A 144,179-nucleotide genomic window follows, 5' to 3' on the forward strand; every position below is an offset into this window, starting at 1 on the left:
ACACTACTTCCTGCTTGATTATTCTTGACAATATGAGTAGTACAAGAGTTGATCTACCACAAGATCGAGGAGGCTAAACCCTAGAAGCTAGCCTATGGTATGATTGTATGTTGTCCTACAGACTAAAACCCTCCGGTTTATATAGGCACCGGATGGGGCTAGGGTTACACAAGGTCGGTTACAAAGGAGGAGATATACATATCCGTATTGCCTAGCTTGCCTTCCACGCCAAGTAGAGTTCTATCCGGACACGAGACGAAGTCTTTAATCTTGTATCTTCATAGTCCAATAGTCCGGCCAAAGGATATAATCTGGCTGTCCGGATACCCCGTAATCTAGGACTCCCTCAGTAGCCCCTGAACCAGGCTTCAATGACGATGAGTCCGGCGCGCAGTGTTGTCTTCGGCATTGCAAGGCGGGCTCCTCCTCCGAATACACCAAAGAAGAATTTGAATACAAGGATAGTGTCCGACCCTGCAAAATAAGTTCCACATACTACCGTAGAGAGAATAATATTTCCACAAATCTAATCTGCTGACACGTTTCGGCAGCATGACATTACCTCATGGGCCGGTAATTATTCGAACCAATTTTCGTTAACCAGCCCCGCACATAACGCGAGGCGGTTTCTTTGACACGTGTTGTCAAAGCAGAGATCGTGTTCCCCTTATTACGGGATTCTCATCAATACGGACGTGGGTAACCAAATCGTGCCATCAATTAAGGTGCTTGGGGGATAAGCGAGTTTTACCAGGCTAGTGGGGGCGCATAGTTTAATCTGTGCTTATAAAGGGATAAGATCTCACCTTTTTTCTTCCCACGCCTTCTTCCTCCTTGCTCATCCATTCTCGCGCACTCGAGCTCCAACGCCCAAGTCCGCATCCTCCTCCTCAACTCTCTCCAAAACATGTCCAGAGCGGGAGGCAAGTGGATGGCCTCCTCAGTCACGGAGGGGCACATCAAAAAGTTGCGTGGAGCCGGATATTTAGCCGCAGACATCGCGCACCGGCTGCCAGCCGCGGGGCAGGTCATCCCTACCCCAGAACCTCATGAGAGGGTGGTCTTTCTCCCGCACTTCGTCTGCGGACTGGGGTTTCCCCTCCATCCATTTGTCTGCGGCCTCATGTTCTATTATGGGCTGGACTTTCATGATCTGGCCCCAAATTTCATCATCAACATCTCGGCGTTCATTGTCGTGTGCGAGGATTTCCTCCGCATCCGACCCCACTTCAGCCTGTGGCTGAAGACCTTCAATATCAAGCCGAAGGTTGTGGGTGGCCAACAAGCGGAATGCGGCGGAGCCATGGTGGGCAAAATGCCCAACGTCGCATGGCTCAAGGGCTCCTTCATGGAGACCATGAAGGGGTGGCAATTGGGGTGGTTCTACATCACCGAACCGCGCGACACCAACTGGGCGGCGGCCCCCGAGTCCGGATTCCCCACGCTGCTCACTTCTTGGAAAGAGAAGGGCCTATCCTGGGGTTCATTGGTGGAGCTGGACGGACTCCAGAAATGTATCCGGAACATGACAAGCAAGAAACTTATGCTTGTCAACATAGTCCAGGTCATGCTCTTCCGCCGGATCCTCCCGTGTCAGCAACGGGATTTCAACTTATGGGTGTTCGACCCGGCCCGGCACCAGACTCTAAGCGAGCTCTTCGACACGACGCACAAAGACGTTTGGAGGGTGCTATTCAAGGGCGCCGAGGTCCCTCCCTCTCTCACCGAGGACCGCGGGCTAAGAGCGAAGCGCCTTGTGAATCCGGTAAGTTCCGCACATCCGGTAGGATATTTATTTCCCATAGCTTAACCATGTGCGGGGTATGAGTTCCCATGCCTTTAACATGACTGTGTGGAGGCATCGGAGCAGATCGACTGTCCGGCCCCCCTGCCCGAAGACACCGCGGACGCTCTCCTGACGGAGATGCTAACTCCGGCTCCTTATAAGGTGCCGGAGAAGACCAAGAAGAAGGCCAAGGGAACCCGGAAGAGTTCCTTGCGCCAGGTGGTATCAGACTCATCGTCCGATAACTCCACGACGCACTCCTCCCATGAAGACGAGGAGGAAGATGAAGATGCTCCCCCTCTAGCCGGGGGAGACAAGAAAAGGAAGGCCGCCCCAACCGGGGAGGTCTAAGGGTCCAAGAAAGGAAGGACTCTCCTTCCGGAGTGCTCCACCACCGCCGTCGAAGGCGAAGACGAGTGGCTGCTCAAGGCCAAGCCCCTGGCAAAGTCATAAGTATCCGGATACCAGAGTAACTCATAGCATACCGTTGTCGCACTACTTCTCCTAACGCCGAATATGATTATGCAGACCGCCCCGAGCCCGTATCGACGTATCCTCGTCGGACGGCTCCTTGGATTCGTCGGATATGGATAGCGATCCACTTCCGACCGCCTCCTCCCCTTGCCCTGCGGACAATGCCGAGGTATTGTCTCAAGTGGCCTCGAGCCGGGGAGAGAAAGTCCTGGAGGCGCCTCAAGGCGACCTTCCGGACTCCATGAGCAAAGGGAGCAAGGCTCCCGGGGGCTCCCAGTTCGGCACTCAGCCGGACACCGCGCCGGAACCTTCAGTGGTTCCGGACTTGGGCAGGAGGCCCCCTTCCAAAAGGGGTAAGACGCTCGTGCCGATGACCTCTGTCCATCATGAGGCGCCGGACAACCTGCTGGGAGCGCTTCGTGGCGCTTCCATCGACGAAGAGCACCGCACTATTAGGAGTACGGTGATCAAGAAGGTTCAGTCCGCCAAAAGTGGACTGACTGAAGCCTATGCCAGCCTTCTAACAGGCTTTGAAGTAAGTATTTAAAATATAGGAAAAATATTACCGCATAGACAGTAGCCCCTGATGTTCTGTTTGGTGTTCACAAAGAAAAGCCGAATAGAGGATCGAATAATATCTGCAGGAGTCTAATATAAGTATGTCTATATGCGTGTGCAGGCTTCGCTGCTGACCTCTGCCGCACTGACTGCGGAGGTCGCCGCACTGAAGCAGGACCTCGAGGGGTCCGAGAAAGAGCTCGGCCTTGCCAAGAGGCAGCTCGAGGAGAACAAAGGTAAGTAATACCTTGTATATATATATATAAGACGCGATTGCAAAATGACAGGATCATCATGAATTTGCCAGGGGCCACGACCGAAGTGGCGACCCTAAAGCAAGCACTGTACGAGGCCGAAGATAAAGCGGTCAAGGAGCACACCGAGCGGGAAAAGCAAGAGACGCGGGTGGGCGAGGTGCAGCAAGAGCTGCAAGCTCTCATGACGAAGCACGAGGCGTTGGAGCTTGACTCGAAGACGCGAGAGTCGGAGCTTGCCGCGGCCCTCGAGAGCGCAAAGAATGCCAAGGCCGAAGCACGAAAAGCCCTCCAGGAGATAGAGGCGATGAGGAAGATAGCAGCGGGTAAGGCATTTAATATGAAAAGAAAGCATGTGCAAGTAAATTACTTGTTACTTACCTGAGTCCGGAGCTCTCCAGGAGCATTCGCAGATTTGCCCCGCAACATGTCGAATGCCGCCAAGTTTTACCAGGCCAAGGAGGGAAGCTCGACGGAGAAGCTGTTCTGGTCTTAGTATACTGGGATCGAACACCCGGTGCCTATGAGCGACCAGCTGAAGCAACTGGTCAAGCTGCACAGGGCGGCCGAACAGGCCATGAAGGGCTTCATAGTCCGGATGTGGCCTGGCGACGCCCTTTCCAACAACTACTTCGGCCTGGTGAGGCGGCTTGTGGATGCCTGCCCACGGCTGGAAGTCATCAAACGGTCCGTCTGCATCGAAGGTGCACGCCGGGCTTTCGCCCTGGCGAAGGTGCACTGGGCCAAGATGGACGCCGTGAAGCTGGTGAAGGAAGGGCCGCCGCAGGGCAAGGAGCATCGCCACCCCGAGATGTATTATGAGGGTGTCCTGAAGGGTGCCCGTCTTGTAGCGGACGAGTGTGCGAAAGATGTAATATTTGAATGAACTTGCTCGTGTGATCCTGTATGATGAAAACTTGTTCATATGCGCTATGCAATACTTGTTTCAATTTAAAATATTACCTTCTGTTCGGCTGTTTATCAAATCTGAGAGAGGGCTAGTCGTCGGCTTCTGCCTCCATGCCACGAGTGCTGGGGTGTTCGGGATAAACCTGAGCACTCTTGTTCCCATTTTTGGGTCCTTCGAGGGAGGTGCTCAGCACAACGAACAAGGCAATCAGACTATAATGCTTTATCACTCTCACTTAGCCATAGAATTCTATAATGTTAAATTTCAGCGAAGCCCTTAGTATTCGGAAGGCCGAATTCGGGGCGCTATACACGCCTTAAGCCAGACAGAGCTGACTCCTCGCTCTAAGCGGCATAAGTCTTCAGGGACTCAAAACCTCTCGGACAGCGACCAGTCTCTCGCCTTATCATGACAGTTAGTTTTAGCTTTCTCTACTGAGGTTCTTAGCCCAGCAGGACCGGGGCACAATCGCAGTAGTTCTCCCAGTGCTACCTTAGCCGATATAACGGAACGTAAGGTACCAAAACATGGGAGCCGGGCAAACCCAATTATTGACCCAAGACATGATTCGGAGTTGATGCATATAATGCTATAAGTTCGGGGTGCCGCACTATCGAAAGTGTTCAGACTTCTCACGTCGTATTATGAGGTATGCTTAAGCCCCTAGCGTATTGGCCGTACCAGAGTGTACGGATGCTGGATGTCATGAATGAACATATATATATATATATATATTTATATAAAGGAATGCAATAATAGTCTTAGTGCTATGCATTGTTTATTCAAAAAAGGGTGTGTTGAAGTAGAATGATACAAGCAGTGTGATAAGCAAAAAGTAGGACTATTTGACATGTCCCCTCCAAGGGCAAGCTGGTGAATGGTATTAAAGCAAGTATTTCACTCGTTATCGTAATCCACCTGGGAGTTCCGTGGTGCTTGTAGCTTTTCGCCTCCTTGGTTGCTGCATCATGTATCTGGCAATCATGCTGCCGGGCAGGGTTTTCCAGAGATTAAAGTCATGAAAGAGAAAAATAACAAAGCGGGAAGCCCCTAGTGCGGTTGAGCCATGTCTTGTGGCGTGCCGTAGTCGTGCCCCCCTCCCCACCTATGCCCATGGTATTTTTAATGCGTAATTATGTACGCGTGGCACGGATTTCGCCGTTTGGCTGGGACCGGGGTGGGGGCCGCATTGCTATGCGAGCTCGGGACGTGCCAGGCAGTCCTGTTGCCGATTACTCTGGGCGCGCTTGAAGGTGTCCGGGTCCTTGATCACCGAACTAGTGGATTGCCTTAAGAGGCTGCTTTGCGCTTCTGCTGCGAGGGCCGCAGTGTGCTCCTCCGTGCGGAGAGAGCGCTCTGTGTTTCCATTAACTGTGATGACCCCCTGAGGTCCTGGCATCTTGAGCTTGAGGTATGCATAATGCGGTACCGCATTGAATCTCGCGAATGCGGTTTTCCCGAGCAGTGCATGATAGCCACTGCGGAACGGGAATATATCGAAGATTAACTCCTCGCTTTAGAAGTTATCCGGGGATCCGAAGACCACTTCCAGTGTGACCGAGCCTGTGCAATGGGCCTCTACACCTGGTATGACGCCTTTGAAGGTCGTTTTTGTGGGTTTGATCCTTGAGGGGTCTATACCCATTTTACGCAATGTGTCCTTATAAAGCAGGTTCAGGCTGCTGCCGCCATCCATAAGGCCTCGAGTGAGGTGAAATCCATCAATAATTGGGTCTAAGACCAGTGCGGCGAATCCGCCATGACGGATACTAGTGGGGTGGTCCCTGCGATCGAAGGTGATCGGACAAGAGGACCATGGGTTGAACTTTGGGGCGACTGGCTCCAACGCATATACGTCCCTTGGTGCACGCTTCCGCTCCCTCTTGGGGATGTGGGTTGCGTATATCATGTTCACCGTCCGCACTTGTGGGGGGAACCTCTTCTGTCCTACGGTGTTTGGCTGCCGGGGCTCCTCCTCATCATCGCTATGTGACCCCTTATCTTTTTTTACGGCATTTAACTTGCCGGTCTGCTTGAACACCCAACAATCCCTGTTGGTGTGGTTGGCTGGCTTGTCGGGGGTGCCGTGTATCTGACACGAGCGATCGAGTATACGGTCCAAACTGGACAGGCCCTTAGTGCTTCTTTTGAATGGCTTTTTCCGCTGACCGGGTTTAGAGCCTTTGAATACGGCATTGACTGCCGTATCCTCGGTATTGTCGTTGTTAATGCGGCGCTTATGTTTCTTGCGATGTGACCTGCCATTGCCGTCCTTGGTATCCGAAGTACCATGATTCTTCGATATGTTGTTGCTGCGAGCCAGCCAGCTGTCCTCTCCCGCACAAAGGCGGGTCATGAGTGTCGTGAGGGCTACCATAGATTTCGGCTTTTCATGGCCGAGGTGCCGGGCGAGCCATTCGTCACGAATGTTGTGTTTGAAAGCTGCTAGGGCCTCCGCATCCGGACAATCGACGATTTGATTTTTCTTTGTTAGGAACTGTGTCCAAAATTTCCTGGCCAATTCCTCTGGCTGCTAGATTATGTGGCTCAAGTCATCGGCATCTGGTGGTCGCACGTAAGTGCCCTGGAAGTTGTCGAGGAATGCGGCTTCCAGATCTTCCCAACAGCCAATGGACTCTACTGGCAAGCTGTTGAGCCAATGCCGAGCTGGTCCTTTGAGCTTGAGTGGGAGGTATTTGATGGCGTGTAGATCATATCCGCGTGCCATGTGGATGTGCAGGAGGAAATCCTCAATCCATACCGCAGGATCTGTTGTGCCGTCATATGATTCTATATTTACGGGTTTGAAACCCTCTGGGATTTGATGATCCATTACTTTGTCTGTGAAGCATAGGGGGTGTGCGGCGCCTCTGTACTGGGCTATATCGTGACACAGCTCAAATGAGTCTTGCCCGCTGTGTTCGGCCCGGCCGGACTTACTTTTACTGTATCCGGCGTGACAATTATCGTCTCGCATAGTGGCGCGTTCTCGTGATCCATAGATCAATCTTGCATGTTTTGCTTTGTCCTCCAATACGTCTCGCAGGTCTGGCGTATTTCCGCATGAAATGCCACTTTGTCGTGGCCACGAGGTGGCCGGTCAGCCGCATCATATGCAGGAGATCCGGGTTTGAGTGCTTCCTCCTCTAGTCAGGGTAGCAACCTACGCTTTGGGTAACTCTTGGAGGGGCGTTCGAGTTTATATTCCTCGGCGCAAGGCCTTCGGTCCATCTGTCGGCTAGCAAATCTTGATCAGCTTGAAGCTGCTATTGCTTTTTCTTAAGGCTATTTGCCGTGGCTATAAGCCGGCGCTTGAAGCGCTCTTGTTCGACGGGATCCTCAGGCACGAAGAATTCGGCATCGTCAAGGCTTGCCTCGTCTTCGGAGGGAGGCATGTAATTATCATCCTCCGCCTCTCCATCTGCCGCTCTCTTGGGAGGGCTGGCTTCTCCATCCTCCCGCCCTAAATCTTGCTGGAGGGGATTGTTCTCGTCTTCGGCACTGTCCGGAGTGCTATTGTCTCCTGTGCCGGGGTCACCGCTTTTGCTTCGGCGAGACTTAGAGCGGCGCCGCTGACGTCGGCGCTTCGGTTGCTTCTTGGAGGGGTCATCCTCCGCTGTCTCGTCGCCATCGCCTTCTTTGGGTATGTCCACCATGTATATATCATATGATGAGGTGGCTGTCCAGTGCCCTGTGGGCAGTGGTTCGTCTTCGTCTCCCGCATCGTCGTCCATACCGTCGATGTCTTCGGAGTCGAAGTCAAGCATGTCGGTTAAATCATCGACTATGGCTACTAAGTGGGTGGTTGATGGGTGGCGAATTTCTTCGTCATCCACATCCCAATCCTGCCGAACATAATTCGGCCAGAACTCTCCTGACAGGGAGAGAGACCTTAATGAGTTCAGTATGTCGCCAAAGGGCGAGTGCTGAAAGATATCCGCGGAGGTAAACTCCATGATCGGCACCCAGTTGGATTCGATAGGCACGGGCGCAGGCGGTTCGGAGTCCGTGGCCGGGGAAGAATCCGGTAGTTCGGCGTCACGGCTCCCGTGAGGGGTAAGGTCGATCCTCGGCTCGATCGCCACTGAGGGTATGACCTCCATGGCGGGGTCTATCCACCCGTCCATGGATGTCGCGATTGGCTCCGAATTAAGGGTCGGAGTAGTCGCCGGCACGATCTGCAGAACACTGTCCGATGGTAGAGCTAAATCCTGCTCATCGAGACCGTGTGGTGCACTCGGCAGGGGCTCGAATCCATTGAAGATCAAGTCTCCGCGGATATCGGCTGTGTAGTTTAAGCTACCAAACCTGACCTGGTGGCCAGGGGTGTAACTTTCGATATGCTCCATATGGCCAAGCAAGTTGGCCATCAGTGCGAAGCCGCCGAATACAAAGATCTGTCCGGGGAGAAAAGTCTCACCCTGGACTGCATCGCTATCGATGATCGAAGGAGCCATCAAGCCTAACAGCGACGACACAGAGGAACTCTCAATGAAAGCACCAATGTCCGTGTCAAAACCGGCGGATCTCGGGTAGGGGGTCCTGAACTATGCGTCTAAGGCGGATGGTAGCAGGAGGCAGGGGACACGATGTTTTACCCAGGTTCGGGCCCTCTTGATGGAGGTAAAACCCTACTTCCTGCTTGATTATTCTTGACAATATGAGTAGTACAAGAGTTGATCTACCACGAGATCGAGGAGGCTAAACGCTAGATGCTAGCCTATGGTATGATTGTATGTTGTCCTATGGACTAAAACCCTCCGGTTTATATAGACACCGGAGGGGGCTAGGGTTACACAAGGTCGGTTACAAAGGAGGAGATATACATATCTGTATTGCCTAGCTTGCCTTCCACGCCAAGTAGAGTTCTATCCGGACACGAGACGAAGTCTTCAATCTTGTATCTTCATAGTCCAACAGTCCGACCAAAGGATATTATCCGACTGTCCGGATACCCCCTAATCCAGGACTGCCTCAATAGCCTTCCAATATATCGATCTTTATGTCTCGGCCATTTTGAGACTCCTCGTCATGACCGTGATCACATCCCGGACTCCAAACTACCTTCTGTACATCAAAACACATAAACTCATAATACCGATCGTCATCGAACGTTAAGCGTGCAGACCCTACGGGTTCGAAAACTATGTAGACATGACCGAGACTCATCTCCGGTCAATAACCAATAGAGGAACCTGGATGCTCATATTGGCTCCTACATATTCTACAATGATCTTTATCGGTCAAACCGCATAACATCATATGTTGTTCCCTTTGTCATCGGTATGTTACTTGCCCGAGATTCGATCGTCGGTATCTCAATACCTAGTTCAATCTCATTACCGGCAAGTCTCTTTATTCGTTCCGTAATGCATCATCCCGCAACTAACTCATTAGTCACATTTCTTGCAAGGCTTTTAGTGATGTGCATTACCGAGAGGGCCCAGAGATACATCTCCAACAATCGAAGTGACAAATCCTAATCTTGATCTATGCCAACTCAACAAACACCATCGGAGACACCTGTAGAGTATCTTTATAGTCACCCAATTACGTTGTGACGTTTGATAGCACACGAATTGTTCCTTTGGTATTCGGGGGTTGCATAATCTCATAGTCATAGGAACATGTATAAGTTATGAAGAAAGCAATAGGAATAAACCAAATGATCATCGTGCTAAGCTAACGGATGGGTCAAGTCAATCACATCATTCTCTAATGATGTGATCCTATTAATCAAATGACTCATGTCTATGGTTAGGGAACTTAACCATCTTTGACTAACGAGCTAGTCAAGTAGAGGCATACTAGTGACACCCAGTTTGTCTATGTATTCACACATGTACTAAGTTTCGGTTAATAGAATTCTAGAATGAATAATAAACATTTATCATGATATAAGGAAATATAAATGACAAGTTTAGTATTGCCTCTAGGGAATATTTCCTTCACTTCCCTCCTCCCTCCTCTTTCCTCCCCACTCCGGCAGATAAGGAAGGGGGGGCGCCGGCCATTGGAAGGCCCCAAGTAGGATTCGACCTACTTGGGTGCCTCCTTGGCTGCCTCCCCTCTCCCTCCATGTGTGTGTGGGGGGGGGGAGCCCCTAGCACACCCCAGACAATTGTTAGCCATGTGCGGCGCCCCCTTCACCGTTTAATCCCACAGTTATATCTTCGTAGTGCTTAGGTGAGGCCCTGCGAGGAGTACATCACCATCACCGTCACCACGCCATCATGCTAATGGAGCTCATATACTACCTCGACAACTTGCTGGATCAAGAAGGTGAGGGACGTCACCGAGATTAACGTGTGCAGAACTCAGAGGTGCCGTACGTTTGGTACTTGATCGGTGGATCGCAAAGAAACTTCGACTACATCAACCGCGTTGTGAAAAGCTTCCACTTACGGTCTACCAGGGTACGTAGACACACTCTCCCCTCGTTTCTATGCATCTCCATGGACATATCATTGCGTGTGTGTAGAATGTTTTTCCATGCAACGTTTCCCAACACATAGAGTGCAAATGTTCAAATAGTCGCGTGCAACACTAGTTTCAAATTTAAAAAAGTTTAAATATTACATCCCAACATTGTTGTCCCCTTTAACCGCCCATTAATACTCAATCGAATCTTCGTTTAGATGCTCGTGAGTTGATCAATGCCAAACATGTTGATGCTTTTGAATAAACTCTTCAAATGTGGCCGAATTCTCGTCCGAAAGTTGGATATGATCACCCATGTTCTCAAATTCTAGAGTTGCGGTAGCATCGTTACTGTCATCCTCGACGATCATGTTGTTTATGATCACACAACATGTCTCACCTCTCACAAAGTCTCTAGATCCCATTGTTTGGCAGGTCCATGAACAACTACAAAAATGGGTCTGCATAACTCCAAATGCCCTCTCGACATCCTTTCTAGCTGCCTTGTCTTTGGGTAAAGTGAGACTTTTTCTGGCCAACTGGGTTAGAGATGATGCTGACAAAGGTAGCCCATGGAGAATAGATAGATACCTCCAATCAGATAGTAACCCATGTTGTAATTATGTCCATTGACATTATAGTGGCAAGGAGGAGCTTTTTTTCTTCAGTTAGCCTCACAAACACCGATGATGGCTGCAGCACATCGATGTTATTGTGAGATCCAGGCATGCCAAAGAAAGCGCGCCAAATCCAAAGGTCCTGTGATGCAACTGCTTCAAGAATTATGGTGGGCTTCTTAACATGACCCTAATATTGCCCTTTTAAAGCCTTCAGGCAGCTTTTTATTTACAATGCATGCATTCAAGTGATCCAAGCACACCTGACCACCCTCTTACTTCCGAGATTGCCAAGAACCTCTCGGTGTCTGCCACAGTTGGTTCTTTCAGGTATTGAGGTCTGAATACCTTGACCATGCCAGTTGCAAACCTGACCGTGGCATCTCCGCATGTGCTCTCAGACATATGTAGAATCCAATTATAGAAAGAAGAAGGAAAATTTGTTTTTCACTCCGGTAATTCATCGAATAGTTGTCGGGCATGGTTTGTATAGCAGTAGCGGATGGTACCTGGTGGGGCTGTCGGATGACAAGGGTTGAATGGCGACGGAGGAGAAGCGGGGTGGAGCCCGACTGTAACATTGGAGGTGACTGAGACATAGAGTTCCGGCAGGGGTGTGGCGTGAAGGCCGGAGTGTTGAAGCAATAATGAAGGCAAGAGAGAAATAAGAAAGGAGAGAAAATGAAGAGGACGAGATTTGGGCGGTTATCAAGACCCTCTGACAAGGCACTAGGGCCGAACCGGTTCATAGGTCTGTTTTTTCAGACAGCTTGGGAGGTCATCACGGTGGATCTGGTAGTTGTGATTCACAAGCTTTTTCTTGGAAATGGAAGGGGATTTGGAATACTAAACCAATCCTTGATCACACTCTTACCGAACTCTTCGGAAGGATGCACAGTATTCGATTTGCGACCTATATGCCTAGTGCATTGCATGCCCAACATTGCATCTAAACTTCTGACCGCAAGGCTCAGACCACCCATTGGAGAGCTCATTCATATGAACCACTCTGCTTTCATTAAGGGGCGATGCTTACATGACAACTTTCTCCCGGTGAGGCAAATGGCACGCTCGATGCATCGAAGGAAAGTGAGAGGAGTGTTGCTCAAGTTAGACATAACTAAAGCCTTTGACTCCCTAGTGTGGCCATTTCTGTTTGAAGTTTTACGAGCTAAATGATTCTCAGAGTGTTGGATATCTTGGATCGCGATCTTTCTTACCATTGCCAGCTCAAGAGTGCTAGTAAATGGGTGTGCAGGTGACAAGTTCGAGCACGCCAAAGGCCTGAGGCAAGGGGATTCGATCTCCCCGTTGCTTTTCATTATTGCCACGAATGTTTTGACGCCAATCATTGTCAAGGCGCACGAGGCCCGAGTGATGAGTACCATCAATGGATGTAGCCTGATGCAACGCCTGATGCAACACCTGTCCTTGTATGCTGATGATGTGGTACTCTTCATCAAGCCAACATGGCCAGATCTCCTGTTCGTTAAGGAAACACTCACCTTCTTCGGAGTGGCATCTGGGCTTAAAGTGAACTTTGCCAAATCAGCAGCAATCATGATCCGGGCAGAGAATGAGGATGAGGAGCTTGTCAAGTCGGCCCTACCATGGAAGATTGCCACCTTCCCATGCAAATACCCAGGGCTCCAGTTAAGTATAAGACAACTGAAAAGATCCGAGTGGTAGCCAGTTGTGGATGCGGCTCTACACATCTTGCCAAGATGTCAAAGGGGCTTGGTGACTAGACCTGGGAGGCTTATCCTTGTCAACCAAGTCACGAGCGTGCGTGCCACTCATCATCTCATGATTACGGAGGCACCAAAATGGGCAGTAGAAAGAGTGGACAGAGGATGTCGAGCCTTCTTTTGGGCCGGGATAGAGGAAGTGAGTGGTGGCAAATGTGTGGTATCCTGGGCCAGGGTATGTAGGACAAAGCACATGGGAGGATTGGGCGTAATTAACTGTCGGGGTAAATGACCACAGGTAGCCTCATCTGCTCCCCTTGGTATTTCAAGACATCGGGTCCTGTTGCGCCCCTCAATCCTCAATGACAAAGAGTTGCCTTCTTTAGGCCGGCTGGTGCAAGCAGCTGGCTGCTAGAAGGCGGTGGAGCCCAAAGGGTGGCCATGAGGTGGGCCGACTCCTAGCAGGCGGCCTCCAGAGCGGCCAGCTCCTAGCAGGCAGCCCCCTCCTTTCCCTTGAAGTTAGCACCTCATAACAACGATGAGACGGGGCGTGGTTACAGTGCAGCCTACCACCCCCGAATCCAGGGTGGGACATGGCCACAGTGTTGCGTACCAGGCAGACATCCCTCGCCCGGCGCGGCACTGTTGCCACGCAGCACGTGACATCACCTACGACCTAGGGTGCGGCGCCCCCACGACAGGTTGTCGGTATGGCCCGCAGCCGGCAGGCCCTACCTATCCGTGAGAAGCCAGAAGTCGGCGGGCCCTGACCAGTCGATGCAGGGGAGGCCGACTCCTAGCAGGCGGCCCTCCCCCTCCTTTAAAGACTGTGCACCATTAACCAGAAGAGACGGGGAATGGCTACAGTATACGCCCGCCAGGCGGCGGCACTGTAGCTATGCTCCCCCCGACAAAGCACACATCATCAGTGGCGCTGCCATAGTAGTAAGCAGCCGGCAGGACCCGCCAGCGGCGGGCGCGGCCTGTCGGCCAAGTATGAGACAGTCGGCGGGACCCACTAGGCGGCGGGCCCCGGCAGCCGGCGGAGATGCCGGCCACCAGAGACACTGACGGCTGGTCCCTACGCCCAGCCGGATTATCATTGTAACCCTTGGGGGTAGGCCTATACACTACAAAAAAAGACATCTGTGACATTTTGGGCCGAACGAAAATCTTTTCTGTCATACTTATGACACTTCTATGACGATAATTGTGACAAAACCCAGTATCATCATAGATGTGGTGGGGTCCTACTTCTATGACAAAAAATCATGACAGAAAATGGGCTTTTCGTCCTGGGCGGGCCGGAGACGCAGCTGCATGACATTCTTTGGGCCGTCCATGATGGAAAAAACTGTGGTAGAAGCGAGGACGCGGAAAATATCGGGGAGTCCCCGGTTACGGTGGGTGGTCGGGGCCGAGCCATGCGCGTTTCTCTCGTAAGTACGCGCATGTGTGCGAGGCGTTGGGCTCTAACTGAACCTGAGCGAGGCGTTGGGCTCTAACTGAACCCGAGCAATTGCACTGCAGGCTACGCGTTACTAAACCCGAGCGATCTATCGATGGCTGTTAACTGAACCCGATCGAGCGATTCCTTCGCTACTGCTGCTAACTGAAGCCGATCAATGCTGCCCCTGGATGAATAGTGGGCGTTGCAAGGGAGGGGGGGGGGGTTGGATGAACAGTTCTCAGTGGGGGTGGATGAACAGGACCCCGTGGTGTTGCCTCTAGATGAACAGGACCCCGAGCGATCGAGCCGGTTGGGGCTGGATGAACAGGACCCCGTGGAGGGCAGGATGAACAGGACCACCCCGTGGAGGGCAGGATGAACAGTAGACGGTGGTGGGCAGGATGAAAAGTAGCCCGTGGAGGGGTGGTTGAATAGGAGCCCATGGAGAGGGCTAGCTGAACAGTAGCCGGTGGAGTAGCGCGCGGTGGAGGCTAGATGAACAGGAGCCCGTGGATGAACAGTCGCAGGTGGAGGCTGGAGGAGGTCGACGGTGGATGAACAGTAGCCTGTGGAGGCTGGAGGGGGTCGACGGTGGAGATGAACAGTATCCTGTGAAGTCCCGTTTTGCGGTACGCCACACCCCTCCTGATGAACAAGACCCCCGTTTCGACCGTTGCGCTCCAACACAAGTCTGTTACCTCCATTTTATGGTAGGCCACACCCCTCCCGATCAACAGGACCCCCGTTTCGAACGTAGGAGGTCTGTTTCCTCCATTTTGCGGTACGCCAGACCCCTCCCGATGAACAGGATCCCGTTTCAAACGTGGCCGGTCGAACACAAGGCCGTTTCCTCCATTCTGCGGTATGCCAGGCCTGTTGGAAATATGCCCTAGAGGCAATAATAAATTGATTATTATTATATTTCCTTGTTCATGATAATCGTTTATTATCCATGCTAGAATTGTATTGATAGGAAACTCAGATACATGTGTGGGTACATAGACAACACCATGTCCCTAGTAAGCCTCTAGTTAACTAGCTCGTTGATCAATAGATGATTACGGTTTCCTGACCATGGACATTGGATGTCATTGATAACGGGATCACATCATTAGGAGAATGATGTGATGGACAAGACCCAATCCTAAGCCTAGCACAAGATCGTGTAGTTCGCATGCTAAAGCTTTTCTAATGTCAAGTATCGTTTCCTCAGACCATGAGATTGTGCAATTCCCGGATACCGTAGGAATACTTTGGGTGTGCCAAATGTCACAACGTAACCGGGTGGCTATAAAGGTACATTACAGGTATCTCTGAAAGTGTCTGTTGGGTTGGCACGAATCGAGACTGGGATTTGTCACTCCGTGTGACGGAGAGGTATCTCTGGGCCCACTCGGTAGGACATCATCATAATGTGCACAATGTGATCAAGGAGTTGATCACGGGATGATGTGTTACGGAACGAGTAAAGAGACTTGCCGGTAACGAGATTGAACAAAGGTATCGGGATACCGACGATCGAATCTCGGGCAAGTATCGTACCGCTAGACAAAGGGAATTGTATACGGGATTGATTAAGTCCATGACATCGTGGTTCATCCGATGAGATCATCGTGGAGCATGTGGGAGCCAACATGGGTATCCAGATCCCGCTGTTGGTTATTGACCAGAGAGTTATCTCGGTCATGTCTGCATGTTTCCCAAACCCGTAGGGTCTACACACTTAAGGTTCAATGACGCTAGGGTTATAGGGAATAGATATACGTGGTTACCGAATGTTGTTCGGAGTCCCGGATGAGATCCCGGACGTCACGAGGAGTTCCGAAATGGTCCGGAGGTAAAGATTTATATATGGGAAGTCCTGTTTTGGTCGCCGGAAAAGTTTCGGGGTTTATCGGTAACGTACTGGGACCACCGGGAGGGTCCCGGGGGTCCACCAAGTGGGGCCACCAGCCACGGAGGGCTGCATGGGCCAAGTGTGGGAGGGGACCAGCCCCAGGTGGGCTGGTGCGCCCCCCCACCAAGGCCCAAGGCGCAGGGGAGAGTGGAAGGGGGCAAACCCTAGGCTCAGATGGGCCTAAGGCCCACCTAGTGGTGCGCCCCCCTCTCCCCTCCCCTTGGCCGCCCCTAGATGGGATCTAGGGGGCTGCCGCCACTCCTAGGGAGGGAACCCTAGGTGGGGGCGCTGCCCCTCCCCTTCCCCTATATATACTTGAGGTTTGGGCTGCCCAACACACATGAGTTCCTCTCCTTCTTGGCGCAGCCCTACCCCTCTCCCTCCTCGTCTCTTGCGATGCTTGGCGAAGCCCTGCTGGAGTCTTCCCCAACCCCTCCTTCTCCCCTTGCTGGATCAAGGCGTAGGAGACGTCACCGGGCTGTACGTGTGTTGAACACGGAGGTGCCGTCCGTTCGGCACTAGGATCATCGGTGATTTGGATCACGACGAGTACGACTCCATCAACCCCGTTCTCTTGAACGCTTCCGCGTAGCGATCTACAAGGGTATGTAGATGCACTCTCCTTCCCCTCGTTGCTGGTTTCTCCATAGATAGATCTTGTTGACACGTAGGAAAATTTTGAATTTCTGCTACGTTCCCCAACAAGGCCTTGTTTTCATCGGTTGTTCTGTCCAAGCCCTCCCGATGAACACGATGACGCATTCCATTCCGACCCAGCCGGTTGGCTCCCCATGAACACGAGGACGATGTTGTTTCTCCGTTCCGACCCAGCCTTGTACACGAGCCATGGCCGTACGCATGCGCGAGTAGGCGTTCGAGACCTTGCCCGTATGTACGTACGTGGCCGTATTTTCTTTCTTGCACAATGGCTGATGTACGTACGTGTACATGCTACATGCGCGCCTCTACTACGACACATGCGCGCCTCTACATCGACCAGTATGTATGTACACGTTCGCGACCAGAATGACAACGCTATGTATGCTTCGACCAGGTGGGTCCCGACTGTCAGGCACTTCCTTGCGTGCGAAGATGTAGCTGGTGGGTCCCAGCAGTCAGGGGGAAAATCATTTTTTTTCTCGGACGCACTTCCTTGCATGCGAAGATGTAGCTGGTGGGTCCCAGCAGTCAGGGGAAACGTTTTTTTCGTGAAATAAGGTGGCCCGTCCGGTGGGTCCCCGTTGTCAGGTGGAGGAATAATTATTTTGCGCGTACTAAGGAGGCACTTCCTTGCTGCGGCCGTGGACCCAGCTGTCAGCCTCTCCATGTACAGTCCACGTCCGATGGAAGCCGTTCCTTGACCACGTTAACCACGCTGCGCAGAGAGCACCAGGGCGTTGGACGATGGTGAGGCCTAGGAAGGGGACGACGCGAAGCCGGGGAAGACGCGGCAGTGGACACCCACGCGTAGAGGAGAACGAGGGTTCACTAGTTCGATGCAGTGTGAGGCTGCCGTCGCCACAGAATAACAAGGGGTGTGGGTGAGTAGAGGGATGGTCTGGCCAGCGGTGGGAATAGTAGGGGGCGGCGAGGCCTCCGCGGCAGCACAGCCGGCCATGGGAGGCAGGAGCATGCGGCACGACCGGCGCTGCTTTGGGTGGCTGGAGCAACAAGACCAGAGGTTGAAGAAGCACTATGGCCGTTGGATGGACATCGTACGATCACTGGAGCTAGAATCGTTCATATTGACTAAGTTGACAAAGCACTCCATCCCCGTCAACTTAGTAGGCCCACAAGTCAGCCTCCCACCAAGGTGGGTCCCAACTAGCAGGGGGGTATTCATTTTTTGTGCGTAATAAGGAGGCACTTCCTTGCGTGCGAAGATCTAGCTGGTGGGTCCGACCTATCAGCGGTGAGAATGTTTTTTTTCACGAAATATAGAGGCCCTTCCGGTGGGTCCCAATTGTCAAGTGGAGAAATCATTATTTTGGACGTAATAAGGAGGCATTTCCTTGCGTGCGGCCGTGGACCCAGCTGTCAGCCTCTCCACGCACAGTCTACTTCCGATGGTGTCGTTCGTTGACCATGCTGACCACTCTGCGCCGAGCGCATCCAAAGTGGTGGACGACGGCGAGGCCCCGGACAGCAACGAGCCGGAGATGGGAAGACGCGGGAGTAGAGTCGCAGACAGAGAGGTGCACGAGGGTTAACTGGTTCTGGTGCGGGTGTGGTTCGGCAGTCAGTGGAGAATAACAGGAGGTGTGGAGGGGTGGAGGGATGGCATGGCCAACGGTGGAGTAGCGCTTCACAGCGAAGCGTGCTAAGCAGAGCTGCTAGCAGAAGGAGGCGGGAGCAGGTGGTCCCGACGGCGCTGGAGGAAGAAGACGAGAGATTGAAGATGGATGTCGGTCGTTGGATGTAAATCCAATGGCTAACGATGTCAGAATCATTTGTTGACTAAGTTGACAACGACTTGCATTGGCTTCGGCATATTGGCCCACATTTCAGCCTCCAAAAATGTGGCACGTATTCAACCCATTTTTTTAGAATTTACAGTTTTTTTGCGGGGTAGAATTTACAGTCCATTTGATCTTTTTTTAATTACAGTCCATTAGCTGGGCTGGGTGAACAAATAATGTAGCGTCCATGCGGCCCATTTATGTTTTCCTAAAAAATTACAGGCCATTTGCACTTTCTTGAAATACACGATTTTGCTGGGCTGATTCTAATTATAATGTTGGGGTGGGCGCAACAATGTTATCAAAAAATAAACAGGGGATGAGCATTTTGTTATATACATATATTTAAATAATAAGTGATTTATAATTACATTGGTCCTTAAATCTTACCAAGCTTTTGTACACAATCACCAGGATTTTCGTTGCCAAAAAAATTCCAGGATTTTATTGTTAAGAAATTATTTTTATAAGTTAACAAGATGTGGGACATTGTTTTCTTACATATGTAAGTATCTGTTAAATATATGATGGCAATAAAAATAATATATAATAACATATAAAATAATTTAAATATATATAATATAGTTAGAAGGGAAACATAAGTTGGACAAGGCGTTCCTATTCTTATATAGAAAAATATAACATACCTCTACGTTTTCTTCAAAAAAATACATAAATTGCGATGCCGATGTTTCAGGAAAAATAAAACCTTGGATGGGAGGTCCATAGGCCGGTCAAAACATGACGACCCTCAAGAAAATACAAACAGCCTTATAGACCTCCCATCCAAGGTCGTGGGCTGCGCATGTTAAAAAAGATAGCCTAGACGGGGCAGCCCAAAACCCAGCTGATACTTGCTGCCCCAGTGATAATAAATGATACCTGCCAGCTCTCCGGCTTCGTTGTGAATTTGTCTCCTACAGTAACTACGTTGAAGCACCTAAAATATGTAACTATGTTGACAAACCCGTGGGCCCCAACGTCAGTATAACATTAGGAGGAAGTATTTTTTCAATGAGGCACTTGCTTGCGTACGACCATAGACCTGGTGGGTCCCGACTGTCCGCCACTCCACGTACAATCCTCTCTAGATTCCTCTCGTTTGTTCAGCATGTTCACAACAGTAGACAGTGGCGTCGCAGCAAGCGCACAAAGGCACAGGAGGAGATCCGACAGCCTGAGGAAGTGCCTTATTACTAATGAAACAACTGAACTAGCCCAGTGGCCGAGTGACACTACTCGACAACTGTTCCGCCCGGGTTCGATTCCACATGTGCAGAGAAAATATCTCCAAATTTTTTGCCTCTGGCTTTATTGACATGTGGGTTCCAATTGTCATCTACGCACACCACGTCCTACACTTGCCAAAACTTCGTCCCTCGTTTTCTCTGTTTTTCACACACTCGACATTGTGTGGGCATTTTGAAAATAGCATATCTTTTTGACTGTGCATCATATGAAGATGTGCTATGCATGAATGTTGATCAACATGATGTTAACTGGCTGGTAGTTCCAGTTTCGACCATGAATAAAACTTCCAGCATGATGTTAACACTGTTTGAAAAGGCCGTGTTAATATAAATGCTCTGCCTCTGAAAGTTGCAGTTTCTTATCTGAAACTAAACATGGAATTTCTTATCTGAAACTGAAACTTGCAGTTTCTTCTCTGAGAATCACATTGTCTGCACTTTTATACTCCTATGAAACTACATTTTTTAAGTGCTAAAAATATATCTCTAGAATTCATAAAATACTTCATATGCTCAATACTGCAAATCTGAAATTCAAAAGACATTCATATCTGAAAGTACTCTCAAAATACACAACACAAAACACAATTCACAACCTACAAATACTAACAACCCTAAGCTCCTCCTGACAATTCACAACCTGCCCGACTATTGGTCGGGGGGCAAATCCCTCCTATTCCTCGGCGGCAGACAGCCGCCCCGTGAGATGATGTGATCGGCGAGGGAGAGGATGGCGTGGAAGCGTCATCGGGCCAACTGTTTTTCTCCTCTTGTAGTTGGGTTCGGTCGACGAAGACTCCACCAGCTCGCTCTGGCACGTCACCCTCACAAACGGCACCCTGTAGATGCTCAATCCTCCAATCTCTGGTGGATGCTCCATCTGGGATCGATACTCCCACCACCGCTCCCTCATGATCGGATTCGGTGAATCTGTTTGCTCCATGGCCCAAAGGAGGAGCTCTATGTACTCCCGCGCGACTCCCTCTGGGAGTATCGCCGCCTTTTCGCTCTATTGTAGATATTTGGCCATGGATGTCACCGTCGCCGCTAGTTGGTCCTTGTTGTCAAACCAAGACTGTATCTCCAACATCCTAGCTAGCTTCACAGGGTCGTCGTCTGCGATCCTCATGTATCGGTTGTACTCCTCCATCGATCTACTTCTCCACAGCACCTTCACTCGTCGGTGGTGGTTTTTGAATGGAAGAGGAGAGGAGCAGCGCTGGTTTTGGTTTAGAATGGGAGAGGAGTGACGCTGGTTTTGGATTGGAACATGAGGGGAGGGGCGGTGGTTTTGAAATGGATGAGGAGAGGAGCGGCGCTGGATTTAGATTGGAACAGGAGAGGAGCGGCGGTGGTTTAAGAGGAGAAGAGCGGAAGAGCGGCACTGGTCTTGGAAGTATTTTTTTGTTTTGTGTATTTTCGGTCAAAGTTTGACCACGTACTGTATTTGACAAGCAAAATGTCAATGCATGTCACCAAAAATTGTATCATTTGGTTCGTATCTGAATGTACTCTCAAATTATATTATTTTTGCAACATATAACATATATTTTATTTGCGAAAATCATGGTCAATTATGACCCAGAATAAAAGGGAGACAAGTTAATGTGGGGTCGCTTTCTTAATTGAAGGATAAATTGATTTTGATTTTGATCCAGTCACAGCGCGTCGGCCCTCTCGTCCAATCCTAAAGCGCTACAGCACGCTCCTCTCCCTCTTCTCCATTGCAAAACCGCCTCCTCTCCTCTCCATCATCTCCATTCCAAAACCACCATCTCGCCTCTCCCTCTTCTCCATTGCAAAACCACCTCCTCTCTCCTCGGACGAGGATCCCCTGACGTGGCCCATCCTACCATTGAGACACTAACACATGGGTCCCACCAAGTGCGGGGCCCACCTATCAGCGACCGAAAGGCAAGGGAACCTCTCCTACCCATCATCTCCATTCCAAAACCACCATCTCGCCTCTCCCTCTTCTCTATTGCAAGACCACTGTATCTCCTCCCATCTTCCAAAGCTAGCACCGGACCACTCAGAAGGACATCTATGGAGGGGATGCAGCAGCGAATCTGGCAGATCGCCGGCGGTGACCAGTCAAAGTTAGCCAGGATGAAGGAGATCCTTACTTGGTTTGATATTGAGTGGGAGATTTCAAGGACGGTGAGGGCCATGTGGCAATGTATGCGAAAGAGCGAGACGACGGCGATGTACTCCTCGGCGGCAGCCACGCCGCAGTCCTTCGAGTTCATCGAGTATCTCCTCTGGGCGATGGAGCAGACGGATTCGACCGAGGCAAAAGTCAGGAGGAGGTGGTGGGCGTACAGGTCGAAGGTCGAGCACCCAGAGGATAACGAATCGATCGAGTATGGCGTGCCGTTCGTGAGGGTGCAGAGCCAGCCGGAGCCACATGAGTATTCCTTCTCCACTGCAAGAGGAGGCCAGATGGCGCGACGTTGCTTCCCCGTCGTTCTCCACGGTTCCCTCGACGCTCGCCTCGTTTCAACGGCGTCGGTAGGGTTTAAGGTAAGCTTCGCACTAACCTAATCGTCCATCTGCTCATGCTTACAATCAGTGTGACAACTAATAAAAATCATGCTTACAATCAGTCTTTGAGTACTATGCCAATAACCCTAAAATAGCTCTGGACCTTTGGGTCAAAGTTGTGACACTGTGTACAAATAAGAAAAATAGATTGGTGCTTCTTTCAGAAAAGAGTACACCCCTAGAAAACTGCCAATATAAGCTACTAGTATTTTTTAAGTCTAAGCTACTAGTATTTGGTTAGAGGATTTGCTGTCAAGAAAGATTCATCCATAGTGAGCACCACACATCCCACTGATGGTGGTGGATGCCAATTCTTAGATGGAGTAGGGTTGGTGTCGGTAATTTTTATTTGGCACCTCGCACTCTGCATATATGTCGGTTCCATCCGTACATTTGTGCAGTTCCACCAAAATGCAGCTGAATAACCCTGTTTGCATAGATAATGAAAAGGCGTGATTAGATTATAGTGGCACTAGTTGATGAAACATACACTAATAAACAGAAGAAAATATTACATGATACTGGATTAAGGTGCAAAATTAAGACATATATGCAGAGTGCGAGGTGCCAAATAAAAATTACTGTATTTTTAGTATCATGTAATATTTGGGTCAATTTCCAGTATCATGGCAGTGCCAAAACAGTAGCACAAGAGCAGGATCAACATGCAGGATCTTTCGCAAACGGTCAGACCAAAAAGGAACATATGTCGTGATGGGTACCATATCTGCAGTCAACGCCATCGTAGAAGGTATGACACCAGTCACCAACATGGATGATTTAATTCATGGGACCTTTTGGTGCAGTTCACCTAAAATGAAGCAATGTCCCATGAGCTAGCAGCTTCTTCTTGTTTTCTTTAAGAAAAGGGCTCCAACCCCGGTTCCATTTCCATCAGAAAACGAAACCCACAAAGCTTCTTCATTAGTTGTAATAAAATTGAGCAACATCAAGGTTGGTCGTGAAGCTCCTGGAGAGTAGGCGGACCAGGACAGTTGCATCTCTAACGAAAAGAAGCAACGTATCTTAATGGGAAATTTAGCAAGACATGAAAAAAGTGCCATTGATTCATATTACTGCATGCATTACATTGAAAACAACATTGGTTTAATGTGTCCTTACTTTTAACAGTGCGACTGCTACATTTTACCAGTGGCATTACATAAGAGCGTCTCGGGGCAACAAACATCAGAAGAGGATATCTGGTTGGTCCCATTTTTTCAGTATATAGCCACCTTATACTGTGTGAGGCTAGCAAATCTAGTGCTGGACTTACTTTGTTGACTTGTCCCCCAGTCCCCACTTTCTTTCCTTTTTCAACCAATAGATCAGGTTTATATTGAGTTTGTACTGCGTTCACTTTATTTCCCTATTAGACCTAGAGACTAGTTGGATAGCCAGTCTCTGCTACTTTTCACTCCCATTATTTCCTCTTTCGACCAAGTCCTAGATTCAGGTAACAAATCTTCCCCCACCCCCACCCCCTTTCTTCCTTGTTTGAACCAAGTACTACTAGATTCGAGTGCATGAACTAGTTTTACCTCCTAACAGTAAAAAATTAGGTGGTTTTCGAACAGCCGATTGATCCTATCTACACGAGGGGGCCTGAGAAATAGTAAAAGATACAAATGCAGCGACGTCAGGACCTCGGGAAGTAGAGCAAGGCCGGTTTCGAAGGAAGTTATACCTGAGGGTCGTTGGGACGTCATTAGGTGGGCGGCGGGAGGCCGGATCTGCCCACACTACGGCAGCGAGGAAGAAGGGGTGGGAGGCCCTCCCTCGCCAGCGATGCTTGGGAGAGAACGATAAGGCACGCTGATCGGGACATGCTGGCAGTGGGTAAGAGTCGTCGCCGAGGACAACCGCATGAACATTGCACCTTCTCACCTTCCCTGGCGGAGAGGATCCGGCTGGATCTGTGACCAGCGGTGTGTAGATAGAGAGAGTGTGGCCACCGCTGTCGTGTTTAGATCTGGAGAGGACGAGACAATGTGAAGAGAGCAACACTAGCAAGCAAGCGCGGAGGCTCCTGCCTATATAGTGGAGTACTAGTTTTCTTTTGTCTACTGGCCGGAGCCGGCTTGACCTCGGCAATGACTGTCGAGAAGTCTTCATGCACGTGCCTCGGAGGCGCAGTTGTCGTCATTTTTATCTGAAGCACCAGATTATAACATATAACACGAAAAAATGCCACATGACAAGAAATCATAACCTCGTTGCCCAAAGGAGACAAGATGAATCCCGACGGAAATACTAGACGAGGATCAAAGATCAAATTAAAGATAAACTCATAGAAAAGGGGTCTGTCGATAGATGTCCTAATTAACATAGCCGGCTTGACCTAGATGGCAGCCGACTAGTCTTCGTGGATGTGCCCCCAATGACTAGCCCAACTCAGTTGTCGATGTTTAACCCTCGTAGTGATCCGAACCACATGACACCTAATTTTGTGAGATGACAAGAAACCTTTTTTTAGATTTCTCACCAGAACTACAGCCATGTACAACACAGCCTGCACGATATGTTGACGATAGCCAATCCAGGCGTGTCTGCTGGAGTCTGGTCACATGCATGGACGAACTGATCTTCCGTGTCTTGCAGGGATCGTGCAGGTACCAAGGTGGAGTATGTGCTTCTATTAACTCAGCCGACTTGCGGGGCCCGGGAGTGTGCCTATGGTCGGTTCTAAATTGAGGTCCCACATGTGTGTGCAAACGCAATATGACGCGCGTTCCATTCAGAGAGCGGCGTGCCAGACCGACCGACCGTCTGGGGTGCGACACGAATGCGATGGGCGTGCTGTATACTCCGTACATGCGTACCGCCGTTTTCTTGAGGCTTTGCTCCATGGCACAATCCATGGATACAAAATTAGTATACTGTACTATTTAAAAGTCGAGGGCAGGGCTTTTCCCGCGCGGTAGGCGGGGAAGTTCCGCCTAGTCGGTTCGACAGAGACGCGAGAAGATGAGGGAGTAGGCTACTGCAAACGTAGGGTTGTGTGATTTGACAGTGAGTTACTGCTGGACAGGTGGGGCCTGGTGATTTGACTTGCCATTATCATTTTAACTGCGGCACTACGACCAGCTTGAGTCTCCCGATTTCTCACCACCTCCATACAGGTGCCTCTCCCGATGCTCCACTATGTAGAGGCTGGCTCTTGCTTGAGAGCCCACTCCTCCACTTTTTCCTTGCCTCTTTCCCCCACATATGCAAAAATGCCATGTAAAGCGGGCTTATAGCCCACTATTGTACTTGATCCTACAGGTGCTAAGCCTTCCACATATGCATAAAGTCTAATGTGGAAAGTTAATTAAGAAGAGAGAAACTAGTTTGGTGACCCCAGGAAGAAACAGTGCTAAGAGCGTGTACCTAGATGAAGCAAACTTAGCAATAAAAAACTAAGCACCTATGCATTGGGGACTTGAGTTGCTAAGCCATTTAATGCCCATAGCACCTCATCTAAGCACCGTTTCATTGGAAGAGGTCACTCCTTGGAAAATGCAATAAATACTACGAAGAAAGATATAGAGAGAAGTAAACAAAAAATACTCTTATAGCCAACCTTATAGCTAACCTTGTTGTATGAGTGACTAAGTGATGCCTATGTATGACATGCCAACATCAGATAGCCTAATGCGCCGTGTTAAATCTCCAAGGGCGCGACCGCGCGAGCTAGGCGACGGTCATGGTAGGCGCGACCATGATACGGGCTGCTGGCAGCCCTTGGATCTGAGATCGAACGGTCGCATGCTAAGTTGCTGAAAATTTGCAGAATAACCCTCTAGGATAGGATATTCACCCATAGGTCTAGAACCACGCCATGCAACCATTCGATCTCAGATCCAAGGGCTCTCAGAAGCCCGTACCATGGGAGAATGGAAAGCTTCATATCACTTGAAATGTTCCCGACGCTTGACATGACATCGAAAGCCATTTAATTGGGCGTCGAGTAGACATGACATCTAATTGGGGCCCCATAGTACTATGCATGAATCCGTTTATCCACCAGGCAAGCCACTACCCTGCCATTCACACGCGCCCCCACTCGACATTTTTACAATCGATAAACCGCTCATAGTCGTCCCGTCCTTTCACATTACGACAGTTCCACTAATCCTAACCCTCCTCCCAAATCCATGGCATCCCAAATCTCCATGATCGACAGTGAGTACAAGGTTAGAACCATCACTGGCGATGAGTTCGACATCATCTACACCCGTTCTTCCGCAATGGTGAAAGAATTCCTTGCTCGCTTCAAACGCATGTTCGAAAACTCAAATGATGAGTGGGTCGTTGGGCTAGATGTTGAGTACACCACAGCCCTGGGAAGCGAGAAGAAACTAAAGGAGGCAGAGAAGAAGAAGCCCATTGTGATCCAGGTTTGCGTGCAAGACTTATGCTCGGTCTACCACATATACCATGCCGATGCTGAGTGCGAGGAATTTAAGAAGTTCCTCAAGGGAGGCTGAGTCAAATTCGTTACTGTAGACTTTAGGAACGACAAGGAAATCCTGGGTCGGATAGGCCTCATTGTAGGCGACCCCTTCGACCTCCAGAAGGAAGGGATGGTGCCCTCCCTTGATCAGCCTTCAATGCTGACCCTGGTAGGAGCCATGATTCATCCTTCGTACGGTAAACTAGAGAAACCTCCGTACACATTTCATTGTCATGCATGGCAGTGGAATGTACTAGATATGGACCACATCCACTATGCTGCAATGGATGGCCACCTTTGTTTCAATATCTCCAAGGGTTGGATGAAGAGCAAGAGCCAAGTGTGCGGTTCAAGCAAAGAAGTATCGCCCAAGAGGAAGACGGACAAGGACGAAGTCGAGGACATGGTCGAGGACTCCGAGTAAGGTGGCAGTGTCGTTGCTCATGGTGGTTCTAATGCAGTGTCTACCGGATTAGTTGCTTAGTTTAATTTCTGGTGTGCTTAGTTTTATTTGAGGGGTGTGTTGTGCTGAGCCCCCAGCAGAACTATGTTATGTTTCTTCTCGTTATATTTTGTACATTTCATCTTTTAGTTGGTATAGTACTACCACTTGTTTCTTGACATTATATACGTACAATATATATGGCCAACATCATATAGCCAGCAGTTTAGTTGTCAAAGAATTTCAGGGTGCTTAGTTTTGTCAAAGAATTCCATGGTGCTTAGTTTTATTTGAGGGGTGTGTTGTGCTGGACACCATTAACTTATCATTTTGAGAATTGGCCTATTTTTTTCATGTAACATGGTCAACGGGGTTTGACATGAAAATAACAATGTATAATGGCATTTCTGAGCAAACATCTAACTTAATGATGGCATTTTTTAGATATCTAATTGCATTTTGAGCAGGCATCTCATGGATCGATGGCATTTTTTGAGTAGTTCTAACTTCTAATGGCAAAACTGAGTAGTGATACACAACTACTGGCATAAATAATAAGAACCCAAGAATTAAATAGGGCTAATTTCTTTATTTCTTTATACCTTTGTGTGTGAAACAATATACGCTGCCTACCGCCAGATTTTCTTTACAGAGGCAACATAGAACTATATGAGTGCGTTATTAAATTTTGGAATTATTCCGGGTTTGTTTGGCCTTTTTTATACATTAATTGAGTGTCTGATCATTTAATGTGCATAATTCAAATTTGAACTACAAGCACATGCTCCCGTGCACCAAAGTTGACTGAAAAATCACATGTGTGTCCTCGGGTGAATTTCTAGGTCCCATGCAAGAAATGGGAATGAAATTCAAACATCTGGGCATCGTGGTTCGGCCGAGAACATTGACAAGCTTGGTTTTAAAATTCTTGTAAATCCAAAACACGCCTGAAAATCATGAAACTTGGCATGGTGTCATGTCATGGTACTATCATGTTGTGGTAAAAAATGTAGAATAGGAACAAGTTTGGGTATAAGTTTCTTCCAAAATGGAGCTTCTCTCAAGAAGGCTCGTGGTTCTGAGAGGGAACATGTCACCTTTGTTTGCATAATTCAAATTTTAAATACAAGCACATGCTCCAGTGCACCGAAGCTGGTTGAAAAATCACATGTGTGTCCTCGGGTAAATTTCTAGGTCCCATGCCAGAAATGGGAATGAAATTCAAACATCTGGGTGTCATGGCTCGGCTGGAAACATTGAGAAACTTGGTTTTTTAATTCCTGTAAATCCGAAACACGCATGAAAATCATGAAACTTGGCTGGGTGCCATGACATGGCACCAACATGCTGTGGTAATTTTGTTGTCTGATTTGCGAAGGCGCACACATTAACAATCAACAAAGTCATTTTGGAACAAGTGATGTCACTTTACAATCGAAAACACAAGTGTTATTGAAACCATGGGCGTTCTATTTACTATTTACGTGCCTCCATGCGTCCCCTTTTTTTATTAGCTAGGAGGCGCCGTGCAGGGTAGCTATTTGAGTATGGGAGGCGTGCGATCAGACCCCTGCATGTGCTTATCGGGAGGAGAGCCCTTTGACCTCCATCTGCTGTCCACCTATCTCCCAAGGTACCATTAATGGCGCCCGAGCCTCTGTTTAATGGTGTGGCAATGTCTCACTCGACTGAGATTTAAGAGAGAAAAAAGAAAATCTGAAAAGAAAATTTTGCATGGATCTTGATGTAAGATCCGACGGACCTATATAGCATCTACTGCGACTTATAGCAAGACTGATGAATATATATAAGGATGACGAGAGTGGATAATAATTGTCTTACATAATTAGGAAGATAATTAAAAAAGGGACAATTACATTTTTACCGCTAGTTGGTTCCTACCCACGGGTTTTGCCCTTACTTTTCGAGCTTTCTCAGTTTTGCCCTTATTTTTTCCGCCGAGGTTCCTCGAATGCCCTTTGACCGTTTGACCAAAACTTTGGAAATTCATAACTAATTCATATGAACTAAAAAATGCAAATAAGATATCAAAATGTTTACATAAACATTACCTTTATGTGCATATCATTTGCATTCAGGACAAAAGCACCCTTTTAAACTACCTGAGGTAATTAATGTTATTAACATTATTAAAAATAAAAAGGTATAAACAATATTTTTTTCATGAATAAAAATTACATGCAAATGTAGGTGATGTTTTCTGAACATCCTGATATCTTATTTGCATTTTTTGAGTTTGTATCAACTTGTTATGAAGTTTCCAAATAATGGTCAAAGTCGTTAGAACATTCTTAACAAGATGATACGAACTCGGAAAAATGCAAATAAGATATCTGGATGTTCAGAAAACACCACCTACATTTGCATGTAATTTTTATTCATGAAAAAATATTGTTTATACCTTTTTTTATTTTTAATAATGTTAATAACATTAATTACCTCAGGTAATTTAAAGGGTGCTTTTGTCCTGAATGCAAACGATATGCACATAAAGGTAATCCTTATCTGAACATTCTGATATCTTATTTTCATTTTTCTGATTTATATGAATTAGTTATGAATTTTCAAAGTTTTGGTCAAACGGTCAAAGGGCATTCGAGGGACCACGGCGGAAAAAGTAAGGGCAAAACTGAGCAAGCTTGAAAAGTAAGGGCAAAACCCGTGGGTAGGAACCAACTAGGGGTAAAAATGCAATTGTCCCATTAAAAAGCCACATGCGGCTACGCCCGAAATACACAAGGGCAAAAGAAGAAGGAAGACGGATACAATGATCTGGCTCGCTGATCTCTACTTTCTTATGCGCTGCAGGTCGCGGAGACTAGTTCTCGCGGCGGGCGATGATCTCTTTCATCAGTTTCATGTCCTTAATACGCTGCTTGGCAGCATCCATGGATTCCTCCACCAGCCTGTTGCGCTCGATGCAGAGCATGGCACTCTCGTCCATAAGTTTCTTGATGATGACGCCTGTCCTCTGCAACACGGCAGCTGTCTCCTCCTCCCGCTTTGCCCTTCCGGCGATCTTCGCCCTCAGCACGTCACGCTCGCCCTAGAGCTTCGCATTGCCTTCCCTGAGTCGCCGGATGACGCCAGTAGCATCGTCCTGCATCCTCACCCAGCCGGAGATCTGATCCATCTGGCTATGGACCATCGCATGCATGCGCCTGTAAGAGTTCTCGCCTACCCGCGAGAAATTTTCCCAGGCCGCCGCGGCGCGGCAGGACCTCCCTGCTGGTTCGGTGGCGCGGCGGGACATCTCTACTGCTTCCACGGCGTGGCCGAACCAGTCTGCTACATCGATGGCGTGGCGGGACCTCCGTGCTGCTTCAGCGGTGCAGCGGGACCTCTGTGGTGCTACTGCTGCGCGGCTGGACATGTCGGCTACTTTCGCGGCGAGGCGGGACATCTCTCGTGCTTCCTCTTCCATGCTCACCTCTCCCTGGTGGAAATCTCTCGACCCAAAACTCACGCTGGCTATGGCTTGATTGTTTCTTGTGGATGAGGAGTTGAGGAGGAATGTGCAGTCATTTTCGGTTAGGTAGTTCCCCTTTTTATAACCTAAGTACTAGCACTAGTACTAAAGCCTGCATAGTGGGAACACGTTCAGGTTTGGTACGTACTGGTAGGTTTGAGCAGGCTTGCACTTAATTGTAGCACTAGTACTTTCGAATGTGATGGGAACAAGGTAAATATTAATTGATGGTTTTTGGTTTCGAGGCTCGAAACGGCTCCCTATGAGTTTAGTGGGACATAAATTTCAAGTAGACTGCCCTGCTCAGATGCGTAAATATTGTGTTACTGTCAAAAATTGGCACAAAATACGAAGGAGACCAATGGAAGTACTACTAGCAACGCATGATTTAACTACTCGCATGCACGCAGTGGAGTAGTAATGTCTTTCTTCTGCCCTCACATCCACTCAATTTGCATGCGCTGTATTAATTGACCATCAATGAAGTTAAGGACTTTACACGCGTCAAATTATCACATGGGGTGGATCTTGGTAGAAAATTGCGTCCGCCCGTGTACCCGTGTGTGCGTGCGAGGGAATGAGTGTGTGCGTGTCATGCGTGCACATCTTTGCTTTGTGCATGTACCGCCAGTGTGGCTCAGGGAGGACGAGTACATTCTTCTGGAACTAGCAGCACGTCACTGTGATCAATCCACACAAGGATGTCGCGACAACGCCTCCACATGTGCCACATGCCCACGTGGCTTCATGAACTGTAAGAGAGACACTGTGTAGCGTGCCATTGTGTTTTACACATACTCGAAGTACTATTAAGGTGCATGTGCATTGCACGCGTCAGATTTTGCAACCAAATTACGAAAAAATACCACACTCTAGCATGTAAGCTCTGAGTCATATATGCCTGATGTAGACCTTCGTTTAATTCTTATAGTTCATCTTATTCAAAATTTATTAGTTTTTATAAAAAACCTAGGGCCTCTTTGATTCATAGGATTTCCAAAACGCGGGAATAGGAAGAACATGGGATTAGAGTGGAATGTCGTCTTGAATCCTATAGGATGGTACGAGTGTTTGATTGTGCATAGAAAAAACGCAAAATTCTTTCAAAGAGGTTTGAGTGGATGGGATGTTTCCTATGAAATCTAGTGCAAATGAATCATATGGAAAAATTCCTATGGTTTACAATCCTACGAATCAAACAACCAAGATAGGAAAATTTCCTAAGGATTAGAATCCTCCAAAATTCCTTCGAGAATCCTTTGAATCAAAGAAGCCCTTAATCTATTTTATGATTCATGGAATTGTGCATTGTAAAGCATAAAGTACAAACAAAGAATGGCAATTCAACTAGAAAAAAAGTTTGGGCAGTTACAATACGGAAGATTCTATAACAAAGGAGAACCACTGTTGTTTTGAGATTTGTGCATCATGCTTAAGTTCAATCATGGAGTCTGCTAGATTGTACATGTGGCAAAATACGGCGGGGGCTAGAAGATGGTGCGAGGGCGAGGGGCCGAGTGGAGGGAGACTATGCACGAGTGCACAACTGCGAGATCGATATTTAGAGAGAGGGGGCGAGAACGTGCGTTGTTGCGCGCAGTGGCGGAGCCATGAAAAATGTCCCATGAGCTAGGGGGCCAAGCATTGCTAATCCTTTACGAGGAGGGCCAATTCATCAACTTAAACCATTTTTACCAGCAATTGTCTAATGATCACATTCATATTAGCCTCGATATATAGTGATGTTAGGGGGGGCAGGGCCCTTGTTGCCCCCTGTCTTGGCCATTGTGCGCGTGTCTGAGAGATGAAGCGGAAGGCATGGATGATGAGAGGGGGCGTTGGATATATAATTAATGTGGGTGTATTAGCTATATATGTAATCCTATATAGAGAGGTATAGATTGATCGATGTGGACGTGGGAAAGAGGGTGAGACCTCACTAGATATATAGATTGATCGGTTTATGTGGAAAACTATGAAATACCTAGCTATACACACACACATAGAGGAACATCGATCGTTGTGCATGCACGTCGGAGATAAAGAATGCCCAATATAATGGAGAGGGGGATGTGTGTGTGCGTGCCTTCATGGGAGACCGACCTGAAGAAAAAGATTGCATGTGTGCGATGGATAATACCGGCTGGTAGTGTGTGTGCATGCATGCACGAGAGAAAGTTAGTGGTACAATTATAAAGAGAAGACCAATGTGTGGGTGTAAAAGACTAGGTGAGGTCATAATCAATGTAAAGTTGAATTCAAATATTTGAATAAGAGATCATGATGTTTGAAACCCATGCATGCATGAATATAACGGAGATCTACACAGTGTGGTTTGGAAACGAGCATGTTGCAATGTATACACATTGAACAAGGTCATATTGGTTAGAATTTGAGATACCGATGGCAGACATCGTTTGGCCAAATTGCATCCGTGCATGGACAAACTATTCTAATTGGAGATGATGGGTGGCTTTCGCATCACATATCTATATCTATACCCATATATATATATTATATTTTTTATATAGTGTGCGGATAACTTTAACTTTGAAAGATGGTCGTTGGATGAGGCCAATTCGATGTTGCAAAGCCGGCAAATTTGAGCACTACTAGCCGTTGGATATCATCTACATTCCACCATATTTTGCCACATGTACAATCTAGAATACTCTATGGTTGAACTTAAGCATAATGCACAAACCTCAAAACACAAGCACTTCGTCTTTGTTCTAGAATCTTCCGTATCATAATTGCCCAAATGTTTTTCTACATGATTTGTTTTTACTTTATGCCTTACAACGCACAATTCCATGAATCTTAAAATAGATTAGCTTTCTTATAAAAACTAGATGATTTTGAATGAAATGAACTATAAGAATTAAACGAACATCTACATCATGCATATATGACTCAAAGCTTGCATGCTATAATGTGGTATTTGTTCATAATTTGGATGCCAAATCGCATGCGTGCAATGCACGCGTACCTTACAAGTCTAAATGGTGTCTCTGTGTGTTGTGTGTGTGTCGGTGTCAAAACCGGCGGATCTCGGGTAGGGGGTCCCGAACTGTGCGTCTCAGGCGGATGGTAACAGGAGGCAGGGGACACGATGTTTACCCAGGTTCGGGCCCTCTTGATGGAGGTAATACCCTACGTCCTGCTTGATTGTTCTTGATAATATGAGTAGTACAAGAGTTGATCTACCATGAGATCGAGGAGGCTAAACCCTAGAAGATAGCCTATGGTATGATTGTATGTTGTCCTACGGACTAAAACCCTCCGGTTTATATAGACATCGGAGGGGGCTAGGGTTACACAAGGTCGGTTACAAAGGAGGAGATATACATATCCGTATTGCCTAGCTTGCCTTCCACGCCAAGTAGAGTTCTATCCGGACACGAGACGAAGTCTTCAATCTTGTATCTGCATAGTCCAACAGTCCGACCAAAGGATATAGTCCGGCTGTCCGGAGACCCCCTAATCCAGGACTCCCTCAGTAGCCCCTAAACCAGGCTTCAATGACGATGAGTCCGGTGCGCAGTGTTGTGTTCGGCATTGCAAGGCGGGTTCCTCCTCCGCATACATCATGGAAGAGTTTTGAATACAAGGATAGTGTCCGGCCCTGCAAAATAAGTTCCACATACCACTGTAGAGAGAATAATATTTCCACAAATCTAATCTGCTGACACATTTTGACAGCATGACATCATGCCATAGGCTAGCTTCTAGGGTTTAGCCTCTCTGATCTCATGGTAGATCAACTCTTGTACTACTCATATTATCAAGAACAATCAAGCAGGACGTAGGGTATTACCTCCATCAAGAGGGCCCGAACCTGGGTAAACGTCGTGTCCCCTGCATCCTGTTACCATCCGCCTTAGACGCACAGTTCGGGACCCCCTACCCGAGATCCGCCAGTTTTTACACCGACATTTGTGCTCTAATTGAGAGTTCCACTATGCCGTCACCATAAGGCTCGATGGCTCCTTCGATTATCGGTAACGATGCGGTCCAGGGAGAGGTCTTCCTCCCCGGACAGATCTTCGTATTCGGCGGCTTCGCACTGCGGGCCTATTCGCTTGGCGATCTGGAGCAGATCGAGAGCTACGCCCCTGGCCATCAGGTCAGATTTGGAAACTTGAACTACACGGACGACATCCGCGGAGACTTGATCTTCGACGGATTCGAGCCCATTTCGGACGCGCCGCACAGCCATGACGAGCATGACGTAACTCTGCCATCGGACTGTGTTCGGGAGATCGCATCCACAACTGCTCCGGCCATTAAACCGGGGCAAATCACGCCATCCGAGAGCGGAGGGATAGACCCCGCCATGGAGGCCGCACTCTCAGTGGCGATAGATCCAAATACTAACTTCACCCCTAACGAGAGCCGTGTAGCCGAACCACTGGATTCATCTCCGGCCACGGACTCCGAGCCGCTCACATCCGTGCCCGTCGAATCCGACCGGGCGCCGATCATGGAGTTCACCTCCGCAGATATCTTTCAGCACTCACCTTTCGGAGATGTGCTAAATTCATTAAGGTCTCTCTCTCTGTCAGGAGAACCTTGGCCGAACTATGTCCGGCTAGAATGCGATACAGACGACGAAGAAATTCGCTGCCCACCCACCACCCACTTAGTAGCCACCACTACAAAAAAATACACTTCCGTGATGATACATGTTTGTCATAGTAGGTCGCCTTTTCTGTCATGCATGTACATCCATGACAAATTTATGACAGAATCAAGATAGTCATACATGTGCTATCATAGAAGTGTTCCATGACATTGCCCAAATTATCATCATGGAAGTGTCCACTTCCATGACGATAAATCGTGCGTCACACAAGTGCTTTCGTCAAGGGTGACCGACATGTGGCATCCACCATCACGAAACGCCGTTAAGCTATCTGGTTGGATTTTGGATCCGATAACCCGTTAACAACCACGACCAATGCCGATTTTCCACATGTAAAATTCTCATTGGTTGACGGATCCATGCGTCAGCTCCGCGTTGGCACAGGTGTCACTCATCCAACGGTCGAGATGGGCCTATGATATGTTGACATGTGGACCGGCCCAAAAGTGGCCCACAAAGTTTAAATGGGCCGGCCCAACCGAATGCCCATAAGATTTAATGGACCATGATGGGCCGGCCCAGCTAAAGGCCCACAAAATTTAGCGGACCATAATGGGCCGGCCCAGCTAAAGGCCCACACGACTTTGCAGACCATAATGGGCTGGTCCAGCTAAAGGCCCACAAGATTTTGCGGACCACAATGGGCCGGCCCAGGTAAAGGCCCACAAGATTCTGTATACCATAATGGGCCGACCCAGCTAAAGGCCCAACATTCTCTGTCAAATCGGCCCATCAACGGCCTGTCCTAAACTTGTCATCAATGCGGCCCGTGGTCACTTCTGGCCCTTTAATAGTCCGCTAAGTAATTGGGCCGAATTTCGGCCCGGTGTATTTCCGGCCTGTTAAAGGTCCGGCTTCATTTGGGCCCATTTACAGGCCATCAAAACTTTCGGCCCATAAATGACCGTGAAGATTTTGGGTCATATTCGGCCATGTCTGACATTCGACCTGTTAGAGGCCCACTATAGCTTTGGGCCACTTTCGGCCTGTTGTCATTTTCGTCCTGTTAACGCTGGACATAAACCATGGGCCATATGTGGCCCAACGTCATATCGGGCCCATTAACGGCCCATATAAAAATGATGATAATCTTGCCCGATCGAAGTTCCGGCCTATTAAACGCCCGTGTATTAGGTCGGCGCATTTATGGCCCATCCGAATTTCGGCCTGTCAAAGATCCGCATCATAAATGGGCCACCATTTCGGCCTGCTAAGTCTAGTGGGTTATTTGGCACAATCAGGGCCCAATCTCACTTTCGGTCTATTAAAGGCCCATGTGTTTTATGGGCTCGAGATATTTACACCTATAAATGGCCTATTTTTACTGAGGGCCCAAATTATGTTTTGGTCTGTTAAAGGCCCACTATGGGCACAGGCCTACCAGAAAAATATGAAAGCTTATGCTGATTTAGGCCCAGATATTTTTAGTGGGCTACATGCCAATATCAGCCCGTAATTGTTTTTAGCCCAATTGGAATGGGCCCGACGAATGTTGGCATGTTGGGCTCCTACGAAGCTTTTGGCCGAATACATTACTAAGATAAACCTACACTATGCAAAAATAGCGTCGTAATTACTGTAGCCTGAGGCAACATCATAAATGTTGTATCACAACAAAATAAATTCCAACCATACAAAAAAGGCCCGTTGGCATAAAGTTTACAGTCCTTCCAGATAAAAGCACCATCAGATGTATAGAAGCACAGATCATTTGACCTGAGTGCTAATGTTTCAGGCTGTCGAATCTGATGGAGCAGCACGATCTCCACCTTTTTCCGCCATTGCTCTTGAAGAACGAAGCGAATGTCTGATAGTCTGGTTTCAAAACCATTCATATCTTGACGACATTTCTCAACCACTATTCTTGTTTCCGAAACAACGTCCATTAGGGATTGGACTTGTGTCTGGAGCACAGATATATCACTCTGTCTAGCAGGAAGATTTTGTTCAGTAGGCGATTTGGATGAGGTTACCTTGACAACCAACCTAGAATTATGCAGGAAGGTGTTTTTTGCACTGTTAGTGGAGAGATACTGACGCACTACAGCAAGAGGTGACATTGTGCCTGTAGTAGTCTCATCACCTTCCTGTTCAATCATTTGTTCCATAGCTTCCAAAAAGTTTGAACTTGTAGATTAGTGTACCAGATAAGTTAGTAATGAGACAAAAACAAACAAAGTAGGTTAAACGTTTATACATAACTTATTTTGGTGAACTACTGTAATACATTAGCATGTATTGTAGTGCCAACTACATAATAAAATCACTTTCGGAACATATGTCCATGTAGCATGCCTACTATATTGTCTATTTCGTCACATTCATTGACATTTAAGGATAAAGAGACATGGTTTAAAGTAGGATGAACATAGTATGACATCATTCATATCATGGGCAAACAGATATAAAACAAACATGCTATTTTATCATTGTGTGCGCACGTGAACATAACAACTACATTACAGATCATGACCAAAAGAATATCCTTCATCTCTTTTAAACCATGTAAGGTGAAATGATACGTTAAGACAACTGTGTATAAAAGTGAATAGAGTAACTGACATTGGCTGCAAACCAAGGACTTACAACAGCGGCTTGAACTGGTGTGCTCATGCCCTTCATCTTGCTGCTGTGGCAATCCTTGAAGATTTGCACTGCATTAGGTTCAGGTTCTTTTTGGTCCGCGCGGGCTTTCCTCTGTATTTGGAACAAGTCAATATAGATACGATAATATGGCACAAAAAAGAAGGAAGTAGTAGCTATTTACAAGAGCCTCGCAGTGTGCAATATAGCTACGAGATCCTGTTGTCTGTTGGAATTTCACTTTAGAACGGTTGGTTTTGTTCTTCAAACAGTTAGCCTAGAAGAAGATACACTTGTAAGGCACATACATAAATACAAGTTCAATATGTGGTCTGATCAAATACATATAGCCTACCTGATACTTTGGATCAGACAAGTGTTTAACAAGGGCTGTCCAGTCTTCATCTGTAATATATTCCACTGGAGATGTTTGGGCGATTTCATTGTTAGCCTTGCCTTCAAAGTGAGATTTTCTAAGGTGGTACCGATACTATCGCAGAGCAGACTGAAAAACATGAGTGCATGCCTATTTAGTTGCATCATCTTTCGGATCCAACTTGAACCTCATTTGTTGAAGAGTCTTATTAGGAGGAAGCTAGAAAGTATGGGACAGAGCAAGACAATATTACTAATTGCGATGAATAACATTACTTACGGATAAATGGTCAAGGAAGGTGTTAAACTGGGTATTGTCTTTCTCATTCCTGTACTGGATCCACGTTGGGAGGATACGTGCATGACACCTAACGGCAACTGCTGCCTCTGATACTAACTTGGCTGACTCTGTAGCATCACATGGCCTTTTTAAACCTTCCTCAAAATGGATCTCCATTCTTCCTCCTTTAGATTTTGTTAATATGTCAAGCATTATCCCTGATGTCTGTTTCCGCTTGCGCCGTGGTGCTAGTTCAACAACGAATATGGAAAGTGTTAGTGTACATCAAACTGTGAGAGTACATATAAAGGAGCATGCAACTGCAACTTGAATCGGTCAGGTACCGTCTTAGTGTTGATGCTCATGAGGTTCTTGAAGATATGCTCAGGGCTTGTGTGATCTCCTTCGGCACGAAGTGGGAGGATTGCCTTCCTTATGCTGAATTATCCTACAACAACAGTTTTCAAGCAAGTTCGGGCAAGGCCCCATTTGAAATTCTGTATGGCAAGAAGTGCCGTACCCCTCTCAACTGGTCTGAAACCGGTGAACGCCAGCTTTTGGGAAATGACTTAATCATAGAAGCAGAGGAAATGTGCAAAGTCATTCGCGATAACCTCAAAGCAGCCCAATCGCGCCAGAAGAGCTACTATGAAAGTAAGCACTGTGATTTGGCTTTCGAGATCGGAGATCATGTGTACCTCCGCGTCTCTCCTATGAAAGGTACTCGTCGCTTCGGTATCAAAGGGAAGCTTGCCCCTAGATACGTGGGACCTTTCAAGATTGTCAGCAAGAGAGGCGATCTCGCCTATCAACTTGAGCTTCCTTCAAACTTTGCAAATGTTCATGATGTGTTCCATGTCTCTCAGCTTCGAAAGTGCTTCAAGACTCCTGACTGCACCGTCAACTTCGTGGACATTGAGCTCCAAGAAGATCTCTCTTATCGTGAGCACCCAGTTGCTATTCTTGAAGAGACTGAACGCAAGACTCGCAACAAGTCAATCAAATTCCTCAAAGTCAAGTGGTCACACCATTCCGACCGTGAAGCTACCTGGGAACGCGAGGATCACCTCCATTCTGAGTACCCAGCATTCTTTCAGTCCTAGATCTCAGGACGAGATCCTTTCGTAGTGGTGGAGTGTTGTAACACCCCGGATATGATTTACCCATTATGTATTCCAACTCTTGCCGTTTCCGGCGTTAAGTTATTTTATTTTCTCGGGTTCGGGTCTTTGTCTCCGTGTGTTGTTGTTGTTGTCATGCATCTCATATCATGTCATCATGTGCATTGCATTTGCATACATGTTCATCTCATGCATTCGAGCATTTTCCCCGTTGTCCGTTTTGCATTTCGGCGCTTCGTAATCCTCCGGTGGCCATTTCTACCTTTCTTTCGTGTGTGTGGATTAAACATTTCCGGATTGGACCGAGACTTGCCAAGCGGCCTTGGTTTACTACCGGTAGACCGCTTGTAAGGTTTCGTACCATTTGGACTTCGTTTGATACTCCAACGGTTAACCGAGGGACCAAAAAGGCCTCGTGTGTGTTGCAGCCCAACACCCCTCCAATTTGTCCCAAAACCCACCAAAACCCTCTCCATCATCTAGAGCGTTCAATCACGATCGCGTGGCCAAAAACCGCACCTCATTTGGACTCTCCTAGCTCCCTCTATGCCTATATATAGATCCCCACATTTTAAATCCCGAACGAAACCCTAAAATCCCAGATCCGCCGCCGCCGGACAAAAACTCGCCGGGCCAGACACGTCCGTCCCGCGCCGCCGCGCCACTTGTCGCATTCCGGTTCGCCGCCGCCTCCACCTACCGCGCCGGCCCGGAGAGCCCGCGGGAGGCCCTCCCGGCCCGGAGCCGCGCCGCCCGCGCCCGCCTCCATCTCCCCGCGCTCCGGCCGCCGCCCGCCACCAGCGTCCGCCGCCTCCTCCGCGATCCGCCGTCCCGCCGTCGCCCAAGGTCGCCGCCGGCACCGCCCGACCGACCCGCGCCGCCCGCGCGCCCGCGTCGACGCCGGCCGCCGTGGCCGCCCCGCCCGAACACCGCTTCGGCCGCGGCGCCCCTCGCCGGCCCCTCGCCGTCCGGCTTTTCTCCTCCATCTCCGGTGAAGCTCCGGCCAACCTCGTAACCCGTGCACCCGGGTCTGGATCTAGATCCAAATATCTTGGGTTGACTTTTGCCCGAAACCCTAATATTTTGGCTATGTTCATTGCATCGTAACTCCTCATCCGTAGCTCCGTTTTGGGCGTATAGCATATCAAAATGTTCGCCTCAGAGAGCACATCATTTCGTCTCATTGCATCATTTTCATTTGAGTTCATCTTGACGCCTGAAATGCTGTTGGAAGTAGGCTACTTGAGATAATTGTCAGATCTGCTGCTCCATTTAGATATTTGTCATTTTTGCCATGATTATTGTGTGCATGATATGCCCAGGTGCTCTACATGAGTTTTGTTATATGTTTTTCCATCTATCCAAAGGTGCAACCCATGTATTTTTGTGATGTGTGTGGTGACTAGCACAAGCTTGCAATGTGGTGCACTTGTTAATGCTGATTTCAGGGACTTAGCATTTCCACTAAGTCCTTGGTCTGTTTATCTCATGATGCCATATGTTCATGCTGTTTCCTAGTGATCCGTGCCTCTTTTGAGGATGATCAGTAAGGATGATTTGTTAATCTTGTAGTGTTATATCCATCCATGTCTTTGTTTGCAATTATGGAGCACCCTAGCTTGAGTCAATCGAGCTCTACTTTTGTCATTTCGTGAATCTGGGCAGATTGTCTACTTGTTAGCGATTTTGCCGATGATGTTGTAGTTGATACGTGCATGCCATGTTGTTGCTCTTGCCATGTCAAGCTTGCATAATGTGTATTCTCGATGGGTGTATGCTTAGATTGTCATGACTTGCTCTGTAGTGAGTGCATCGAGATCGTAAACATGCCTACTTGATATCTGTTTCAGCATGTCCCAGTTTTCACCAAGTCTGAGAACTGATTATGTTTTTGCCATGTTCACATGCTTGCAAATGTATTTTTTGATCCCTTTTGGCTCAAGGTCACTAAGGGACTTTTGTTAAGCTCTTTGAGTAGCTCCATGCCATGCTTTACTTTGTCATGTTCAGGTCCTGTAGCATATAGTTTTGATGCTCCGAAGAGTGCTATCTGATCTGAAATTCCAGACAAGTGTTAATTTCACTAAGTCCGAAATCTGTTTACCAAATGCATTTTTGCCATGCTTGTTTGAACCTGTTAATGGATGAATTGGCCATAGCTCAGTGCTAGTCTTTTGTTAAGCATCACGAATGGATTCCTGCCATGTATTTTGATGCCATGTTTGGGTGCTGTAGCATGTTCATCTCGTTGCATTTAGTTGGCTACTTGCTGTAAATCACAGACCGGTGCCATATTTGAATCGCTTGCCATTTCCAAACCGTAACTCCGATTCTGGCGTTCTTTATATCGTTTTCAAGCGATTTCATCTCATCTTTCCAGTGGCACACTTGGATTTCCATGTTAAGGCCAGGTTCATGCATCTCTTGTCAAATCTTGCATATGCATCCCGCATCGCATCCCGCGTAGCATACCATCTTTGCATCATATTGTTTGAGTTGTGCACGTGGTTGATTGCGTTTTTTGTTGCTTGTTTGTCTTGTTTGGGTAGAGCCGGGAGACGAGTTCGCTAACGAGGAGCCTGTTGAGTTTGCTTTTGAGGATCCAGTCAACTCTGACAACGTTGCAGGCAAGATGATCATACCCTCGAAATCACTTCTATCTTTGCTTTGCTAGATGCTCGCTCTTTTGCTATGCCATGCTACGATGCCTACCACTTGCTTTCAATCCTCCCGGATTGCCATATCAAACCTCTAACCCACCATGTCCTAGCAAACCGTTGATTGGCTATGTTACCGCTTTGCTCAGCCCCTCTTATAGCGTTGCTAGTTGCAGGTGAAGATTGGAGACCGTTCCTTGTTGGAACACTATTTACTTGTTGGGATATCATTTTATTGCCATGTTATCTTAATGCATCTATATACTAGGTAAAGGGTGGAAGGCTCGGCCTCTCACCTAGTGTTTTGTTCCACTCTTGCCGCCCTAGTTTCCGTCATATCGGTGTTATGTTCCCAGATTTTGCGTTCCTTACGCGGTTGGGTTATAATGGGAACCCCTTGATAGTTCGCCTTGAATAAAGCTTTTCCAGCAATGCCCAACCTTGGTTTTACCATTTGCCACCTAGCCTCTTTTTCCCTTGGGTTTCTGGAGCCCGAGGGTCATCTTATTTAAACCCCCCTGGGCCAGTGCTCCTCTGAGTGTTGGTCCACCTGTCAGCTGCTGGTGGCCACCAGGGGCAACTCTGGGCTGGCCTACCCGTACCTAGGACAATCTGAGTGTGCCCTAAGACCGAGATATGTGCAGCTCCTATCAGGATTTGTCGGCACATTTGGGCGGTGTTGCTGGATTGGTTTTAACTTGTCGAAGTGTCTTGTAGAACCGGGATACCGAGCCTGATCGGAACGTCTCGGTAGAAGGTCTATTCCTTCGTTGACCATGAGAGCTTGTCATGGGCTAAGTTGGGACCCCCTGCAGGGATTGAACTTTCAAAAGCCGTGCCCGCGGTTATGGGCAGATGGGAATTTGTTAATGTCCAGTTGTAGATAACTTAAACCTTAACTTAATTAAAATGTATCAACTGTGTGAGTTACCACGATGGTCTCTTCTCGGCGGAGTCCGGGAAGTGAACACGGTGTTGGAGTATCGTTCACGCTTTGCCTTCTCTTCTCGCTCTCTTTTGCGAACAGGGTAGCCACCATACATGCTAGCCGCTTGCTGCAGCTCCACATATATTACCTTGCCTTTTCCTATAAGCTTAAATAGTCTTGATCGCGAGGGTGCGAGATTGCTGAGTCCCTGTGGCTCACAGATTACTATTACACCAGATGCAGGGCCAGACGACTCCGTTCCAGATGACGCGTTAGAGCTCAAGTGGGAGTTCGACGAGGACTCACGCCGTTACTATTTTTCTTTCCCTGATGATCAGTAGTGGTGCCCATTCGGGGTGATCGGGACTGTGTCGCATGTTGGGTTATCTTTTATTTTGGCGTCGTAGTCGGGCCATGAGTGTTTGAATGATGTAATGTTATTTATGTACTTTGTGTGACGTGGCGAGTGTAAGCCAACTATGTTACTTATTCCCTTATTATGTATTACATGGATGTTGTGATGATTGCCTAACTTGCGACATTGCTTTCAATGCGGTTATGCCTCTAAGTCGTGCCTCGACACGTGGGAGATATAGCCGCATCGAGGGCGTTACACTATGAGAGTACATATAAAGCAGCATGCAACTGCAACTTGACTCGGTCAGGTACCGTCTTGGTGTTGATGCTCATGAGGTTCATCTGATCTTGCCAAGTCCTGTGGTGTCAGCAATGCTTCGGAAGTAGTGTTAGGTGTGAAGGCAGCTTGGGAACTGGCCTGTTCCGGAGCAAACGAACGAGTAACTGGTTGAGATGCTGGTACAATTGAAGCGGATGCTGCAGCTGGTGGAGCAGGTGATTCTGTGTTTGTAGATTTAGCCGGTGGACTTGGACCTTCTACTGCACTATAAGTACCAGCAGAATCTCGACGGCATAACCTTTTCTGTTTCACCCGACAAGTAACAACACTCCCTACTATATTATTTTCCTTGCTCTTTTTTGACTTTGCCATGTCAAGCTGTACCCATAACACAAAATAATAAAATCACTCTTCAGAACTCATTGATGCATGATACACACAAGCAATACTTTGATGTAAGACAACCATATGAGGATGGAATATGTAAGAAAAATAGGACGACATGACATATTCACAGGTATGATGTGCAAACTAAGCAGAAGGATTTTCAAGAAAATATAAGTAATGCAAGCTAGACACCATATGAAAGATGCAACCAATATTACTCTGCCAAGTTAAAAGTGTCTTGTCATATGTGGCAATTCAAAAAATTAGATGTAGTACAACATAGAAATCAATGCAAGATGCAACCACTATCAAACTGCCATGTTAAAAGCATCCAATCATGAGTGACTGATGCGAGATACACAACAACAGTACTTTGATGTAAGAACATGGTATGATAGATAGATGTAGTGTATTCTAGACACAGAAAGCCATGTCATATGCACATGTATAACGTATAAACTCAGCAGGTGCAATTTAATCAAAATAGAAGAACTACAGGCTAGACAACATATGCAACACGAAACCAATTATCACACTGTCAACTTAGAGCAAGCACCTGCGATGGTGGAGTACGGGAGATGACCTCATCATGTAGACTTGGGACTTCAACTTCATTAGCAGTAGCAGTGGCAAATCTAGAGAGTCTCTGTTTGCGTCGGTGCGGAGGACCACCAACATCCCCTAACTTAATCTTTTCCTTCCTATTTTCTGATATTGCCTTATGAAGTCAAAACCACAAGAAGATGAATAAAAGTAGCTCTGCATAACTGGTTGATGCATGATACAGACGAACACTACTTTGATGTAAGGCAAGCGCAGGATAGGAGGATGGAATATATACAAAAAAGAATGCGTTTCATATTCACACGTACGATAGGAGGATGGAATATGTATGAAAAAATAGTAAGCGGAAGGCATTTCAACAAAATTAGAAGAAATGAAAGCTAGGCACCATATGAACATGCAACCAATATCACTCTATCAGGTAAAAAGTGTCTTGTCGTAAGAGCCATTTCAAGAAATTAGAAGCAGTACAAGCTAGAAGACAATGCAAGATGCAACCTACATCACAGTCCCAAGTTAAATGTGTCTTATGGGTAAGTGATCGTTGCAGGTATAAGTTGTAAGCTACACAGATGCAATTCAACCTAATCAGACGCAATACAAACTAGACATCATACGGAAAACGCAACCACGTATAACTGTTCCAAGTAAGAGCAATCACCTGTGATGGTGGGGTAGGGGAGATGTGCTCATCATGTACACGTATGTTCTAGAAACAGGAACACGTGTCATATTCACAGGCATTATGTGTAAATTAAGCCGATGCAATTCAAGTTAGAAGCAATACAAGCTAGACATCATACGCAACATGCAACCACATATAATAGTGTCAAGTTAGAGCAAGCACCTGTGATGGTGGAGTAGGGGAGATGTGCTCATCATCTACACAGCTACGTTGACTGTCCAGCCTTGTGTTGTCTTGCGAATCTTGTTGGGAGGATGGTGGAGTAGAATCTGTAGAGACCCCCTGTTTGAGTTGCTCTGAAGGACCACCATCACACACTGCCGGACTAATTTCCTTCAGCTTCAATGATTTTGCATTGTGAAGTCAAACCGTTAAGAAAAGGGAATAAAATTCGCTCTTCAGAACTGATTCATACATGATACTGACGAACACTACTCGGATGAAAGGTAAACACATGATGCGAGGATGGAATATGTATGAAAAACAGGATAAGGAGAAGGCATTTCAACAAATTAGAATCACTGCAAGCTAGACACCATATGAAAGATGCAACCAATATCACTCTGCCAAATTCAAACTGTATGGCGTTTCAACAAATTAGAAGCAGTACATGCTAGAAATCATATGCAAGACACAACCAATATCACAGTGGCGACTTAAAGGTGCCTTATCATAAGTGACTAATGCGGGATATGCAAGAATAGTAGTCTGATGTAGAAACAGGAACACATGTCATATTCACAGGCATTATGTGAAAATTAAGAAGATCCAATTCAACAAAGTTGGAAACAATACAAGCTAGACATCATATGCAACATGCATCCACATATAATAGTGCCAAGTTAGAGCAAGCACCTGTGATGGTGGAGTAGGGGAGATGTGATCATCATCTACACAGCTACGTTGACTGTTTAGCCTTGCGTTGTCTTGCGAATCTTATTGGGAGGATGGCGGAGTAGAATCTGCAGAGAACCTCCATTTCAGTTGCTCGGAAGGAACACCATCATCCAATGCCTTGCCAATTTCCTTTAGATTTATTGATTTTGCATTGTGAGGTCATACCGACAAGAAAAAGGAATATCATTTGCTCTTGAGAAATCATTCATGCATGATACTTACGAACACTACTCTGATGAAAGGCAAAGTCATGATACGAGGATAGAATATGTACGAAAAAATGGACGGCTTGACATATTCACACCTATGATGTGGTAACTAAGCAGAAGGCACTTCAACAAATTAGAAACACCGCAAGACACCATATGGAAGGTGCAATCAATATCACTCTGCCAAGTTAAAACTGTCTCATGATATGTGGCGTTCATCAAACTAGAAGCAATACATGCTAGAAAGCATATTCAAGACGCAAACCAATATCACACTGCCAACTTAAAGGTGTCCCATCATAAGTGACTGATGCATGATACACAAGAAGATTAGTTTCATGTAAGAACTTGGTGTGATAGACAGATATAGTATGTACCAAAACAGGAAAGTGTGTCATATTCACATGTATCTTGTGTAAGCTAAGCAGATGCAGTTTACACTAATTAGGAGCAATACGAGCTAGACACCATATGCAACATGCAACCAGATATCACACTGCCAAGTTAGAGCAAGCACCTTGGATGGTGGAGTAGGGGAGCGGAGACTTGGACCTTGTAATGCACTATTAGTACAAGGAGAATCGGTACAGATGCTCCGTTTACGTTGCTGCAGAGGACCACCATCATTGCCTTTCTTACTCTTTTCCTTCCTCTTTCTTGATTTTGCCTTGTCAAGTCAAATCCACAAGAAAAAGGAATAAAATTTGCTCTTCAGAACTCATTGATGCATGATACTGACGAACACTACTTTCATGTAAGGCAGCCGCATGATAGGAGGATGGAATATGTATAAAAACAGGACGGCGTGACATATTGACATGTATGATGTATAAAGTGTAAACTAAGCACAAGGTGCTTGAACTTGTTAGAATCGATGCAAGCTAGAATCCATATGAAAGATGAAACCAATATCACTCTGCCAAATTAAAAGGGTGCCGTAACAAATGTATTTGACCAAATTAGAAGCAATACATGGAAACAGGCTAGAAATAATATGCAATATGCAATGAATAAAGGTGACTCATCGTAAGTGATTGATGCAGGATACAGAAGAGAGGTAGTTTCATGTAAGAACAAGGTTAACACATAGATGTAGTGTGTACCAAAAATAGGAAGGCATGTCATATTCACAAGTATAGTGTGTAAACTAAGCAGATGCAATTTATCCTAATTAGAAGTATTACAAGCTAGACACCGTATGCAACATGCAACCACATATCACACTGTGAAGTTAGAGCAAGCACCTGTGATGGTGGTGTAGGGGAAGTGTGGTCTTCAGGTACAGAGCTACATTCAATATCTTCATTTAGGCTTGTTGTTTGTTGAGAATCATGTGGAGAGGATGAAATTGCATTCTTTATAAGAGTATTGCATGTCATATTAACCCACGCGCGTGACTGTCTTATCATAAGCGATAGACGTAGGATACACAAGAACAGTAGTTTGATGTAAGAACATGGTGTGATAGGCAGATGTAGTATGTACCAAAAACAGGAAGGCGTGTCATATTCACATGTATAATGTGTAAGCTAAGGAGATGCAATTTAACAAATTAGGAGCATTGATGAGGGATACACAAGAAAAGTAGTTTGATGTAAGAACATGGTTAATAGAAAGACGTATTATGTACCAAAAACAGGAAGGCATGTCATATTCACAGGTATAATGTGTTAACTAAGCAGATGTAGTTTATCCTAATTAGAAGCATTACAAGGTAGACACCATATGCAACATGCAACCACATATCACACTGCCAAGTAAGATCAAGCACCTGCGATGGTGGTGTGGGGGAATTGCGGTGATCAACTAGAGAGCTACGTTGACTATCTTCATTTAGCCTTGCTGTTTCTTGAGAATCATGTGGGGAGGATGACACTGCACTCTTTAGACGAGTAGGGCGTCTCACAGTAACCCACTCGGGTGATTGTCTCATCATAAGTGATTGACGAGGGATACAAAAGAGCATTAGTTTGATGTACGAACATGGTTAATAGACATATGTAGTATGTATCAAAAATAGGAAGGCATGTCATTATCAAAGGTATAATGTGTAAAGTAAGCAGATGCAATTTAACCAAATTGGAAGCAATACAAGCTAGACAACATATGCAACATGCAACCACATTTGACAGCGCGAAGTTAAAGCAAGCACCTAGGATGGTTGTGTGTGGCAATTGAGATCATCAACTGCAGGGCTATGTTTACTGTCTCCAACTGCTGACACTGCACCCATTAGAGCGCTGAAACACTTAGTGCTTATCTTCGAATTACACTGGAGCGACTTCTATCTTTTCTTTTCTGCATTCATCAACACTGCGTCAGATTTTGAAATACCCATGCATAAAAAAACAATAGTGTGAGTATGGGTGAAGTGTGTGCACAATTAGTACAGTGTAAAGGTAGCAGATAGCAGGTCGGTGAGAAATAAATGACGGGAGACATATGATAGCTCTAGAACATGCATGGCACACTAAATTACTACAGGATTCTATGACAATAATAGTCGACTGAAAGGAAATAGGTCAGTCCATTTTTTCTGCACCGTCCGATGTACAAAGAACGGGCAGATCGCCTTCATCTACCTCCAGCCAGTCAGTGTTGACGATCTTCCTCGAAACGCCAGCGACCACCGGCCCAGTATTCCTCCCCTGCCTGCGCCCTCCCCTCGACCTCACCGCACCGCGGTGCTTGGAACCTGCCCCCCCCAACCATCCATTCAAGCCCCGCCGGCCTCCAGATCGGGCGCAAGCAGCTCCTACGCCCCACACCCCTATGATAGACACCGATGCGTCGCTTCCCCGGGGAACAGGCAAACTAGGTGCTCCGCGCGCCTAAGCGGGTGCTGCTTCTTTTAATTGTGGTTCGACTGACCCTGAATTGAAATCCAGGCGGGCTACTGACCTCTAGCAAAGGTGAAATAGTAAAAGGGAGGAAACCTTGTGCATTTAGTATCACGAAGAAGATGCAGTAAGAAGTGCTCAACTAGTTTCTTTCGTGGGATGAATACGGTGTGAGCGGAGACGTAAGATTTGCACGAATAAGGGAAGAGGGGTACCTCTTTCTACTGGTAGTGCTGTGTCCTCCTTCTGTTTTTCTGACGATCTTCTTGTTGTTCGCCGGAAACTAGAAGTTGTGGAGGACGGTGCAGCCTTGGACGAACCCATGGCCAAGTTGTTGAGTGTGGTGCAGTGGCCGTCTGTCGGCGGTGGGGAAGCAGATCTGAGGCGGCGAACGACGGCGTAGCGGGAACAGCTCCGGTGCGGTGGACGGTTGCGACAGTGGAGCCGCAGCAGTGAGGCGCAGGACGGCGTGGTCGGAGTGGTTCTGGTACGGCGCACGTCGGTGTCGGCGTCGTGGAGGCAGCTCTGCCTCGGCTTCAGCTGCTAAGTCCTTGAGGGCGTTGCGGTTGCGGTTGCGTTGGACGACGATGTCGGGATACCGGCTCCGGCGTGATAGAGGAGGGCGGCGATGGATTGGCTGCTATGGGGTGGAGGACGGAGGAGGCTGGGGTTTCGCGGTTGGTGGAGAGGGCATTTTCGGGCCCATGGAGTATGAATGGGGAAACAGAGGGAGGCAGGGAACTAAGGGGGAACAATGTTTCGGTTTGAGACGCGCTTGTTTGAAATTTGGGGAAAGTTACAAACTTTGCCCCCATCTAAAATTTCGGACATATTGTGGGTTGGGGGTAGGACAGTCATGTCAGGTGTCCCAATTGTGGGCGGGATAGATTCCGGCCGAGCGCATGGGTAGGCGCCCACGGCGTATGAATGCTTCTCGGAGGCGGTTGAGACTGGCGTCTTGGTGAAGTTACAAACCTACCCCGGTTTAGACCTTTGGACATCGAGCCGATTGGCTACACGGGCCAGAGTCAGGACAGTAATTTCCTACCACCAAAACATTAGTCTCGCACGGTTTCGGGTGACCAGAGGCCTATTTGGAGCTTCGTTCAATATTTGGGAGCGGAAGCATTAACGTTTTCGGTTCTCTTGAATTGAACTTTCAGGATTCGTCAAACTTCACAAATCTTTACTCTTGAAAATCCTAAAGCTACGATTATTTTGGAATGGAGGGGGTACATTTGAATATACATTGTACACGAGTATATATTAAAAAATATGCAACTTACCTCAGTTCATGCATGGTTCCAGATATAATCTCCTTGGTTGCAAAAAAAGTTAGATATGCGTATGAATATATATAGCATGTTCAAACTCACAACAAAGATTGATGCCCCCTTTTACATCTGATATACAAATGCCATTATCTTGGGGTCGAATAGATGAATGCACTTCCTATGAATTCGAATCTTCGAAACCCCCTTTATGTTGAATTCGACATGTATTCTATTTCGTAGCTTGCAATTTGGAATGTATCCATGCAAGTGAAAAATGTATAAAGTGCTTCACACTAACAACATGGAGTGCACTAATTAATGTTTATATATGAATTGCAAAAGCATCCATTGCCTGTATTTCAAAATGCTCTCACTCTATGGATCGATAATATGAAATAAACACATGCATATGCTAGAATTCAATAGAGTATGGGTGTCTGATAGACCGATTTTCGTCCATACGCAATTTGCAAAATTCATGATCTCATCCAAAAATAATAATGCCATTTATATTTTAATTTAATGCGTAGAACCGCCTTTTACACGTAGATGCACTATGCCTCGCCCCGTTCTCACTAACGCGTTATATCTCTCTCTATCTAACGCATAAGTGCACGCACTTTATATGCATCGGCATTTCTCTTTCACACATGCTCATAATCTCTCTCAGGGTGTCGGGGTGTCTCACACACATGCTCTCTCTGTTTCTCTCTCTCTCTCTCTCTCTCTCTCTCTCTTTCTGACTACTATCTACCACTCTTTTCACTAATCTCAGTTGGAAAACACTATTTCTCTCACATGCATATATACACATGCACGGTCTCTACTAGCCCTCTATACGCACATATATGTGCCTACGTGTCTCCCGCACGCACATTATCTTTAGGCCTCTCTCGCACGCATTGCCCCCCCGACACACCTCTCTCTTAGTAGTTGGCAGATATGATTTCATCATATCATTCGGTAGGATAACCCTGGCTGTTAGGCTGGATGGTAATACAAGGCAAAGTTTTACCCTAGTTCGGATTGGACCCTTGCAGTTGAAGAAAGAGCCTACTCCTGGTACTGTATATTAGTGATAGGGGTGTGTACAAAGTACACGTGAATACCAGGCATTGTGCGTGTGTGTATACTATCGACGAACTAGCCCCCAAGCTTGTATAACATACTAAGGGCCTAGGGTTACAAATCATATATAGTCGGCTTATCACCAGTGGGGATAGAGTCCTCCGCGACTATGGTAGCTTCGTGTTGTACGCCGAGTCCTCCACATGGGTCTTCGTATAACACGTCTTGGTCCAACCTATATGTGGCGCAGGATGGAACCGACCCATGAGTCTTCATGTTGACCCACCACAACTAGAAATAATGTGCCCACCACACCACACACACGCAATCGGCCACTAAGAAAATAAGTATATACAATAGTACAACGGTATCTAGCTCACGATACGTCTCCATATTTTGTTGATGACACTGACGGACTTTGCATTTGATGCGTGCTCCGTATTTTGTTGACGACACTTACGGTCATTGTATTTGAAGCGAAAGAACGATATGGTCACTTGACTTCAGAATAAGCTCATCACGGTCACCACATACATTTTGTCGTGCTAACCAACATGTGGTTGGATGGTCAGACGACAGTGGTTTCTCGAGCCCACCAAGGTTAAAGTCCCGGTGCTCGCATTTATCTTGTGTTAATTTCAGTATTTTCCGGCGATGTATGTTCAGTGGGAGGAGACGTTCCACTCGACTACGAGGCACCTATGGTGACTTCGTAAAATCTCAAGATCATATATGCTGGCCCACTCTCTCGAAGGTGCTCATAGGGGTAGGGTTCACGTGTGTGCGCTTATAGCGGTGAGTCCTTGCGTGCATATATGAGCCCTTGCGTCTGTACCGTGTTAAACAAATACATATCATGATTATACGGTTACTGGCTCACTTTTGTTGATGACACAATCAATTGACCAGTCAAACGTTCCATGCGGCGCAACTAGTGTTGCACCATCGGGGCGCGTAACCATGGGGCCCACCTGTCAGCCCGTTTATGAAAGAAAGAAATGGTAGTTTGAGTCCGTATTGTGTTAATAAAATAGGAGTACATTTTAGGGTGATCATACGGTCACTGGCTCACCATACAGCTCCGTAATTTGTTGATAACACGATCAATTGACTAGTCAAATGGTCCACATTTAGCAGCGCAAATTACCATAGGGCCCACCCGTCAGCGCGTATATGAAGGACAGAAATGGTAATAAATTAGTGGTCGGTGGGTATTCGAAGTAGTGAGACCTTTGGTTGGCAGTCACCGGCGGTTGGGGGGCGTTCATTGGGCGGTGGGGTGGGGATCCCTGGAGAAAAAGCTCGGCGGGGGGGGGGGGGGGGGCTAGAGGGATGGCCGGTGCGGCGGCGGACCGGCGGTGGGGAGTGGTTTCGGGGAGGGCGGGACGGCCGCGGGTGGCGGGGGTTGGCGGTTCGGCCGATGGTGGCTGGCGGCTCAGGGGGGTGGAGTTTGATAATAAACTACAGGCCCTTGATTTTGTATTCAACGGCTGGAAAATCTAATGACCAGAGATGAAAAAGTCAGTCGACTGACATGTAGCCTCACCCCGCACGTACATATGCACGCAAGCAAGACACACACGCATGTAGGCGTGCAACAATGACACGTACACATGCACGCATGCTGGCGTGCAACACTGACACGTACACATGCACTCACAAACACACGCACGTACGCACCCATGCATGCAACACTGAAACGTACCCTTGCACGCACGCAACACTCGCACGCCTGCATGCACACAGCACACGACGCAAGACACACGCTCAACCTATACATGCATGCACCCTTTGTTAAGGACATGGATTTTTACGGGTATTAATCAATCTTATCTGTGATAAGCAGAACATTGATGTTTGCAACGGTCTTTATGAATCACAACGTGTCGAACGGTCTATCAACATAGTAGGCTTATCTACATGAAAAAGATGATGTCACACTCAATGAACAATCATCGGTTTATGAAATGCCCGCTTCTGACCGCCCTGGCCCACCAAAGGTTCCTCTGTTGTGCGCTGCCTGCGTTGGGTCACTGACATGCAGGCCATGCACCCAAAGAGCCCACACGTCAGTGGAAGAACGGTGTGGTGTCCTAGGTCAGAGTCGAGGGCACCACTCGCGGCACGCTCGGCTGAACACGCCTCGTGCCGCATTCAAACGCATCCATGAAACCCGCCCGTGTGCAAGCCGAGAAACCCACTCTGGACACACGTCCGTTCATGACCGGGCCGGCGTTAAACGCAACGCCGGCCGAGCTCGTCCCGTCTGCCGGCTATTTAATATCCTATTTAAACGAGGCCAAACGCCGGCCAAGAATCGCACACCTCCGCCGCTCCCCTATATCCTCCACCAGTTTGTCCACTCTTACAGTGGCTTACGAAGAGTAGTTATTCCCCATCAAAGCCGGCTGGGTAGCCCGCCGGATACGAGCTATGCAGCTCGCTGATCCACCTCCCTCCCCTCGCCCGACGGAGCCAATTGCCGCCCCAAGCCGACGCGCGGTTCAGCAACTCGCCGCTCCAGGCCAGCTCGACAAGGAGCGGCGCACGGGCGTCGTTGCTGCCGTCCACACCGCCGCCTCATACCGCGTCTCCCGTATCTGTGGCCATGACTCCCATGCCGGGGGCCGCGCCATGCAAGCAGCGACAGAACCCGGGTGCGCAGAGAGTGACGAGTCGGTGGCCAGCGCCTCTGCGTCCGCCGCCATCATCGAGGAGAAGTAGAACACGGGAGGCCGCCGCCGCTTGGGTCCCATGAAGGCCACCGCGGAGGCGACACCGGCGTACACAGCAGGTCTCTTGCCGGATCATTTTGTTGCGAGGACCTTCGTCGACCCCGCATGGGCTCCACAGAAGAGGGGAATGTTAGGATGAACTCGAGCCGGTGACGGCCATGGCGAAGTAGTGGCCAGTGATGAACTCGAACCGGTGCCGGCCACCATCATCTTCGGCACCAGCCAATGATATCAGTTGGGCAGTGGGGAAGCGAGCCATCCTTTGCGCTGAAGCATGTACCTCCGGGGCTCCTGGCAGTCCGGTGATCGTGCTGCCGGACATGAGGGACACAAATCGATCGGCGGACGACCATTTAGGCCAGGTATTATATACCAGTGCTATCCAGAACTAGCACCGCATAGTTCATTTGAATGTAATGAAATCCATCATGTTTGTATGAAAATCCGGTATTTTATATGATTTCCGTCGTTGTTTATATGAAATATCAGTTTGTCTATGTGTTTGCATGAATTTCATCCGGTTGGTTGAGTTGCTGTCATAATGTGTGTGGCTACAGTTGGATTGCATAATTTGCGGGTAGTCGGTCGGTCTGCGGGCGGCTCGGGCGGCGTTGTGGGACAAAAAAACACAGCTCGTGCGAGCTCGTCTCCAACGTGCGCGCTGGAGGATGCATGACAACATGAGCACCCGAGCCATTCCTCGTTCATCGGTGTCAAAGGCACCGGTGGACAAAAGGGTCGCCAATATTTTGGCTACCCCGGGCAAGATCCAAATAGCCCCTCCCAACAGATTCAAATCCCTCGTTCACCGTGGAATTTTTCCATGTGTTGTTTTCATGGACTAGCAAGATGCCCGTGCATTGCACGGAACATCAAGATGCATTTTTTACAAACTCCCGCATGCATGCAAGGGATAATTAATGTCATCCTTTGCTAGTACCACGAGGCAAACACCATTAATATTGCATCGATTAGTGTTAGTGGCCTTGTATATCTGCAAATTGTAATTTTGATAGTGGCCCCTTGTATATAAAAATGGAGGGAGAAAGATAAGAGATAAGGTGAGGAGGAGTGGGGCGTGGTGGTGACTGGTGGTCGGACTGGGCGGATGCATGGAGATGGACGGCGCATTATGTCTAGGTTTGTATCTCTCTCACACACACCCACGTAGGCGGGGGACGTGCACGAAGAGAGGATGTGCACGCACGGCGCACGTACTCCCGTCTCTTTCCCAACCACACCCGCGCGGGTACACGGTGGAGCTCATTTCTGTACGAAAAAGGCAGCCCACGTGGTAATTTGGCACGTGTACTGGTTGTCCACTTGGTGGAGGGAGGATCGTCTACCATGGGTGAACAAAAAAATTGCGACTTGATGCGTTATGTTAAATTAAAAAAGAGGCAATCCATGTGGGGCCTACCTTAGAGGTAAGGCTCTATACACTGGAGTACTTTTGATGTGTCCCGTCAACTCGCAGAACGAGGAGCAGCTTGCTTAGTACGCTGTCTCCCCCGCCCACGGGCGTGGTGGCTCGTAGGATGAGGTGAAGCTTGATTACGAGTACTACTACTATTGTACGCCTTTACGCCCGCTCCCTCGCACACGCGCGCGGCGGCTCGCGGCACGAGGAGAAAATTTTACTACTCCCTCCGTTTACTCCTCATCCCTACTACGTACTTTGGTTAGTACTCCCTCCATTTACTTATACAAGGCCACTATAAAAAATACATTTTGCATCTATACAAGGCCACAAATAGTAATTGAGACAAAAGTTACTACTCCCTCCTTTCCAGTTTATGGCTCAATTTCAAAATCACTCCAACCAAGGTAGACGGTGAGTGGTCAAATTAATTTCTTAGTTTGCACAAGTAATTAGTACGCTTGTTTTTCTCAAGAAGTTATGTTTACCGAGGCATTAATTAGAACGAATGCATGAATGACCACTAAATTTCCATGAACTTGTACATGCATTGGTTAGTTTCCTCTTGACACTGCTTGCGTCGGGTGATCTAACGCACCTCAAAATCCAACATATAATGGTACTACTACTAGTATAGTAGAATTGACACTTATCAAACGGAAAAACGAATGTTTTTTAGATGAGCCCTATAAACCCTAGTGGGCACGTACTCCGTAAAAACAGATTTTTCCAAAACTTAGTCGCTCCGTTTCATGAATTCTGTAGTATACTCCTCCATCGATGCTCCCTTTCATGAATTCTGTACTTCCTGTCGCCGACATGTGGGACATATAGCAACCGGGTTGACGTGTCAAGCACCAAATAACAGTGCAGAACAGCAGGGGGGACGCACCCCACTCGTACCGGCTCAATAGTAGTAATGAGCAATGAGACGTCAAATCACAATGCCGCACCTTCCCAGACGGACGAAGTGACCATTATTTCACACGTTGGTTCGCCATCATCTCAAACCACGTACTATTGCTTCTGCCTCAAGAGGGACACGCGCATCGCCTTGGTACATCATGACACGTGGGACCGCATGACAGGCCATGCTCCCCCGCCGATTGCTCGGTAAAATCACCTCATTTTTACTATACTTCCTCCGTATCGGTTTACTACATGGCATGCACGTCGTTCTAGGTTGAGAATTTAACTGGCTATATATGTGATGAAAAGTACTCTAGCCTTTTAAAAAATGTATACTTTTGTACAGTAGTACTATCGATGGATTGCGCCATGGAGCAAAAATTGAAATTAAAAAAAAGGTGGTACATATAGAGAGCGCTCGTCACCAAATTATGCATATAGTACTATTAAAAAAGCTAGTACGTGCTTAACTGGGGTGCTAAATTCTATTAAAGAAATACTAGTAGTATGTACATACTGAAGAGTTAAAGTAACGAGAGAAGCATAACATAGTTCTGCTGGGGGCTCAGCACAACACACCCCTCAAATTAAACTAAGCACACCTGAAATTAAACTATGCAACTAATTCGGTAGACACTGCATTAGAAGTTTAGAACCACCATGAGCAATGACACTGCCACCTTACTCGGAGTCCTCATCCACGTCCTCGCCTTCGTCCTTGTCCCTCTCCCTCTTGACCGATACTTCTTTGCTTGAACCGCACACTTGGCTGTTGCTCTTCATCCAACCCTTGTAGATATTGAAGCAAAGGTAGCCATCCATTGCAGCATAGTGGATGTGGTATATATCTAGTACATTCCGCTGCCATGCATGATGATGAAACGTGTATGGAGGTTTCTCTAGTTTACCGTATGATAGATGAACCATGGCTCCTGCTAGGGTCAGCATTGAAGGCTGATGAGAGGACACCAGCCGATTCTTCTGGAGGTCAAAGGGGTTGCCTACAATGAGACCTATCCGACGCAGGACATCCCTGTCGTTCTTAAAGTCTACAGTAACGAATTTCACTGTTTTGTCCTTGAGGAAGTTCTTAAAATCCTGGCACTCAACGTCGGCATGGCATATGTGGTAGACCAAGAAAACGTTATGTACGCAAACCTGGATCACGGCGGGGTTCTTCCTCTCTTCGTCCTTTAGATCCCTCTCTGGTCCCAGGACTATGGTGTACTCAACATCTAGCCCAGTGACCCACTCATCATCTGAGTTTTCGAACATGCGTCTGAAGCGACAAAGGCATCCTTTCACCGTCGTGGAAGAACGAGTGTAGATGACATCGAACTTATCGCTGGTGATGGTTCTAACCTTGTACTCACCGCCGATCGTGGAGATTTGGGACGCCATGGATTTGGGAGGACGGTTAGGATTAGTGGAACTGCCGTAATGTGAATGGACGGGATGACTAGGAGCGAACCGCCGTAGTATTGAAGGACGTGCGGGGACGAGTAGGAGCGAACTGCCAGGGTGCGAACGGCAGGGTAGTGGCTTTCCATTCTCCCATGATACGGGCTTCCGAGAGCCCTTGGATCTGAGATCGAACGGTTACATGGCGTGATTCTAGACCTATGGGTGAATATCCTATCTTGGAGGGTTATTCTGCAAATTTTCAGCAACTTAGCATGTGACTGTTTGATCTCAGATCCAAGGGCTGCCAGCAGCCCGTATCATGGTCGCGCCTACCACGACCGTCGCGTCGCTCGCGCGGTCGCGCCCTTGGAGATTTAAGACGGTGCGTTAGGCTATCTGATGTTGGCATGTCATACATAGTCATCACTTAGTCACTCATACTACAACAAGGTAGGCTATAAGTGTATTTTTCTACTCCTCTCTATCTCTTCCTTCGTAATGGAGGTGGTCAGGAATCGGGAGACTCACGCCGGTCGTAGTGCCGCAGTTAAAATGATAATGACAAGTCAAATCACGGGGCCCCAGCTGTCCAGCAGTAACTCGCTGTCAAATCACACAGCCCTACGTTTGCAGTAGCCTACTCCCTCGTCTTCTCGCGTCTCTGTCGAACCGACTAGGCGGAACTGCCCCGCCTACCGCATAGGAAAAGCCCCGCCTTTGACTTTTAAATACAACTACATCCGCTTAAGAATCCAATGATATACTTTTTGTGACATAGTAACTCATATTTAGTTAGTCAAATGGATGACCTAGAACTAAGTGCATGCCCTATAAACCGAGACGCCTAAAAATAAAAAAACCAAGACGGAGAGGGTAGTTCAGCATGTATCTTCTTAGATCAGTATAGTCGGGATTCACCAAGGAACAAAACCAAGTGGTAGGCTGCTCCTGTCGTGTTGGCGTAGCAACTCAAGCAGGGTCAGTCCGCACACGAAATGGCGACACACTTAACAGGACCCCTTTGGCCGACATGTGGCTCATCCACCGTCTTATTCCACGTGCGATGCACCAAATTATAGTTCGGAGCAGCGGTTGGAATTGGAGGCACCCCGGTCGTAGCGCCGCAGTAGTAGAAAATGAGCGATGAGGGGTCAAATCACAAATCCCCACCTTTCCCGCATTAAGCTGGACGGACGAAGCAACCATCATTTCACTCTAGGGCGCAAGAGCATAAAGAAAAGAGAAAACAATGATGCGTGCGGCAGCTACCTAGGGCACCTAGGGTAGGGGTCTCCACTACAGATCATTTTTTTAAAGCGCCTCCACTACAAATTGGCTGCTCCCTCGTCCTCTTGAAGAAAACCGATGATGAGTGCGGTGGTAGGGTTTGTAGGAGTACTACGGCGTGCGGGGCCACGTTGTAGTAAATGGGTTCGAGTCGACGCCTTAAATATGTGTGGGCCGCTTGGTTTTACGGGAACGAGGCAGCATTTTGGGTCCGGGGTCCAGTGGAGATATAGTACATACAAAAAATTGTGGACGTAGGTTCGACCGAAAGGCAATTATGCATGGGCCCTGCATTTTGATATACCCGGGGCCGCGTGAAATTGGCTACTCCACTCAAAACTAGTAAGGTACACATGTATTGAATGCATGAGATTTCGAAACCAAATTATGAATAAATACACACTATAGCATGTAAAGCTTTGAGTCACATATGCGCATGATGTAGATGTTCATTTAGTTCTTATAGTTCATCTCATTCAAAATCAATTAGTTTTATAAAAATGTTAAGATTCATGGGGTTGTGCATTGTAAATCGTAAAGTAAAAAACAAATAATGGCAATTCATTTAGAAAAATAACCAATTATGATACAAAAGATTCTAGAACAAAGGAGAAGTGCTTGTGTTTTGAGGTTTGTGCATTATGCTTAAGTTCAACCATGGAGTCTTCTAAATTGTACATGTGGCAGATCTGGTGGAATGTTGATGATATCCAACGGCCAGTAGTGCTCGGATTTGCCTATCTCTGCACTGTCGGGTTAGCTTCATCCAGCGACCATCTTTCAAAGTTATTGGCACACTATATAGTTCTTGTGCCATAGTTGCATGTTTTGGAAAAAAGCTACTAGTGGGTTGTACTATCTATTTAGGAATAGAAGATGTAGGGAAAGAGATGACATGGAGCATCTCAATTCCTATGAGTAGGGATTGGAAAAGAGATGTCATTTGGTTCACATCATAGGAACTTTTCTATTGAATCTAGAGATGACATGCATCTCAATTCCTATGAGGAGGGATTAGAAAAGAGATGTAATTTGGTTCATAACATAGGAACTTTTCTATTGAATATATGCTAATGTTTATTTTCCTTTGAAATTAAGGGAGTATAGGAATCCATTCATATGAACGAAGTGGATCTAAAGCTATAGAAATGATATCATGTTTATTTCCTTTGAAATGTGGAGTATATGAATCTATTCCTATGAACCAATTGGCTCTAAAGGAAAAAAATCCTATAAAAATCATATCATATAGAGTTCCTATGATATTCCTCAACACTAAAGGATGCTTGAAATTGTTGCGGGTGATACGATGGTCTTTGTTTGTAGACTCCTCACCCATCTTTATAGTTACCTCTTGAAGATGAATGAAATGATATATACATGGTATTCTACATGTGCAATTTGGTACACGAAAACTCGGTAAAAGTTTGCGAGGTTCGAATTTTCAATAAAGCTATATGCACTGCATTTCGGAACGGAGGGAGCATACGACAGTTGCTAACACTCACGTGGAAGATTTGTGTGTAGGAGGAGTGGCTGTTCTGTTAAATGACATGGCAAAACTGACACTGTCGGATGCCGATCTAACGGTTCTTACGGCGTTCGTCAGGAAAAAGCTTGTGGCGAACGTTTGTCGGATAATGATTTACGGACACATGCATTGCATTAATACGTGCCCCCTCTCTCTCTCACGCACACGCACCCTCACGAGTCACGACTCTCCCGAGTCCTCTCGCAGACTCGCACGTCGCCCCCACCGTCTATCTGCAGGTAGACGTCACGCACATATGTGCTCTTCACACCCTACCCTCAGAACTTCTAAAAAACAAAAGACAGCGCACACATTTTATTTTAGCTCACACGTCACACACTTATACTATTACTCTTGCGGCGAACGTTCTTTGGGCATAGTATATTGTACTCTCACGAAGACAAGTTGTGCACGCACGCACTAGTTCTCTCACACCCACTCGCGGGTACACGTAGGAGCGCATTTTTTGAAGCTTGTACAACAAAATCACTCCACTATATATAAAAGCAGGAGCATTAGCGCTTGCTTTACTAGGGTTCCTCTCGTTCACTCTCTCATGCTCTCCAGATCTAAGCAACACATAGGTGGCCACACTCTCTCTCAGCTCACGGCTGGTCACAAATCCGGTCGGACAACCTCGACTGGGGCAGGGGTATAGGTGCATCGTTCACGATGTCGTCGGCGGCGAGGGAGGAGACCAACGGCTACCCGCGCGTCCCGATCAGCGGCAGTGCCATTCTCTCCGAGAGAGCGCCGGCTCGGGAGGGCCTCCGACCCCTTCTTCCTCCCTGCGTTATTGTGGCCAAGATGCGGCCTCGCGACGCCATCTTTGCCACATGTCGACGGCCGTTAGGTATATATTCCTTCAGAACCTGCCTTGCTCTACTGCCCCAGCTCCCTTCGTGTGGATCCTTTTCTACTTCCGTCCGCTGTTCCAAAGCCACCTAGACTTCTACTATTATTAGAAGTAAAGCTAGTTCATAGAGTCGACTCAAAGCGTTGGTTCAAACAGGGAAGAAAGTGGGAAAGCTGTAGCATGAATCTAGGACTTGGTTCTAAGAGGAAACGGGGGAAAGTAGTAATATATGTCACTGTTTAAATAACCGTATTTCTAATTTGCACAAACAGGGATGTCTGTCTCCATATCGTTTCGGGATGTCTGTCTCCGTATCGTTTCTATCTGTGCAATCAAAAGCACACACCTCAGTTTTAGTACAACTGCGCAAAATGAGATGGCTATCCCTTGTTGCCGTCGTCTAACCTCCCGTCCTCAAGGTATCCCTACATTGGTAGTAACTAAGGTAGAATGACCAACGCAATCTAAAAGAAGCTGATTCGTATGTTTTACTTCTTGATTGCAGTGTAGGGACGAGCGAAAACAACTGCATCCTTGTCCGGAATGCACTTTCTACCAGTTCATCCATGGACCGAGGACTAGCTGGCACGGCTGCACGGCGGTTTTTTGGACAGGTGCGCGGACAAGAGGCATTGTGGTCTGCTTATTTCTACAAATAGTTGTGCTTAAATTTAGTGGAATGCACAAGCATTTCAGCTGGTCAGTACACTGCATGGTTCAGTTCAGCATTCCAGCTGAGACCACAATTATAATTGGTTATTCTGGAATGAGAGAACCTAACCCTGAATGGTGGCAACAAGAAAAAACTAGAGTGAACTCCAGGAAATTTAAGCCTGCCGGGAGGCCCTTTGTTTAGAGAAGCCTTACTTGTTTTTTCCTGATTTGTAAACCTTCTCACAACTTTGTCTTTTGCGGTGAACTAGTATATGTTTGTTATGTTCTATGAATCATTGAGATGTATAAAATTGCTTAACTTATGCTTTTCAAGTTTTTTATGAAGACGAGTTTAATGTGAGTGTTCCACATGAGTGCTAGACTAGCGTGTGAACGTTTGAAATTTATTACATTGTGGCCTCAATTAACTGCATGAACCACTGTAACAAGATACATAATTGCTTATATGTCAGACAGCAAATTGTTGATTGTTAGCTGGTCGATAGCCTAGTGTTGACGTGAGCTGAGCCAATGTGTCGTGTTTTGCACAACTACTTACAAGTGGGGTAGCACCAATAGTGTTTACAAGTACTTATGTATACGTCGGCGCACGGTTCTCGAATGAGTGCTCTATTTCATCAAAACACACACTTCTCGTATGATAAACCGTGACAACTTATGTCTTACCATGCCATATTCATGAAAAAACTAGTGAGGACGCATCTGTTTCGGAAACAATTACGATGGTTCTCACATGATTCACGGGCACACAAAAGTAGCAGCAGTTCCCATAGACGGATTCAAACAGAGTACTAGCCCCTGAGGGGTCGATAAGAGGAAAGGTCGAATAATTAGACACAATCCAAACTACTATTAAACACTAGTTGGGGAAACTATTTCATGCCTCGATCTAATTTGGGCTGGACACAAGACGGACCTTGCCATGAACATCATCGAGGACGTCCCGTAGCAGCTCAATCCTGTGAACCTTCATGAAGACAACCTTGTGGCCTTGCCACTGATAAACTTGTTTGTGGAGGCATGCCACGTCATCTTCCTGTGTAAACTTGACAAGAACAGTATGCCTCACAAACGAAGGAGTAGCTTTGAACTTCTTGTGCTTCAGTACACCCCGGACAACACACCTGACAACAGTGAGGCTGGAATACAACTCTTCATTGGTATAACCACAAATGGCTTCCAGGATCCAACAGCCTAAGAACTCTATTTTCCCAGTGCGTATATTCAGGTCGTCCGCCTCATAGCAAGTGACATGTACAACCACACAATCCTTGTCTCCATCAGGGCTCTAATTGAAATAGAAACAAATTTTGAATTAATTTTCAGTATAAGAAACACAAGTTATTTGAACCACTATGTATAGCATGGCATCGAAGCTAATAAAATTTTGCATTATTAATCACCACATATTTCCTTTTCTAAAAAAAATCACCACATACTTAGATGAAAAACCACAATCGAGATCGGCAAAGAAGGAAATCACCTTGGGCAGCTCAGCGGGGGGGGGGGGGACACATCCTCGAAGGGGGAAAACTGCTCCTGCAGTGCCACAGGGGTTGTAACCTCAAATGGGGCGTTGACCATCTCATTAGTGGCCGTGAGCGTATCTGGGGTCGGCTCGGTGGTTGCCTCCATCTTCTTGGAGCTCTCTGTCTCGCGGGGATCAGCCTCCTGCGTCTGCTCCAATATCGGCAGATCTTTGCCTGGTTCTCCTTGGTCCATCATGAAACTGGCGAATACAAGGAGACCACTGAAAGAAAACACAATCGCAATGACAATGAGACAAAAAAAGAGTGAGGATCAGTTACTGCTGTGCAAAAGTTCTTTTTTTTTCTGAACGAAAATATACCAACATCACGGATCCGCTTACCTTCCCTTCGTTCGGAGGGAAGAACAGTGGCAGATGCGAGTGTTGCCTTTCTTGAAGACGGTGAGGGAGAAGAGGATTCAGCGAAGTGTGAAATGATGGTTGCTTCGTCTGTTGAACTTAGACTGCGGGGAGGTGGTGTTTTGTGATACGAAGGCTTGTTACTGTCGCGCTACGACCGGGGAGACTCTCTGCCTGCATACTGCCTTTTAATTTGGTGGATGGCATTTGGGCCCGCGCGCTGCATGGCCCGCATGTCGGTGAACAAAAGTATAACGACATTCAGTAGAGGGAGACATTTCAATGACCTAGGAGAAGCCAGAAGCGGTAGAGTGTCTCCACTGTACTAGTAGTAATTGTTTTTTTGGGTAGCTGTAGAGTGTCTCCACTGTACTAGTAGTAATTGTTTCTCTGGGCCCAAGACAAAACAGCCCATCCACACTAGTAAATAGTAAAATCAATTCAAAAGCCCATATATTTACTGAATTGACGGATGGGTATGTCGAAGAGCAAAAAAAGGAGTTTCAAGTGGGCAAAAGAGCTTCTGAATGTGTTGGGCTTCTATTTACAACATACTGTGGTCATAATCTAGTAAATTTTATGACCCAGGATGTTCATTCTATGGACCTGACCGATCCATTTGACTGTGACTGCCGAAATCAGTGCTGGAGTAAGATGTTGTTGCCCTTTTCAATCTGGTTTTTTTGTAAACCTGATGAACAATTAACCCTCGTGCTTTTGTACAGTTTGTAAGCTGGAGTTAGATGTTCCTGCCCTTTTCAACTCGGCTGTGACGGTCATATTTTCTTTGAAACAAGGAAAATGGATTGCCATTCGTTTAATTTAGAGTGAAATATTGTAACAAATCCCAACGAAGGGAAATAACATCACTCTCGCCGGCTGCTTGAGCTCACTGTGCATTTCAGAAGCCAAGTGATTAGCCCCCACCAGCACCCACAAACTTATTTTGAACTAGCACATCAAATGGGCTGTAAATTTTCATAGGAAAGGCTGCATGACCGTGACAGATTTGGATTCTGACATTTGGGACCCGCGAGGAAATATCCTATCCAAGGTGGTGTCGACTTACTAGCCAGTTAACAAACGATTCTGCCTACCAGCCGTTGGATTGACATCCAACATCTGTCGTGTATCTTCTATCTCTTGTCTTCTTCTTCCTCCAGCCGCCCAAACCAAACCACCCCGTCGGCTCCGCCTGCTCCCGCCTCCCATGTCTGGCCGCGCCTCCGCCGCCCTACCGTACGTACCCTCCAACATTGGCAAGTCCCTCCCTCTATTCCCCGACACGTCATGTTATTCTCCGGCGACGTCAGCCCCAACACGCACCCGCGCCCGAACCAGTCAACCCTCATACTCCCCTCCTCGTATAATTTTTTAATCGTGGCCACAATATGGGCTGTAATGCTAACAAAAAGAATATGGGCTCCAAAAAAAACCTTAAGAATAAGAAAATGGGCTGTAAATTATTAGAAATAATGGCAGATGGGATGTATGCTCTTTTTCCACAGATTTAAGGATTTCCTAAAAAAAGGTTGACGCACAAGCGCTGACTGTTGGATGTCCATCCAACGGCCGTCGTGCTTCTTCAATCTCTGCTCTTCCTGCTCCAGCTGCTCAAACAAGCGCCGGTGGGACTGCCTGCTCCCTCCTCCCCGCGGCCGGCTGTGCTGCTGCGCAGGCCTCACCGCCCCACCGTACTCCCATCGCTGGCCTAGCAATCCATCTACTCACCCACACCTGCTGTTATTCTTCGGTGATGGCAGACGAACCAGTACACCCTCGTACAGTCGTACTCCCCTCCGCGTGGGAAACAACTGCCGAGTCTTCCCTGCCTCCGTATCATCCCCTTCCTAGGCCTTGCCGTCGTCCACCGCCGTGGTGCTCTCGGCGCAGCGTGGTCAATGTGGTCATCGACCGACTTCCATCGGAAGATTACTGTGCGTGGAGACGCTGATAGCTGGGTCCATGGCCGCACCAAGGAAGTGCCTCCTTATTACGTGCAAAATAATTATTCCTCCACCTGACAGCGGGGACCCACCGGACGGGCCACCGTATTTCACGAAAAAAACGTTTCCCCCTGACTGCTGGGACCCACCAGCTACACCTTCGCACGCAAGGAAGTGCGTTCGGGCAAAAAAACGATTCGGCCCCCTGACTGCTGGGACCCACCATCTACATCTTCGCACGCAAGGAAGTGCCTGATAGTCGGGACCCACCCGGTCGAAGCGCAAGTAGGGTTGTCATTCTGGTCGCAAACGTGTACGTACATATATACTGGTGGATGTAGAGGCACACACGTGTCGTAGTAGAGGTGCGCACGTAGCATGTACACGTACGTACAGCGGCCAGGGTGCAAGAAAGAAAATATGGCCATGTATGTGTACATATGGGTGGGGTCTCGAACGCCTACTCGCGCATACGTACGGCCAGGGCTTGTTGACATGGCTGGGTCGGATCGGAGAAACAGCGTCGTCGTCGTGTTCATGGGGAGGCAACGGAATGCGTCGTGTTCATGGGGAGGCAACGAAATACGTCCTGTTCATCGGGAGGCAATGGAACGCGTGGGAGCCAACCGGCTGGGTCGGAACAGAATGCGTGGTCATGTTCATTGGGAGGGCTTGGACGGAACAGGCGATGGAAATGAGGCCTGGCGTATCGCACAACGGAGGAAACGGCCTTGTGTTCGACCAGCCACGTTCGAAACGGGATCCTGTTCATCGGCAGGGGTCTGGCGTACCGCAAAACGGACGAAACGGACCTCCTACGGTCGAAACGGGTGTCCTGTTGATCGGGAGGGGTGTGCCGTACCGCAAAACGGACGAAACAGACTTGTGTTGGAGCGCTACGGTCGAAACGGGGGTCCTGTTCATCAGGAGGGGTGTGGCGTACCGCAAAATGGGACTCCACGGGATACTGTTCATCTCCACCGTCGACCTCCTCCAGCCTCCACGGGCTACCATCGACCTCCTCCAGCCTCCACCGCACGCTACTCCACCGGCTACTGTTCAACCACCCCTCCACCATCTACTGTTCATCCAGCCCTCCACACCACGGGGTCCTGTTCAACCACCCCTCCACGGGCACCCCTCCACCGTCTACTGTTCATCCAGCCCTCCACCACACCACGGGGTCCTGTTCATCCAGAGGCAACGCCACCGCTCACTGTTCATCCAAAACCCCCCGCAACGCTCACTTTCATCCTAGAGGCAGCATCGATCGGCTTCAGTTAGCAGCAGTAGCGAAGGAATCGCTCGATCGGGTTCAGTTAACATCCATCGATCGATCGCTCGGGTTCAGTAACGCGTAGCCTGCAGTGCAATCGCTCGGGAAGAGGCACCAAGCAAAGACGAGGATGAACCTCACCAGCAAAGCGCCGGAGGACAGAAAAAGTTCCCACTAGAGGTTAAAACAGTAAACGCGATTCATGTGACAAAGAGGAGAAGCAAGAATGCACTCCGATGCACACGAGCCATAGAGCCCGGGTCCCCTAGGTTCAACCCCTGGTTGGCCTGCCCGATCACTTTTGATTGTAGGGATCACGCTACAAATATCCGGTGCGAAGGACTGACGGCCTTGGTGTTAGACCCAATCATAAATGGGTACCATTTCACACGAGTCCTCATGGACGGCGGCAGTGATCTAAACTTGACATATCAGGACACAGTCCGCAAAATGGGGATAGACCCGACACAAATAATCCATAGTAATACTACCTTCAAGGGAGTAATACCAGGCCAAGAGGCCCGCTGTACGGGCTCTCTACTACTAGAGGTGGTATTCGGTTCTCCCGATAACTTCCGAAGCGAAAGGTTAACTTTTCACATCGCTCCATTCCGAAGGGATTATCAAGCACTACCCGGAAGGGCAGCTTTCACTCGTTTTAACGCAATACCGCATTATGCTTTTCTCAAGCTCAAAATGCCCGGTCCACGTGGCATCATCTCAGTTAGCAGAAATACCGAACGTTTTTTATGTACGGAAGAGGATGCGGTGGCTCTAACAGCCGCAAACTAGACTGGCATCACAAACCAGAAAAAATGGCAGGTCGTCAAGACCACGGACACGGTTAGACGAGTCCGGCGTTCCATCACATATACATAATATGGGTTTGATGATCAAACCCTCGTAAACGATACCAGGGGCTTCCCGCGTGTAATCAGGGCCAACCCGGCTCAACTTGGTTTCTCTTGAATTTTGATAGTTGATTTATAGCAACCAATTCTTCTTTTCGGCACGACAACTTTCACCTAAGTTCTTTCCTTTTACAGATGACAATCGTGCTACACCCATCCAGGACATGGCACAACGGAGACACATGCGCAGACGTGCAGCAGGGACCCGCCCAAAGGTTTCTTTTTAGATTAAGACCCTGCGTAAACCTTTTTTCTGTCTCTTGTTGCTCACATCCTCCGGATACTCCACACAACCGAAAAGGATGCTGGCGTTATTGGCAGGTGGCCACGCCAGGATTTTGCATGTACCTGTACACATGGGGTTTCTTGTCAAGGGCATTGTTTAGCCCGGTATATGTTATAAAGACCGAACGCCTTAGGGAGTGTTCGGCGTCGTGAGTTTGGCCCTATATGCATCAGCTCTGAATCATGTCTTTGGTCAAATGTTGGGTTTGCCTGGCTCCCACGTTTTGGTACCTTATGTTCCGTTATATCAGCTAAGGTAGCACTGGGAGAACTACTGCGATTGTGCCCTGGTTCATCCGGACGAGCACCTCAGTAGAGAAAGCCGAAAACTGACTATCATGATATAGCAAGAGACTGGTCAACCACTCGATGACTCAGTAGAATCTTCGGGATTCCTCCGCATTAACGAAGGGCCGTTTCCCGGTCATGTACATACGTGCCCCGTATTCGGACGAGCGCAAAAGTACCAGGGGCTATATAGTAGCCCCACTGTCAAACTCCTATAGCTAAGTGAAAGTGTTAAAGCAACATAGTCTGATTGCCTCGTTCGCTGAGCTATCACCTCCTTAACGGACCAAGACGTTGGATCAAGTGTGGATATGCATTTTTTGCAAACACCCCCGCATTATATGCGTGGGGGCGGAAGCCGACGACTGCAAACTTTCAGGTTATATACATATATACATAAACGGCCGCATAGGAGGCATCATAGTACTTTTGGGCAAAAGTATAAATACATCCTTGATGTTTCAATAAAACATTGTTTTTACAATGGGAATACATGTCACTAGAACATAATATTCTTCGAGCATTGAGCCTCTATCGAACGAGCGCCTTCAAGGACTTCTTCAAAATAGTGCTCGACAAACTCTCGGCCTACAGCCGAACCATGTTTCGCAACAGTGGTGGCCTCCATCTCCGCCCAGTATGTCTTGACACGGGAAAAGGCCATCCGCGCACCCTCTATGCACGCTGATCTCTTTACAGCATCGATGCATGGCACAACACCAAGGAATTGTTGCACTAAACTAAAGTAGCTATTCGGCCTTGGCCCTCCCGGCCACAGGTGATCCACAACGGACCCCATGGCAAGTCCGGACAACCTATGAAGCTCGGCCAACTCGGCCATTTGCTCATTCAACAGTAGCGGACGGACTGGAGCATGAAACTGTGACCAAAACAGTTTTTCCACTTCGTGATCTTTCTGATCCTTGAAGTACTCGGCCGCATCAGCAACACTTGCAGCCAAATCCACGTAGGCGTCCGCAGAAGTCCATAGCCGGTCCAGAGGTGCGTACTTCGGATCTCCGAACTTAGTCCGCAGCAGTAAGGGCTTCCCAGACACGATATCTGCAGCTTGATTCATCTCCTCCTTCATCACTCTGATTTTGGAGTGGGCTTCCTTGGCAGCCACCACGGCCTTCTCCAGGTCCGTCGCCTTCGCCCGGTTTTCTTCATCAAGAAGCTGGTAACGATCAGTGGCATCTTTTAACTCTACAGCCATCTTGGCTATTTTTTCCTTGCTCTCGCAATGTGCGGCCTGTTCGGCCCTTAACTCTTCGGCCGCCTTTAGAGCAGCCGCATTGCTACTCCTTGCTTGCTCGTTGGTGATACGTCTCCAACGTATCTATAATTTTTTATTGATCCATGCTATATTATCTACTGTTTTGGACTATATTTGGCTTTATTTTCCACTTTTATATTATTTTTGGGACTAACCTATTAACCGAAGGCCCAACCCAGAATTGTTGTTTTTTTACCTATTTCAGTGTTTTGGATAAACGGAATATCAAACGGAGTCCAAACGGAATAAAATCTTCGGAAACGTGATTTTCTCACTGAACGTGATCCAGGAGACTTGGACCCTACTGCAAGGGATCAAAGAGGTGGTCACAAGGGTGGGGGGCACCCCCTCCTAGGGTGCGCCCCCTACCTCGTGGGCCCCTCGGTGCTCCACCGACGTACTCCTTCCTCCTATATATACACACGTACCCCCAAACGGTCAGAACAGGAGCCAAAAACGTAATTCCACCGCCGTAACTTTCTGTATCCACAAGATCCCATCTTGGGGCCTGTTCTGGAGCTCCGCCAGAAGAGGGCCGTCATCACGGAGGGCTTCTACATCATCATAGCCCCTCCGATGAAGTGTGAGTAGTTTACCTCAGACCTTCAGGTCCATAGTTAGTAGCTAGATGTCTTCTTCTCTCTCTTTGAATCTCAATACAAAGTTCTCCCCCTCTCTTGTGGAGATCTATTCGATGTAATCTTCTTTTTGCGGTGTGTTTGTTGAGATCGATGAATTGTGGGTTTATGATCCAGTCTATCTATGAATAATATTTGAATCTTCTCTGAATTCTTTTATGCATGATTGGTTATCTTTGCAAGTCTCTTCGAATTATCCGTTTGGTTTGGCCAACTAGATTGGTAATTCTTGCCATGGGAGAAGTGCTTAGCTTTGGGTTCGATCTTGCGATGTCCTTACCCAGTGACAGAAGGGGCAGCAAGGCACGTATTGTATCATTGCCATCGAGGATAACAAGATGGGGTTTATTTCATATTGCATGAATTTATCTCTCTACATCATGTCATCTTGCTTAAGGCTTTACTCTGTTTTTAACTTAATACTCTATATGCATGCTGGATAGCGGTCGATGAGTGGAGTAATAGTAGTAGATGCAGAATCGTTTTGATCTACTTGTCACGGACGTGATGCATATATACATGATCATGCCTAGATATTCTCATAATTATGCACAATTCTATCAATTGCTCAACAGTAATTTGTTCACCCACCGTAGAATACTTATGCTCTTGAGAGAAGCCACTAGTGAAACCTATGGCCCCGGGTCTATTCTCATCATATCAATCTCCATCACTTTTATATTGTTTTGCTATTTACTTTGCCTTACTTTTTACTTTGCATCTTTATATCAAAAATACCAAAAAATATTCTATCTATCAGATCTCACTCTCGTAAGTGACCATGAAGGGCTTGACAACCCCTAATCGCGTTGGTTGCGAGTAGCTATCGCTTTGTGCAGGTACGAGGGACTTGAGCGTGGGCTCCTATTGGATTGATACCTTGGTTCTCAAAAACTGAGGGAAATACTTACGCTGCTCTGCTGCATCATCCCTTCCTCTTCGGGGAAAACCTACGCAAGCTCAAGACGTAGCACTTGGCTAGGGCAAGCTCCGCCCAAAGGGTCTCCACGGTGGCAGCTCCATCTGCAATCACAACATATTAAAGATACTGGCATGACGCTCCTCTTACTATGTGTTGATCACCGTAAAAATCACTTACCCTGTGCCTCGTCAAGCCGCTTGTTGACAAGCACGATGTTGGCATCTGCCGCATCCAGTTGCCGCTTTATCTCGGCAAACCCATCAGTCCGGCTAGCCATCAGAGCTTCAGCCACCTGCACATCAAGGCGGTCTAGTTATTACCTGGGACTATGATCCTCTGTTTGCCGTCGTTTTTGACGACAACCAAAATCCCAGGGGCTACTATCTGCATAGGGCACACCTAATGTGTGTGGTACTATCAAAAACATATACTTTTTCACGTACCTCGAAGCCTTTCAGCAGACTCATAAAAGCTTCATGCAAACCGCTCTTAGCGGATGAAATCCTTTCAATTACTGTACCCATCAGCGTACGATGCGCTACCGAGATGGTCGCTTGCCCTAGAAGATCCTTCAGCGTGTTCGACTGCATACTGTACGGACCCTTGCTGCCGCTCTCCTTAGGAGCCGGATACTGGGGATCCCGGGTAGCCAAAGGGTTATCCTCTGGCCTTGGTAGATCCGGAGATACCCTTCGCGACGACACTTCAAGGTCGCCCGCTTCATGAGGCGGGGTGCCAGGGGGAGGCGTCTCGCTCTCCATCATCTCCGGAAGAAGATCCCCCGAAGACAAACTCTGTTGAGATGGGCTATGATCCGGACTGCAATTTATAAGCACTGGTTATCGTCTTCGGAATTAAGGTAGGATATTTCCACTATTACATACTTTTCGACTACTTACAGCTCGGTAGTGGGCTGATCCCCGCGTGGACATTGTGCGGCAAGAATACCCTCCGAGGCAGGACCCTTTGATGAAGACTTCTTCTCCCGTTTGGAAACCTTAGTTTCTGGATCTTCGGAGGTAGTCCTCTTCCTTCCCCGGGGAGCGAGAATGTCAGATTCTTCCCTTTGGTTGCCCTCCCTCGTAGAGGTGCTCATCCCCCCGGTTGGAATGAGTGGAGAGTGAGGCCTGCTTTCGCCCTCTCTACTCCCCCCATCATGTTCCTTTGAGGGCACTAGATAAGGCGCCGGCTCGAGCATCTTGTCCGGTACCGGATTGTCCAAGCCCTTAGGAAGGGGGCCGAACACCTGATCATCATCGCCTTTGTTATCCAATCCTGGTCAAAGAGCGTCTCTTTAGAATGATGCCATGATAAATAAAAGGACAACAGGTTCGGCACGGGATTACTTAATTGGGCAGCGGGGCGGTTGCAGCTCAGGCCCACGTCCTCGGTGGTGTCCGGACACTCTATTTGGGGTCCGAAGAACGATTTGTACATCTCTTCGTGTGTCATGCCGAGGAAATGTTGAATGGCTCACGGTCCTTCCGGGTTGAATTCCCACATGCGGAGGGGGCGGCGTTTGCAAGGATGGACTCGACAAACTAGCATAACTTGCACTACCATAACCAGACTGAAATCTCTCTCAAAGAGATCTCGGATACGGCTTTGCAATATTGGCGCGTCCTTGGCTGGACCTCAGCTCAGCCCCCTGCTGATCCATGACATCAATTGTCGTGGGGGGCCAAGCGAAAGGTGGGGGCAGCTACCCACTTGGCACTTCGGGGAGCTATGACGTAGAACCACTCCCGCTGCCACAATCTGGGCACCTCTGGGAAGGAGCCCTCAGGCCAGGGAGCGTCAGCGATTTTGCTTATTAAAGCGCCTCCGCACGCTGTGTGCTGCCCCTCGAACATCTTCGGCTTCACATCCAAGGTCTTGAGCCACGGGCCGAAGTGAGGGGTAATGCAGAGGAATGCCTCACATACGACAATAAATGACGAGATGTGAAGAAGGGAATCCGGGGCCAGATCGTGAAAATCTAGCCCATAATAGAACATAAGACCCCTAACAAAGGGATCCATAGCGAGGCCTAGTCCTCGGAGGAAGTGGGACACGAACACGACGCTCTCATTGGGTTCGGGAGTAGGGACGACCTGCCCTCGGGCAGGCAGCCGATGCGAAATTTCGGCGGTCAGATATCTAGCCTCTCTCAACTTCTTGATATCCTCCTTTGTGACAGAGGAAGGCATCCACCGACCTTGAAGGTTGGATCCGGACATAGTTGAAGGTCCGAAGCACCTGACCTGAGCTTTGGGTGTTAGAACTCGAGGTTGGGGAAGGATTCGATTGAGCACAGGAGGGAAAAAAGAAAAAGCCTTGTCCCCTTTATAAAGAGGGTGAATATCAAGCATCCTCCTCATGGCCGTTTGGGACTTGCCTAAGATCTAGGAGTCCTACCAACATGCACGGTTGGGTTACCCATGTCTGTATTGATGAGAATCCCGTGATAAGGGGGACACGATCTCTGCTTTGACAGGACATGTCAAGAAAACCACCTCGCGTTATGCGCCAAGCTGGCTGAGAAAAACGGTTCGAATAATGACCGGGCCATGGCATGATGTCATGCTGTCAAAACGTGTCAGCAGATTATATTTGTGAAAATATTATTATCTCTACAGTTGTATGTGGAACTTATTTTGCAGGGCCGGACACTATCCTTGTATTCAAAACTCTTCCATGATGTATGCGGAGGAGGAACCCGCCTTGCAATGCCGAACACAACACTGCGTGCCGGACTCATCGTCATTGAAGCCTGGTTCAGGGGCTACTGAGGGAGTCCTGGATTAGGGGGTCTCCGGACAGCCGGACTATATCCTTTGGCCAGACTGTTGGACTATGAAGATACAAGATTGAAGACTTCGTCCCGTGTCCGGATGGGATTCTACTTGGCGTGGAAGGCAAGCTAGGCAATACGGATATGTATATCTCCTCCTTTGTAACCGACCTTGTGTAACCCTAGCCCCCCTCCGGTGTCTATATAAACTGGAGGGTTTTAGTCCATAGGACAACATACAATCATACCATAGGCTAACTTCTAGGGTTTAGCCTCTCTGATCTCGTGGTAGATCAACTCTTGTACTACTCATATTATCAAGAACAATCAAGCAGGACATAGGGTATTACCTCCATCAAGAGGGCCCGAACCTGGGTAAACATCGTGTCCCCTGCCTCCTGTTACCATCCACCTTAAACGCACAGTTCGCGACCCCCTACCCGAGATCCTCCGGTTTCGACACAGACAGCGTGTTAAACACATTGTACGTAGTATACCATACTAGTCTAAATTGTCTTTTTTTGGGTACACGTTAAGCTTGTTCTCCTGAAATTTCAAGCCGCGCCTTGTTATGCCGAAATTTCAAGATAGCTTCTCTATCTATCATGCTACGAAACTTGTACCACCCCGAATGTAATTTACCTTATATGTATCCCAACTCTTGCCGTTTCCGACGCTAAGTTATTTTATTTTTCTCGGGTTCGGGTTTTTGTCTTAGTGTGTTTTTGTCTGTGTCATGCATCTCATATCATGTCATCATGTGCATTGCATTTGCATACGTGTTCGTCTCATGCATCCGAGCATTTTCCCCGTTGTCCGTTTTGCATTCCGGCGCTCCTATCTCCTCCGGTGCCCCTTTCTACCTCTTTTCGTGTGTGGGGGTTAAACATTTCTGGATTGGACCGAGACTTGTCATGCGGCCTTGGTTTACTACCGGTAGACCGCCTGTCAAGTTTCTTGCCATTTGGACTTCGTTTGATACTCCAACGGTTAACCGAGGGACCGAGAAGGCCTCGTTTGTGTTCCAGCCCAACACCCTTCCAATTTGACCCAAAACCCACCTAAACCCTCTCCATCGTCTCGGTCATTCGATCACGATAGCGTGGCCGAAAACCGCACTCCATTTGGAGCTTCCTATCTCCCTCTATGCCTATAAATAGCCTCCCCTCCGAAAATCCCGGGTCTTCTACCACCCTAACCCTAGATCTTTCCCTCTCGTCGCGCCGGACACGTCCGGTCCGGCCGGACACGCCGCCGCCGACCAATCGCGCACCGCCATCTGTCCCGGGCGGTTGCACCACTTTGCTGCCGCCGCGCGGGCCCGCTTGGCCCGTGGCCGGCCCTCCTCGCCACCCAACCGGGCCAGAGGAGCCCCCGCGTCGCCTGTTAGCCCCGCCGCCGTCTTCCCGAAGGCCGGTGCCCGGCGCCGCCGCCGACCTCACTCAACGTGCCGCGTGCCGCCCGCGAGTTCGTCGGTGCCCTGCGCGTTGCCCCGGGAACCACCTCAGAACGTGAAGCAACTCCGTAGCTTCCTTGGTCTCGCAAGCTACTATCGAAGGTTCGTTGAGAACTTTTCAAAGATCGCGAAGCCGCTTTCCAACCTTCTCCAAAAGCACGTGAAGTATGTTTGGTCTCCGGAATGTGACATCGCTTTCAACACTTTGAAAGGGAAATTAGTCACTGCTCCAGTTCTGACTCCTCCTGATGAATCCAAACCGTTCGAGGTCTTCTGCGATGCCTCTCTTCAAGGTCTTGGTGCAGTGTTGATGCAAGAGAAGAAAGTTGTGGCTTATACCTCTCGCCAGTTGAAGCCCAACAAGAAGAACTACCCCACTCATGACCTCGAGTTGGCGGTAGTTGTGCATGCTCTTTTGACTTGGATACATCTCTTATTGGGAAGAAAAGTGGACATCTTCACTGACCATAAGATTCTCAAGTACATCTTCACTCAGCCTAATCTCAACCTCAGGCAGACTCGTTGGGTCGAAATGATTCAAGAGTATAATCCGAGTATCGAATATACTCCAGGCAAGGCCAATGTGATTGCTGACGCATTGAGCAGGAAGGCTTACTGCAACAGTCTAATTCTCAAGCCTTACCAACCCGAGCTTTGTGAAGCTTTCCACAAACTCAATCTGCAAGTTGTTCCTCAAGGTTTCCTCGCCAACCTTCAAGTCTCTCCAACTTTGGAAGATCAGATTCACGAGGCTCAACTTCTTCATGCTATGGTGAAGAAGGTGGAGATTGGGATTGCCAAGAGTCAACCCAAGTACAAGTGCTATCGCCTTGATGACAAGGATACTCTCTTGTTCGAGGATCGCATTGTTGTGCCTAAAGGTGACCTTCGTAAAGTCATTATGAATGAGGCTCACAATTCACTCCTCCCCATCCACCCTAGGAGCACGAAGATGTACCAGGAGCTCAAGCAGGCTTATTGGTGGACTCGAATGAAGCGCGAGATTGCTCAGTTCGTGAATGAATGTGATGTCTGCAGAAGAGTGAAGGCAGAACACCAACGACCAGCTGGTCTCCTCCAACCACTTGCCATTCCAGAATGGAAGTTTGACCACATTGAGATGGACTTCTTGACGGGATTTCCAAAGTCCAAGCGTGGAAATGATGCTATATTCGTTGTCATCGACAAACTCACTAAAGTGGCTCATTTCCTTCCTATCAAAGAGTCTATCACTGTAGCTCAATTGGCGGAGTTGTATACCTCTCGGATCGTATCTCTGCACGACATTCCACAGTTGATCTCTTCAGACCGTGGCAGCATCTTTACCTACAAGTTTTGGGATTCTTTTCAGAAGGCCATGGGCACCAACATCCGTTTCAGCACAACTTTTCATCCTCAAACTAGCGGTCAAGTCGAGGGTGTCAATCATATTCTCGAAGATATGCTCAGGGCTTGCGTTATCTCTTTCGGTATGAAGTGGGAAGATTGTCTTCCATATGCCGAGTTCTCCTACAACAACAGTTTTCAAGCAAGTTCGGGCAAGGCCCATTTGAAATTCTCTATGGTAGGAAGTGTCGTACTCCTCTTAACTGGTCATAGACCGGTGAACGTCAACTTATTGGAAGTGACTTGATCACGGAGGCAGAGGATATGTGCAAAGTCATTCGTGATAACCTCAAAGCAGCGCAATCGTGCCAGAAGAGCTACTATGATAGTAAGCATCGTGATTTGGCTTTCGAGATCAGAGACCATGTTTACCTCCGCGTCTCTCCAATGAAAGGTACTCGTCGCTTCGGTATTAAAGGGAAGCTTGCCCCTAGATACGTGGGTCCTTTCAAGATCGTCAACAAGAGAGGCAATCTCGCCTATCAACTCGAGCTTCCTTCAAACTTTGCAAATGTACACGACGTGTTCCATGTTTCTCAGCTCCGCAAGTGCTCCAAGACCCACACCGCACCGTCAACTTCGAAGACATTGATCTCCAAGAATACCTCTCTTACCGTGAGCACCCTGTTGCTATTCTTGAAGAGACTGAACGCAAGACTCGCAATAAGTCAATAAAATTCCTCAAAGTCAAGTGGTCACACCATTCCGACTGTGAAGCCACCTAGGAACGCGAGGATCACCTCCGTTCTGAGTACCCGGCATTTTTCCAGTCCTAGATCTCGGGACAAGATCCTTTCGTAGTGGAGTGTTGTAACACCCCGGATGTAATTTCCCTTATATGTATCCCAACTCTTGCCGTTTCCGGCGCTAAGTTATTTTATTTTCCTCGGGTTCAGGTTTTTGTCTCCATGTGTTGTTGTCTGTGTCATGCATCTCATATCATGTCATCATGTGCATTGCATTTGCATACGTGTTCGTCTCATGCATCCGAGCATTTTCCCCGTTGTCCGTTTTGCATTCCGGTGCTCCTATCTCCTCCGGTGCCCCTTTCTACCTCTTTTCGTGTGTGGGGGCTAAACATTTCCGGATTGGACAGAGACTTGTCATGCGGCCTTGGTTTACTACCGGTAGACCGCCTGTCAAGTTTTGTGCCATTTGGACTTCGTTTGATACTCCAACGGTTAACCGAGGGACCGAGAAGGCCTCGTTTGTGTTGCAGCCCAACACCCTTCCAATTTGGCCCAAAACCCACCTAAACCCCCTCCATCGTCTCGGTCGTTCGATCACGATCGCGTGGCCGAAAACCGCACTCCATTTGGAGCTTCCTAGCTCCCTCTATGCCTATAAATAGCCTCCCCTTCGAAAATCCCGGGTCTTCTACCACCCTAACCCTAGATGTTTCCCTCTCTCCGCGCCGGACACGTCCGGTCCGGCCGGACACGCCGCCGCCGACCAATCGCACGCTGCCATTTGTCCCGGGTGGTCGCCCCACTTCGCCGCCGTCGCGCGGGCCCGCTCGGCCCGTGGCCGGCCCTCCCCGCCACCCGACCGGGCCAGAGGAGCCCCTGCGCCGCCCGTTAGCCCCGCCGCCGTCTTCCCGAAGGCCGGTGCCCGGTGCCGCCGCCGACCTCGCTCAACGTGCCGCGTGCTGCCCGCGAGTTCGTCGATGCCCTGCGCGCTGCCCCGCACCGTGATCGCCGCCCCCGCCGTCCACTTCCTCCGTCCGGCCGGCCCCAGCTCCGGCAACCGCCACCCCGGCATCCTCCTCCTCCGGCCGGTGAGCCGCCCCGGCAAGCTTCCTCAGCTCCGGCCGCCGCACTGTTCGTCCATGCCGATGATCCTCATTTTCCGCGCCCTGCTACAGTGTTGCTACAGTAGATCTCCAGATCTGGATCGGTTGACTTTTATCCCGTAACCCTAGTTTTTTTGCCTTTTTCATCATATTGTAACTTTGCATCCGTAGCTCCGATTTGCGCGTGTGGCCTATCAAAATATTCGTCTCAAAGAGTACATCATTTCATCTCATTGCGTCATTTTCATTTGAGCTCATATTGATGCCCGAAATGCTGTTGGAAGAGGGCCATGTGATAAAATTGCCAGATCTGTTTCATCAAATAGATATTTGTCATTTTTGTCATGATTCATGTGTGCATGATATGCTCCTGAGATCTACATGAGTTTTGTTATATGCCATGCCATCTTTACAGAGGTGCTTACCATGTATTTTTGTGATATGTGTGGTGACTAGCACAAGCTTGCAAAGTAGTGCAATCGGTAATGCTGATTTCAGGGACTTAGAATTTCACCAAGTCCTTGTCCTGATTTCGTCGTTATGCCATATGTTCATGTTGTTTCCTAGTGATCCGTGCCTCTTTTGAGGATGATCAGTAAGGATGATTTGTTAACATTGTGGTGCTCTATCTATCCATGTATTTGTTTGCATTTATGGAGCACCCTAGCTTGAGTCAATCGAGCACTACTTTTGCTATTTCGTGAATCCTGGCAGATTGTTGACTTGTTAGCGATTTTGCCGAGGATGTTGCTATTGATCCGTGCATGCTATGTTATTGTTCTTGCCATGTCTAGATTCTATGCCATGTATTATTGATGGGTGTATGCTTAGTTTGTCATGCCATGCTCTGTAGTGAGTGCATCGAGCTCGTAAACATGCCTACTCGTTAACAGATTTGCATGCTCCAGTTTTTCACTAAGTCGGTAATCTGATTATGTTTTTGCCATGTTCACATGCTTGCAATTGTATTTTCTGATCCCTTTTGGCTCAAGGTCACTAAGGGACTTTTGTTAAGTGCTTTGAGTAGCTTCATTCCATGCCTTTCTTTGCCATGTTAAGTTCCTGTAGCATGTAGTTTTCATGCTCTAAAGTGTGCTACCTGATGTTAAATTCCAGACTTGTGTTAATTTCACAAAGTCTGAAACCTGTTATAATTTGCACTTGTTTGAACCGGTTAATGGATGAATTAGCTGTAGCTAAGTGTTCATCTTTTGTCAAGAATCATTAGTGGATCACTGCCATATATTGTGTTGTCATGTTTGAGTGCTGTAGCATATTTATCTTGATGCATTTAGATGGCTACTTGCTGATTATCGCAGACCGGTGCCATATTTGTTTTGCTTGCCATTTCCAAACCGTGCATCCGATTCCGGTGATCTTTATATCAATTTCAACCGAAATCACCTTACCTTTCCAGTGGCACTCTTGGAATGCCAAGTTGAGTCCAGGTTCAATCATTCCTTGTCAAATCTTGCATATGCATCACATATCGCATCCTGCATAGCATACCATGTTTGCATCATGTTTGTTTGAGCATTGCACGTGGTTGAATGTGTTCCTTTTGCTTGTTTGTCTTGTTTTGGTAGAGCTGGGAGACGAGTTCGCGAACGAGGAGCCCGTTGAGTTCGCTTACGAGGATCAAGTCAACTCTTGACAACCTTGCAGGCAAGATGATCATACCCTCGAAATCACTTCTATCTTTGCTTGCTAGATGCTCGCTCTTTTGCTATGCCTATGCTACGATACCTACCACTTTCTTATCATGCCTCCCGAATTTCCATGTCAAACCTGTAACCCACCATGTCCTAGCAAACCGTTGATTGGCTATGTTACCGCTTTGCTCAGCCCCTCTTATAGCATTGCTAGTTGCAGGTGAAGATTGGAGATCGTTCCTTGTTGGAACATTTTTATTGTTCGGATATCACCATATTATCTTGTTACATTAATGCATCTATATACTTGGTAAAGGGTGGAAGGCATGGCCTTTTGCCTAGTGTTTTGTTCCACTCTTGCCGCCCTAGTTTCCGTCATATCGGTGTTATGTTCCCGGATTTTGCGTTCCTTATGCGGTTGGGTTATAATGGGAACCCCTTGACAGTTCGCCTTGAATAAAACTCCTCCAGCAATGCCCAACCTTGGTTTTACCATTTGCCACCTAGCCTCTTTTTCCCTTGGGTTTCCGGAGCCCAAGGGTCATCTTTATTTAAACCCCCCTGGGTCAGTGCTCCTCTGAGTGTTGGTCCGAACTGGGCAGCCTGCGGGGCCACCTCGGGGAAACTCGAGGGTTGGTTTTACTCGTAGCTTGACCTATCTGAGTGTGCCCTGAGAACGAGATATGTGCGGCTCCTATCGGGATTTGTCGGCACATTCGGGCAGTGTTGCTGGACTTGTTTTACCATTGTCGAGGATGTCTTGTAAAACCGGGATGCCGAGTCTGATCGGAATGTCTCGGGAGAAGGAATATCCTTCATTAACCGTGAGAGCTTGTGATGGGCTAAGTTGGGACTCCCCTGCAGGGTTCTGAACTTCCGAAAGCCGTGCCCGCGGTTATGGGCAGATGGGAATTTGTTAATGTCCGGTTGTAGATAACATGAAACTTAACTTAATTAAAATGAATCAACCACGTGTGTAACCGTGATGGTCTCTTCTCGATGGACTCCGGGAAGTGAACACGGTGTTGGAGTAATGCTTGACGTAGGTTGTTCTAGGATCACTTCTTGATCATAGTTGTTCGACCGTGCTTTTGCCTTCTCTTCTCGCTCTCTTTTGCGAACAGGTTAGCCACCATATATGCTAGTCGCTTGCTGCAGCTCCACATATTACCTTGCCCTACCTATAAGCTTAAATAGTCTTGATCACGAGGGTGCGAGATTGCTGAGTCCCCGTGACTCACATATTACTTCCAAACCAGATGCAGGGACTGACGATACCGTTCCAGATGATGCGCTTGAGCTCAAGTGGGAGTTTGATGAACACTCTCGTCGTTACTATGTGTCTTTCCCAGATAATCAGTAGAGGTGCCCAGTTGGGGCGATCGGGGACCGTGTCGTATGTGGGGGTTGATCTTTTATTTTGGTACCGTAGTCGGACCATGAGTGTATTGGATGATTGTAATGTTATTCACGTATTTGTGTGATGTGGCGAGTGTAAGCCAACTATGTACCTTTACCCCTTTTATCTATGTACATGGGTTGTTGTGAAGATTACCTTACTTGCGACATTGCTTTCAATGCGGTTATGCCTCTAAGTCATGCTTCGACACGTAGGAGATATAGCCGCATCGAGGGTGTTACAAGTTGGTATCAGAGCCTTCCCCGACCTTAGGAGCCCCCTACTTGATAGAATCGTTGGCGTTGTTGAGTCTAGAAAAATGTTTTGAGTCATTTAGGAATTATATATCGGAGAGTTTAGGAATTCTTTTTACTCCCCAGTCCCTTCATCGCTCTGGTAAGGCATCCTGACATAGAGTTTTGACTCTTCTCTTCTCAAATTTCACTAAAAAAAATTTAGGATCACGCGGGTATCTTGGAATCGTTTCAATCGATTTGTGACGAGAACATTGTTCTTGGTGCCTCCTTTCATTTAGGGGTTGTGGCAGTGTCCCGGGGACACTACTAGGAAAAGGGCTATAGATAAATTGACACTAATGGCGCACCAGAGAAGTGGTGCGCCACTACTATATACTAATGGCGCACCATGTGGTGATGCGCCATTAGTGTGGAAGACACTAATGGCGCACTAGGCACACGGTGCGCCACTAGTAACAAAATGTTTTTTATTTTTTCAAACATACTAATGGCGCACCAGCCATAAAGTGCGCCACTACTGTATTTTTTTACTTTTTTGCAAAACTACTACTGGCGCACCGCTGCACAGTGCGCCATTAGTATAAAAATTATTTTTTTTACTTTTTTGCAAAACTACTAATGGCGCATGTCTGTGTGGTGCGCCATTAGTATGCTGAGTCCACCGCCGCCGACGAGCACCCCCCGCACCCTCCCCCGCTCCACCGCCGCCGACGAGCACCCCCCGCACCCTCCCCCGCTCCATCGCCGCCGCCGACCCGAAAATTATTACTGTTTTTATAAAAAATATTACTATTTCATATTCATATTCATTTTTAAAAAAAAGTGTAGACTACAATTGTTGTTAAACAACAATTATTATTGTTTTTATAAAAAAATATTACTGTTTCATATTCATATTCATATTCATTTTTTTTAAAAAAAATCTTACTTATGGCGCATGGGTAGCTGGTGCGCCATTGCTATCTAAAAAAAGAATACTTATGGCACACTGTCCCGCTGGTGCGCCATTGCTATGAAAAAAAACATTCTAATGGCGCACCGCCTGGGGGTGCGCCATTAGTAATCTTCCCCCATCCATACACCACCGACCCACTGTGCCCCCGCCGCAGCCGCCCGCGCGCCCCCGCCGCCTCCCTCTCCCCTTCCTCCCCCTCGAGCGCCGCCTCCCCCCGAGTCCCGCCTCCCCCCCTCGAAACCCTAGAAACCCTGCGCCCCCCGCGTCGGCCCCTGCCCTGCGCCGCCTCTACCTCAGTCCGGGCACGGGGTGCAGGACGACGACCGCGGCCGCCGGCCTCCCCACGACCAACCAAGGCGCCCTCGAGCCATCCCTTCGACGTCGCCACCGCCGCCGACCCCGACCCCGACCCCTCCGGCGACCGGCCATGCCCGCCCAGGTACCTCTCCTCCTTCCTCCTTCCTCCCTCTCCTCCTTCCTCCTTCCTTCATCTCCTCCTTCCTCCTTCCTCCCTCTCCACCCTTCCCCGACCCCTCCGGCCACCGGCCGCGCCCGCCCAAGTCTGTTCTTTGCAGGATCAGAACAAGTTTTAACAGGATGCTCTACAATTTTTTTCAATTGTGATGTGCTGTTTACAAGGATGTAGAAGTCACCCTAAAAAAGGATGCAAAAGTCTTTTAGTGCAGATTAACTTTGTAGGTTGGAGTTTGGTTAGCCATGGTTCAGCCAACTATTTCTAGCTTGATTGTTTGGCTGGTTTAAGTGGTGTAATCTAGTGTTGTGCCGCTGATGCAACTGGTGTCCATGAGTACTTATAAATCTGGTTAGAATTAGTTTAAGAATTGATCTGTGTGTATCAATGTGATTGTAGTTTTTCTTGTCATCAAGTTTAGTTGATGTTTATTTAAATATAGCTGATATGATCAGCCACTCTAGGTATGATTGTGGCTTGAAGGTTCTGGAAGAACGTTTTTCCTTCAAATTCTATCTGGTGGCATTGTCCTAGACTCCTTAGTTCTGTTGTTAATTGTGCTTCTATTAAAAGAATTGGGAGTTACTCACTGTACTAGAACTCTGTAGGTTCAATTTTGGTTAACTAATACTGACGTTATGAGAATGTAAGCACCTATTATTGCTATTGATATCATTGGCTCATTGCTGCGTTTGTGCAATGTAGAACTGTTAAGAGTGATTTGGAGGATTCAAGATTCTGTGAAGCTCTTTTGACATTTAAAGCTCAGAACTGAAGGTACTTAATAAACTCAAAAGCATTGATGATAACTCTTGTTGCCTAGAAACAGAGGTAGTTTACATATTGCATTGCTAGTGTTTGTTTATGTTTAGAGTTTAAGCACGTGTAGTGTAGTGTAGTGTAGTGTAGTGTGTGTAGTGACCTTGTTCTAGTGTAAAATCAGACTAGTATGGCCCTGGCCACAATCTGTCAACTTAGCCTTCTCTGATTTTCAAAACAAGTTAACTGCATTCAGATCTCTTCATGCTCAAAACCTGTCAATTTCTATCAGCTTTTGATCTATCAAGTTGATATTCAGTCAAGTTGATGTCAAACTTGACACATAAACAACAGCTTTAATAAACAAAGAGACAAGATGTAGGGTTTTTTAGCTGTTGCCACAAAACAAAGTCTATAGATGCTGAAGTTGTCAGTATTAATTATCAAATCATTCAGAGTAGACGAGGCTCTATTTTTGTGGACTTAGTGAACATGATAAGACAAGCCAGATGCTCTATTTTTAATTAACAATAATCCATGATCCTGCTTACTACTGAACATGATGTTCATTTGTTTACAGAGATCCTGTTTATATATACTGATGATGAGTCTTGTTGAAACCTTACATATAAAGTGAGGAGCTACTATCAAAAACTTGAGCTACTGTAAAAAATCCAGTTAGGTATAGTGAGGAGCTAACTGTGTATGAAGGTAAGAAGTGTTAAATCGGTGAAAGTAAAAAAGTGTAGTAGTAGTACTTGGTACCAATAATTCTCTGGGCAAAGAAAAAGAGCAAGAGGAGGGAGACATGGAATAAGTCTTGACCTGAAATGTAAACTGAACCCAAAACAAGACTTTCTGCATTTAAACGAGTCCCAATGGACCTACTGCCAACTTATTTGTTCTAGAACATTATAGTTTTACAAGCTTCGGCAACTTTTTCTTAACTATTACTGCTACTGTTATGCCTGTATTCACTGCTGCTACTGCTGTACTTGTCATGATGTTGTACTTGTGATGATGCTACTTGTGATCTTCTGAATGACCCATTGGCGACTTCATTATGCGGGGATAATGATTTTGCAGGTACCCCGAGAGGCCCTTGAGTTTGCCGGAATGTCGATTAACTTCCGTTCTGGCAAATTCGGGTACTCCATATGTCCTATTTTCAGCAAAGATCATGCTGAAATTTTCCGTGAATTTTAGCATGACTTTGCTAAAAATAGGACATATGGGGCACTTGCGACTAATGTTGATTATCTTCTGCTCAAAATTTATGCTGCTATAATGTTGTAAGGGTACTAATTGGTCTCTTTTGCTCCTTATCAGAGATGGGGGGAAGCAGCCACTGCCGCTCTGCCTCACCGGAGTACGAGTTGGATGCTTTCGAGTTCTTCACTATCATACTTTCTTCTTCAGTATCAGCCACGAGGCAGGTATATAAAACGAGAGATCTCCCCTTCACCCATCTCATTATGATAACTCTGTTGTTTGCTACATCACTCCTTGTCCCAAATTGCAGAGGCTGCCTAACGCTTTTATGAAGATGCTGGGTGAAGATCCGCCAGATAATGTGAAGCTCCGACAGGCCGGCAGTAGGGTTCGCAGGCTGTGGGACGTGGAGTTGCTGATCGAGAAGGGCCACATGTACCTGTGCCGTGGCTGGGAGAAGTTCTATAGTGCCTACGACCTGCGGACCGGGTACTTTCTTCTCTTGAGGTACGACGATGACGCCACAATGCTCATCATGAAGGTTTTCAACAAGACTATGTGTCGCATGCGCTATGCTGAAGATGAAGATGCCAGTGCGTTCTGCCTCTTCTTATTCCTCCATATTTGGATTTGTCTCACATCGATTGTTAACGGTCATTGTTGCATTTGGACAGGCAATGGGAGCAGCAGCAGCGACACTGGCTACAGCCAAAGCAGCAGCGATTATGGCTGTAGCAAACGCAACAGCGATTCTGGCCTTAGCGAAAGCAGCAGCGGTTCTGGCAGCAGCGAAGACAACAAGAAGGATGATCCGGACTGGAGTGGGGGAGAAGAGGAGCAGAATGGGGATGAGGAGCTGCAGGATGACGATGGGCATCAGGCTGAGGATGACCTAGCGCTGGTGGTGGCTGACCAAGGGCAAGAGATGGTGGTGGCTGACCAGCTGCAAGAGATGGTGGTGGCTGACCATGGGCAAGAGATGGTGGTGGCTGACCATGGGCAAGAGATGGTGGTGGCTGAGGGTGGCCTCGCGATGGTAGTGGTGCCTGACAATTACCACGCACCGGTGGTGGCGCTGGCGATCCCACAGCTGGGCGACATGACCACGCCAATTGTGGTAGAAGACTACATCCCACAGCTGCCTCCACCGCCTTGCCGCTCTTGGCGCATCAGGCTGAGGAAGGAGAAGGAGAAGAACAATGAGAACTGAACTATGTCAGGTATGTCAGATCTCCAAAATGATATATATATATACTTAGTTACCTATTTATCTCTAATATGCTTAGTTTCCTATAGGTTAGCTCCAAAATTACTTATGTTAGCACAAAATGATCAAGTTTACATAATAAGCTTATAGTCTTCTTCTTGTTCTTCTTCTTATCCAAAATGACATATGTTAGCTTCATTTTACCTAAGTTGGCTCTAATATGCTAACTTAGAGCTTATATGCTTAGTTTCCTATAGGTTAGCTCCAAAATTACTTATGTTAGCACAAAATGATCAAGTTTACATAATAAGCTTATAGTCTTCTTCTTATTCTTCTTCTTATCCAAAACGACATAGGTTAGCTTCATTTTACCTAAGTTGGCTCTAATATGCTAACTTAGAGCTTATATGCTTAGTTTCCTATAGGTTAGCTCCAAAATTACTTATGTTAGCACAAAATGATCAAGTTTACATAATAAGCTTATAGTGTTCTTCTTATTCTTCTTCTTATCCAAAATAACATAGGTTAGCTTCATTTTACTTAAGTTGGCTCTAATATGCTAACTTAGAGCTTATATGCTTAGTTTCCTATAGGTTAGCTCCAAAATTACTTATGTTAGCACAAAATGATCAAGTTTACATAATAAGCTTATAGTCTTCTTCTTATTCTTCTTATTCTTCTTCTTATTCTTCTTCTAGTCTTCTTCTTCTTCTTCTAACTTCTTGTTTATCATTTTGCAGATTTGATTTAATTCATGAAAGCTTGCATGGATGGAGTGCTTCTTTTCCATTTGTGTTTTTATTTTGTATCAATGTGAAACTTTTGTGAATTGATGGATAATGGTGTTGAATGAACATTGTGAAACTTTTGTAATATGTAACGATGGAACTATGTGTTGGCTATGTATGTACATATGATGAAACTTGTGTGTTGGATATGATCTGGTGGATGCAGGTAACATCGTTACATATGGCCCCCTGTATGTAAGCTAAGCAGATATGTGTTGTATGTTATCTCCAATATTTTTTAACCTGTGAAAATATCAGAAATGAAAAAAAATCCCTAATATTCATACTAGTGGCGCACCACACAAGACGCTAATGGCACACTGTTATAATCACACTAATGGCGCATCACCCAACAGTGCGCCATTAGTATGCCAAAGCACATGATTAAATATGGCCCCCCTGGGAGGCATACTAATGGCGCATGGTGTTCTATACTAATGGCGCACTGCTTGGTGCGCCATTTGTAAGAAATACTAGTGGCGTGATACTAATGGCGCATCAGCAGTGCGCCATTAGTAGGCAAAACTGGTGCGCCATTAGTAGGCCTTTTCCGAGTAGTGGGAGTTGAGCTTTGAGGTGTTGTTGTCACAATTTTATTGTTGAGATTCTGGAATACCTGAGTTTCGCCGACATCGAAAATCTCTTTTATGCAGTTGTTGGTGAGATAACCTCGACGCCACCCAGTACTGGGGCAGGAGTTCGGGAGTATTGCCATAACTTGTATAACGGATGCTTTTCGAAGGTTGAGGTAGACGATTTCCTAAGTTTTTCTCGGTTATGTGTTGAAGGATGGATACAGTTGGGTGTAGGATTTGCTAGATTTGGGTGAGATATTATGCTTCCCCTGTATCCCAACACCTGATTGCATAACCGGAAAGGTTCCAAAGTTTCATAGGTGGGAATTCTTGTAGCTCTAGTTTTTCTTCCACAGATATTTGGTTTGAGATTGGGTGATCCTTACCGAGTATTCGTTCTTGTTCCGTACCTTGTTGTTGTTTTTCTTCCACCTCAATTCTAAGTGGCTTCTCAATTTATGGATATGTGACCATTTCAATTGGAAGGCATTCGTTCATTTTGTTCGGATGTGAAGACTATATGTTGCAATTTCAACCCGTTTGACTCAGCTTCAATAATTATCTGTCAATGTGCTAATGGATGTCAACCTCTTCAGGATGGCTCCTCCAACGCGCACGACTCCGAATCCTGATCCGCCACCACCACCTCCACCTCCGGAGGCATGGCAAGCTATGATGGCCGCTACCAATGCAAACACGCAGCTGATCATGCAACTTCTTCAAGAGCGCAATCAAGGGAACCAGGGTCAAGGCAACAATCAGAATCACTTTGCTACACTCAACTAGTTCCTTGCTAACCAGCCAAAGACCTTCAGCAATTGTGTTGAGGCAACATACGCTGATGATTGGCTCGTGGACATATGCAAGCATTTCGAGTGCAGTAACGTCAGGCTTGAGGACTTTGTCAAGTTCGCTTCCTTCCAACTCAAAGACCAAGCTGCAGAATGGTTTCAGCAGTACAAAGATTCTAGAGGAGGCCGTGTGATTACCTGGGATGAATTCCATCAAGACTTCAAAGCTCATCATATTCCTCAAAGCGTGGTTGAAAGCAAGCGTGAGGAATTCCGCAACCTGAAGCAAGGCTCTATGTCTGTTTACGAGTACAACAAGATGTTTCAGAAGCTCGCCCGTTTTGCTAAGCAAGACGTCCCTGACGAGAAGAGCATGATATATCAGTTCAGGGGTGGTCTCAGAGAAGAAATCCAGCTAGATCTCGTTCTCTTTGAGCCCAAGAGGTACGATGAGTTTTACAACATGGCAATGAAGCAAGAGACTGCTCAACTGAAGTGCGATGCTTCCAAGAAGCGAGTCAGAGATGCTACTCCTTCTTCCTCAACTCAAGTGGCTAAGCAGCAGAAGTATTGGCTTCCTCCTCCTCCGTTCCGCCAGCCTTATCAGCAGAAGAGCAAAGGTGGCAGTGGATCTTCCCACCCACCCAACCCTGGCTTTCAGAAAAAGACTTCGTCTCAAGCTCCAAGATCGAGTGCTCCGTATCACCTTCTGCTTTCAGAGATCACGTGCAACAAGTGCCAATAGAAGGGTCACTATGCCAACAAATGCTTCAATCAGAGGCGTCTCCCTCCTCCTCCTCCTGTGAGATCGGCAAGTACAGCTGTGGTCAAGCATAACCCCAAGCACGCCAAGGTCAACTTGATGAATGCAGCTCAGGCAGAGGACTCGTCATATGTCATCATGGGTAACCTTCCTGTTAACGATGTTCCTGCAAAAGTACTTTTTAACAGTGGTGCATCGCATTGTTTCATGTCAAAGCCATTTTTTGCCAAGAATGAATTTGTTTCTTCTCATTTGGGAAAACAAATGGATATCGTTTCTCCCGGCAAACGTTTGAGTGCAAGTTTGGAGGTTCCAGATGTTACTATCATGTTGGCGATTACAAGTTTATTTCTTCTCCAATGGTCCTTGTAACTTGGATATTGATCTTATTCTCGGAATGGACTGGCTTTCTAAGCACAAGGCTCAGCTTGATTGTGCAGCCAGGCAGATTCAATTGACTCATTCGTCCGAGGATGTAATTGTCTTTGCCGCTCGTGATGATACAATCCGTCTGTTTCTCTCAATGAGAAGGGTGAACTGGATGCCATCTCTCAAATTCCAGTCATTTGCGAATATCAAGATGTCTTTCCAGAAGAGCTTCCAGGAATGCCTCCGCACCGGCCAGTTGAATTCGTCATCGATCTTGAGCCTGGCACGGAACCTGTTTGCAAACGTCCTTACAAGCTTGGACCTGAAGAGTTGAAGGAGCTGAAGAAGCAACTCGATATTCAAGAGCGAATGGGTCTCATCTGACCTAGTTCTTCTCCGTGGGGTTGTGGAGTTCTTGTTGTGAAGAAGTATGGAACGGACCGACTTTGTGTTGACTAACGTCCATTGAACAAGAAGACTATAAAGAACAAGTACCCACTTCCCAACATCAACGAGCTATTAGAACAACTCAAAGGTGCGCAAGTATTCTCCAAGCTTGATCTCTGTATGGGCTATCACCAGATCCGAATTCGTGAGCAAGATATCCCCAAGATGGCTTTCAAAACAAGCTATGGTTCATATGAATACACTGTCATGTCTTTTGGCCTCGTCAACGCTCCTCCGACTTTCTCTCGCATGATGAACTTCATCTTCAACCCCTACACAAATGACTTCGTCTTGGTCTACCTCGATGACATTCTGGTCTTTTCGAAGAACAAGGAAGATCATGCCAAGCACTTGCATTTGGTGCTCGATAAGCTCAGAGAACATCAGTTCTATGCCAAGTTCTCAAAGTGCGAGTTTTGGCTCGATGAGGTTCTCTATCTTGGACATATCATGTCTGCCAAGGGCATAGCAGTGAATCCTGAGAAGGTGTCTGCAATTGTGAATTGGGAACCACCTCAGAACGTGAAGCAACTCCGCAGCTTCCTTGGTCTCGTAAGCTACTATCGAAGGTTCGTTGAGAACTTTTCAAAGATCATGAAGCCGCTTTCCAACCTTCTCCAGAAGCACGTGAAGTACGTTTGGTCTCCGGAATGTGACATCGCTTTCAACACTTTGAAAGAGAAATTAGTCACTGCTCCAGTTCTGACTCCTCCTGATGAATCCAAACCGTTCGAGGTCTTCTGCGATGCCTCTCTTCAAGGTCTTGGTGCAGTGTTGATGCAAGAGAAGAAAGTTGTGGCTTATACCTCTCGCCAGTTGAAGCCCAACGAGAAGAACTACCCCACTCATGACCTCGAGTTGGCGGCAGTTGTGCATGCTCTTGTGACTTGGAGACATCTCTTATTGGGAAGAAAAGTGGACATCTTCACTGACCATAAGAGTCTCAAGTACATCTTCACTCAGCCTAATCTCAACTTCAGGCAGACTCGTTGGGTCAAAATGATTCAAGAGTATAATCCGAGTATCGAATATACTCCAGGCAAGGCCAATGTGATTGCTGACGCATTGAGCAGGAAGGCTTAGTGCAACAGTCTGATTCTCAAGCCTTACCAACCCGAGCTTTGTGAAGCTTTCCACAAACTCAATCTGCAAGTTGTTCCTCAAGGTTTCCTCGCCAACCTTCAAGTCTCTCCTACTTTGTAAGATCAGATTCACGAGGCTCAACTTCTTGATGCTATGGTGAAGAAGGTGAAGATTGGGATTGCCAAGAGTCAACCCAAGTACAAGTGCTATCGCCTTGATGAGAAGGATACTCTCTTGTTCAAGGATCGCATTGTTGTGCCTAAAGGTGACCTTCGTAAAGTCATTATGAATGAGGCTCACAATTCACTCCTCTCCATCCACCCTAGGAGCACGAAGATGTACCAGGAGCTCAAGCAGGCTTATTGGTGGACTCGAATGAAGCGCGAGATTGCTCAGTTTGTGAATGAATGTGATTTCCAAAGTCCAAGCGTGGCAATGATGCTATATTCGTTGTCATCGACAAACTCACTAAAGTGGCTCATTTCCTGCCTATCAAAGAGTCTATCACTACAGCTCAATTGGCGGAGTTGTATACCTCTCGGATCGTCTCTCTGCACGGCATTCCACAGTTGATCTCTTCAGACCGTGGCAGCATCTTTACCTCCAAGTTTTGGGATTCTTTTCAGAAGGCCATGGGCACCAACATCCGTTTTAGCACAACTTTTCATCCTCAAACTAGCGGTCAAGTCGAGGGTGTCAATCATATTCTCGAAGATATGCTCAGGGCTTGCGTTATCTCTTTCGGTATGAAGTGGGAAGATTGTCTTCCATATGCCGAGTTCTCCTACAACAACAGTTTTCAAGCAAGTTCGGGCAAGGCCCATTTGAAATTCTCTATGGCAGAAAGTGCCGTACTCCTCTTAACTGGTCATAGACCGGTGAACGTCAACTTATTGGAAGTGACTTGATCACAGAGGCAGAGGAGATGTGCAAAGTCATTCGTGATAACCTCAAAGCAGCGCAATCGTGCCAGAAGAGCTACTATGATAGTAAGCATCGTGATTTGGCTTTCGAGATCGGAGACCATGTTTACCTCTACGTCTCTCCAATGAAAGGTACTCGTCGCTTCGGTATTAAAGGGAAGCTTGCCCCTAGATACGTGGGTCCTTTCAAGATCATCAACAAGAGAGGCAATCTCGCCTATCAACTCGAGCTTCCTTCAAACTTTGCAAATGTACACGACGTGTTCCATGTTTCTCAGCTCCGCAACTGCTTCAAGACCCACACCGCACCGTCAACTTCGAAGACATTGATCTCCAGGAATACCTCTCTTACCATGAGCACCCCATTGCTATTCTTGAAGAGACTGAACGCAAGACTCGCAATAAGTCAATCAAATTCCTCAAAGTCAAGTGGTCACACCATTCCGACCGTGAAGCCACCTAGGAACGCGAGGATCACCTCCGTTCGGAGTACCCGGCATTTTTCCAGTCCTAGATCTCGGGACGAGATCCTTTCGTAGTGGTGGAGTGTTGTAACACCCCGGATGTAATTTACCTTATATGTATCCCAACTCTTGCCGTTTTCGGCGCCAAGTTATTTTATTTTCCTCGGGTTCGGATTTTTGTCTCCATGTGTTGTTCTTTGTGTCATGCATCTCATATCATGTCATCATGTGCATTGCATTTGCATCCGTGTTCGTCTCATGCATCCGAGCATTTTCCCCGTTGTCTGTTTTGCATTCCGGCGCTCCTATCTCCTCCGGTGCCCCTTTCTACCTCTTTTTGTGTGTGGGGGCTAAACATTTCCGGATTGGACCGAGACTTGTCATGCGGCCTTGGTTTACTACCGGTAGACCGCCTATCAAGTTTCGTGCCATTTGGACTTCGTTTGATACTCCAACGGTTAACCGAGGGACCGAGAAGGCCTCATTTGTGTTGCAGCCCAACACCCTTCCAATTTGGCCCAAAACCCACCTAAACCCTCTCCATCGTCTCGGTCGTTCGATCACGATAGCGTGACCGAACGCACTCCATGCCGCCATCTGTCCCGGGTGGTCGCCCCACTTCGCCGCCGCCGCGCGGGCCCGCTCGGCCCGTGGCCGGCCCTCCCCGCCACCCGACCGGGCCAGAGGAGCCCCCGCGCCGCCCGTTAGCCCCGCCGTCGTCTTCCCGATGGCCGGTGCCCGGCGGCGCGGCCGACCTCGCTCAACGCGCCGTGCGCCGCCCGCGAGTTCGCCGGCTCCCTGCGCGCCACCCCGCACTGTGGTTGCCACCCCCGCCGTCCACTTCCTCCATCCGGCCGGCCCCAGCTCCGGCAACCGCCGCCCCGGCGTCCTCCTCCTCCGGCCGGCGAGCCGCCCCGGCGACCTTCCTCAGCTCCGGCAGCCGCGCTGTTCGTCCACGCCGATGATCCTCATTTTCCGCGCCCTGCTACAGTGTTGCTACAGTAGATCTCCAGATCTGGATCGGTTGACTTTTATCCCATAACCCTAGTTTTTTTTTGTGTTTTTCCTCATGTCGTAACTCCGCATCTGTAGCTCCGATTTGCGCGTGTAGCATATCAAAATGTTTGTCTCAAAGAGTACATCATTTCATCTCATTGCGTCATTTTCATTTGAGCTCATGTTGATGCCCGAAATGCTGTTGGAAGAGGGCCATGTGATAAAGTTGCCAGATCTGTTTCATCAAATAGATATTTGTCATTTTTGCCATGATTAATGTGTGCATGATATGCTCCTGAGCTCTACATGAGTTTTGTTATATGCCATGCCATCTTTACAGAGGTGCTTACCATGTATTTTTTTGATATGTGTGGTGACTAGAACAAGCTTGCAAAGTAGTGCAATTGGTAATGCTGATTTCAGGGACTTAGAATTTCACTAAGTCCTTGTCCTGATTTCGTCGTTATGCCATATGTTCATGTTGTTTCCTAGTGATCTGTGCCTCTTTTGAGGATGATCAGTAAGGATGATTTGTTAACATTGTGGTGGTCTATCCATCCATGTCTTTGTTTGCATTTATGGAGCACGCTAGCTTGAGTCAATCGAGCTCTACTTTTGCTATTTCTTGAATCCTGGCAGATTGTTGACTTGTTAGCGATTTTGCCGAGGATGTTGCTATTGATCCGTGCATGCTATGTTGTTGTTCTTGCCATGTCTAGCTTCTATGCCATGTATTCTTGATGGGTGTATGCTTAGTTTGTCATGCCATGCTCTGTAGTGAGTGCATCGAGCTCGTAAACATGCCTACTCGTTAACAAATTTGCATGCTCAGTGTTCATCTTTTGTCAAGCATCATGAGTGGATCCCTTCCATGTATTTTGTTGTCACGTTTGAGTGCTGTAGCATATTTATCTTGATGCATTTAGATGGCTACTTGCTGATTATCGCAGACCGGTGCCATATTTGTTTTGCTTGCCATTTCCAAACCGTGCATCCGATTCCGGTGATCTTTATATCGATTTCAACCGAAATCACCTTACCTTTCCAGTGGAACTCTTCGAATTCCATGTTGAGGCCAGGTTCAATCATTCCTTGTCAAATCTTGCATATGCATCACATACCGCATCCCACATAGCATACCATGTTTGCATCATGTTTGTTTGAGCATTGCACGTGGTTGATCGTGTTCCTTTTGCTTGTTTGTCTTGTTTGGGTAGAGCCGGTAGACGTGTTCGCGAACGAGGAGCCCGTTGAGTTCGCTTACGAGGATCAAGTTAACTCTGACAACCTTGCAGGCAAGATGATCACACCCTCGAAATCACTTCTATCTTTGCTTCCTAGATGCTCGCTCTTTTGCTATGCCTATGCTACGATACCTACCACTTGCTTATCATGCCTCCCAAATTTCCATGTCAAACCTATAACCCACCATGTCCTAGAAAACCGTTGATTGGCTATGTTACCGCTTTGCTCAGCCCCTCTTATAGTGTTGCTAGTTGCAGGTGAAGATTGGAGATCGTTCCTTGTTGGAACATTTTTTATTGTTGGGATATCACCATATTATCTTGTTACATTAATGCATCTATATACTTGGTAAAGGGTGGAAGGCTTGGCCTTTTGCCTAGTGTTTTGTTCCACTCTTGCCGCCCTAGTTTCCGTCATATCGGTGTTATGTTCCCGGATTTTGCGTTCCTTACGCGGTTGGTTTATAATGGGAACCACTTGACAGTTTGCCTTGAATAAAACTCCTCCAGCAATGCCCAACCTTGGTTTTACCATTTGCCACCTAGCCTCTTTTTCCCTTGGGTTTCCGGAGCCCAAGGGTCATCTTTATTTAAGCCCCCCCTGGGCCAGTGCTCCTCTGAGTGTTGGTCCGAACTGGGCAGCCTGCGGGGCCACCTCGGGGAAACTCGAGGGTTGGTTTTACTCGTAGCTTGACCTATCTGAGTGTGCCCTGAGAACGAGATATGTGCAGCTCCTATCGGGATTTGTTGGCACATTCGGGCAGTGTTGCTGGACTTGTTTTACCATTGTCGAGGATGTCTTGTAAAACCGGGATGCCGAGTCTGATCAGAATGTCTCGGGAGAAGGAATATCCTTCGTTGACCGTGAGAGCTTGTGATGGGCTAAGTTGGTACTCCCTGCAGGGTTTTGAACTTTTGAAAGCCATGCCCGCGGTTATGGGCAGATGGGAATTTGTTAATGTCCGGTTGTAGATAACATGAAACTTAACTTAATTAAAATGATTCAACCACGCGTGTAACCGTGATGGTCTCTTCTCGGCGGAGTCTGGGAAGTGAACATGGTGTTGGAGTAATGCTTGGCTAGGTTGTTCTAGGATCACTTCTTGATCATAGTTGTTTGACCGTGCTTTTGCCTTCTCTTCTCGCTCTCTTTTGCGAACAGGTTAGCCACCATATATGCTAGTCGCTTGCTACAGCTCCACATATTACCTTGCCCTACCTATAAGCTTAAATAGTCCTGATCGCGAGGGTGCGAGATTGCTATGTCCCCGTGACTCACATATTACTTCCAAACCAGATGCAGGGACCAATGATACCGTTCTAGATGATGCGCTTGAGCTCAAGTGGGAGTTCGATGAAGACTCGCCGTTACTATGTGTCTTTCCCAGATGATCAGTAGAGGTGCCCAGTTGGGGCGATCGGGGACCGTGTCACATGTGGGGGTTGTTCTTTTATTTTGGTACCGTAGTCGGACCATGAGTGTATTGGATGATTGTAATGTTATTCACGTATTTGTGTGACGTGGCGAGTGTAAGCCAACTATGTACCTTTACCCCTTTTATCTATTTACATGGGTTGTTGTGAAGATTACCTTACTTGCGACATTGCTTTCAATGCGGTTATGCCTCTAAGTCGTGCTTCGACACGTAGGAGATATAGCCGCATCGAGGGCGTTACAAAACTCCTGCCTCATCAACCCGCGCCTTGTTAGCCCGAAATATTTAAGATATATCTTTGTCTCGCTGTGCTCCGACAACTCCCTCCATCTCAACCCACGCCTTGCTATTCCAAAATTACAACACACGCGGAAACTCCCACCTCCTGTGAAATCCCGACACGTGAAATGTCCGTGATACCCCTGAACCGAAAGAACCACCTCAAATCGGTGGGGGTACTTCCGTAATTTACCCCACATTTCGGACAAGCACGTCCCTAAGCCATGCTTCCCCACTCCCATCCCATCCGCCCACCCATTCGTACACCGAGGCCGGCAAAACCCGCGAAGCCCCACACCCTCCTCCATCCGCCACCCAGCCGGAGCATCTTCCCCGATGATGTCATCCACAACAACACCTCGACGTCCCTCATCCACTGTACCGGATGAGGATCCGTCGTCGATCTGGTCGTCCCGCCGGTTCCGCCACCCCGTCCTCCACCTCCAAGGAGCTGCCCCGATGTTCCCCTCGTCTTTAGCGCCACCTCCATTCCCACACCGCCATCTTCACCTGCACCACCAGAATAGCATCATCATCACCGTTTCCTCGGATGAAGTTGCGGCCTAATCAGCGCCACCAAAGAGGTTGTACACTAATCGCCGCATTTTCTTCTTGATTCGATCTCACGGTGCTGTCGGCGCTCGGTCCCGAGCCGACACGACGCGGCTCCATCCACGTCGGCGTCGCCGGCCACTTCCTCCATGGCATTGCTCGCTCGGTGGCGACGTCCACATTAGTAGGAGCTGCTGCTGCTTTAGCTCTCGCTTGCGCTGCTGCTATGCTCTTGCTCTCGGTCCCCTGCCCGGTCTGCTCTTGCTCTTGCTCGCGCTGCTGCTCTCACTCTTGCTCTTTCTTGTGATGTTGCTTCGATTTAGCTACACTTCAGTTGACTGAATCGACTTTTGGGTCAGTCGATTTTCAGGGGGTGGGGGGGCTCGCCGGAGTTACGGAAGAACCAGCCGCAGCGGGGAGGAGGGCTCGCCGGAGAGGTAACCCACAACCTATCTTAGGGTTCAGGGTGGGGGCGATGGTCGCCGGCGGTGGTGGGGCGGTGGCGTGGGGATCGCCGGAGAAAAAGCTCGGCACGGGGGGGCCTACAGGGATGGCCGGGGCGGTGGCAGACCGATGGTGGGGAGTGTTTTCGGGGCTGGCAGGGCGGCGCACCGCCGGCCGCGGGTGGCGGGGGGCGGCTGTTTGGCCGGTGGTGGCTCGCGGTTAAGGGGGTGGACGTTGAAGATGAACTGCAGGCCCTTGATTTCGTATCCAACGGCTGCAAAATCAACTGACCAGAGATGAAAAAGTCAGTCGACTGACTTGTAGCCTCACCTTTCTAGTGCATTCAGTTTTGATAGTAAAATTCAGTTTCGACAGCAAAATTTAGTTTCGACAGTTAAGTTCAGTTTCGACAGTTAAATTCAGTTTCAACAGTTAAGTTCAGAGATGAGCGGCTGATGTATACATCTAGAACTTTGTGGTTATGTATTTTACGTTATCTATTGGAGATGCTATTAGAATTCCACTTAGGTTAACGTTGTCTCTCTTGTCCTGCTTCAGCCTCGGCATCGTACAACTCATCAGAACTGCTCCAACGACGAAAACCTCTATCACAGCGGAGTAGTACCTCGGGCTCCATCTCCAGAGGCCTAAGATCTTCTTCCCCTCCTCCGACAGCCAAGTCAGCCGAAGCATCCTCACCGGCCAACCCAATCACGCTGAGATCAACATGGCTTCGCCAAAGAGGTTGTACACTTCTTGTGGTTTGACTTAATCTCAACATGCTTCTTTGCATCATGTGATCTTCCAATTCTTGTGAACCAAACAACCAGATTGGCAGAAATCCTGTGTTTTTTAATTCTTTGTTTTGCACGTGCATTCCTATCCTATTACTGTCTATTTCCTATCCCTGCATTGTTAGAATCCTCAAACTCAAGCAAGCCCTTACACAATTGCTTCTGTTACAGATATGTGTCAAAGAAAACCTTGTGTGGTTTGTCCTGCTCCTGCGGTGCTGTGTTCCACCCCAGCTCAGCTGCTCCAACGACGAAAGGGTTCACCACAGCAGGGATCCGCTATCCAGACTGTCTTTCGACGCCTCAGATCTTCTTCCACGCCATCGGCAGCCACGACAACTGCATTACCATCACCAACTTAGAAGATGACCTTGAGGACTACACGGGTCCGCAAGAGAGGTCGCACTCTTCACCTGCAACTAGCAACGCTATAAGAGGGGCTGAGCAAAGCGGTAACATAGCCAATCAATGGTTTGCTAGGACAAGGTGGGTTAGAGGTTTGAAATGGAAATTTGGGAGGCTTGAAAGCAAGTGGTAGGCATCGTAGCATTGGCATAGCAAAAGAGCGAGCATCTAGCAAAGCAAAGATAGTAGTGATTTCGAGGGTATGATCATCTTGCCTGCAAAGTTGTCAGAGTTGACTGGATCCTCGAAAGCAAACTCAACGGGCTCCTCGTTAGCGAACTCGTCTCCCGGCTCTACCAAAACAAGACAAACATGCAACAAGGACACAATCAACCACGTGCAAGGATCAAACAATATGATGCAAAGATGATATGCTAAGCGGGATGTGATGCGGGATGCATATGCAAGATTTGACAAGGGATGCATGAACCTGGCCTCAACATGGGAATACAAGTGTGCCACTGGAAAGAACATATGAAATCGCTTGAAAACGATATAAAGAACGTCGGAATTGGAGTTACGGTTTGGAAATGGCAAGCGATTAAAATATGACACCGGTCTGCGATTTACAGCAAGTAGCCATCTAAATGCAATGAGATGAACGTGCTACAGCAACCAAACATGGCATAAAAATTCATGGCAGGGATGCATTCATGATGCTTAAGAAAAGTCTAGCACTGAGCTACGGCCAATTCATCCATTAACAGGTTCAAACAAGCATGGCAAAAATGCATATGGCAAACAGATTTCAGACTTAGTGAAATTAACACTTGTCTGGAATTTCAGATCAGGTAGCACACTTCGGAGCAACAAAATTACATGCTACAGGACCTGAACATGGCAAAGTAAAGCATGGCATGGAGCTACTCAAGAAGATTAACAAAAGTCCCTTAGTGACCTTGAGCCAAAAGGGATCAGAAAATACAATTGCAAGCATGTGAACATAGCAAAAACATAATCAGTTTTCAGACATTGTGAAAACTGGCACATGCTGAAACATAACTCAAGTAGGCATGTTTACGAGCTCGATGTACTCACCACGGAGCAAGTCATGATAAGCTAAGCTTACACCCATCAAGAATACACAAAATTCAAGCTAGACATGGCAATAACAATAACATATCATGCACGGATCAACTACAACATCATCGGCAAAATCGCTAACAAGTAGACAATCTGCCCAGATTCACAAAGTAGCAAAAGTAGAGCTCAATTGGCTCAAGCTAGGGTGCTCCATAATTGCAAACAAGGACATGGATGGATAGAGAACTACAAGATTAACAAAACATCCTTACTGATCATCCTCAAACGAGGCACGGATCACTAGGAAACAACATGAACATATGGCATCATGAGATAAACAGATCAAGGACTTAGTGGAATTGCTAAGTCCCTGAAATCAGAATTACCAAGTGCCTCACTTGGCAAGCTTGTGCTAGTCATCACACACATCACAAAAATACATGGGTTGCACCTCTGGAAAGATGACAAAGCCCTTAATAAAACATATGTAGAACTCATGGGCATAGCATGCACACAATAATCATGGCAAAAATGACAAATGTCTAAATGAAGCAGCAGATCTGACAATTATCTCAAGTAGCCCTCTTCTAACAGCATTTCGGGCATCAAGATGAACTCAAATGAAAATGATGCAATGGAATGAAATGATGTACTCTCTGAGATGAACATTTTGATATGCTATATGCTCAAAACGGAGCTACTGATGCAAAGTCACGATGCGATGAGTAAGGGAATATAACCTAGGGTTTTCTGAGAAAAGTCAACCCTAAAAAAAACAGATCTCAGATCCGAAGCGCGGAAACCGAGGACCGCCGGGGTTTCACCGGAGTTCGTCGGGGAGGACGCCGGACTTCTCCCGCGGCCGCAGCGGCGAGGACGGGCGCCGAGGCGACGGTGTCCGGGGCGGCGAGCGCTGGCGTCGAGGTGGCGCGGCGGCTCCGGGCGGTGATGGCGAGGCGGCGGAGCTGCGGAGGCGCGGCGCCGGCGCGGTGGCGGCGGGGAGCCAGCGAGCGGCGCAGGAGGAAGGAGAAGGGTCGGGCGGCGGCGGAGGGGACCCGGGCCACGGGGGCTCTCCTCGGGCCCGGCGGGCCGCGGGCGGTGGTGGAGGCGACCTGCCACGTGGCGTGCCCTGGTTGGCATGGACGGCAGCAGCGACTTTGTCCGTCCAGGACGGATGTGTCCGGCGGCGGCGCGAGGGGATTTTTAGGGTTTGGGAGAGAGGAGATCCGTGAATTTCGGGAGGGGACTTTAAATAGAGGTAGAGGGAGCTAGGAGAGTCCAAATGAGGTGCGGTTTTCGGCCACGCGATCGTGATCGAACACCTAGATGATGGAGAAGGTTTTGGTGGGTTTGGGCCAAATTGGAGGGGTGTTGGGCTGCAACACACACGAGGCCTTTTTCGGTCCCTCGGTTAACTGTTGGAGTATCAAACGAAGTCCAAATGGTACGAAACTTGACAGGCGGTCTACCGGTAGTAAACCAAGGCCGCTTGGAAAGTCTCGGTCCAATCCGGAAATGTTTAATCCCCGCAGACGAAAGAAAGGTAGAAATGACCACCGGAGGAGAACGAAGCGCCGGAATGCAAAACGGACAACGGGGAAAATGCTCGAATGCATGAGATGAACACGTATGCAAATGCAATGCACATGATGACATGATATGAGATGCATGACAACAACAACAACACACGGAGACAAAAACCCAAACCCGAGAAAATAAAATAACTTAACGCCGGAAACGGCAAGAGTTGGAGTACAAATTGGGGAAACTTACATCCGGGGTGTTACAACACTCCACCACTACGAAAGGATCTCGTCCCGAGATCTAGGACTGAAAGAACGCCGGGTAATCAGAACGGAGGTGATCCTCGCGTTCCCAGGTAGCTTCACGGTCGGAATGGTGTGACCACTTGACTTTGAGAAATTTGATTGACTTGTTGCGAGTCCTGCGTTCAGTCTCTTCAAGAATAGCAACTGGGTGCTCACAATAAGAGAGATCTTCTTGGAGCTCAATGTCCTCGAAGTTGACGGTGCGGTCAGGAGTCTTGAAGCACTTTCGGAGCTGAGAGACATGGAACACGTCATGAACATTTGCAAAGTTTGAAGGAAGCTCGAGTTGATAGGCGAGATCGCCTCTCTTGCTGACATTCTTGAGAGGTCCCACGTATCTGGGGGCAAGCTTGCCTTTGATACCGAAGCGATGAGTACCTTTCATAGGAGAGACGCGGAGGTAAACATGATCTCCGATCTCGAAAGCCAAATCACGGTGCTTACTGTCATAGTAGCTCTTCTAGCGGGATTGGGCTGCTTTGAGGTTATCACGAATGACTTTGCACATTTCCTCTGCCTCTGTGATTAAGTCATTACCCAAAAGCTGTCGTTCACCGGTTTCAGACCAGTTGAGAGGGGTACGGCACTTCCTGCCATACAGAATTTCAAATGGGGCCTTGCCCGAACTTGCTTGAAAACTGTTGTTGTAGGAGAATTCAGCATAAGGAAGACAATCCTCCCACTTCATGCCGAAGGAGATCACACAAGCCCTGAGCATATCTTCAAGAATCTGGTTGACATGCTCGACTTGACCGCTAGTTTGAGGATGGAAAGCTGTGCTGAAGCAGATGTTGGTGCCCATGGCCTTCTGAAAAGAATCCCAAAACTTGGAGGTAAAAATGCTGCCACGGTCTGAACATATCACTTGAGGAATACCGTGCGGAGAGACAATTAGAGCTCCGCCAATTGAGCTGCAGTGATCGACTCTTTGATAGGCAGAAAGTGAGCCACTTTGGTGAGTTTGTCGATGACAACGAATATAGCATCATTGCCATGCTTGGACTTTGGAAACCCAGTCACGAAGTCCATCTCAATGTGGTCAAACTTCCATTCTGGAATGGCAAGAGGTTGGAGGAGACCAGCTGGCCTTTGGTGTTCTACCTTCACTCTTCTGCAGACATCACACTCATTCACGAACTGAGCAATCTCGCGCTTCATTCGAGTCCACCAATAAGCTTGCTTAAGGTCCTGATACATCTTCGTGCTCCTAGGGTGGATGGAGAGGAGAGAATTGTGAGCCTCGTTCAAGATCACTTTACGGAGGTCACCTTTGGGTACAACAATACGATCCTCGAAGAAGAGAGTGTCCTTGTCATCAAGGCGGTAGCACTTGTACTTGGGTTGACTCTTGGCAATCCCAATCTTCAACTTTTTCACCATAGCATCAAGAAGCTGGGCTTGGCGAATCTGGTCTTCCAAGGTAGGAGAGACTTGAAGGTTGGCGAGGAAACCTTGAGGAACAACTTGCAGATTAAGTCTGCGGAAAGCTTCACAAAGCTTGGTTTGATAAGGCTTGAGAATCAGACTGTTGCAGTAAGCTTTCCTGCTCAATGCGTCAGCAATCACATTGGCCTTGCCTGGAGTATACTCGATACTCGGATTATACTCTTGAATCATTTCGACCCATCGAGTTTTCCTGAGGTTGAGATTAGGCTGAGTGAAGATGTACTTGAGACTCTTGTGGTTAGTGAAGATGTCCACTTTTCTTCCCAATAAGAGATGTCTCCAAGTCAAAAGAGCATGCACAACTACCGCCAACTTGAGATCATGAGTGGGGTAGTTCTTGTCATTAGGCTTCAACTGGCGAGAGGTATAAGCAACAACTTTCTTCTCTTGCATCAATACTGCACCAAGACCTTGGAGAGAGGCATCACAAAAGACCTCGTACGGCTTGGCTTCATCAGGCGGAGTCAGAACTGGAGTAGTGATCAATTTCTCTTTCAAAGTGTTGAAAGCAATGTCACACTCCGGAGACCAAATGTACTTGATGTGCTTCTGGAGGAGATTTGAGAGAGGCTTTGCGATCTTAGAAAAGTTTTCAACGAATCTTTGGCAATAGCTTGCGAGACCGAGGAAGCTACGGAGTTGCTTCACGTTCTGAGGAGGTTCCCAATTCACAATTGCAGACACCTTCTCAGGATTCACCGCAATGCCCTTGGCAGAGATGATATGACCAAGATAAAGAACCTCATCGAGCCAAAATTCGCACTTGGAGAACTTGGCGTAGAACTGATGTTCCCTGAGCTTAACGAGTACCAAACGCAAGTGCTTGGCATGATCTTCCTTGTTCTTCGAGAAAACCAGAATGTCGTCGAGATAGACCAAAACGAAGTCATTGGTGTAGGCGTTGAAGATGAAGTTCATCATGCGAGAGAAAGTCGGAGGAGCGTTGACGAGGCCAAAAGACATGACAGTGTATTCATATGAACCACAGCTTGTCCTGAAAGCCGTCTTGGGGATATCTTGCTCACGGATTCGAATCTGATGATAACCCATACGGAGATCAAGCTTGGAGAATACTTGGGCACCTTTAAGTTGTTCGAACAGCTCATTGATGTTGGGAAGTGGGTATTTGTTCTTGATGGTCTTCTTGTTCAATGGACAGTAATCAACACAAAGTCGGTCCATTCCATCCTTCTTCTTCACAAAAAGAACACCACAACCCCATGGAGAAGAACTAGGCCGGATGAGACCCATTCTCTCTTGAATATCGAGTTGCTTCTTCAGCTCCTTCAACTCTTCAGGTCCGAGCTTGTAAGGACGCTTGCACACAGGTTCCGTGCCCGGCTCAAGATCAATGATGAATTCAACTGGCTGGTGCGGAGGCATTCCTGGAAGCTCTTCTGGAAAGACGTCTTGATATTCGCAAACGACTGGAATTTGAGAGATGGCATCGAGTTCACCCTTCTCATTGAGAGAAAATAGACGGATGGTATTATCCCGAGCGGCAAAGACAATTACATCCTCAGACGAATGAGTCAATTGAATCTGCCTGGCAGCACAATCAAGATGTGCCTTGTGCTTAGAAAGCCAATCCATTCCGAGAATAAGATCAATATCCGAGTTACCAAGAACAATTGGGGAACAAAGGAACTTGTAATCGCCCAAGGTGATAGTAACCTCCGGGACGCAGGTGTTAGCTGTCATCTGCTTGCCCGGTGACACAATTTGCAAGGAACTTTGCAGATACTGATAATCGCACTCATACTTCGATGCAAAAGGTTTGGAAATGAAACAATGCGATGCACCAGTGTCAAAAAGAACTTTTGCAGGAATATCGTTAACTGGAAGGTTACCCACGATGACATCTGACGAGTCCTCTGCCTGAGCTGCATTCAGCAAGTTGACCTTGGCATGCTTGGGGTTATGCTTGACCACAGCTGTACTTGCCAATCTGACAGGAGGAGGAGGAAGACGCCTCTGGTTGAAACACTTGTTGGCATAGTGACCCTTCTGTTGGCACTTGTTGCACGTGACCTCTGAAAGTGGACGGTGATGCGGAGCACTCGATCTTGGAGCTTGAGACGAAGTCTTGTTCTGAAAGCCAGGGTTGGGTGGGTGGGAAGATCCACTGCCGCCTTTGCTCTTCTGCTGATACGGCTGACGGAACGGAGAGGAGGAAGCCAATACTTCTGCTGCTTGGCCACTTGAGTAGAGGAAGAAGGAGTAGCATCTCTGACTCGCTTCTTGGAAGCATCACACCTCAATTGGGCAGCCTCTTGCTTCAATGCCATGTTGTAGAACTCATCGTATCTCAAGGGCTCGAAGAGAACAAGAGCTGGCTGAATTTCTTCTCTGAGACCACCCCTGAACTGGTATATCATGCTCTTCTCATCAGGGACGTCCTGCTTGGCAAAGCGGGCGAGCTTCTGGAACAACTTGTTGTAGTCATAGACAGACAAAGAGCCTTGCTTCAGGTTGTGGAATTCCTCACGCTTGCTTTCAACCACGCTCTGGGGAATATGATGAGCTCTGAAATCTTGACGGAATTCATCCCAAGTGATAACACGTCCACCTCTGGAATCCTTGTACTGCTAGAACCATTCTGCAGCTTGATCTTTGAGTTGGAAGGAAGCGAACTTAACAAAGTCCTCAGGCCTGACGTTACTGCACTCGAAATTCTTGCATAGATCCACAAGCCAATCGTCAGCATTGGTTGCCTCAACACAATTGCTGAAAGTCTTTGGCCCATTAGCAAGGAATTGGTTGAGTGTAGCAAAGTGATTCTGATTGTTGCCTTGGTTCCCTTGATTGCGCTCTTGGAGAATTTGCATGATCAACTGTGTGTTTGCATTGGTTGCAGCCATCATAGCTTGCCATGCCTCCGGAGGAGGTGGAGGTGGTGGCGGATCAGGATTCGGAGTCGTGCGCATTGGAGGAGCCATCCTGAAGAGGTTGACACCCATTAGCACATTGATAGACAAATATTGAAGCTGAATCCAACGGAATGAAAATTGCAACATATAGTCTTCACATCCGAACAAAATGAACGAATGCATTCCTCTTGAAATGGTCACATATCCATAAATTGAGAAGCCACGTAGAATTTAGGTAGAGAAATAAATCAACAAGGTACGGATCAAGAACGAATAATCGGTAAGAAATCCCAATCTCAAACCAATATCCGTGGAAGGAGAACTAGAGCTACAAGAATTCCCACCTATGAAACTCTCAAACCTTTCCAGTTATGCAATCAGGTGTTGGGGATACAGGGGAAGCATAATATCTCACCCAATTCTAGCAAATCCTACATCCGGCTGTATCCATCCTTCAGCACACAACTGAGAAAAACTTCGGAAACCATCTACCTCAACCTTCGAAAAGCATCCGTTATACAAGTTATGGCGATACTCCCGAACTCCCGCCCAAGTACTGGGTGGCGTCGAGGTTATCTCAGCAACGAACTGCATAAAACAAATTTTCGATGTCGGCGTACTAAACTCAGGTATTCCAGAACTACAACGATAAAATTATGACGACAACACCTCAGAGCTCAACTCCCTGGGACACTTCCACAAAACCCCTGACAGGAGGCACCAAGACAATGTTCTCATCATAAAACCATCGGAACGATTCCAAGATACCCGCGTGATCCTAAAAAAAATTTAGTGAAATTTGAGAAGAGAAGAGTCAAAACTCTACGTCAGGATGCCTTACCAGAGCGATGAGGAGACTGGGATGTAAAAAGAATTCCTAAACTCTCCGATATATAATTCCTAAATGACTCAAAACATTTTTCTAGACACAACTCGGCCGGTAAAAACGATCAAGCAATGGGGCTCCTAAGGTCGTGGAAGGCTCTGATTACCAACTTGTAACACCCTCGATGCGACTATATCTCCCACGTGTCGAGGCACGACTTAGAGGCATAATCGCATTGAAGGAATATGTCGCAAGTTAGGCAATCTTCACAACATACCATGTAATATATATGTAATAAAAGGGGAGATAACATACTTGGCTTACACTCGCCACATCAATCAAGGTACATAAATAACATTACATCATCCAACCACTCATGGCCCGACTACGGCGCCTAAATAAAAGATAACCCAACATGCGACACGGTCCCGATCACCCCCAACTGGGCATCACTACTGATCATCAGGAAAGGAAACATAGTATCGTTGAGAGTCCTCGTCGAACTCCCACTTGAGCTCGAGCGTGTCACCTGGAGCGGAATCATCAGGCCCTGCATCTGGTGTAATATTAATCTATGAGCCACAGGGACTCAGCAATCTCGCACCCTCGTGATCAAGACTATTTAAGCTTATAGGTAAGGCAAGGTAAATATGTGGAGCTGCAGCAAGCGACTAGCAAATATGGTGGCTATCCTGTTCGCAAAAGAGAGCGAGAAGAGGAGGCAAAATGCGAGCGAGAAAATAGAGAGAAACCTGCGCAAACATTACTCCAACACCATGTCCACTTCCCGGAATCCGCCGAGAAGAGGCCATCACGGTAACACACTCAGTTGATTCATTTTAATTAAATTAAGGTTCAAGTTATCTACAACCGGACATTAACAAATTCCCATCTGCCCATAACCGCGGGCACAGCTTTCGAAAGTTCAAATCCCTGCAGGGGAGTCCCAACTTAGCCCATGGCAAGCTCTCATGGTCGACGAAGGAATAGACCTCCTCCTGAGACGTTCCGATCAGATTCGGTACCTCGGTTCTTCAATAACCTTCGACAGGTTAAAACAAGACGAGCAACACTGCCCGAATGTGCCGACAAATCCTGATAGGAGCTGCACATATCTCTTTCTCAGGGCACACTCAGATGAGCGCTCCATACAACTAAAACCAAACCTTGAGTTTCCCCGAGGCGGCGCTGCACAGGACTCTAGTTTGGACCAACACTCAGAGGAGCACTGACCCGGGGGGGTTTAAAATAAGATGACCCTCGGGCTCCGGAAACCCAAGGGAAAAAGAGGCTAGGTGGCAAATGGTAAAACCAAGGTTGGACATTGCGGGAAAAGCTTTAATCAAGGCGAACTATCAAGGGGTTCCCATTATAAACCAACCGCGTAAGGAACGCAAAATCCGGGAACATAACACCGATATGACGGAAACTAGGGCAGCAAGAGTGGAACAAAACACTAGGCGAGAGGCCGAGCCTTCCACCCTTTAACAAGTGTATAGATGCATTAAGATAACAAAATAATATAATGATATCCCAACAAGTAAATAAATGTTCCAACAAGGAACGGCCTCCAATCTTCACCTGCAACTAGCAACGCTATAAGAGGGGCTGAGCAAAGCGGTAACATAGTCAATCAATGGTTTGCTAGGACAAGGTGGGTTAGAGGTTTGACATGGAAATTTGGGAGGCTTGAAAGCAAGTGGTAGGCATCGTATCATTGGCATAGCAAAAGAGCGAGCATCTAGCAAAGCAAAGATAGTAGTGATTTCGAGGGTATGATCATCTTGCCTGCAAAGTTGTCAGAGTTGACTGGATCCTCGAAAGCAAACTCAACGGGCTCCTCGTTAGCGAACTCGTCTCCCGGCTCAACCAAAACAAGACAAACATGCAACAAGGACACAATCAACCACGTGCAAGGATCAAACAATATGATGCAAAGATGATATGCTAAACGGGATGTGATGCGGGATGCATATGCAAGATTTGACAAGGGATGCATGAACCTGGCCTCAACTTGGGAATACACGTGTGCCACTGGAAAGAACAGATGAAATCGCTTGAAAACGACATAAAGAACGTCGGAATCGGAGTTACGGTTTGGAAATGGCAAGCGATTCAAATATGACACCGGTCTGCGATTTACAGCAAGTAGCCATCTAAATGCAATGAGATGAACGTGCTACAGCAACCAAACATGGCATAAAAATTCATGGCAGGGATGCATTCATGATGCTTAAGAAAAGTCTAGCACTAAGCTACGGCCAATTCATCCATTAACAGGTTCAAACAAGCATGGCAAAAATGCATATGGCAAACAGATTTCAGACTTAGTGAAATTAACACTTGTCTGGAATTTCAGATCAGGTAGCACACTTCGGAGCAACAAAATTACATGCTACAGGACCTGAACATGGCAAAGTAAAGCATGGCATGGAGCTACTCAAGAATATTAACAAAAGTCCCTTAGTGACCTTGAGCCAAAAGGGATCAGAAAATACAATTGCAAGCATGTGAACATAGCAAAAACATAATCAGTTTTCAGACTTTGTGAAAACTGGCACATGCTGAAACATAACTCAAGTAGGCATGTTTACGAGCTCGATGCACTCACCACGGAGCAAGTCATGATAAGCTAAGCTTACACCCATCAAGAATACACAAAATTCAAGCTAGACATGGCAATAACAATAACATATCATGCACGGATCAACTACAACATCATCGGCAAAATCGCTAACAAGTAGACAATCTGCCCAGATTCACAAAGTAGCAAAAGTAGAGCTCAATTGGCTCAAGCTAGGGTGCTCCATAATTGCAAACAAGGACATGGATGGATAGAGAACTACAAGATTAACAAAACATCCTTACTGATCATCCTCAAACGAGGCACGGATCACTAGGAAACAACATGAACATATGGCATCATGAGATAAACAGATCAAGGACTTAGTGGAATTGCTAAGTCTCTGAAATCAGAATTACCAAGTGCCTCACTTGGCAAGCTTGTGCTAGTCATCACACACATCACAAAAATACATGGGTTGCACCTCTGGAAAGATGACAAAGCCCTTAACAAAACATATGTAGAACTCATGGGCATAGCATGCACACAATAATCATGGCAAAAATGACAAATGTCTAAATGGAGCAGCAGATCTGACAATTATCTCAAGTAGCCCTCTTCTAACAGCATTTCGGGCATCAAGATGAACTCAAATGAAAATTATGCAATGGAATGAAATGATGTACTCTCTGAGATGAACATTTTGATATGCTATATGCTCAAAACAGAGCTACTGATGCAAAGTTACGATGCGATGAGTAAGGGAATATAAGCTAGGGTTTTCTGAGAAAAGTCAACCCTAAAAAAACAGATCTCAGATCCGAAGCGCGGAAACCGAGGACCGCCGGGGTTTCACCGGAGTTCGTCGGGGAGGACGCCGGACTTCTCCCGCGGCGGCAGCGGCGAGGACGGGCGCCGAGGCGACGGTGGCCGGGGCGGCGAGCGCCGGCGTCGAGGTGGCGCGGCGGCTTCGGGCGGTGATGGCGAGGCGGCGGAGCTGCGGAGGCGCGGCGCCGGCGCGGTGGCGGCGGGGAGCCAGCGAGCGGCGCGGGAGGAAGGAGAAGGGTCGGGCGGCGGCGGAGGAGACCCGGGCCACGGGGGCTCTCCTCGGGCCCGGTGGGCCGCGGGCGGTGGTGGAGGCGACCTGCCACGTGGCGTGCCCTGGTTGGCATGGACGGCGGCAGCGACTTTGTCCGTCCAGGACGGATGTGTCCGGCGGCGGTGCGAGGGGATTTTTAGGGTTTGGGAGAGAGCAGATCCGTGAATTTCGGGAGGGGACTTTAAATAGAGGTAGAGGGAGCTAGGAGAGTCCAAATGAGGTGCGGTTTTCGGCCACGCGATCGTGATCGAACGCCTAGATGATGGAGAAGGTTTTGGTGGGTTTGGGCCAAATTGGAGGGGTGTTGGGCTGCAACACACACGAGGCCTTTTTCGGTCCCTCGGTTAACTGTTGGAGTATCAAACGAAGTCCAAATGGTACGAAACTTGACAGGCGCTCTACCGGTAGTAAACCAAGGCCGCTTGGAAAGTCTCGGTCCAATCCGGAAATGTTTAATCCCCGCACACGAAAGAAAGGTAGAAATGACCACCGGAGGAGAACGAAGCGCCGGAATGCAAAACGGACAACGGGGAAAATGCTCAAATGCATGAGATGAACGCGTATGCAAATGCAATGCACATGATGACATGGTATGAGATGCATGACAACAAAAACAACACACGGAGACAAAAACCCGAACCCGAGAAAATAAAATAACTTAACGCCGGAAACAGCAAGAGTTGGAGTACAAGTTGGGGAAACTTACATCCGGGGTGTTACAACACTCCACCACTACGAAAGGATCTCGTCCCGAGATCTAGGACTGAAAGAACGCCGGGTAATCAGAACGGAGGTGATCCTCGCGTTCCCAGGTAGCTTCACGGTCGGAATGGTGTGACCACTTGACTTTGAGAAATTTGATTGACTTGTTGCGAGTCCTGCGTTCAGTCTCTTCAAGAATAGCAACTGGGTGCTCACGATAAGATAGATCTTCTTGGAGCTCAATGTCCTCGAAGTTGACGGTGCGGTCAGGAGTCTTGAAGCACTTTCGGAGCTGAGAGACATGGAACACGTCATGAACATTTGCAAAGTTTGAAGGAAGCTCGAGTTGATAGGCGAGATCGCCTCTCTTGCTGACAATCTTGAAAGGTCCCACGTATCTGGGGGCAAGCTTGCCTTTGATACCGAAGCGATGAGTATCTTTCATAGGAGAGACGCGGAGGTAAACATGATCTCCGATCTCGAAAGCCAAATCACGGTGCTTACTATCATAGTAGCTCTTCTGGCGGGATTCGGATGCTTTGAGGTTTTCACGAATGACTTTGCACATTTCCTCTGCCTCTGTGATTAAGAAATTACCCAAAAGCTGACGTTCACCGGTTTCAGACCAGTTGAGAGGGGTACAGCACTTCCTGCCATACAGAATTTCAAATGGGGCCTTGCCCGAACTTTCTTGAAAACTGTTGTTGTAGGAGAATTCAGCATAAGGAAGACAATCCTCCCATTTCATGCCGAAGGAGATCACACAAGCCCTGAGCATATCTTCAAGAATCTGGTTGACATGCTCGACTTGACCGCTACTTTGAGGATGGAAAGCTGTGCTGAAGCGGATGTTGGTGCCCATGGACTTCTGAAAAGAATCCCAAAACTTGGAGGTAAAAATGCTGCCATGGTCTGAAGATATCACTTGAGGAATACCGTGTGGAGAGACAATTAGAGCTCCGCCAATTGAGCTGGAGTGATCGACTCTTTAATAGGCAGAAAGTGAGCCACTTTGGTGAGTTTGTCGATGACAACGAATATAGCATCATTGCCATGCTTGGACTTTGGAAACCCAGTCACGAAGTCCATCTCAATGTGGTCAAACTTCCATTCTGGAATGGCAAGAGGTTGGAGGAGACCAGCTGGCCTTTGGTGTTCTACCTTCACTCTTCTGCAGACATCACACTCATTCACGAACTGAGCAATCTCGCGCTTCATTCGAGTCCACCAATAAGCTTGCTTAAGGTCCTGATACATCTTCGTGCTCCCAGGGTGGATGGAGAGGAGAGAATTGTGAGCCTCGTTCAAGATCACTTTACGGAGGTCACCTTTGGGTACAACAATACGATCCTCGAAGAAGAGAGTGTCCTTGTCATCAAGGCGGTAGCACTTGTACTTGGGTTGACTCTTGGCAATCCCAATCTTCACCTTTTTCACCATAGCATCAAGAAGCTGGGCTTGGCGAATCTGGTCTTCCAAGGTAGGAGAGACTTGAAGGTTGGCGAGGAAACCTTGAGGAACAACTTGCAGATTAAGTCTGCGGAAAGCTTCACAAAGCTCGGGTTGATAAGGCTTGAGAATCAGACTGTTGCAGTAAGCTTTCCTGCTCAATGCGTCAGCAATCACATTGGCCTTGCCTGGAGTATACTCGATACTCGGATTATACTCTTGAATCATTTCGACCCATCGAGTTTTCCTGAGGTTGAGATTAGGCTGAGTGAAGATGTACTTGAGACTCTTGTGGTTAGTGAAGATGTCCACTTTTCTTCCCAATAAGAGATGTCTCCAAGTCAAAAGAGCATGCACAACTGCCGCCAACTCGAGATCATGAGTGGGGTAGTTCTTGTCATTAGGCTTCAACTGGCGAGAGGTATAAGCAACAACTTTCTTCTCTTGCATCAATACTGCACCAAGACCTTGGAGAGAGGCATCACAAAAGACCTCGTACGGCTTGGATTCATGAGGCGGAGTCAGAACTGGAGTAGTGATCAATTTCTCTTTCAAAGTGTTGAAAGCAATGTCACACTCCGGAGACCAAATGTACTTGATGTGCTTCTGGAGGAGATTTGAGAGAGGCTTCGCGATCTTAGAAAAGTTTTCAACGAATCTTTGACAATAGCTTGCGAGACCGAGGAAGCTACGGAGTTGCTTCACGTTCTGAGGAGGTTCCCAATTCACAATTGCAGACACCTTCTCAGGATTCACCGCAATGCCCTTGGCAGAGATGATATGACCAAGATAAAGAACCTCATCGAGCCAAAATTCGCACTTGGAGAACTTGGCGTAGAACTGATGTTCCCTGAGCTTATCGAGTACCAAACGCAAGTGCTTGGCATGATCTTCCTTGTTCTTCGAGAAAACCAGAATGTCGTCGAGATAGACCAAAACGAAGTCATTGGTGTAGGCGTTGAAGATGAAGTTCATCGTGCGAGAGAAAGTCGGAGGAGCGTTGACGAGGCCAAAAGACATGTCAGTGTATTCATATGAACCATAGCTTGTCCTGAAAGCCGTCTTGGGAATATCTTGCTCACGGATTCGAATCTGATGATAACCCATACGGAGATCAAGCTTGGAGAATACTTGGGCACCTTTAAGTTGTTCGAATAGCTCATTGATGTTGGGAAGTGGGTATTTGTTCTTGATGGTCTTTTTGTTCAATGGACGGTAATCAACACAAAGTCGGTCCGTTCCATCATTCTTCTTCACAAAAAGAACACCACAACCCCATGGAGAAGAACTAGGCAGGATGAGACCCATTCTCTCTTGAATACCGAGTTGCTTCTTCAGCTCCTTCAACTCTTCAGGTCCGAGCTTGTAAGGACGCTTGCACACAGGTTCTGTGCCGGGCTCAAGATCAATGATGAATTCAACTGGCCGGTGCGGAGGCATTCCTGGAAGCTCTTCTGGAAAGACGTCTTGATATTCGCAAACGACTGGAATTTGAGAGATGGCATCGAGTTCACCCTTCTCATTGAGAGAAAACAGACGGATGGTATTATACCGAGCGGCAAAGACAATTACATCCTCAGACGAATGAGTCAATTGAATCTGCCTGGGAGCACAATCAAGATGTGCCTTGTGCTTAGAAAGCCAATCCATTCCGAGAATAAGATCAATATCCGAGTTACCAAGAACAATTGGGGAACAAAGGAACTTGTAATCGCCCAAGGTGATAGTAACCTCCGGGATGCAGGTGTTAGCTGTCATCTGCTTGCCCGGTGACACAATTTGCAAGGAACTTTGCAGATACTGATAATCGCACTCATACTTCGATGCAAAAGGTTTGGAAATGAAACAATGTGATGCACCAGTGTCAAAAAGAACTTTTGCAGGAATATCGTTAACTGGAAGGTTACCCATGATGACATCTGACGAGTCCTCTGCCTGAGCTGCATTCATCAAGTTGACCTTGGCATGCTTGGGGTTATGCTTGACCACAGCTGTACTTGCCAATCTGACAGGAGGAGGAGGAAGACGCCTCTGGTTGAAACACTTGTTGGCATAGTGACCCTTCTGTTGGCACTTGTTGCACGTGACCTCTGAAAGCGGACGGTGATGCGGAGCACTCGATCTTGGAGCTTGAGACGAAGTCTTATTCTGAAAGCCAGGGTTGGGTGGGTGGGAAGATCCACTGCCGCCTTTGCTCTTCTGCTGATACGGCTGACGGAACGGAGAGGAGGAAGCCAATACTTCTGCAGCTTGGCCACTTGAGTAGAGGAAGAAGGAGTAGCATCTCTGACTCGCTTCTTGGAAGCATCACACCTCAATTGGGCAGCCTCTTGCTTCAATGCCATGTTGTAGAACTCATCGTATCTCAAGGGCTCGAAGAGAACAAGAGCTGGCTGAATTTCTTCTCTGAGACCACCCCTGAACTGGTATATCATGCTCTTCTCATCAGGGACGTCCTGCTTGGCAAAGCGGGCGAGCTTCTGGAACAACTTGTTGTAGTCATAGACAGACAAAGAGCCTTGCTTCAGGTTGTGGAATTCCTCACGCTTGCTTTCAACCACGCTCTGGGGAATATGATGAGCTCTGAAATCTTGACGGAATTCATCCCAAGTGATAACACGTCCACCTCTGGAATCCTTGTACTGCTAGAACCATTCTGCAGCTTGATCTTTGAGTTGGAAGGAAGCGAACTTAACAAAGTCCTCAGGCCTGACGTTACTGCACTCGAAATGCTTGCACAGATCCACAAGCCAATCGTCAGCATTGGTTGCCTCAACACAATTGCTGAAAGTCTTTGGCCCATTAGCAAGGAATTGGTTGAGTGTAGCAAAGTGATTCTGATTGTTGCCTTGGTTCCCTTGGTTGCCTTGATTGCGCTCTTGGAGAATTTGCATGATCAACTGTGTGTTTGCATTGGTTGCGGCCATCATAGCTTGCCATGCCTCCGGAGGAGGTGGAGGTGGTGGCGGATCAGGATTCGGAGTCGTGCGCTTTGGAGGAGCCATCCTGAAGAGGTTGACACCCATTAGCACATTGATAGACAAATATTGAAGCTGAATCCAACAGAATGAAAATTGCAACATATAGTCTTCACATCCGAACAAAATGAAGGAATGCATTCCTCTTGAAATGGTCACATATCCATAAATTGAGAAGCCACGTAGAATTTAGGTAGAGAAATAAATCAACAAGGTACAGATCAAGAATGAATAATCGGTAAGAAATCCCAATCTCAAACCAATATCCGTGGAAGGAGAACTAGAGCTACAAGAATTCCCACCTATGAAACTCCCAAACCTTTCCAGTTATGCAATCAGGTGTTGGGGATACAGGGGAAGCATAATATCTCACCCAATTCTAGCAAATCCTACATCCGGCTGTATCCATCCTTCAGCACATAACCGAGAAAAACTTCGGAAACCATCTACCTCAACCTTCGAAAAGCATCCGTTATACAAGTTATGGTGATACTCCCGAACTCCCGCCCCAGTACTGGGTGGCGTCGAGGTTATCTCACCAACGAACTGCATAAAACAGATTTTCGATATCGGCGTACTAAACTCAGGTATTCCAGAACTGCAACGATAAAATTATGACGACAACACCTCAGAGCTCAACTCCCCGGGACACTTCCACAAAACCCCTGACAGGAGGCACCAAGACAATGTTCTCATCATAAAACCATCGGAACGATTCCAAGATACCCGCGTGATCCTAAAAAAAATTTAGTGAAATTTGAGAAGAGAAGAGTCAAAACTCTACGTCAGGATGCCTTACCAGAGCGATGAGGAGACTGGGAAGTAAAAAGAATTCCTAAACTCTCCGATATATAATTCCTAAATGACTCAAAACATTTTTCTAGACACAACTCGGCCGCTAAAAACGATCAAGCAATGGGGCTCCTAAGGTCGGGGAAGGCTCTGATTACCAACTTGTAACACCCTCGATGCGACTATATCTCCCACGTGTCGAGGCACGACTTAGAGGCATAATCGCATTGAAGGCATATGTCGCAAGTTAGGCAATCTTCGCAACATCCCATGTAATATATATGTAATAAAAGGGGAGATAACATAGTTGGCTTACACTCGCCACATCAATCAAGGTACATAAATAACATTACATCATCCAACCACTCATGGCCCGACTACGGCGCCAAAATAAAAGATAACCCAACATGCGACACGGTCCCGATCACCCCCAACTGGGCATCACTACTGATCATCAGGAAAGGAAACATAGTATCATTGAGAGTCCTCGTCGAACTCCCACTTTAGCTCGAGCGCGTCACCTGGAGCGGAATCATCAGGCCCTGCATCTGGTGTAATATTAATCTATGAGCCACAGGGACTCAGCAATCTCGCACCCTCGTGATCAAGACTATTTAAGCTTATAGGGAAGGCAAGGTAAATATGTGGAGCTGCAGCAAGCGACTAGCAAATATGGTGGCTATCCTGTTCGCAAAAGAGAGCGAGAACAGGAGCCAAAACGCGAGCGAGAAAATAGAGAGCAACCTGCGCAAACATTACTCCAACACCGTGTCCACTTCCCGGACTCCGCCGAGAAGAGGCCATCACGGTAACACACTCAGTTGATTCATTTTAATTAAATTAAGGTTCAAGTTATCTACAACCGGACATTAACAAATTCCCATCTGCCCATAACCGCGGGCACAGCTTTCGAAAGTTCAAATCCCTGCAGGGGAGTCCCAACTTAGCCCATGGCAAGCTCTCACGGTCAACGAAGGAATAGACCTCCTCCAGAGACGTTCCGATCAGATTCGGTACCTCAGTTCTTCAATACACTTCGACAGGTTAAAACAAGACGAGCAACACTGCCCGAATGTGCTGACAAATCCCGATAGGAGCTGCACATATCTCTTTCTCAGGGCACACTCAGATGAGCGCTCCATACAACTAAAACCAAACCTCGAGTTTCCCCGAGGCGGCGCTGCACAGGACTCTAGTTTGGACCAACACTCAGAGGAGCACTGACCCGGGGGGTTTAAAATAAGATGACCCTCGGGCTCCGGAAACCCAAGGGAAAAAGAGGCTAGGTGGCAAATGGTAAAACCATGGTTGGACATTGCTGGAAAAGCTTTAATCAAGGTGAACTATCAAGGGGTTCCCATTATAACCCAACCGCGTAAGGAACACAAAATCCGGGAACATAACACCGATATGACGGAAACTAGGGCGGCAAGAGTGGAACAAAACACTAGGCGAGAGGCCGAGCCTTCCACCCTATCCAAGTTTATAGATGCATTAAGATAACAAAATAATATAATGATATCCCAACAAGTAAATAAATGTTCCAACAAGGAATGGCCTCCAATCTTCACCTGCAACTAGCAACGCTATAAGAGGGGCTGAGCAAAGCGGTAACATAGCCAATCAACGGTTTGCTAGGACAAGGTGGGTTAGAGGTTTGACATGGCAATTTGGGAGCTTGAAAGCAAGTGGTAGGCATCGTAGCATTGGCATAGCAAAAGAGCGAGCATCTAGCAAAGCAAAGATAGTAGTGATTTCGAGGGTATGATCATCTTGCCTGCAAAGTTGTCAGAGTTGACTGGATCCTCGAAAGCAAACTCAATGGGCTCCTCGTTAGCGAACTCGTCTCCCGGCTCTACCAAAACAAGACAAACATGCAACAAGGACACAATCAACCACGTGCAAGGATCAAACAATATGATGCAAAGATGATATGCTAAGCGGGATGTGATGCGGGATGCATATGCAAGATTTGACAAGGGATGCATGAACCTGGCCTCAACTTGGGAATACAAGTGTGCCACTGGAAAGAACAGATGAAATCGCTTGAAAACGATATAAAGAACGTCGGAATCGGAGTTACGGTTTGGAAATGGCAAGCGATTCAAATATGACACCGGTCTGCGATTTACAGCAAGTAGCCATCTAAATGCAATGAGATGAACGTGCTACAGCAACCAAACATGGCATAAAAATTCATGGCAGGGATGCATTCATGATGCTTAAGAAAAGTATAGCACTGAGCTACGGCCAATTCATCCATTAACAGGTTCAAACAAGCATGGCAAAAATGCATATGGCAAACAGATTTCAGACTTAGTGAAATTAGCACTTGTCTGGAATTTCAGATCAGGTAGCACACTTCGGAGCAACAAAATTACATGCTACAGGACCTGAACATGGCAAAGTAAAGCATGGCATGGAGCTACTCAAGGAGATTAACAAAAGTCCCTTAGTGACCTTGAGCCAAAAGGGATCAGAAAATACAATTGCAAGCATGTGAACATAGCAAAAACATAATCAGTTTTCAGACTTTGTGAAAACTGGCACATGCTGAAACATAACTCAAGTAGGCATGTTTACGAGCTCGATGCACTCACCACGGAGCAATTCATGATAAGCTAAGCTTACACCCATCAAGAATACACAAAATTCAAGCTAGACATGGCAATAACAATAACATATCATGCACGGATCAACTACAACATCATCGGCAAAATCGCTAACAAGTAGACAATCTGCCCAGATTCACAAAGTAGCAAAAGTAGAGCTCAATTAGCTCAAGCTAGGGTTCTCCATAATTGCAAACAAGGACATGGATGGATAGAGAACTACAAGATTAACAAAACATCCTTACTGATCATCCTCAAATGAGGCACGGATCACTAGGAAACAACATGAACATATGGCATCATGAGATAAACAGATCAAGGACTTAGTGGAATTGCTAAGTCCCTGAAATCAGAATTACCAAGTGCCTCACTTGGCAAGCTTGTGCTAGTCATCACACACATCACAAAAATACATGGGTTGCACCTCTGGAAAGATGACAAAGCCCTTAATAAAACATATGTAGAACTCATGGGCATAGCATGCACACAATAATCATGGCAAAAATGACAAATGTCTAAATGGAGCAGCAGATCTGACAATTATCTCAAGTAGCCCTCTTCTAACAGAATTTCGGGCATCAAGATGAACTCAAATGAAAATGATGCAATGGAATGAAATGATGTACCCTCTGAGATGAACATTTTGATATGCTATATGCTCAAAACGGAGCTACGGATGCAAAGTTATGATGCGATGAGTAAGGGCATATAAGCTAGGGTTTTCTGAGAAAAGTCAACCCTAAAAAAACAGATCTCAGATCCGAAGCGCGGAAACCGAGGACCGCTGGGGTTTCACCGGAGTTCGTCGGGGAGGACGCCAGACTTCTCCCGCGGCGGCACTGGCGAGGACGGGCGCCGAGGCGACGGTGGCCGGGGCGACGAGCGCCGGCGTCGAGGTGGCGCGGCGGCTCCGGCGCGGTGGCGGTGGGGAGCCAGCGAGCGGCGCGGGAGGAAGGAGAAGGGTCGGGCGGCGGCGGAGGAGACCCGGGCCACGGGGGCTCTCCTCGGGCCCGGCGGGCCATGGGCGGTGGTGGAGGTGACCTGCCACGTGGCGTGCCCTGGTTGGCACGGACGGCGGCGGCGACTTTGTCTGTCCAGGACGGATGTGTCCGGCGGCGGCGCGAGGGGATTTTTAGGGTTTGGCAGTGAGGAGATCCGTGAATTTCGGGAGGGGACTTTAAATAGAGGTAGAGGGAGCTAGGAGAGTCCAAATGAGGTGCGGTTTTCGGCCACGCGATCGTGATCGAACGTTCTAGATGATGGAGAAGGTTTTGGTGGGTTTTGGCCCAAATTGGAGGGGTGTTGGGCTGCAACACACACGAGGCCTTTTTCGGTCCCTCGGTTAACCGTTGGAGTATCAAACGAAGTCCGAATGGTACGAAACTTGACAGGCGGTCTACCGGTAGTAAACCAAGGCCGCTTGGAAAGTCTCGGTCCAATCCGGAAATGTTTAATCCCCACACACGAAAGAAAGGTAGAAATGACCACCGGAGGAGAACGAAGCGCCGGAATGCAAAACGGACAACGGGGAAAATGCTCGAATGCATGAGATGAACATGTATGCAAATGCAATGCACATGATGACATGATATGAGATGCATGACAACAACAACAAAACACGGAGACAAAAACCCGAACCCGAGAAAATAAAATAATTTAACGCCGGAAACGGCAAGAGTTGGAGTACAAATTGGGGAAAGTTACATCCGGGGTGTTACAACACTCCACCACTATGAAAGGATCTCGTCCCGAGATCTAGGACTGAAAGAATGGCGGGTAATCAAAACAGAAGTGATCCTCACGTTCCCAGGTAGCTTCACGGTCGGAATGGTGTGACCACTTGACTTTGAGAAATTTTATTGACTTGTTGCGAGTCATGCGTTCAGTCTCTTCAAGAATAGCAACTGGGTGCTCACGATAAGAGAGATCTTCTTGGAGCTCAATGTCCTCGAAGTTGACGGTGCGGTCAGGAGTCTTGAAGCACTTTCGGAGCTGAGAGACATGGAACACGTCATGAACATTTGCAAAGTTTGAAGGAAGCTCGAGTTGATAGGCGAGATCGCCTCTCTTGCTGACAATCTTGAAAGGTCCCACGTATCTGGGGGCAAGCTTGCCTTTGATACCGAAGCGATGAGTACCTTTCATAGGAGAGACGCGGAGGTAAACATGATCTCCGATCTCGAAAGCCAAATCACGGTGCTTACTGTCATAGTAGCTCTTCTGGCGGGATTGGGCTGCTTTGAGGTTATCACGAATGACTTTGCACATTTCCTCTGCCTCTGTGATTAAGTCATTATCCAAAAGCTGACGTTCACCGGTTTCAGACCAGTTGAGAGGGGTACGGCACTTCCTGCCATACAGAATTTCAAATGGGGCCTTGCCCGAACTTGCTTGAAAACTGTTGTTGTAGGAGAATTCAGCATAAGGAAGACAATCCTCCCACTTCATGCCGAAGGAGATCACACAAGCCCTGAGCATATCTTCAAGAATCTGGTTGACATGCTCGACTTGACCGCTAGTTTGAGGATGGAAAGCTGTGCTGAAGCGGATGTTGGTGCCCATGGCCTTCTGAAAAGAATCCCAAAACTTGGAGGTAAAAATGCTGCCACGGTCTGAAGATATCACTTGAGGAATACCATGCGGAGAGACAATTAGAGCTCCGCCAATTGAGCTGCAGTGATCGACTCTTTGATAGGCAGAAAGTGAGCCACTTTGGTGAGTGTGTCGATGACAATGAATATAGCATCATTGCCATGCTTGGACTTTGGAAACCCAGTCACGAAGTCCATCTCAATGTGGTCAAACTTCCATTCTGGAATGGCAAGAGGTTGGAGGAGACCAGCTGGCCTTTGGTGTTCTACCTTCACTCTTCTGCAGACATCACACTCATTCACGAACTGAGCAATCTCGCGCTTCATTCGAGTCCACCAATAAGCTTGCTTAAGGTCCTGATACATCTTCGTGCTCCCAGGGTGGATGGAGAGGAGAGAATTGTGAGCCTCGTTCAAGATCACTTTACGGAGGTCACCTTTGGGTACAACAATACGATCCTCGAAGAAGAGAGTGTCCTTGTCATCAAGGCGGTAGCACTTGTACTTGGGTTGACTCTTGGCAATCCCAATCTTCACCTTTTTCACCATAGCATCAAGAAGCTGGGCTTGGCGAATCTGGTCTTCCAAGGTAGGAGAGACTTGAAGGTTGGCGAGGAAACCTTGAGGAACAACTTGCAGATTAAGTCTGCGGAAAGCTTCACAAAGCTCGGGTTGATAAGGCTTGAGAATCAGACTGTTGCAGTAAGCTTTCCTGCTCAATGCATCAGCAATCACATTGGCCTTGCCTAGAGTATACTCGATACTCGGATTATACTCTTGAATCATTTCGACCCATCGAGTTTTCCTGAGGTTGAGATTAGGCTGAGTGAAGATGTACTTGAGACTCTTGTGGTCAGTGAAGATGTCCACTTTTCTTCCCAATAAGAGATGTCTCCAAGTCAAAAGAGCATGCACAACTGCCGCCAACTCGATATCATGAGTGGGGTAGTTCTTGTCATTAGGCTTCAACTGGCGAGAGGTATAAGCAACAACTTTCTTCTCTTGCATCAATACTGCGCCAAGACCTTGGAGAGAGGCAACACAAAAGACCTCGTACGGCTTGGATTCATCAGGCGGAGTCAGAATTGGAGTAGTGATCAATTTCTCTTTCAAAGTGTTGAAAGCAATGTCACACTTCGGAGACCAAACGTACTTGATGTGCTTCTGGAGGAGATTTGAGAGAGGCTTCGCAATCTTAGAAAAGTTTTCAACGAATCTTTGGCAATAGCTTGCGAGACCGAGGAAGCTACGGAGTTGCTTCATGTTCTGAGGAGGTTCCCAATTCACAATTGCAGACACCTTCTCAGGATTCACCGCAATGCCCTTGGCAGAGATGATATGACCAAGATAAAGAACCTCATCGAGCCAAAATTCGCACTTGGAGAACTTGGCGTAGAACTGATGTTCCCTGAGCTTATCGAGTACCAAACGCAAGTGCTTGGCATGATCTTCCTTGTTCTTCGAGAAAACAAGAATGTCATCGAGATAGACCAAAACGAAGTCATTGGTGTAGGAGTAGAAGATGAAGTTCATCATGCGAGAAAAAGTCGGAGGAGCGTTGACGAGGCCAAAAGACATGACAGTGTATTCATATGAACCATAGCTTGTCCTGAAAGCCGTCTTGGGAATATCTTGCTCACGGATTCGAATCTGATGATAACCCATACGGAGATCAAGCTTGGAGAATACTTGGGCACCTTTAAGTTGTTCGAACAGCTCATTGATGTTGGGAAGTGGGTATTTGTTCTTGATGGTCTTCTTGTTCAATGGACGGTAATCAACACAAAGTCGGTCCGTTCCATCCTTCTTCTTCACAAAAAGAACACCACAACCCCACGGAGAAGAACTAGGCCGGATGAGACCCATTCTCTCTTGAATATCGAGTTGCTTCTTCAGCTCCTTCAACTCTTCAGGTCCGAGCTTGTAAGGACGCTTGCACACAGGTTCCGTGCCGGGCTCAAGATCAATGACGAATTCAACTGGCCGGTGCGGAGGCATTCCTGGAAGCTCTTCTGGAAAGACGTCTTGATATTCGCAAACGACTAGAATTTGAGAGATGGCACCGAGTTCACCCTTCTCATTGAGAGAAAACAGACGGATGGTATTATCCCGAGCGGCAAAGACAATTACATCCTCAGACGAATGAGTCAATTGAATCTGCCTGGCAGCACAATCAAGATGTGCCTTGTGCTTAGAAAGCCAATCCATTCCGAGAATAAGATCAATATCCGAGTTACCAAGAACAATTGGGGAACAAAGGAACTTGTAATCGCCCAAGGTGATAGTAACCTCCGGGACGCACGTGTTAGCTGTCATCTGCTTGCCCGGTGACACAATTTGCAAGGAACTTTGCAGATACTGATAATCGCACTCATACTTCGATGAAAAATGTTTGGAAATGAAACAATGCGATGCACCGGTGTCAAAAAGAACTTTTGCAGGAATATCGTTAACTGGAAGGTTACCCATGATGACATCTGACGAGTCCTCTGCCTGAGCTGCATTCATCAAGTTGACCTTGGCATGCTTGGGGTTATGCTTGACCACAGCTGTACTTGCCAATCTAACAGGAGGAGGAGGAGGAAGACGCCTCTGGTTGAAACACTTGTTGGCATAGTGACCCTTCTGTTGGCACTTGTTGCACGTGACCTCTGAAAGCGGATGGTGATGCGGAGCACTCGATCTTGGAGCTTGAGACGAAGTCTTGTTCTGAAAGCCAGGGTTGGGTGGGTGGGAAGATCCACTGCCGCCTTTGCTCTTCTGCTGATACGGCTGACGGAACGGAGGAGGAGGAAGCCAATACTTCTGCTGCTTGGCCACTTGAGTAGAGGAAGAAGGAGTAGCATCTCTGACTCGCTTCTTGGAAGCATCACACCTCAATTGGGCAGCCTCTTGCTTCAATGCCATGTTGTAGAACTCATCATATCTCAAGGGCTCGAAGAGAACAAGAGCTGGCTGAATTTCTTCTCTGAGACCACCCCTGAACTGGTATATCATGCTCTTCTCATCAGGGACATCCTGCTTGGCAAAGCGGGCGAGCTTCTGGAACAACTTGTTGTAGTCATAGACAGACAAAGAGCCTTTCTTCAGGCTGTGGAATTCCTCACACTTGCTTTCAACCACGCTCAGGGAATATGATGATCTCTGAAATCTTGACGGAATTCATCCCAAGTGATAACACGTCCACCTCTAGAATCCTTGTACTGCTAGAACCATTCTGCAGCTTGATCTTTGAGTTGGAAGGAAGTGAACTTAACAAAGTCCTCAGGCCTGACGTTACTGCACTCGAAATGCTTGCACAGATCCACAAGCCAATCGTCAGCATCGGTTGCCTCAACACAATTGCTAAAAGTCTTTGGCCCATTAGCAAGGAACTGGTTGAGTGTAGCAAAGTGATTCTGATTGTTGCCTTGGTTCCCTTGGTTGCCTTGATTGCGCTCTTGGAGAATTTTCATGATCAACTGTGTGTTTGCATTGGTTGCGGCCATCATAGCTTGCCATGCCTCCGGAGGAGGTGGAGGTGGTGGCGGATCAGGATTCAGAGTCGTGCGCGTTGGAGGAGCCATCCTGAAGAGGTTGCCACCCATTAGCACATTGATAGACAAATATTGAAGCTGAATCCAACGGAATGAAAATTGCAACATATAGTCTTCACATCCGAACAAAATGAACGAATGCATTCCTCTTGAAATGGTCACATATCCAGAAATTGAGAAGCCACGTAGAATTTAGGTAGAGAAATAAATCAACAAGGTACGGATCAAGAACGAATAATCGGTAAGAAATCCCAATCTCAAACCAATATCCGTGGAAGGAGAACTAGAGCTACAAGAATTACCACCTATGAAACTCCCGAACCTTTCCAGTTATGCAATCAGGTGTTGGGGATACAGGGGAAGCATAATATCTCACCCAATTCTAGCAAATCCTACATCCGGCTGTATCCATCCTTCAACACATAACAGAGAAAAACTTCGGAAACCATCTACCTCAACCTTCGAAAAGCATCCGTTATACAAGTTATGGCGATACACCCGAACTCCCGCCCCAGTACTGGGTGGCGTCGAGGTTATCTCACCAACGAACTGCATAAAACAGATTTTCGATGTCGGCGTACTAAACTCAGGTATTCCAGAACTGCAACGATAAAATTATGACGACAACACCTCAGAGCTCAACTCCCCGGGACACTTCCACAAAACCCCTGACAGGAGGCACCAAGACAATGTTCTCATCATAAAACCATCGGAACGATTCCAAGATACCCGCGTGATCCTAAAAAAAATTTAGTGAAATTTGAGAAGAGAAGAGTCAAAACTCTACGTCAGGATGCCTTACCAGAGCGATGAGGAGACTGGGATGTAAAAAGAATTCCTAAACTCTCCGATATATAATTCCTAAATGACTCAAAACATTTTTCTAGACACAACTCGGCCACTAAAAACGATCAAGCAATGGGGCTCCTAAGGTCGGGGAAGGCTCTGATTACCAACTTGTAAAACCCCCGATTCGACTATATCTCCCACGTGTCGAGGCACGACTTAGAGGCATAATCGCATTGAAGGAATATGTCGCAAGTTAGGCAATCTTCACAACATCCCATGTAATATATATGTAATAAAAGGGGAGATAACACAATTGGCTTACACTCGCCACGTCAATCAAGGTACATAAATAACATTACATCATCCAACCACTCATGGCCCGACTACGGCGCCTAAATAAAAGATAACCCAACATGCGACACGGTCTCGATCACCCCCAACTGGGCATCACTACTGATCATCACGAAAGGAAACATAGTATCGTTGAGAGTCCTCGTCAAACTCCCACTTGAGCTCGAGCGCGTCACCTGGAGCGGAATCATCAGGCCCTGCATCTGGTGTAATAGTAATCTGTGAGCCACAGGGACTCAGCAATCTCGCACCCTCGCGATCAAGACTATTTAAGCTTATAGGTAAGGCAAGGTAAATATGTGGAGCTGCAGCAAGCGACTAGCAAATATGGTGGCTATCCTGTTCGCAACAGAGAGCGAGAAGAGGAGGCAACACGCGAGCGAGAAACTAGAGAGCAACCTGCGCAAACATTACTCCAACACCATGTCCACTTCCCGGACTCCGCTGAGAAGAGGCCATCACGGTAACATACTCAGTTGATTCATTTTAATTAAATTAAGGTTCAAGTTATCTACAACCGGACATTAACAAATTCCCATATGCCCATAACCGCGGGCACGGCTTTCGAAAGTTCAAATCCCTGCAGGGGAGTCCCAACTTAGCCCATGACAAGCTCTCATGGTCAACGAAGGAATAGACCTCCTCCCGAGACGTTCCGATCAGACTCGGTACCTCGGTTCTTCAAGACACTTCGACAGGTTAAAACAAGACCAGCAACACCGCCCGAATGTGACGACAAATCCTGATAGGAGCTGCACATATCTCCTTCTCAGGGCACACTCAGATGAGCGCTCCATACAACTAAAACCAAACCTCGAGTTTCCTCGAGGCGGCGCTGCACAGGACTCTAGTTTGGAGCAACACTTAGAGGAACACTGGCCCGGGGGGGTTTAAAATAAGATGACCCTCGGGCTCTAGAAACCCAAGGGAAAAAGAGGCTAGGTGGAAAATGGTAAAACCAAGGTTGGACATTGCTGGACAAGCTTTAATCAAGGCAAACTATCAAGGGGTTCCCATTATAAGCCAACCGCGTAAGGAATGCAAAATCCGGGAATATAACACCGATATGACGGAAACTAGGGCGGCAAGAGTGGAACAAAACACTAGGCGAGAGGCCGAGCCTTCCACCCTTTACCAAGTGTATAGATGCATTAGGATAACAAAATAATATAATGATATCCCAACAAGTAAAGAAATGTTCCAACAAGGAATGGCCTCCAATCTTCACCTGCAACTAGCAACGCTATAAGAGGGGCTGAGCAAAGCGGTAACATAGCCAATCAATGGTTTGCTAGGACAAGGTGGGTTAGAGGTTTGACATGGAAATTTGGGAGGCTTGAAAGCAAGTGGTAGGCATCGTAGCATTGGCATAGCAAAAGAGCGAGCATCTAGCAAAGCAAAGATAGTAGTGATTTCGAGGGTATGATCATCTTGCCTGCAAAGTTGTCAGAGTTGACTGGATCCTCGAAAGCAAACTCAACGGGCTCCTCGTTAGAGAACTCGTCTCCCGGCTCTACCCAAACAAGACAAACAAGCAACAAGGACACAATCAACCACGTGCAAGGATCAAACAATATGATGCAAAGATGATATGCTAAGCGGGATGTGATGCGGGATGCATATGCAAGATTTGGCAAGGGATGCATGAAACTTGCCTCAAATTGGGAATCCAAGTGTGCCACTGGAAATAAGAGATGAAATCGCTTGAAAATGATATAAAGAACGTCGGAGTCGGAGTTACGGTTTGGAAATGGCAAGCGATTCAAATATGACACCGGTCTGCGATTTACAGCAAGTAGCCATCTAAATGCAATGAGATGAACATGCTACGGCAACCAAACATGGCATAAAAATACATGGAAGGGATGCATTCATGATGCCTAAGAAAAGTCTAGCACTGAGCTACGGCCAATTCATCCATTAACAGGTTCAAACAAGCATGGCAAAAATGCATATGGCAAACAGATTTCAGACTTAGTGAAATTAACACTTGTCTGGAATTTCAGATCAGGTAGCACACTTCGGAGCAACAAAACTACATGCTACAGGACCTGAACATGGAAAAGTAAAGCATGGCATGGAGCTACTCAAAGATCTTAACAAAAGTCCCTTAGTGACCTTGAGCCAAAAGGGATCAAAAAATACAATTGCAAGCATGTGAACATAGCAAAAACATAATCAGTTTTCAGACTTAGTGAAAACTGGCACATGCTGAAACATAACTTAAGTAGGCATGTTTACGAGCTCGATGCACTCACCACAGAGGATGGCAAGAACAATAACATAGTATGCATGGATCAACTACAACATCATCGGCAAAATCGCTAACAAGTAGACAATCTGCCCAGATTCACAAAGTAGCAAAAGTAGAGCTCGATTGGCTCAAGCTTGGATGCTCCATAATTGCAAAAAAGGACATGGATGGATAGAGCACTACAAGATTAACAAAACATCCTTACTGATCATCCTCAAACGAGGCACGGATCACTAGGAAACAACATGAACATATGGCATCATGAGATAAACAGATCAAGGACTTAGTGGAATTGCTAAGTCCCTGAAATCAGAATTACCAAGTTCCTCACTTGGCAAGATTGTGCTAGTCATCACACACATCACAAAAATACATGGGTTGCACCTCTGGAAAGATGACAAAGCCCTTAACAAAACATATGTAGAACTCATGGGCCTAGCATGCACACAATAATCATGGCAAAAATGACAAATGTCTAAATGGAGCAGCAGATCTGACAATTATCTCAAGTAGCCCTCTTCTAACAGCATTTTTGGCATCAATATGAACTCAAATGAAAATGATGGAATGGAATGAAATGATGTACTCTCTGAGATGAACATTTTGATATGCTATATGCTCAAAACGGAGCAACGGATGCAAAGTTACGATGCGATGAGTAAGGGCATATGAGCTAGGGTTTTCTGAGAAAAGTCAACCCTAAACAAACAGATCTCAGATCCGAAGCGCGGAAACCGAGGACCGCCGGGGTTTCGCCGGAGTTCGTCGGGGAGGAAGCCGGACTTCTCCCACGGCGGCAGCAGCGACGACGGGCGCCGAGGCGACGGTGGCGCGGCGGCTCCGGGCGGTGATGGTGAGGCGGCGGAGCTACGGAGGCGCGGCGCCGGCGCGGTGGCGGCGGGGAGCCGGCGAGCGGCGCGGGAGGAAGGAGAAGGGTCGGGCGGCGGCGGAGGAGACCCGGGCCACGGGGGCTCTCCTCGGGCCCGGCGGGCCGCGGGCGGTGGTGGAGGCGACCTGCCACGTGGCGTGCCCTGGTTGGCGCGGACGGCGGCGGCGACTTTGTCCGTCCAGGACGGACGTGTCCGGCGGCGGCGCAAGGGGATTTTTATGGTTTGGGAGAGAGGAGATCCACGAATTTCGGGAGGGGACTTTAAATAGAGGTAGAGGGAGCTAGGAGAGTCCAAATGAGGTGCGGTTTTCGGCCACGCGATCGTGATCGAACGCTCTAGATGATGGAGAAGGTTTTGGTGGGTTTTGGGCCAAATTGGAGGGGTGTTGGGCTGCAACACACACGAGGCCTTTTTCGGTCCCTCGGTTAACCGTTGGAGTATCAAACGAAGTCCAAATGGTACGAAACTTGACAGGCAGTCTACCGGTAGTAAACCAAGGCCTCTTGGCAAGTCTCGGTCCAATCCGGAAATGTTTAATCCCCACACACGAAAGAAAGGTAGAAATGACCACCGGAGGAGAACGAAGCGCCGGAATGCAAAACGGACAACGGGGAAAATGCTCGAATGCATGAGATGAACACGTATGCAAATGCAATGCACATGATGACATGATATGAGATGCATGACAACGACAACAACGCACGGAGACAAAAAACCGAACCCGAGAAAATAAAATAACTTAACGCCGGAAACGGCAAGAGTTGGAGTACAAATTGGGGAAAGTTACATCTGGGGTGTTACACACGCCCAAGTACAAGAAGCCGGAGGACTGGCTGGTGGATTACTCCACAGCCGTCAACATAGCAAACGGCAACAAGCGCGTTGACATAAAGTACGTTCCGCTCATTCTCTAGGGCACGGCCCAGACATGGCTGAACAGCCTGAACCCCCGCAGCGTCAATAGCTGGTTAGATTTCACCGAAGTATTCATCTGCAACTTCACCAGAACCTACAGGCGGCCGCCCAAGCCTCGCCAGCTTTCTTTTTGTGTCCAAGGCCCCAACAAGTCCACGCGTGACTACTTGACGCGGTGGGCCGAACTGCGCAACTCCTGCAAAGGGGTGCACGAGGTGCAAGCCATTGAGTACTTCACCGCTGGATGTCAAGAGGGCACCTTACTCAAGCACTGACTCCTCTGCGACGAGTCGGCTACCCTCGACAAGTTGCTAATCATAGCAGACAAGTATGCCATGGCCGACTCCTCCCTGAAGTCGGAGCTCCAAGTGGATGCGACCGGAAAGGTGCTCCCTCTGGCTCCCCGGACGCCGGCTGGTGACAACAGTCGGCGCGAGCAGCAGAACAACAACAAGCGCAAGGCCTCGTAGCCGGCTCCCACCAGCCGGCAGGTGGCGACAGTTGAGGACCAGCAGCCGGAGGGACAACCCAGCCCCAAGCGCCAGAAGGACGAAAAGCATGCTTGTCTACCCGCCTTCTCCTATGAGCAAACCCTTGATGCTCCATGCAAGTTCCACAGTGGCGCAAAGCCATCCAACCACACACCCGGAAGTGCCACTGGCTCACTCGAATCTCCAAGGGCGAAGGACTGCTGCCTCCTCCGCCTGCTGGCCAGCCGTCGCCTCCTCCCCACCAGTCGGCGCTATCCAAGATGAATACCCCGAAGAACATGGAGCTTACGTCGTATTCACCAGTTTGGCTGGTGACCGGCACAGCCGACGTCAGCAGCACCGCGAAGTGAACGTCGTTGCTTTAAATGCCCCAGAATTCATGCACTGGTCTGAGAAGCCCATCAGCTGGAGCCGTGCGGACCACCCGAAGGTGATGCCTTCTCTGGGTTCTTATGCTCTGATGTTGGATGCCACCCTTGCAACGGAGAGAGCCGCTCGTTTTCCCCGGATCCTGATAGATGGCGGTAGAAGCATCAACATCCTTTACTGCGACACCATGGAGAAGTTGTGCATCAAAGAGAAGCAGCTCCAGCCCAGTCGGACTGTCTTTCATGGCATTGTGCTTGGCCTTTCCCGTTCACCAATCGGCAAGATCAAGATAGACGTCCTCTTCGGAGACAAAGCTCACTTCCACCGCGAGGCAATTTGTTTTGAGGTGGTTGACCTGGAGAGTCCTTATCATGTGCTCCTAGGTCGTCCAGCTCTAGCCAAGTTCATGGCAGTACCTAATTATGCCTACCTCAAGATGAAGATGTCGATAACCAAGAGCATTATCACGATAGCCGGGGACTATGAGAAGTCGGCCGCCTGTGCCGCGGCCAGCAGCCGGCTGGCCGAGTCCCTTGTGATTGCTGCTGAGAAGAAGCTCCTGGACCGGGTGGTGGCCATGGCCACCAAGCAGTCGAACCTGTCACCAGATCCCAAAGAGTCGGAGACCCAGGGCTCCTTCCAGCCGGCCAAAGAAACAAAGAAGATCCCCTTGGAGCCCGAGCACCCGTAGAGGCACGCTGTCATAGGGGCCAACCTTGACAGCAAATAGGAAAGCGAGCCCGTCGATTTCCTCTGTGAGAATCGGGACATCTTCGCATGGTCTCACAAAGACATGCCGGGTGTTCCGACGGATTTCGCTGAGCACAAGCTACATGTCAGATCAGATGCCAAACTAGTCAAACAAACCCTCCGCCAACTGTCACAAGAGAAAAGAAGAATTGTTGGTGAAGAGATAGCCCGGCTTCTGGCAGACGACTTCATTATGGAAGTATTTTTCCATAGTAGCTTGCCAATCCAGTCCTTGTACTAAAGAAGAACAATAGGTAGCACATGTGTATTCACTACACCAGCCTCAACAAGGCTTGCCCAAAAGATCCGTTTGCCTTGCCTCGGATTGACCAAGTGATAGACTCCATAGCCGTATACGGGCTACTGAGTTTCCTGGATGCCTACTCAGGGTACCACCATATCAAATTGAACCCGGTCGACCGCCTGAAGACTGCCTTCATCACTCCATTTGGAGCCTTCTACTACCTAACCATGACATTCGGCTTGAGAAATGTCGGTGCCACTTTTCAGCGTTGCATGCAGAAGTGCCTCCTAAAGCAACTCGGCAGAAATGCCCACGTCTATGTAGATGATATTGTGGTGAAGACGGAGAAGCGCGGTGCCCTCTTGGAAGATCTCAAGGAAACTTTTGATAATCTGCGCCGTTTTCAAATCAAGCTCAACCCAGAGAAGTGCGTCTTTGGGGTACCAGCCGGCCATCTCCTTGGCTTCTTGGTCTCAGAGCGCGGAATTGAGTGCAATCCTGTGAAGATCAATGCCATTGAGAGGATGGAGAGACCCATCCGACTGCGAGACGTCCAAGAGTTTAACGGCTGCTTGGCATCCATCAGCCGCTTCATCAGTCAGCTGGTTGAGAAGGCTCTTCCCCTGTACCAACTCATGAAGAAAACCACTCACTTCGAGTGGAACGACAAGGCGGACATGCTTTCCTCTTGTTGAAAAAGATGCTGACTACATGGTTGTCCTGGCGGCCCCGGCTGCTAAGGAGCCCATGTACCTCTACATTGCCGCCACCAGCCGGGTGGTCAGCACTGTCATTGTGGTGGAACGCCCAGAAGACGGCGGAGCACAGCTGGTCCAAAGGCATGTGTACTATTTGAGCGAGGTGCTATCGACCTCAAAGCGGAACTATCCCCACTACCAGAAGATGTGTTACGGCATGCACTTTGCCGCCAAGAAGCTGAAGCTATACTTTCAAGAGCACCCAATCACGGTTGTCTGCACTGCCCCACTTGCTGAAATGATAGGCAGCAGGGATGCGTCAGGCCGGGTGGCCAAATGGGCCATCGAGTTGGCTCCTTAAACCATCTTCTACCAGCCACGCACCGCCATCAAGTCCCAAGCACTGGCCGACTTCCTCGTCGACTGGGCCGAGACCCAGTACCTGCCGCCAGCTCCGGACTCCACTCATTGGCAGATTTATTTTGATGGCTCGAAGATGCACATCGGTTTGGGAGCCGGCGTTGTCCTCACCTCTCCCAAGGGCGAAAAGCTCAGATACACATTGCAAATTCACTTTGCCGTCTCCAACAACGTGGCCGGGTATGAGGCGCTAGTGCACAGACTCCAGCTGGCCAAAGAAATCAGCATCCGCCGGATACTGTGCTATGGCGACTCGGACTTGGTGGTCCAACAGTTGTCTGGCTACTAGGACGCCAAGGACACAAACATGGCAAGTTATCGCTTCCTCGTCCAGCAGATCAACGGATAATTTGATGGGTGTGAGTTCCTTCACGTGCCACGGAACAACAACGAGCAAGCTGCTGCCCTGGCACGGATCGGCTCCACCCGCCGACCAATACCAGCCGGCGTTTCCCTTCAGTGCCTCCGCAAGCCGTCTATCAAACCTTCTCCAGAATCCGAGTCCATCTTCGTGCCGGCTGCTCCTAAAGCAGTCGGATCCGACTTAGGGGTTGCAGCAGCCGGCCTAGGGACTTCGGCAGGCGGCCCGAGGACTGCAGCAGTCACACCCGGCCCGGGGATTTCGCAACTCAGCCCGGGGGCTGCAGCAGCCGGCTCGGGGACTTCACCAAGCGACTCCGGGACTGCTGCAGTCACACCCGGCCCGGGGACTCCATCAACGCAGCAAGGGGCGGCCGACTCCACCCCGCCGCTTCCCAACCCAACTGCCCTAGTACCAGTGGTTGTGATGGTAGTGGACGAAATCCAAGAACCATCCTGGGCGCAGCCCATCCTCAATTTCCTAGTGAACAGAGAGCTGCCGGCCGACGAGATCTCGGCCCGGCAAGTGCAGCGCCGAGCAGGAGCCTACACGATAGTAACCAGAGAGCTTGTCAGATGCAGTGTGACTGGGGTCTTCCAGCGCTGCATAGAACCAGAGAAGGGCCAGGCAATTCTCAAAGATATCCACCAAGGCGAGTGTAGCCACCACGCGGCCTCTAGATCCCTTGTCGCCAAAGCGTTCCGCCATGGTTTCTTCTGGCCGACTGCTTTGGAGGACGCCAAGGATTTGGTCAAGCATTGAAAGGGGTGCCAGAAATTCAGCTCCAAGCAACCTCTACCGGCTTCTGCACTCAAGACCATTCCCCTTACCTAGCCTTTTGTAGTCTGGGGGCTGGATATGGTGGGACCATTCAAGACAGCACGCCGCAGCATGACTCATATGCTTGTCGTTGTGGACAAATTCACTAAGTGGATTGAAGAAAAGCCAATCAAGAAGTTGAACGGTCTGACTGTTGTGACCTTCATCGCAGATATCACCGTCCGATACGATGTACCACACAGCATCATCACCGATAATGGCACAAACTTTGCCAAAGGCGCCTTGGCCCGTTTCTGCGCGACGCAGGGCATCCGACTGTACTTAGCGTCCATTGCCCATCCACAGTCAAACGGCCAAGTCGAGCGAGCAAACGGCCTCATCTTGTCTGGCATCAAGCCTCAACTGGTCTTGCCACAGGAGTGCTCGGCTGGCTGCTGGATCGACGAGCTGTCGGTCGTCCTCTGGAGCCTCTAAACCACTCCGAACAAGTCAACCGTCTTCACTCCATTCTTTATGGTGTACGGTGCCGAGGCCGTCATCCCAACTGACATTGAGTTCGACTCACCTCGCGTCACCATGTACACGGAGGTGGAGGTGAAGGAAGCATGAGAAGACGGCGTCGATCTACTGGAAGAGGGCTGACTATTGGCACTTAGCCGGTCCACCATCTACCAGTAGAGTTTGCGCCGCTACCTGCTACCTCTTGAGCATTGCGTTGGTTTTCCCTTGAAGAGGAAAGGGTGATGCAGCAAAGTAGCGTAAGTATTTCCCTCAGTTTTTGAGAACCAAGGTATCAATCTAGTAGGAGATCATGCTCAAGTCCCACGCACCTACACAAACAAATAATAACCTCGCAACCAACGCGATAAAGGGGTTGTCAAGCCCTTCACGGTCACTTATGAGAGTGAGATCTGATAGATATGATAAGATAATATTTTTGGTATTTTTATGATAAAGAGAAATAAAGATGCAAAGTAAAATAAACGGCAAAGGAAATAACTAAGTGTTGGAAGATTAATATGATGGAAGATAGACCCGAGAGCCATATGTTTCACTAGTGGCTTCTCTCAAGAGTAGTAGTATTACGGTGGGTGAACGAATTACTGTCGAGCAATTGATAGAATTGAGCATAGTTATGAGAATATCTAGGTATGATCATGTATATAGGCATCACGTCTGAGACAAGTAGACCGAAACGATTCTGCATCTACTACTATTACTCCACACATCGACCGCTATCCAGCATGCATCTAGAGTATTAAGTTCATAAGAACAGAGTAATGCATTAAGGAAGATGACATGATGTAGAGGGATAAACTCATGCAATATGATATAAACCCCATCTTTTTATCCTCGATGGCAACAATTCAATACGTGTCGGTTCCCTTTCTGTCACTGGGATTGAGCACCGCAAGATTGAACCCAAAGCTAAGCACTTCTCCCATTGCAAGAAAGATCAATCTAGTAGGCCAAACTGAACTAATAATTCGAAGGGACTTGCAAAGATAAACCAATCATACATAAAAGAATTCAGAGGAGAATCAAATATTGTTCATAGATAATCTGGATCATAAATCCACAATTCATCGGATCTCGACAAACACACCGCAAAAGAAGATTACATTGAATAGATCTCCAAGAAGATCGAGGAGAACTTTGTATTGATATCCAAAGAGAGAGAAGAAGCCATCTAGCTAATAAGTATGGACCCGCAGGTCTGAAGTAAACTACTCACACATCACCGAAGAGGCCATGGAGTTGATGTAGAGGCCCTCCGTGATCAATGCTCCCTCCAGAGGAGCTCCGGAAAAGGCCCCAAGATGGGATCTCTCGGGTACAGAAGGTTGCGGCGGTGGAATTAGGTTTTCGTGGTACTCCTGGATGTTTGGGGGATACGTGGATATATATAGGAGGAAGAGGTACGTCGGTGGAGCAACGGAGGGCCCACGAGGGTGGAGGGCGCGCAGAGGGGGTAGGCGCGCCCCCTGCCTCGTGCCTTCCTCCGTTGTTTCTTGACGCCCACTCCAAGTCTCCTGGATCACAATTCTTGAGAAAATCACGTTCCCGAAGGTTTCATTTCGTTTGGACTCTGTTTGATATTCCTTTTGTTCGAAACCCTAAAATAGGCAAACAACAGCAATTTGGGCTGGGCCTCCAGTTAGTAGGTTAGTCCCAAAATTATAATAAAGTGTAAAATAAAGCCCATTGACATCCAAAATAGATAATATAATAGCATGGAGCAATCAAAAATTATAGATACGTTGGAGACGTATCAAGCATCCCCAAGCTTAATTCATGCTCGTCCTCGAGTAGGTAAATGATAAAATAAGAATTTTTGATGTGGAATGCTTTCTAACATATTTCTCAATGTAATTTTTCTTTATTGTGGCATGAATGTTCAGATCCGAAAGATTCAAGATAAAATTTTGATATTGACATAAAAATAATAATACTTCAAGCATACTAACTAAGAAATCATGTCTTCTCAAAATAACATGGCCAAAGAAAGTTATCCCTACAAAATCATATAGTCTGTCTATGCTCTATCTTCACCACACAAAATATTTAAATCATGCACAACCTCAATGACAAGCCAAGAAATTGTTTCATACTTTTGATGTTCTCAAACTTTTTCAATCTTCATCCAATATATGAGCGTGAGCCATGGATATAGCACTATGGTGGAATAGAATGGTGGTTGCGGAGAAGACAAAAAAGGAGAAGATAGTCTCACATCAACTAGGCGTATCAACGGGCTATGGATATGCCCATCAATAGATATCAATGTGAGTGAGTAGGGATTGCCATGCAACGGATGCACTAGAGCTATAAGTATATGAAAGTACAACAAAAGAAACTAAGTGGGTGTGCATCCAATTTTCTTGCTCATAAAGACCTAGGGCATTTGGAGGAAGGCCAAGTTCTATAATGAAAAATTCCCACTAGTATATGAAAGTGATATCATAAGAGACTCCCTATATGAAGAACATGCTGCTACTTTGAAGCATAAGTGTGGGAAAAGGATAGTAGCATTGTCCCTTCTCTCTTTTTCTCTCATTTTTTTGGGCCTTCTCCTTTTTTTGGTCTTTCTCTTTTTTTGTCCGGAGTCTCGTCCCGACTTGTGGGGGAATCATAGTCTCCATCATCCTTTCCTCACTTGGGAAAAATCTCTAATAATGATGATCATCACACTTTATTTACTTACAACTCAAGAATTACAACTCAATACTTAGAACAAAATATGACTCTATGTGAATGCCTCCGCCGGTGTACCGGGATGTGCAATGATGCATGAGTGACATGTATGAAGAATTATGAATGGTGGATTTGCCACAAATACGATGTCAACTACATGATCATGCAAGAAATATGACAATGATGAAGCATGTCATAATAACGGAACGGTGGAAAGTTGCATGGCAATATATCTCGGAGTGGCTATGGAAATGCCATAATAGGTAGGTATGGTGGCTGTTTCGAGGAAGGTATATGGTGGGTTTGTGGTACCAGCGAAAGTTGCGCGATACTAGAGAGGCTAGCAATGGTGGAAGGGTGAGAGTGCGTATAATCTATGGACTCAACATTAGTCATAAAGAACTCACATACTTATTGCAAAAATCTATTAGTTATCGAAACAAAGTATTACGCGCATGCTCCTAGGGGATAGATTGGTAGGAAAAGACCATCGCTCGTCCCCGACCTCCACTCATAAGGAAGACAATCAATAAATAAATCATGCTCCGACTTGATCACATAACGGTTCACCATGCGTGCATGCTACGGGAATCACAAACTTCAGCACAAGTATTTCTCAAACTCACAACTACTCAACTAGCATGACTCTAATATCACCATCTCCATATCTCAAAACAATTATCAAGTATCAAACTTCTCATAGTATTCAGTGCACTTCTATGAAATTTTTTATATTATAGAAAATTTCCATGTTGTTCTAAAGGACTCTCAAAATAATATAAGTGAAGCATGAGAGAACAATAGTTTCTATAAAACAAATCCACCACTGTGCTCTAAAAAGATATAAGTGAAGCACTAGAGCAAAAACTATAGCTCAAAAGATATAAGTGAAGCACATAGAGTATTCTAATAAATTTCAAATCATGTGAGTCTCTCTCAAAAGGTGTGTACAGCAAGGATGATTGCGGTAAACTAAAAAGCAAAGACTCAAATCATACAAGACGCTCCAAGCAAAACACATATCATGTGGTGAATAAAAATATAGCTCCAAGTAAAGTTACCGATAGACGAAGACGAAAGAGGGGATGCCTTCCGGGGCATCCGCAAGCTTAGGATTTTTGGTGTCCTTGAATTTTACCTTGGGGTGCCATGGGCATCCCCAAGCTTAGGCTCTTGCCACTCTTTGTTCCATAATCCATCAAATCTTTACCCAAATCTTGAAAACTTCACAACACAAAACTCAAAATAGAAAATCTCGTGAGCTCCGTTAGCGAAAGAAAACAAAACACCACTTCAAGGTACTGTAATGAACTCATTATTTATTTATATTGGTGTTAAACCTACTGTATTACAACTTCTCTATGGTTTATAAACTCTTTAGTAGCCATGGATTCATCAAAATAAGCAAACAACACAAGAAAAATATAATCTGTCAACAACAGAACAGTCTGTAGTAATCTGTAGCTTACGCAAGCTCTGGAACCCCAAAAATTATAAAATAAATTTCTGGACGTGAGGAATTTATCTATTAATCATCTTAAAAAAGAATTAACTAAATATCACCTTCCAAATAAAAATGGCAGCTATTCTCGTGAGCGATAAAGTTTCTGTTTTCTACAGCAAGATCAAAAAGACTTTCCTCAAGTCTTCCCAACGGTTCTACTTGGCACAAACACTAATTAAACACAAAAAACATAACCAAAACAGAGGGTAGATAAATTATTTATTACTAAACAGGTGAAAAAAGCAAGGAATAAAAATAAAATTGGATTTCCTCCCAACAAGCGCTATCGTTTAACGCCCCTAGCTAGGCATAAAAGTGAAGATAGATCTAGGTATTGCCATGAAACACCCGCAATGCGGCTTTATCTCCCACGTGCCGGGGCACGACTTAGAGGTATAGCCGCATGGTAGGCCTGTCGCAAGAGGGGTAATCTTTACACATCCCATGTACTGAATAAGAAAGGGATAAAGAGTTGGCTTACAATCGCCACTTCACACAATACATAAATAATTCATACATTATCCAAAGTACAATCAAAGGTCCGACTACGGAACCAAAATAAAAGAAGACAACCCCAAATTCTAGATCCCCAATCGTCCCAACTGGGCTCCTCTACTGATCAACAGGAAACGAAACAAAACAACTAACAAGATCTTCATCGACCTCCCACTTGAGCTCGGTTGCATCACCTGCACTGGTATCATCGGCACCCGCCGCTGGTTTCCATCGCCGTAAATGGATTTATGCCCCTCCGTTGCCGCCGTAGAGAACTCCGCCGAATTAGGGTATGAGTTCGATCCTTTGTGCTATTCTTTTAACTCCGATTCGTAGCACATTACTTTGCCATGATCATGACCACGTATGCAGTCAATCTATCCACTGAAAACATCCTTTAGATTAGATTGGATTTGGAAATTTAGGGTTAGGTCTCCGCCGAACTCATCTCGGACCGACCGAATTGTAGAAATCGGTCTCACCGATTTGGCTTAGGCCATTGCAGTTGCACTTTCGGTCTGACCGAAAACTGCAAATCGGTGTGACCGAGTTTGATTCTTTGTGAAACCCTAGCAGCCTCGGTGCCACCGAACTGTGACTCGGTCTGACCGAGTTCGCTAGTTTAGGTTCCAAAAGGTGCTTCGGTATCACCGAGTTTACAAATTGGTAGCTCTGAAATGCTTTCTGTGAAGAACTAAAACTAAGTTTTTAAGTCATATTTTTGCAAAAACTCTGCACTTTGTGATGCTCATCCACTCTACCTCATCAATATCTATTAACAGGGTCTGTTGTCAGTAAGTTTGCAGAGATGTCTGACCAGAGCGACAGCCAGAACAAGTCAGAGGAACAAGTGCAATTGAGTGAGGGCACTAGTCGCTTTAGCACTTCTGATGATGGCAGCAGGAGCACACCAAGCAACTTGCCCAAGGCAGCCACCAGGTCAAGGAAGAAGAAAATCTCAAATTCTGAAGATGAGGACTATGTGGCTGTTGAGGAGGAAGTCAGCTCCAAAAGGAAGGTGCTGAAGAAGGAATATGGCACGACTGCATCAACTAAGCCTGGCTTGCACAACAAGGCCCCTGCCAAGAGGGTGCCAACCTTAAAGGTGAGAGCCTCAACTGCTGAAACCTCCAAGCCAACTAAAGAGGTTGTTGGAGAAGGAAAGAAGAGGAAGGAAAGGGCCAAGAAGACCAATGCCAGAGTGCTTGGTAGATCCTCCATTATGAGAGATCCAGAAGAGGAGGAGGAGGAAGAGGATGCTGCACCAGCTCCCAAGTCTCGGAAGCTTATGGGAGATGCAATTAAGTCAGGGGCTGCTCCATCTAAGCCCAAATCTTCTCCCAAGGCTGCTGCTCAGAAACCCCCAAAACCCAAGAGGAACAACAGGAGTATACCTGCTGAGGAGAAGAACAAGGCCCCAGTGCCTGAAGCTCAAGAATAGGAAGATGATTCTCTTGTTTTGAGGAAGTTGAAGCCCAAAATTCCTGACCACAATGATGCTCATTCAGTCGCTGAGGACATGCACATCAGAAAAGACGCAGGACTGAGACTGTGGAGACAGTCTGATCCCTATGCTGTTATGAGGAGGACTGTAGTTGACTACAGGTTCCATACAAAGGAACAACAAGACTTCTATGAGACAATTTTGCTTGACAAGAAGCCCATTGTATGTGACATGAAATGGGTCGATTGGGAATATATCAACGAAAATGAAGATCACTTCCCAGGAGTTTATGACAACTTTAAGGCATGTGGAGTAGATGAATTCGTTGGACAAAAGCTCACTAAATGGAATGATGTGCCGATCCTGCAGTTTTACTCCACTGCCCACTTCTATCTAGATGGAAGGATAGTATGGATGTCTGAGGGTACCAGGTACCAGTCCACAATTGAAGAATGGGCCAAGCTAATCAATGCCCCCGAAGAACATGAAGATGACTTGGATGTCTATTCAACCAAGAAGAAAGACCACAACTCCATGGCAAACATGTACAAGGAGATCCCTGATAAGGCTTTGGAAACACACAAGCTTGGATCTGTACACTTCTTGTTGTCTGGTCTGCCTACTATTAACTGGATCTTAAGGCACACATTGCTACCCAACTTAGGAGATCACAAGATGATCAAAGGACACTCCATCAGCATGCTGCAAATTTTTGATGTCCCTCAGAAGTTCAAAGTTATGAGCTTGATTGTAGAAACAATCAAGAGGAGTACTGCTGATCAAAAGAGGAGTTGTGGGTATGCTCCACATATTCAGGAGCTCATCAATTCTAAGATGGGCACAGGAATTTATTTGCTGGAAAAGGAGCATCTACCCTTACATCCTGAATTTGAAGACAACACTGTTGTGATGAATGAGGGGGAACCATCATCAGCTCAAGCCCAGGAGAAGAGAGCCAAGGCAAAGGCTGAGAAAGCTACCAAGATGCGTAGTGTTGAAGAGGCATCTCATGTTTTCCTGAAGAGAAAGCAAGATCAATTAGGCTATCTGATTCAAGCTACACTGAGGATTGAGAAGGGCTTGGACACCCTGACTCAGAATCAGGAGAGCCTAGAGAGGATTATGGAGACAAAATTCTATGATCTTGACCTGAAGGTAACTAAGATTCAGACTGCAGTTCAGCAGCTTCAAGAGGAAGCGGAGGAGAGGAGAGGAAAGGCAACTACTGATGCTTTTCAGCGTGTGCCATGAGGTGCAAGATCTGCTGCAGTGCCAGTTTCAGATGCTAGAGCTATATTGTCAGCACCAGCAGCTACAGCTCCAGTGCCACTTCCAGCACCCACTCCACCTCCACCAGCTCCAACTACATCATCGGAAGCCTTCGTCCTTGGAGTTCTCTCTACACCACCTCCCGAAGATCAAGCCTGAGAGACGCATAGCACTATGCATATTTGAACTTTTTGGTAACTTGTTGCCAAAGGGGGAGAAATATGTATAGATCATAGGCTTTGAGAGAGTGTTTTGCTTCTTTGCCATTGGTTGAACTTTTTTTGTGTGAGCTACTTTATGTCCTTGTGTGAGATACTTATTTGATCATGTGGTTGATCATTTGCTACCTTAATGCTTGTTGAATCATACTATCTTTTATATCTCATATATGATCATTCACTGGCTTGGTGATGAGTGCATGCTATTAATTTCTATCATTTTGAGCGCTCCACCGAGATGTATGTGACATGGAAGAGTAACCCATGAACCTAATTGATTGTGCATTTGCATTCAAAAGCAAATTTTAAATAATGCACAAATTTAGGGGGAGCTCTTGATTATCACATACTTCTCAAAGCAACGATGTATTTCAATCATATTATCATTTGTCAAAGCTTTGATCTACATGTTGTGATTAATTACTAAAAAGGGGGAGATTGAAAGTGCAACTATCCCTGGGTGGTTTTGGTAATTCCTAACAACAGATAGCTCATTGAGCTAACGTTATTTGAAGATAAATATTTCAGGAAAGCTCAATGATTGGCATGGGATCGATTAGAAAGTGGGCCCCTCAAAATGCTAAAGACAAAAGATTGGCTCAAGCTCAAAGCACAAGACTCTACATCTTACCTTTTAGTGATCCAAGATCACATTGAGTCCATAGGGAAATCCAATACT

Source organism: Triticum urartu, chromosome 3A, assembly GCF_056163025.1.
Source record: "Triticum urartu cultivar PI428250 chromosome 3A, HENAU_Tu73, whole genome shotgun sequence".
In the NCBI taxonomy this organism is placed as follows: domain Eukaryota; kingdom Viridiplantae; phylum Streptophyta; class Magnoliopsida; order Poales; family Poaceae; genus Triticum; species Triticum urartu.